Consider the following 142,213-nt stretch of genomic DNA (forward strand, 5'->3'; position numbering starts at 1 on the left):
CTCTTTGTCACAGGGTCCCAAGCCTGAAAAATGGGGTATCTTCGCCACAGGTTCCGAAGCCTAAAAAATGGGGTTTCTTTGCTACAGTATCCCAAGCCTTAAGTAGTGCTGTAAGCTTACCTTGTTAAAGGCTAAAAGATACATTTTCTAACTTACACCATAAAATTAATATTGCGTTGGTCCATGGTGGCTGTGCCACTACCAGTTCTCAAAGAACCGGTAACCTCATCGCCCGGAGGCCACGCCCGATAGCCATGCAATAACAGCCACGGGTAAAAAAGGGGTTTCTTTGGCACAGGATCCCAAGCCTGACATATGGGGTTTCTTTGGCACAGGATCCCAAGCCTGAAAAATGGGGTTTCTTTGGCACAGGATCCCAAGCCTGAAAAATGGGGTCTCTTTGGCACAGGATCCCAAGCCTGAAAAATGGGTTGTCTACGCCACATGGTCCGTACCCTAAAAAATGGGGTCTCTTTGCTACAGGGTCCGAAGCCTGAAAAATGGGGTCTCTTTGCCACAGGGATCCAAGCCTGAAAAATGGGTTGTCTCTTTGCCACAGGGTCCCAAGCCTGAAAAATTGGTTGTCTCTTTGCCACAGGGTCCGAAGCCTGAAAAATGGGGTATCTTTTCCACAGGTTCCGAACCCTGAAAAATTAGGTCTCTTTGCCACAGGGTCCCAAGCCTGAAAAATGGGGTATCTTCGCCACAGGTTCCGAACCCTGAAAAATGTGGTCTCTACGCCACAGGGTCCGAACCCTGAAAAATGGGGTCTCTTCGCTACAGGGTCTGAAGCCTGAAAAATGGAGTCTCTTTGTCACAGGGTCCCAAGCCTGACATATGGGGTTTCTTTGTCACAGGATCCCAAGCCTGAAAAATGGGGATTCTTTGGCACAGGATCCCAAGCCTGACATATGGGGTTTCTTTGGCACAGGATCCCAAGCCTGAAAAATGGGGGTTTTTTGGCACAGGATCCCAAGCCTGAAAAATAGGGTCTCTTTGGCACAGGATCCCAAGCCTGAAAAATGGGTTGTCTACGCCACAGGGTCCGAACCCTAAAAAATGGGGTCTCTTCGCTACAGGGTCCGAAGCCTGAAAAACGGGGTCTCTTTGCCACAGGGTTCCAAGCCTGAAAAATCGGTTGTCTCTTTGCCACAGGGTCCCAAGCCTGAAAAATGGGTTGTCTCTTTGCCACAGGGTCCCAAGCCTGAAAAATGGGTTGTCTCTTTGCCACAGGGTCCGAAGCCTGAAAAATAGGGTATCTTTGCCACAGGTTCCGAACCCTGAAAAATTAGGTCTCTTTGCCACAGGGTCCCAAGCCTGAAAAATGGGGTATCTTCGCCACAGGTTCTGAACCCTGAAAAATGTGGTCTCTGCGCCACAGGGTCCGAACCCTGGAAAATGGGGTCTCTTCGCTACAGGGTCTGAAGCCTGAAAAATGGGGTCTCTTCGTTACAGGGTCTGAAGCCTGAAAAATGGGGTCTCTTTGTCACAGGGTCCCAAGCCTGAAAAATGGGTTATCTTCGCCACAGGTTCCGAAGCCTAAAAAATGGGGTTTCTTTGCTACAGGATCCCAAGCCTGAAGTAGTGCTGTAAGCTTACCTTGTTAAAGGCTAAAAGATACATTTTCTAACTTACAACATAAAATTAATATTGCGTTGGTCCATGGTGGCTGTGCCACTACCAGTTCTCAAAGAACCGGTAACCTCATCGCCCGGAGGCCACGCCCGATAGCCATGCAATAACAGCCACGGGTAAAAAAGGGGTTTCTTTGGCACAGGATCCCAAGCCTGACATATGGGGTTTCTTTGGCACAGGATCCCAAGCCTGAAAAATGGGGTTTCTTTGGCACAGGATCCCAAGCCTGAAAAATGGGGTCTCTTTGGCACAGGATCCCAAGCCTGAAAAATGGGTTGTCTACGCCACATGGTCCGTACCCTAAAAAATGGGGTCTCTTTGCTACAGGGTCCGAAGCCTGAAAAATGGGGTCTCTTTGCCACAGGGATCCAAGCCTGAAAAATGGGTTGTCTCTTTGCCACAGGGTCCCAAGCCTGAAAAATTGGTTGTCTCTTTGCCACAGGGTCCGAAGCCTGAAAAATGGGGTATCTTTTCCACAGGTTCCGAACCCTGAAAAATTAGGTCTCTTTGCCACAGGGTCCCAAGCCTGAAAAATGGGGTATCTTCGCCACAGGTTCCGAACCCTGAAAAATGTGGTCTCTACGCCACAGGGTCCGAACCCTGAAAAATGGGGTCTCTTCGCTACAGGGTCTGAAGCCTGAAAAATGGAGTCTCTTTGTCACAGGGTCCCAAGCCTGACATATGGGGTTTCTTTGTCACAGGATCCCAAGCCTGAAAAATGGGGTTTTTTTGGCACAGGATCCCAAGCCTGAAAAATAGGGTCTCTTTGGCACAGGATCCCAAGCCTGAAAAATGGGTTGTCTACGCCACAGGGTACGAACCCTAAAAAATAGTGTCTCTTCGCTACAGGGTCCGAAGCCTGAAAAATAGGGTCTCTTTGCAACAGGGTTATAAGCCTGAAAAATGGGTTGTCTCTTTGCCACAGGGTCTGAAGCCTGAAAAATGGGGTCTCTTTGTCACAGGGTCCCAAGCCTGAAAAATGGGGTATCTTCGCCACAGGTTCCGAAGCCTAAAAAATTGTGTTTCTTTGCTACAGGATCCCAAGCCTGAAGTAGTGCTGTAAGCTTACCTTGTTAAAGGCTAAAAGATAAATTTTCGAACTTACAACATAAAATTAATATTGCGTTGGTGCATGGTGGCTGTGCCACTACCAGTTCTCAAAGAACCGGTAACCTCATCGCCTGGAGGCCACGCCCGATAGCCATGCAATAACAGCCACGGGTAAAAAAGGGGTTTCTTTGGCACAGGATCCCAAGCCTGAAAAATGGGGTTTCATTGGCACAGGATCCCAAGCCTGAAAAATGGGGTCTCTTTGGAACAGGATCCCAAGCCTGAAAAATGGGTTGTCTATGCCACAGGGTCCGAACCCTAAAAAATGGGGTCTCTTCGCTAAAGGGTCCGAAGCCTGAAAAATGGGGTCTCTTTGGCACAGGATCCCAAGCCTGAAAAATGGGTTGTCTACGCCACAGAGTCCGAACCCTAAAAAATAGTGTCTCTTCGCTACAGGGTCCGAAGCCTGAAAAATGGGGTCTCTTTGCCACAGGGTTATAAGCCTGAAAAATGGGTTGTCTCTTTGCCACAGGGTCCCAAGCCTGAAAAATGGGTTGTCTCTTTGCCACAGGGTCCGAAGCCTGAAAAATGGGGTATCTTTGCCACAGGTTCCGAACCCTGAAAAATTAGGTATCTTTGCCACAGGGTCCCAAGCCTGAAAAATGGGGTATCTTTGCCACAGGTTCTGAAACCTGAAAAATGTGGTCTCTACGCCACAGGGTCCGAATCCTGAAAAATGGGGTCTCTTCGCTACAGGGTCTGAAGCCTGAAAAATGGAGTTTCTTTGTCACAGGGTCCCAAGCCTGAAAAATGGGGAATCTTCACCACAGGTTCCGAAGCCTAAAAAATGGGGTTTCTTTGCTACAGGATCCCAAGCCTGAAGTAGTGCTGTAAGCTTACCTTGTTAAAGGCTAAAACATACATTTTCTAACTTACAACATAAAATTAATATTGCGTTAGTCCATGGTGGCTGTGCCACTACCAGCTCTCAAAGAACCGGTAACCTCATCGCCTGGAGGCCATGCCCGATAGCCATGCAATAACAGCCAAGGTGAAAAAAGGGGTTTCTTTGGCACAGGATCACAAGCCTGACATATGGGGTTTCTTTGGTACAGGATCCCAAGCCTGAAAAATGGGGTTTCTTTGGCACAGGATCCCAAGCCTGAAAAATAGGGTCTCTTTGGCACAGGATCCCAAGCCTGAAAAATGGGTTGGCTACGCCACATGGTCCGAACCCTAAAAAATGGGGTCTCTTCGTTACAGGGTCCGAAGCCTGAAAAATGGGGTCTCTTTGCCACAGGGTTCCAAGCCTGAAAAATGGGTTGTCTCTTTGCCACAGGGTCCCAAGCCTGAAAAATGGGTTGTCTCTTTGCCACAGGGTCCGAAGCCTAAAAAATGGGGTATCTTTGCCACAGGTTCTGAACCCTGAAAAATTAGGTCTCTTTGCCACAGGGTCCCAAGCCTGAAAAATGGGGTATCTTCGCCACAGGTTCCGAACCCTGAAAAATGTGGTCTCTACGCCACAGGGTCCGAATCCTGAAAAATGGGGTCTCTTCGCTACAGGGTCTGAAGCCTGAAAAATGGGGTCTCTTTGTCACAAGGTCCCAAGCCTGAAAAATGGGGTATCTTCGCCACAGGTTCCGAAGCCTAAAAAATGGGGTTTCTTTGCTACAGGATCCCAAGCCTGAAGTAGTGCTGTAAGCTTACCTTGTTAAAGGCTAAAAGATACATTTTCTAACTTACAACATAAAATTAATATTGCGTTGGTCCATGGTGGCTGTGCCACTACCAGTTCTCAAAGAACCGGTAACCTCATCGCCTGGAGGCCACGCCCGATAGCCATGCAATAACAGCCACGGGTAAAAAAGGGGTTTCTTTGGCACAGGATCCCAAGCCTGACATATGGGGTTACTTTGGCACAGGATCCCAAGCCTGACATATGGGGTTTCTTTGGCACAGGATCCCAAGCCTGAAAAATGGGGTTTCTTTGGCACAGGATCCCAAGCCTGAAAAATAGGGTCTCTTTGGCACAGGATCCCAAGCCTGAAAAATGGGTTGTCTACGTCACAGAGTCCGAACCCTAAAAAATAGTGTCTCTTCGCTACAGGGTCCGAAGCCTGAAAAATGGGGTCTCTTTGCCACAGGGTTATAAGCCTGAAAAATGGGTTGTCTCTTTGCCACAGGGTCCCAAGCCTAAAAAATGGGTTGTCTCTTTGCCACAGGGTCCGAAGCCTGAAAAATGGGGTATCTTTGCCACAGGTTCCGAACCCTGAAAAATTAGGTATCTTTGCCACAGGGTCCCAAGCCTGAAAAATGGGGTATCTTTGCCACAGGTTCCGAAACCTGAAAAATGTGGTCTCTACGCCACAGGGTCCGAATCCTGAAAAATGGGGTCTCTTCGCTACAGGGTCTGAAGCCTGAAAAATGGAGTTTCTTTGTCACAGGGTCCCAAGCCTGAAAAATGGGGAATCTTCACCACAGGTTCCGAACCCTAAAAAATGGGGTTTCTTTGCTACAGGATCCCAAGCCTGAAGTAGTGCTGTAAGCTTACCTTGTTAAAGGCTAAAAGATAAATTTTCTAACTTACAACATAAAATTAATATTGCGTTGGTGCATGGTGGCTGTGCCACTACCAGTTCTCAAAGAACCGGTAACCTCATCGCCTGGAGGCCACGCCCGATAGCCATGCAATAACAGCCACGGGTAAAAAAGGGGTTTCTTTGGCACAGGATCCCAAGCCTGAAAAATGGGGTTTCATTGGCACAGGATCCCAAGCCTGAAAAATGGGGTCTCTTTGGCACAGGATCCCAAGCCTGAAAAATGGGTTGTCTATGCCACAGGGTCCGAACCCTAAAAAATGGGGTCTCTTCGCTAAAGGGTCCGAAGCCTGAAAAATGGGGTCTCTTTGGCACAGGATCCCAAGCCTGAAAAATGGGTTGTCTACGCCACAGAGTCCGAACCCTAAAAAATAGTGTCTCTTCGCTACAGGGTCCGAAGCCTGAAAAATGGGGTCTCTTTGCCACAGGGTTATAAGCCTGAAAAATGGGTTGTCTCTTTGCCACAGGGTCCCAAGCCTGAAAAATGGGTTGTCTCTTTGCCACAGGGTCCGAAGCCTGAAAAATGGGGTATCTTTGCCACAGGTTCCGAACCCTGAAAAATTAGGTATCTTTGCCACAGGGTCCCAAGCCTGAAAAATGGGGTATCTTTGCCACAGGTTCTGAAACCTGAAAAATGTGGTCTCTACGCCACAGGGTCCGAATCCTGAAAAATGGGGTCTCTTCGCTACAGGGTCTGAAGCCTGAAAAATGGAGTTTCTTTGTCACAGGGTCCCAAGCCTGAAAAATGGGGAATCTTCACCACAGGTTCCGAAGCCTAAAAAATGGGGTTTCTTTGCTACAGGATCCCAAGCCTGAAGTAGTGCTGTAAGCTTACCTTGTTAAAGGCTAAAACATACATTTTCTAACTTACAACATAAAATTAATATTGCGTTAGTCCATGGTGGCTGTGCCACTACCAGCTCTCAAAGAACCGGTAACCTCATCGCCTGGAGGCCATGCCCGATAGCCATGCAATAACAGCCAAGGTGAAAAAAGGGGTTTCTTTGGCACAGGATCACAAGCCTGACATATGGGGTTTCTTTGGTACAGGATCCCAAGCCTGAAAAATGGGGTTTCTTTGGCACAGGATCCCAAGCCTGAAAAATAGGGTCTCTTTGGCACAGGATCCCAAGCCTGAAAAATGGGTTGGCTACGCCACATGGTCCGAACCCTAAAAAATGGGGTCTCTTCGTTACAGGGTCCGAAGCCTGAAAAATGGGGTCTCTTTGCCACAGGGTTCCAAGCCTGAAAAATGGGTTGTCTCTTTGCCACAGGGTCCCAAGCCTGAAAAATGGGTTGTCTCTTTGCCACAGGGTCCGAAGCCTAAAAAATGGGGTATCTTTGCCACAGGTTCTGAACCCTGAAAAATTAGGTCTCTTTGCCACAGGGTCCCAAGCCTGAAAAATGGGGTATCTTCGCCACAGGTTCCGAACCCTGAAAAATGTGGTCTCTACGCCACAGGGTCCGAATCCTGAAAAATGGGGTCTCTTCGCTACAGGGTCTGAAGCCTGAAAAATGGGGTCTCTTTGTCACAAGGTCCCAAGCCTGAAAAATGGGGTATCTTCGCCACAGGTTCCGAAGCCTAAAAAATGGGGTTTCTTTGCTACAGGATCCCAAGCCTGAAGTAGTGCTGTAAGCTTACCTTGTTAAAGGCTAAAAGATACATTTTCTAACTTACAACATAAAATTAATATTGCGTTGGTCCATGGTGGCTGTGCCACTACCAGTTCTCAAAGAACCGGTAACCTCATCGCCTGGAGGCCACGCCCGATAGCCATGCAATAACAGCCACGGGTAAAAAAGGGGTTTCTTTGGCACAGGATCCCAAGCCTGACATATGGGGTTACTTTGGCACAGGATCCCAAGCCTGACATATGGGGTTTCTTTGGCACAGGATCCCAAGCCTGAAAAATGGGGTTTCTTTGGCACAGGATCCCAAGCCTGAAAAATAGGGTCTCTTTGGCACAGGATCCCAAGCCTGAAAAATGGGTTGTCTACGTCACAGAGTCCGAACGCTAAAAAATAGTGTCTCTTCGCTACAGGGTCCGAAGCCTGAAAAATGGGGTCTCTTTGCCACAGGGTTATAAGCCTGAAAAATGGGTTGTCTCTTTGCCACAGGGTCCCAAGCCTGAAAAATGGGTTGTCTCTTTGCCACAGGGTCCGAAGCCTGAAAAATGGGGTATCTTTGCCACAGGTTCCGAACCCTGAAAAATTAGGTATCTTTGCCACAGGGTCCCAAGCCTGAAAAATGGGGTATCTTTGCCACAGGTTCCGAAACCTGAAAAATGTGGTCTCTACGCCACAGGGTCCGAATCCTGAAAAATGGGGTCTCTTCGCTACAGGGTCTGAAGCCTGAAAAATTGAGTTTCTTTGTCACAGGGTCCCAAGCCTGAAAAATGGGGAATCTTCACCACAGGTTCCGAACCCTAAAAAATGGGGTTTCTTTGCTACAGGATCCCAAGCCTGAAGTAGTGCTGTAAGCTTACCTTGTTAAAGGCTAAAAGATACATTTTCTAACTTACAACATAAAATTAATATTGCGTTGGTCCATGGTGGCTGTGCCACTACCAGTTCTCAAAGAACCGGTAACCTCATCGCCTTGAGGCCACGCCCGATAGCCATGCAATAACAGCCACGGGTAAAAAAGGGGTTTCTTTGGCACAGGATCCCAAGCCTGACATATGGGGTTTCTTTGGCACAGGATCCCAAGCCTGAAAAATGGGGTCTCATTGGCACAGGATCCCAAGCCTGAAAAATGGGTTGTCTACGCCACAGGGTCCGAACCCTAAAAAATGGGGTCTCTTCGCTACAGGGTCCGAAGCCTGAAAAACGGGGTCTCTTTGGCACAGGGTTCCAAGCCTGAAAAATGGGTTGTCTCTTTGCCACAGGGTCCCAAGCCTGAAAAATGGGTTGTCTCTTTGCCACAGGGTCCCAAGCCTGAAAAATGGGTTGTCTCTTTGCCACAGGGTCCGAAGCCTGAAAAATAGGGTATCTTTGCCACAGGTTCCGAACCCTGAAAAATTAGGTCTCTTTGCCACAGGGTCCCAATCCTGAAAAATGGGGTATCTTCGCCACAGGTTCTGAACCCTGAAAAAATGTGGTCTCTGCACCACAGGGTCCAAACCCTGGAAAATGGGGTCTCTTCGCTACAGGGTCTGAAGCCTGAAAAATGGGGTCTCTTCGCTACAGGGTCTGAAGCCTGAAAAATGGGGTCTCTTTGTCACAGGGTCCCATGCCTGAAAAATGGGGTATCTTCGCCACTGGTTCCGAAGCCTAAAAAATGGGGTTTCTTTGCTACAGGATCCCAAGCCTGAAGTAGTGCTGTAAGCTTACCTTGTTAAAGGCTAAAAGATACATTTTCTAACTTACAACATAAAATTAATATTGCGTTGGTCCATGGTGGCTGTGCCACTACCAGTTCTCAAAGAACCGGTAACCTCATCGCCTGGAGGCCACGCCCGATAGCCATGCAATAACAGCCACGGGTAAAAAAGGGGTTTCTTTGGCACAGGATCCCAAGCCTGACATATGGGGTTTCTTTGGCACAGGATCCCAAGCCTGGCATATGGGGTTTCTTTGGCACAGGATCCCAAGCCTGAAAAATGGGGTTTCTTTGGCACAGGATCTCAAGCCTGAAAAATGGGTTGTCTACGCCACAGGGTCCGAACCCTAAAAAATGGGGTCTCTTCGCTACAGGGTCCGAAGCCTGAAAAATTGGGTCTCTTTGCCACAGGGTTCCAAGCCTGAAAAATGGGTTGTCTCTTTGCCACAGGGTCCCAAGCCTGAAAAATAGGTTGTCTCTTTGCCACAGGGTCCGAAGCCTGAAAAATGGGGTATCTTTGCCACAGGTTCCGAACCCTGAAAAATTAGGTCTCTTTGCCACAGGGTCCCAAGCCTGAAAAATGGGGTATCTTTGCCACAGGTGCCAACCATGAAAAATGTGGTCTCTACGCCACAGGGTCCGAACCATGAAAAATGGGGTCTCTTCGCTACAGGGTCTGAAGCCTGAAAAATGGAGTCTCTTTGTCACAGGGTCCCAAGCCTGAAAAATGGGGTATCTTCGCCACAGGTTCCGAAGCCTAAAAAATGGGGTTTCTTTGCTACAGGATCCCAAGCCTGAAGTAGTGCTGTAAGCTTACCTTGTTAAAGGCTAAAAGATACATTTTCTAACTTACAACATTAAATTAATATTGCGTTGGTCCATGGTGGCTGTGCCACTACCAGTTCTCAAAGAACCGGTAACCTCATCGCCTGGAGGCCACGCCCGATAGCCATGCAATAACAGCCACGGGTAAAAAAGGGGTTTCTTTGGCACAGGATCCCAAGCCTGACATATGGGGTTTCTTTGGCACAGGATCCCAAGCCTGAAAAATGGGGTTTCTTTGGCACAGGATCCCAAGCCTGAAAAATGGGGTCTCTTTGGCACAGGATCCCAAGCCTGAAAAATGGGTTGTCTACGCCACAGGGTCCGAACCCTAAAAAATGGGGTCTCTTCGCTACAGGGTCCGAAGCCTGAAAAATGGGGTCTCTTTGCCACAGGGTTCCAAGCCTGAAAAATGGGTTGTCTCTTTGCCACAGGGTCCCAAGCCTGAAAAATGGGTTGTCTCTTTGCCACAGGGTCCGAAGCCTGAAAAATGGGGTATCTTTGCCACAGGTTCCGAACCCTGAAAAATTAGGTCTCTTTGCCACAGGGTCCCAAGCCTGAAAAATGGGGTATCTTCGCCACAGGTTCCGAACCCTGAAAAATGGGGTCTCTTCGCTACAGGGTCTGAAGCCTGAAAAATGGAGTCTCTTTGTCACAGGGTCCCAAGCCTGAAAAATGGGGTATCTTCGCCACAGGTTCCGAAGCCTAAAAAATGGGGTTTCTTTGCTACAGGATCCCAAGCCTGAAGTAGTGCTGTAAGCTTACCTTGTTAAAGGCTAAAAGATACATTTTCTAACTTACAACATAAAATTAATATTGCATTGGTCCATGGTGGCTGTGCCACTACCAGTTCTCAAAGAACCGGTAACCTCATCGCCTGGAGGCCACGCCCGATAGCCATGCAATAACAGCCACGGGTAAAAAAGGGGTTTCTTTGGCACAGGATCCCAAGCCTGACATATGGGGTTTCTTTGGCACAGGATCCCAAGCCTGAAAAATTGGGTTTTTTTGGCACAGGATCCCAAGCCTGAAAAATGGGGTCTCTTTGGCAAAGTATCCCAAGCCTGAAAAATGGGTTGTCTACGCCACAGGGTCCGAACCCTAAAAAATGGGGTCTCTTCTCTACAGGGTCCGAAGCCTGAAAAATGGGGTCTCTTTGCCACAGTGTTTCAAGCCTGAAAAATGGGTTGTCTCTTTGCCACAGGGTCCCAAGCCTGAAAAATGGGTTGTCTCTTTGCCACAGGGTCCGAAGCCTGAAAAATAGGGTATCTTTGCCACAGGTTCCGAACCCTGAAAAATTAGGTCTCTTTGCCACAGGGTCCCAATCCTGAAAAATGGGGTATCTTCGCCACAGGTTCCGAACCCTGAAAAATGTGGTCTCTACGCCACAGGGTCCGAATCCTGAAAAATGGGGTCTCTTCGCTACAGGGTCTGAAGCCTGAAAAATGGGGTCTCTTTGTCACAGGGTCCCAAGCCTGAAAAATGGGGTATCTTCGCCACAGGTTCCGAAGCCTAAAAAATGGGGTTTCTTTGCTACAGGATCCCAAGCCTGAAGTAGTGCTGTAAGCTTACCTTGTTAAAGGCTAAAATATACATTTTCTAACTTACAACATAAAATTAATATTGCGTTGGTCCATGGTGGCTGTGCCACTACCAGTTCTCAAAGAACCGGTAACCTCATCGCCTGGAGGCCACGCCCGATAGCCATGCAATAACAGCCACGGGTAAAAAAGGGGTTTCTTTGGCACAGGATCCCAAGCCTGACATATGGGGTTTCTTTGGCACAGGATCCCAAGCCTGAAAAATGGGGTTTCTTTGGCACAGGATCCCAAGCCTGAAAAATAGGGTCTCTTTGGCACAGGATCCCAAGCCTGAAAAATGGGTTGTCTACGCCACAGGGTCCGAACCCTAAAAAATGGGGTCTCTTCGCTACAGGGTCCGAAGCCTGAAAAACGGGGTCTCTTTGCTACAGGGTTCCAAGCCTGAAAAATGGGTTGTCTCTTTGCCACAGGGTCCCAAGCCTGAAAAATGGTTTGTCTCTTTGCCACAGGGTCCCAAGCCTGAAAAATGGGTTGTCTCTTTGCCACAGGGTCCGAAGCCTGAAAAATAGGGTATCTTTGCCACAGGGTCCGAACCCTGAAAAATTAGGTCTCTTTGCCACAGGGTCCCAAGCCTGAAAAATGGGGTATCTTCGCCACAGGTTCTGAACCCTTAAAAATGTGGTCTCTGCGCCACAGGGTCCGAACCCTGGAAAATGGGGTCTCTTCGCTACAGGGTCTGAAGCCTGAAAAATGGGGTCTCTTCGCTACAGGGTCTGAAGCCTGAAAAATGGGGTCTCTTTGTCACAGGGTCCCAAGCCTGAAAAATGGGGTATCTTCGCCACAGGTTCCGAAGCCTAAAAAATGGGGTTTCTTTGCTACAGGATCCCAAGCATGAAGTAGTGCTGTAAGCTTACCTTGTTAAAGGCTAAAAGATACATTTTCTAACTTACAACATAAAATTAATATTGCGTTGGTCCATGGTGGCTGTGCCACTACCAGTTCTCAAAGAACCGGTAACCTCATCGCCTGGAGGCCACGCCCGATAGCCATGCAATAACAGCCACGGGTAAAAAAGGGGTTTCTTTGGCACAGGATCCCAAGCCTGACATATGGGGTTTCTTTGACACAGGATCCCAAGCCTGAAAAATGGGGTCTCTTTGGCACAGGATCCCAAGCCTGAAAAATGGGTTGTCTACGCCACAGGGTCCGAACCCTAAAAAATGGGGTCTCTTCGCTACAGGGTCTGAAGCCTGAAAAATGGGTTGTCTCTTTGCCACAGGGTTCCAAGCCTGAAAAATGGGTTGTCTCTTTGCCACAGGGTCCGAAGCCTGAAAAATGGGGTATCTTTGCCACAGGTTCCGAACCCTGAAAAATTAGGTCTCTTTGCCACAGGGTCCCAATCCTGAAAAATGGGGTATCTTCGCCACAGGTTCCGAACCCTGAAAAATGTGGTCTCTACGCCACAGGGTCCGAATCCTGAAAAATGGGGTCTCTTCGCTACAGGGTCTGAAGCCTGAAAAATGGAATCTCTTTGTCACAGGGTCCCAAGCCTGAAAAATGGGGTATCTTCGCCACCGGTTCCGAAGCCTAAAAAATGGGGTTTCTTTGCTACAGGATCCCAAGCCTGAAGTAGTGCTGTAAGCTTACCTTGTTAAAGGCTAAAAGATACATTTTCTAACTTACAACATAAAATTAATATTGCGTTGGTCCATGGTGGCTGTGCCACTACCAGTTCTCAAAGAACCGGTAACCTCATCGCCTGGAGGCCACGCCCGATAGCCATGCAATAACAGCCACGGGTAAAAAAGGGGTTTCTTTGGCACAGGATCCCAAGCATGACATATGGGGTTTCTTTGGCACAGGATCCCAAGCCTGAAAAATGGGGTTTCTTTGGCACAGGATCCCAAGCCTGAAAAATGGGGTCTCTTTGGCACAGGATCCCAAGCCTGAAAAATGGGTTGTCTATGCCACAGGGTCCGAACCCTAAAAAATGGGGTCTCTTCGCTACAGGGTCCGAAGCCTGAAAAATGGGGTATCTTTGCCACATGGTTCCAAGCCTGAAAAATGGGTTGTCTCTTTGCCACAGGGTCCCAAGCATGAAAAATGGGTTGTCTCTTTGCCACAGGGTCCAAAGCCTGAAAAATGGAGTATCTTTGCCACAGGTTCCGAACCCTGAAAAATTAGGTCTCTTTGCCACAGGGTCCCAAGCCTGAAAAATGGGGTTTCTTTGGCACAGGATCCCAAGCCTGAAAAATTGGGTCTCTTTGGCACAGGATCCCAAGCCTGAAAAATGGGTTGTCTACGCCACAGGGTCCGAACCCTAAAAAATGGGGTCTCTTCGCTACAGGGTCCGAAGCCTGAAAAACGGGGTCTCTTTGCTACAGGGTTCCAAGCCTGAAAAATGGGTTGTCTCTTTGCCACAGGGTCCCAAGCCTGAAAAATGGGTTGTCTCTTTGCCACAGGGTCCCAAGCCTGAAAAATGGGTTGTCTCTTTGCCACAGGGTCCGAAGCCTGAAAAATAGGGTATCTTTGCCACAGGTTCCGAACCCTGAAAAATTAGGTCTCTTTGCCACAGGGTCCCAAGCCTGAAAAATGGGGTATCTTCGCCACAGGTTCTGAACCCTTAAAAATGTGGTCTCTGCGCCACAGGGTCCGAACCCTGGAAAATGGGGTCTCTTCGCTACAGGGTCTGAAGCCTGAAAAATGGGGTCTCTTCGCTACAGGGTCTGAAGCCTGAAAAATGGGGTCTCTTTGTCACAGGGTCCCAAGCCTGAAAAATGGGGTATCTTCGCCACAGGTTCCGAAGCCTAAAAAATGGGGTTTCTTTGCTACAGGATCCCAAGCCTGAAGTAGTGCTGTAAGCTTACCTTGTTAAAGGCTAAGATACATTTTCTAACTTACAACATAAAATTAATATTGCGTTGGTCCATGGTGGCTGTGCCACTACCAGTTCTCAAAGAACCGGTAACCTCATCGCCTGGAGGCCACGCCCGATAGCCATGCAATAACAGCCACGGGTAAAAAAGGGGTTTCTTTGGCACAGGATCCCAAGCCTGACATATGGGGTCTCTTTGACACAGGATCCCAAGCCTGAAAAATGGGTTGTCTACGCCACAGGGTCCGAACCCTAAAAAATGGGGTCTCTTCGCTACAGGGTCCGAAGCCTGAAAAATGGGTTGTCTACGCCACAGGGTCCGAACCCTAAAAAATGGGGTCTCTTCGCTACAGGGTCCGAAGCCTGAAAAATGGGTTGTCTCTTTGCCACAGGGTTCCAAGCCTGAAAAATGGGTTGTCTCTTTGCCACAGGGTCCGAAGCCTGAAAAATGGGGTATCTTTGCCACAGGTTCCGAACCCTGAAAAATTAGGTCTCTTTGCCACAGGGTCCCATGCCTGAAAAATGGGGTATCTTCGCCACAGGTTCCGAACCCTGAAAAATGTGGTCTATACGCCACAGGGTCCGAACCAGGAAAAATGGGGTCTCTTCGCTACAGGGTCTGAAGCCTGAAAAATGGAGTCTCTTTGTCACAGGGTCCCAAGCCTGAAAAATGGGGTATCTTCGCCACCGGTTCCGAAGCCTAAAAAATGGGGTTTCTTTGCTACAGGATCCCAAGCCTGAAGTAGTGCTGTAAGCTTACCTTGTTAAAGGCTAAAAGATACATTTTCTAACTTACAACATAAAATTAATATTGCGTTGGTCCATGGTGGCTGTGCCACTACCAGTTCTCAAAGAACCGGTAACCTCATCGCCTGGAGGCCACGCTCGATAGCCATGCAATAACAGCCACGGGTAAAAAAGGGGTTTCTTTGGCACAGGATCCCAAGCCTGACATATGGGGTTTCTTTGGCACAGGATCCCAAGCCTGAAAAATGGGGTTTCTTTGGCACAGGATCCCAAGCCTGAAAAATGGGGTCTCTTTGGCACAGGATCCCAAGCCTGAAAAATGGGTTGTCTATGCCACAGGGTCCGAACCCTAAAAAATGGGGTCTCTTCGCTACAGGGTCCGAAGCCTGAAAAATGGGGTATCTTTGCCACAGGGTTCCAAGCCTGAAAAATGGGTTGTCTCTTTGCCACAGGGTCCCAAGCATGAAAAATGGGTTGTCTCTTTGCCACAGGGTCCAAAGCCTGAAAAATGGAGTATCTTTGCCACAGGTTCCGAACCCTGAAAAATTAGGTCTCTTTGCCACAGGGTCCCAAGCCTGAAAAATGGGGTATCTTCGCCACAGGTTCCGAACCCTGAAAAATGTGGTCTCTACGCCACAGGGTCCAAATCCTGAAAAATTGGGTCTCTTCGCTACAGGGTCTGAAGCCTGAAAAATGGGGTCTCTTTGTCACAGGGTCCCAAGCCTGAAAAATGGGGTATCTTCGCCACTGGTTCCGAAGCCTAAAAAATGGGGTTTCTTTGCTACAGGATCCCAAGCCTGAAGTAGTGCTGTAAGCTTACCTTGTTAAAGGCTAAAAGATACATTTTCTAACTTACAACATAAAATTAATATTGCGTTGGTCCATGGTGGCTGTGCCACTACCAGTTCTCAAAGAACCGGTAACCTCATCGCCTGGAGGCCACGCCCGATAGCCATGCAATAACAGCCACGGGTAAAAAAGGGGTTTCTTTGGCACAGGATCCCAAGCCTGACATATGGGGTTTCTTTGGCACAGGATCCCAAGCTTGACATATGGGGTTTCTTTGGCACAGGATCCCAAGCCTGAAAAATGGGGTTTCTTTGGCACAGGATCTCAAGCCAGAAAAATGGGTTGTCTACGCCACAGGGTCCGAACCCTAAAAAATGTGGTCTCTTCGCTACAGGGTCCGAAGCCTGAAAAATTGGGTCTCTTTGCCACAGGGTTCCAAGCCTGAAAAATGGGTTGTCTCTTTGCCACAGGGTCCCAAGCCTGAAAAATAGGTTGTCTCTTTGCCACAGGGTCCGAAGCCTGAAAAATGGGGTATCTTTGCCACAGGTTCCGAACCCTGAAAAATTAGGTCTCTTTGCCACAGGTTCCAACCATGAAAAATGTGGTCTCTACGCCACAGGGTCCGAACCCTGAAAAATGGGGTCTCTTCGCTACAGGGTCTGAAGCCTGAAAAATGGAGTCTCTTTGTCACAGGGTCCCAATCCTGAAAAATGGGGTATCTTCGCCACAGGTTCCGAAGCCTAAAAAATGGGGTTTCTTTGCTACAGGATCCCAAGCCTGAAGTAGTGCTGTAAGCTTACCTTGTTAAAGGCTAAAAGATACATTTTCTAACTTACAACATAAAATTAATATTGCGTTGGTCCATGGTGGCTGTGCCACTACCAGTTCTCAAAGAACCGGTAACCTCATCGCCTGGAGGCCACGCCCGATAGCCATGCAATAACAGCCACGGGTAAAAAAGGTGTTTCTTTGGCACAGGATCCCAAGCCTGACATATGGGGTTTCTTTGGCACAGGATCCCAAGCCTGAAAAATGGGGTTTCTTTGGCACAGGATCCCAAGCCTGAAAAATGGGGTCTCTTTGGCACAGGATCCCAAGCCTGAAAAATGGGTTGTCTACGCCACAGGGTCCGAACCCTAAAAAATGGGGTCTCTTCGCTACAGGGTCCGAAGCCTGAAAAATGGGGTCTCTTTGCCACAGGGTTCCAAGCCTGAAAAATGGGTTGTCTCTTTGCCACAGGGTCCCAAGCCTGAAAAATGGGTTGTCTCTTTGCCACAGGGTCCGAAGCCTGAAAAATAGGGTATCTTTGCCACAGGTTCCGAACCCTGAAAAATTAGGTCTCTTTGCCACAGGGTCCCAATCCTGAAAAATGGGGTATCTTCGCCACAGGTTCCGAACCCTGAAAAATGTGGTCTCTACGCCACAGGGTCCGAATCCTGAAAAATGCGGTCTCTTCGCTACAGGGTCTGAAGCCTGAAAAATGGGGTCTCTTTGTCACAGGGTCCCAAGCCTGAAAAATGGGTTATCTTCGCCACAGGTTCCGAAGCCTAAAAAATGGGGTTTCTTTGCTACAGGATCCCAAGCCTGAAGTAGTGCTGTAAGCTTACCTTGTTAAAGGCTAAAAGATACATTTTCTAACTTACAACATAAAATTAATATTGCGTTGGTCCATGGTGGCTGTGCCACTACCAGTTCTCAAAGAACCGGTAACCTCATCGCCTGGAGGCCACGCCCGATAGCCATGCAATAACAGCCACGGGTAAAAAAGGGGTTTCTTTGGCACAGGATCCCAAGCATGACATATGGGGTTTCTTTGGCACAGGATCCCAAGCCTGAAAAATGGGGTTTCTTTGGCACAGGATCCCAAGCCTGAAAAATGGGGTCTCTTTGGCACAGGATCCCAAGCCTGAAAAATGGGTTGTCTACGCCACAGGGTCCAAACCCTAAAAAATGGGGTCTCTTCGCTACAGGGTCCGAAGCCTGAAAAACGGGGTCTCTTTGCCACAGGGTTCCAAGCCTGAAAAATGGGTTGTCTCTTTGCCACAGGGTCCCAAGCCTGAAAAATGGGTTGTCTCTTTGCCACAGGGTCCCAAGCCTGAAAAATGGGTTGTCTCATTGCCACAGGGTCCGAAGCCTGAAAAATAGGGTATCTTTGCCACAGGTTCCGAACCCTGAAAAATGTGGTCTCTGCGCCACAGGGTCCGAACCCTGGAAAATGGGGTCTCTTCGCTACAGGGTCTGAAGCCTGAAAAATGGGGTCTCTTCGCTACAGCGTCTGAAGCCTGAAAAATGGGGTCTCTTTGTCACAGGGTCCCAAGCCTGAAAAATGGGGTATCTTCGCCACAGCGTCTGAAGCCTAAAAAATGGGGTTTCTTTGCTACAGGATCCCAAGCCTGAAGTAGTGCTGTAAGCTTACCTTGTTAAAGGCTAAAAGATACATTTTCTAACTTACAACATAAAATTAATATTGCGTTGGTCCATGGTGGCTGTGCCACTACCAGTTCTCAAAGAACCGGTAACCTCATCGCCTGGAGGCCACGCCCGATAGCCATGCAATAACAGCCACGGGTAAAAAAGGGGTTTCTTTGGCATAGGATCCCAAGCCTGACATATGGGGTTTCTTTGACACAGGATCCCAAGCCTGAAAAATGGGGTTTCTTTGGCACAGGATCCCAAGACTGAAAAATGGGGTCTCTTTGGCACAGGATCCCAAGCCTGAAAAATGGGTTGTCTACGCCACAGGGTCCGAACCCTAAAAAATGGGGTCTCTTCGCTACAGGGTCCGAAGCCTGAAAAATGGGGTCTCTTTGCCACAGGGTTCCAAGCCTGAAAAATGGATTGTCTCTTTGCCACAGGGTTCCAAGCCTGAAAAATGGGTTGTCTCTTTGCCACAGGGTCCGAAGCCTGAAAAATGGGGTATCTTTGCCACAGGTTCCGAACCCTGAAAAATTAGGTCTCTTTGCCACAGGGTCCCATGCCTGAAAAATGGGGTATCTTTGCCACAGGTTCCGAACCCTGAAAAATGTGGTCTCTACGCCACAGGGTCCGAACCCTGAAAAATGGGGTCTCTTCGCTACAGGGTCTGAAGCCTGAAAAATGGAGTCTCTTTGTCACAGGGTCCCAAGCCTGAAAAATGGGGTATCTTCGCCACCGGTTCCGAAGCCTAAAAAAATGGGGTTTCTTTGCTACAGGATCCCAAGCCTGAAGTAGTGCTGTAAGCTTACCTTGTTAAAGGCTAAAAGATACATTTTCTAACTTACAACATAAAATTAATATTGCGTTGGTCCATGGTGGCTGTGCCACTACCAGTTCTCAAAGAACCGGTAACCTCATCGCCTGGAGGCCACGCCCGATAGCCATGCAATAACAGCCACGGGTAAAAAAGGGGTTTCTTTGGCACAGGATCCCAAGCCTGACATATGGGGTTTCTTTGGCACAGGATCCCAAGCCTGAAAAATGGGGTTTCTTTGGCACAGGATCCCAAGCCTGAAAAATGGGGTCTCTTTGGCACAGGATCCCAAGCCTGAAAAATGGGTTGTCTATGCCACAGGGTCCGAACCCTAAAAAATGGGGTCTCTTCGCTACAGGGTCCGAAGCCTGAAAAATGGGGTATCTTTGCCACATGGTTCCAAGCCTGAAAAATGGGTTGTCTCTTTGCCACAGGGTCCCAAGCATGAAAAATGGGTTGTCTCTTTGCCACAGGGTCCAAAGCCTGAAAAATGGAGTATCTTTGCCACAGGTTCCGAACCCTGAAAAATTAGGTCTCTTTGCCACAGGGTCCCAAGCCTGAAAAATGGGGTTTCTTTGGCACAGGATCCCAAGCCTGAAAAATTGGGTCTCTTTGGCACAGGATCCCAAGCCTGAAAAATGGGTTGTCTACGCCACAGGGTCCGAACCCTAAAAAATGGGGTCTCTTCGCTACAGGGTCCGAAGCCTGAAAAACGGGGTCTCTTTGCTACAGGGTTCCAAGCCTGAAAAATGGGTTGTCTCTTTGCCACAGGGTCCCAAGCCTGAAAAATGGGTTGTCTCTTTGCCACAGGGTCCCAAGCCTGAAAAATGGGTTGTCTCTTTGCCACAGGGTCCGAAGCCTGAAAAATAGGGTATCTTTGCCACAGGTTCCGAACCCTGAAAAATTAGGTCTCTTTGCCACAGGGTCCCAAGCCTGAAAAATGGGGTATCTTCGCCACAGGTTCTGAACCCTTAAAAATGTGGTCTCTGCGCCACAGGGTCCGAACCCTGGAAAATGGGGTCTCTTCGCTACAGGGTCTGAAGCCTGAAAAATGGGGTCTCTTCGCTACAGGGTCTGAAGCCTGAAAAATGGGGTCTCTTTGTCACAGGGTCCCAAGCCTGAAAAATGGGGTATCTTCGCCACAGGTTCCGAAGCCTAAAAAATGGGGTTTCTTTGCTACAGGATCCCAAGCCTGAAGTAGTGCTGTAAGCTTACCTTGTTAAAGGCTAAGATACATTTTCTAACTTACAACATAAAATTAATATTGCGTTGGTCCATGGTGGCTGTGCCACTACCAGTTCTCAAAGAACCGGTAACCTCATCGCCTGGAGGCCACGCCCGATAGCCATGCAATAACAGCCACGGGTAAAAAAGGGGTTTCTTTGGCACAGGATCCCAAGCCTGACATATGGGGTCTCTTTGACACAGGATCCCAAGCCTGAAAAATGGGTTGTCTACGCCACAGGGTCCGAACCCTAAAAAATGGGGTCTCTTCGCTACAGGGTCCGAAGCCTGAAAAATGGGTTGTCTACGCCACAGGGTCCGAACCCTAAAAAATGGGGTCTCTTCGCTACAGGGTCCGAAGCCTGAAAAATGGGTTGTCTCTTTGCCACAGGGTTCCAAGCCTGAAAAATGGGTTGTCTCTTTGCCACAGGGTCCGAAGCCTGAAAAATGGGGTATCTTTGCCACAGGTTCCGAACCCTGAAAAATTAGGTCTCTTTGCCACAGGGTCCCATGCCTGAAAAATGGGGTATCTTCGCCACAGGTTCCGAACCCTGAAAAATGTGGTCTATACGCCACAGGGTCCGAACCAGGAAAAATGGGGTCTCTTCGCTACAGGGTCTGAAGCCTGAAAAATGGAGTCTCTTTGTCACAGGGTCCCAAGCCTGAAAAATGGGGTATCTTCGCCACCGGTTCCGAAGCCTAAAAAATGGGGTTTCTTTGCTACAGGATCCCAAGCCTGAAGTAGTGCTGTAAGCTTACCTTGTTAAAGGCTAAAAGATACATTTTCTAACTTACAACATAAAATTAATATTGCGTTGGTCCATGGTGGCTGTGCCACTACCAGTTCTCAAAGAACCGGTAACCTCATCGCCTGGAGGCCACGCTCGATAGCCATGCAATAACAGCCACGGGTAAAAAAGGGGTTTCTTTGGCACAGGATCCCAAGCCTGACATATGGGGTTTCTTTGGCACAGGATCCCAAGCCTGAAAAATGGGGTTTCTTTGGCACAGGATCCCAAGCCTGAAAAATGGGGTCTCTTTGGCACAGGATCCCAAGCCTGAAAAATGGGTTGTCTATGCCACAGGGTCCGAACCCTAAAAAATGGGGTCTCTTCGCTACAGGGTCCGAAGCCTGAAAAATGGGGTATCTTTGCCACAGGGTTCCAAGCCTGAAAAATGGGTTGTCTCTTTGCCACAGGGTCCCAAGCATGAAAAATGGGTTGTCTCTTTGCCACAGGGTCCAAAGCCTGAAAAATGGAGTATCTTTGCCACAGGTTCCGAACCCTGAAAAATTAGGTCTCTTTGCCACAGGGTCCCAAGCCTGAAAAATGGGGTATCTTCGCCACAGGTTCCGAACCCTGAAAAATGTGGTCTCTACGCCACAGGGTCCAAATCCTGAAAAATTGGGTCTCTTCGCTACAGGGTCTGAAGCCTGAAAAATGGGGTCTCTTTGTCACAGGGTCCCAAGCCTGAAAAATGGGGTATCTTCGCCACTGGTTCCGAAGCCTAAAAAATGGGGTTTCTTTGCTACAGGATCCCAAGCCTGAAGTAGTGCTGTAAGCTTACCTTGTTAAAGGCTAAAAGATACATTTTCTAACTTACAACATAAAATTAATATTGCGTTGGTCCATGGTGGCTGTGCCACTACCAGTTCTCAAAGAACCGGTAACCTCATCGCCTGGAGGCCACGCCCGATAGCCATGCAATAACAGCCACGGGTAAAAAAGGGGTTTCTTTGGCACAGGATCCCAAGCCTGACATATGGGGTTTCTTTGGCACAGGATCCCAAGCTTGACATATGGGGTTTCTTTGGCACAGGATCCCAAGCCTGAAAAATGGGGTTTCTTTGGCACAGGATCTCAAGCCAGAAAAATGGGTTGTCTACGCCACAGGGTCCGAACCCTAAAAAATGGGGTCTCTTCGCTACAGGGTCCGAAGCCTGAAAAATTGGGTCTCTTTGCCACAGGGTTCCAAGCCTGAAAAATGGGTTGTCTCTTTGCCACAGGGTCCCAAGCCTGAAAAATAGGTTGTCTCTTTGCCACAGGGTCCGAAGCCTGAAAAATGGGGTATCTTTGCCACAGGTTCCGAACCCTGAAAAATTAGGTCTCTTTGCCACAGGTTCCAACCATGAAAAATGTGGTCTCTACGCCACAGGGTCCGAACCCTGAAAAATGGGGTCTCTTCGCTACAGGGTCTGAAGCCTGAAAAATGGAGTCTCTTTGTCACAGGGTCCCAATCCTGAAAAATGGGGTATCTTCGCCACAGGTTCCGAAGCCTAAAAAATGGGGTTTCTTTGCTACAGGATCCCAAGCCTGAAGTAGTGCTGTAAGCTTACCTTGTTAAAGGCTAAAAGATACATTTTCTAACTTACAACATAAAATTAATATTGCGTTGGTCCATGGTGGCTGTGCCACTACCAGTTCTCAAAGAACCGGTAACCTCATCGCCTGGAGGCCACGCCCGATAGCCATGCAATAACAGCCACGGGTAAAAAAGGTGTTTCTTTGGCACAGGATCCCAAGCCTGACATATGGGGTTTCTTTGGCACAGGATCCCAAGCCTGAAAAATGGGGTTTCTTTGGCACAGGATCCCAAGCCTGAAAAATGGGGTCTCTTTGGCACAGGATCCCAAGCCTGAAAAATGGGTTGTCTACGCCACAGGGTCCGAACCCTAAAAAATGGGGTCTCTTCGCTACAGGGTCCGAAGCCTGAAAAATGGGGTCTCTTTGCCACAGGGTTCCAAGCCTGAAAAATGGGTTGTCTCTTTGCCACAGGGTCCCAAGCCTGAAAAATGGGTTGTCTCTTTGCCACAGGGTCCGAAGCCTGAAAAATAGGGTATCTTTGCCACAGGTTCCGAACCCTGAAAAATTAGGTCTCTTTGCCACAGGGTCCCAATCCTGAAAAATGGGGTATCTTCGCCACAGGTTCCGAACCCTGAAAAATGTGGTCTCTACGCCACAGGGTCCGAATCCTGAAAAATGCGGTCTCTTCGCTACAGGGTCTGAAGCCTGAAAAATGGGGTCTCTTTGTCACAGGGTCCCAAGCCTGAAAAATGGGTTATCTTCGCCACAGGTTCCGAAGCCTAAAAAATGGGGTTTCTTTGCTACAGGATCCCAAGCCTGAAGTAGTGCTGTAAGCTTACCTTGTTAAAGGCTAAAAGATACATTTTCTAACTTACAACATAAAATTAATATTGCGTTGGTCCATGGTGGCTGTGCCACTACCAGTTCTCAAAGAACCGGTAACCTCATCGCCTGGAGGCCACGCCCGATAGCCATGCAATAACAGCCACGGGTAAAAAAGGGGTTTCTTTGGCACAGGATCCCAAGCCTGACATATGGGGTTTCTTTGGCACAGGATCCCAAGCCTGAAAAATGGGGTTTCTTTGGCACAGGATCCCAAGCCTGAAAAATGGGGTCTCTTTGGCACAGGATCCCAAGCCTGAAAAATGGGTTGTCTACGCCACAGGGTCCGAACCCTAAAAAATGGGGTCTCTTCGCTACAGGGTCCGAAGCCTGAAAAACGGGGTCTCTTTGCCACAGGGTTCCAAGCCTGAAAAATGGGTTGTCTCTTTGCCACAGGGTCCCAAGCCTGAAAAATGGGTTGTCTCTTTGCCACAGGGTCCCAAGCCTGAAAAATGGGTTGTCTCATTGCCACAGGGTCCGAAGCCTGAAAAATAGGGTATCTTTGCCACAGGTTCCGAACCCTGAAAAATGTGGTCTCTGCGCCACAGGGTCCGAACCCTGGAAAATGGGGTCTCTTCGCTACAGGGTCTGAAGCCTGAAAAATGGGGTCTCTTCGCTACAGCGTCTGAAGCCTGAAAAATGGGGTCTCTTTGTCACAGGGTCCCAAGCCTGAAAAATGGGGTATCTTCGCCACAGCGTCTGAAGCCTAAAAAATGGGGTTTCTTTGCTACAGGATCCCAAGCCTGAAGTAGTGCTGTAAGCTTACCTTGTTAAAGGCTAAAAGATACATTTTCTAACTTACAACATAAAATTAATATTGCGTTGGTCCATGGTGGCTGTGCCACTACCAGTTCTCAAAGAACCGGTAACCTCATCGCCTGGAGGCCACGCCCGATAGCCATGCAATAACAGCCACGGGTAAAAAAGGGGTTTCTTTGGCACAGGATCCCAAGCCTGACATATGGGGTTTCTTTGACACAGGATCCCAAGCCTGAAAAATGGGGTTTCTTTGGCACAGGATCCCAAGACTGAAAAATGGGGTCTCTTTGGCACAGGATCCCAAGCCTGAAAAATGGGTTGTCTACGCCACAGGGTCCGAACCCTAAAAAATGGGGTCTCTTCGCTACAGGGTCCGAAGCCTGAAAAATGGGGTCTCTTTGCCACAGGGTTCCAAGCCTGAAAAATGGATTGTCTCTTTGCCACAGGGTTCCAAGCCTGAAAAATGGGTTGTCTCTTTGCCACAGGGTCCGAAGCCTGAAAAATGGGGTATCTTTGCCACAGGTTCCGAACCCTGAAAAATTAGGTCTCTTTGCCACAGGGTCCCATGCCTGAAAAATGGGGTATCTTCGCCACAGGTTCCGAACCCTGAAAAATGTGGTCTCTACGCCACAGGGTCCGAACCCTGAAAAATGGGGTCTCTTCGCTACAGGGTCTGAAGCCTGAAAAATGGAGTCTCTTTGTCACAGGGTCCCAAGCCTGAAAAATGGGGTATCTTCGCCACCGGTTCCGAAGCCTAAAAAAATGGGGTTTCTTTGCTACAGGATCCCAAGCCTGAAGTAGTGCTGTAAGCTTACCTTGTTAAAGGCTAAAAGATACATTTTCTAACTTACAACATAAAATTAATATTGCGTTGGTCCATGGTGGCTGTGCCACTACCAGTTCTCAAAGAACCGGTAACCTCATCGCCTGGAGGCCACGCCCGATAGCCATGCAATAACAGCCACGGGTAAAAAAGGGGTTTCTTTGGCACAGGATCCCAAGCCTGACATATGGGGTTTCTTTGGCACAGGATCCCAAGCCTGAAAAATGGGGTTTCTTTGGCACAGGATCCCAAGCCTGAAAAATGGGGTCTCTTTGGCACAGGATCCCAAGCCTGAAAAATGGGTTGTCTATGCCACAGGGTCCGAACCCTAAAAAATGTGGTCTCTTCGCTACAGGGTCCGAATTCTGAAAAATGGGGTATCTTTGCCACAGGGTCCCAAGCCTGAAAAATGGGTTGTCTCTTTGCCACAGGGTCCCAAGCATGAAAAATGGGTTGTCTCTTTGCCACAGGGTCCAAAGCCTGAAAAATGGGGTATCTTTGCCACAGGTTCCGAACCCTGAAAAATTAGCTCTTTGCCACAGGGTCCCAAGCCTGAAAAATGGGGTATCTTCGCCACAGGTTCCGAACCCTGGAAAATGTGGTCTCTACGCCACAGGGTCCGAATCCTGAAAAATTGGGTCTCTTCGCTACAGGGTCTGAAGCCTGAAAAATGGGGTCTCTTTGTCACAGGGTCCCAAGCCTGAAAAATGGGGTATCTTCGCCACTGGTTCCGAAGCCTAAAAAATGGGGTTTCTTTGCTACAGGATCCCAAGCCTGAAGTAGTGCTGTAAGCTTACCTTGTTAAAGGCTAAAAGATACATTTTCTAACTTACAACATAAAATTAATATTGCATTGGTCCATGGTGGCTGTGCCACTACCAGTTCTCAAAGAACCGGTAACCTCATCGCCTGGAGGCCACGCCCGATAGCCATGCAATATCAGCCACGGGTAAAAAAGGGGTTTCTTTGGCACAGGATCCCAAGCCTGACATATGGGGTTTCTTTGGCACAGGATCCCAAGCCTGAAAAATGGGGTCTCTTTGGCAAAGGATCCCAAGCCTGAAAAATGGGTTGTCTACGCCACAGGGTCCGAACCCTAAAAAATGGGGTCTCTTCTCTACAGGGTCCGAAGCCTGAAAAATGGGGTCTCTTTGCCACAGGGTTCCAAGCCTGAAAAATGGGTTGTCTCTTTGCCACAGGGTCCCAAGCCTGAAAAATGGGTTGTCTCTTTGCCACAGGGTCCGAAGCCTGAAAAATAGGGTATCTTTGCCACAGGTTCCGAACCCTGAAAAATTAGGTCTCTTTGCCACAGGGTCCCAATCCTGAAAAATGGGGTATCTTCGCCACAGGTTCCGAACCCTGAAAAATGTGGTCTCTACGCCACAGGGTCCGAATCCTGAAAAATGGGGTCTCTTCGCTACAGGGTCTGAAGCCTGAAAAATGGGGTCTCTTTGTCACAGGGTCCCAATCCTGAAAAATGGGGTATCTTCGCCACAGGTTCCGAACCCTGAAAAATGTGGTCTCTACGCCACAGGGTCCGAACCCTAAAAAATGGGGTCTCTTCGCTACAGGGTCCGAAGCCTGACAAACGGGGTCTCTTTGCCACAGGGTTCCAAGCCTGAAAAATGGGTTGTCTCTTTGCCACAGGGTCCCAAGCCTGAAAAATGGGTTGTCTCTTTGCCACAGGGTCCCAAGCCTGAAAAATGGGTTGTCTCTTTGCCACAGGGTCCGAAGCCTGAAAAATGGGGTATCTTTGCCACAGGTTCCGAACCCTGAAAAATTAGGTCTCTTTGCCACAGGGTCCCAAGCCTGAAAAATGGGGTATCTTCGCCACAGGTTCCGAACCCTGAAAAATGTGGTCTCTACGCCACAGGGTCCGAACCCTGAAAAATGGGGTCTCTTCGCTACAGGGTCTGAAGCCTGAAAAACGGAGTCTCTTTGTCACAGGGTCCCAAGCCTGAAAAATGGGGTATCTTTGCCACAGGTTCCGAAGCCTAAAAAAAAGGGGTTTCTTTGCTACAGGATCCCAAGCCTGAAGTAGTGCTGTAAGCTTACCTTGTTAAAGGCTAAAAGATACATTTTCTAACTTACAACATAAAATTAATATTGCATTGGTCCGTGGTGGCTGTGCCACTACCAGTTCTCAAAGAACCGGTAACCTCATCGCCTGGAGGCCACGCCCGATAGCCATGCAATAACAGCCACGGGTAAAAAAGGGGTTTCTTTGGCACAGGATCCCAAGCCTGACATATGGGGTTTCTTTGGCACAGGATCCCAAGCCTGAAAAATGGGGTCTCTTTGGCAAAGGATCCCAAGCCTGAAAAATGGGTTGTCTACGCCACAGGGTCCGAACCCTAAAAAATGGGGTCTCTTCTCTACAGGGTCCGAAGCCTGAAAAATGGGGTCTCTTTGCCACAGGGTTCCAAGCCTGAAAAATGGGTTGTCTCTTTGCCACAGGGTCCGAAGCCTGAAAAATAGGGTATCTTTGCCACAGGTTCCGAACCCTGAAAAATTAGGTCTCTTTGCCACAGGGTCCCAATCCTGAAAAATGGGGTATCTTCGCCACAGGTTCCGAACCCTGAAAAATGTGGTCTCTACGCCACAGGGTCCGAATCCTGAAAAATGGGGTCTCTTCGCTACAGGGTCTGAAGCCTGAAAAATGGGGTCTCTTTGTCACAGGGTCCCAAGCCTGAAAAATTGGGTATCTTCGCCACAGGTTCCGAAGCCTAAAAAATGGGGTTTCTTTGCTACAGGATCCCAAGCCTGAAGTAGTGCTGTAAGCTTACCTTGTTAAAGGCTAAAAGATACATTTTCTAACTTACAACATAAAATTAATATTGCGTTGGTCCATGGTGGCTGTGCCACTACCAGTTCTCAAAGAACCGGTAACCTCATCGCCTGGAGGCCACGCCCGATAGCCATGCAATAACAGCCACGGGTAAAAAAGGGGTTTCTTTGGCACAGGATCCCAAGCCTGACATATGGGGTTTCTTTGGCACAGGATCCCAAGCCTGAAAAATGGGGTTTCTTTGGCACAGGATCCCAAGCCTGAAAAATGGGGTCTCTTTGGCACAGGATCCCAAGCCTGAAAAATGGGTTGTCTACGCCACAGGGTCCGAACCCTAAAAAATGGGGTCTCTTCGCTACAAGGTCCGAAGCCTGAAAAACGGGGTCTCTTTGCTACAGGGTTCCAAGCCTGAAAAATGGGTTGTCTCTTTGCCACAGGGTCCCAAGCCTGAAAAATGGTTTGTCTCTTTGCCACAGGGTCCCAAGCCTGAAAAATGTGTTGTCTCTTTGCCACAGGGTCCGAAGCCTGAAAAATAGGGTATCTTTGCCACAGGGTCCGAACCCTGAAAAATTAAGTCTCTTTGCCACAGGGTCCCAAGCCTGAAAAATGGGGTATCTTCGCCACAGGTTCTGAACCCTTAAAAATGTGGTCTCTGCACCACAGGGTCCGAACCCTGGAAAATGGGGTCTCTTTGCTACAGGGTCTGAAGCCTGAAAAATTGGGTCTCTTCGCTACAGGGTCTGAAGCCTGAAAAATGGGGTCTCTTTGTCACAGGGTCCCAATCCTGAAAAATGGGGTATCTTCGCCACAGGTTCCGAAGCCTAAAAAATGGGGTTTCTTTGCTACAGGATCCCAAGCCTGAAGTAGTGCTGTAAGCTTACCTTGTTAAAGGCTAAAAGATACATTTTCTAACTTACAACATAAAATTAATATTGCGTTGGTCCATGGTGGCTGTGCCACTACCAGTTCTCAAAGAACCGGTAACCTCATCGCCTGGAGGCCACGCCCGATAGCCATGCAATAACAGCCACGGGTAAAAAAGGGGTTTCTTTGGCACAGGATCCCAAGCCTGACATATGGGGTTTCTTTGACACAGGATCCCAAGCCTGAAAAATGGGGTCTCTTTGACACAGGATCCCAAGCCTGAAAAATGGGTTGTCTACGCCACAGGGTCCGAACCCTAAAAAATGGGGTCTCTTCGCTACAGGGTCCGAAGCCTGAAAAATGGGTTGTCTCTTTGCCACAGGGTTCCAAGCCTGAAAAATGGGTTGTCTCTTTGCCACAGGGTCCGAAGCCTGAAAAATGGGGTATCTTTGCCACAGGTTCCGAACCCTGAAAAATTAGGTCTCTTTGCCACAGGGTCCCATGCCTGAAAAATGGGGTATCTTCGCCACAGGTTCCGAACCCTGAAAAATGTGGTCTATACGCCACAGGGTCCGAACCAGGAAAAATGGGGTCTCTTCGCTACAGGGTCTGAAGCCTGAAAAATGGAGTCTCTTTGTCACAGGGTCCCAAGCCTGAAAAATGGGGTATCTTCGCCACCGGTTCCGAAGCCTAAAAAATGGGGTTTCTTTGCTACAGGATCCCAAGCCTGAAGTAGTGCTGTAAGCTTACCTTGTTAAAGGCTAAAAGATACATTTTCTAACTTACAACATAAAATTAATATTGCGTTGGTCCATGGTGGCTGTGCCACTACCAGTTCTCAAAGAACCGGTAACCTCATCGCCTGGAGGCCACGCTCGATAGCCATGCAATAACAGCCACGGGTAAAAAAGGGGTTTCTTTGGCACAGGATCCCAAGCCTGACATATGGGGTTTCTTTGGCACAGGATCCCAAGCCTGAAAAATGGGGTTTCTTTGGCACAGGATCCCAAGCCTGAAAAATGGGGTCTCTTTGGCACAGGATCCCAAGCCTGAAAAATGGGTTGTCTATGCCACAGGGTCCGAACCCTAAAAAATGGGGTCTCTTCGCTACAGGGTCCGAAGCCTGAAAAATGGGGTATCTTTGCCACAGGGTTCCAAGCCTGAAAAATGGGTTGTCTCTTTGCCACAGGGTCCCAAGCATGAAAAATGGGTTGTCTCTTTGCCACAGGGTCCAAAGCCTGAAAAATGGAGTATCTTTGCCACAGGTTCCGAACCCTGAAAAATTAGGTCTCTTTGCCACAGGGTCCCAAGCCTGAAAAATGGGGTATCTTCGCCACAGGTTCCGAACCCTGAAAAATGTGGTCTCTACGCCACAGGGTCCGAATCCTGAAAAATTGGGTCTCTTCGCTACAGGGTCTGAAGCCTGAAAAATGGGGTCTCTTTGTCACAGGGTCCCAAGCCTGAAAAATGGGGTATCTTCGCCACTGGTTCCGAAGCCTAAAAAATGGGGTTTCTTTGCTACAGGATCCCAAGCCTGAAGTAGTGCTGTAAGCTTACCTTGTTAAAGGCTAAAATATACATTTTCTAACTTACAACATAAAATTAATATTGCGTTGGTCCATGGTGGCTGTGCCACTACCAGTTCTCAAAGAACCGGTAACCTCATCGCCTGGAGGCCACGCCCGATAGCCATGCAATAACAGCCACGGGTAAAAAAGGGGTTTCTTTGGCACAGGATCCCAAGCCTGACATATGGGGTTTCTTTGGCACAGGATCCCAAGCTTGACATATGGGGTTTCTTTGGCACAGGATCCCAAGCCTGAAAAATGGGGTTTCTTTGGCACAGGATCTCAAGCCAGAAAAATGGGTTGTCTACGCCACAGGGTCCGAACCCTAAAAAATGGGGTCTCTTCGCTACAGGGTCCGAAGCCTGAAAAATTGGGTCTCTTTGCCACAGGGTTCCAAGCCTGAAAAATGGGTTGTCTCTTTGCCACAGGGTCCCAAGCCTGAAAAATAGGTTGTCTCTTTGCCACAGGGTCCGAAGCCTGAAAAATGGGGTATCTTTGCCACAGGTTCCGAACCCTGAAAAATTAGGTCTCTTTGCCACAGGTTCCAACCATGAAAAATGTGGTCTCTACGCCACAGGGTCCGAACCCTGAAAAATGGGGTCTCTTCGCTACAGGGTCTGAAGCCTGAAAAATGGAGTCTCTTTGTCACAGGGTCCCAATCCTGAAAAATGGGGTATCTTCGCCACAGGTTCCGAAGCCTAAAAAATGGGGTTTCTTTGCTACAGGATCCCAAGCCTGAAGTAGTGCTGTAAGCTTACCTTGTTAAAGGCTAAAAGATACATTTTCTAACTTACAACATAAAATTAATATTGCGTTGGTCCATGGTGGCTGTGCCACTACCAGTTCTCAAAGAACCGGTAACCTCATCGCCTGGAGGCCACGCCCGATAGCCATGCAATAACAGCCACGGGTAAAAAAGGGGTTTCTTTGGCACAGGATCCCAAGCCTGACATATGGGGTTTCTTTGACACAGGATCCCAAGCCTGAAAAATGGGGTCTCTTTGACACAGGATCCCAAGCCTGAAAAATGGGTTGTCTACGCCACAGGGTCCGAACCCTAAAAAATGGGGTCTCTTCGCTACAGGGTCCGAAGCCTGAAAAATGGGTTGTCTCTTTGCCACAGGGTTCCAAGCCTGAAAAATGGGTTGTCTCTTTGCCACAGGGTCCGAAGCCTGAAAAATGGGGTATCTTTGCCACAGGTTCCGAACCCTGAAAAATTAGGTCTCTTTGCCACAGGGTCCCATGCCTGAAAAATGGGGTATCTTCGCCACAGGTTCCGAACCCTGAAAAATGTGGTCTATACGCCACAGGGTCCGAACCAGGAAAAATGGGGTCTCTTCGCTACAGGGTCTGAAGCCTGAAAAATGGAGTCTCTTTGTCACAGGGTCCCAAGCCTGAAAAATGGGGTATCTTCGCCACCGGTTCCGAAGCCTAAAAAATGGGGTTTCTTTGCTACAGGATCCCAAGCCTGAAGTAGTGCTGTAAGCTTACCTTGTTAAAGGCTAAAAGATACATTTTCTAACTTACAACATAAAATTAATATTGCGTTGGTCCATGGTGGCTGTGCCACTACCAGTTCTCAAAGAACCGGTAACCTCATCGCCTGGAGGCCACGCTCGATAGCCATGCAATAACAGCCACGGGTAAAAAAGGGGTTTCTTTGGCACAGGATCCCAAGCCTGACATATGGGGTTTCTTTGGCACAGGATCCCAAGCCTGAAAAATGGGGTTTCTTTGGCACAGGATCCCAAGCCTGAAAAATGGGGTCTCTTTGGCACAGGATCCCAAGCCTGAAAAATGGGTTGTCTATGCCACAGGGTCCGAACCCTAAAAAATGGGGTCTCTTCGCTACAGGGTCCGAAGCCTGAAAAATGGGGTATCTTTGCCACAGGGTTCCAAGCCTGAAAAATGGGTTGTCTCTTTGCCACAGGGTCCCAAGCATGAAAAATGGGTTGTCTCTTTGCCACAGGGTCCAAAGCCTGAAAAATGGAGTATCTTTGCCACAGGTTCCGAACCCTGAAAAATTAGGTCTCTTTGCCACAGGGTCCCAAGCCTGAAAAATGGGGTATCTTCGCCACAGGTTCCGAACCCTGAAAAATGTGGTCTCTACGCCACAGGGTCCGAATCCTGAAAAATTGGGTCTCTTCGCTACAGGGTCTGAAGCCTGAAAAATGGGGTCTCTTTGTCACAGGGTCCCAAGCCTGAAAAATGGGGTATCTTCGCCACTGGTTCCGAAGCCTAAAAAATGGGGTTTCTTTGCTACAGGATCCCAAGCCTGAAGTAGTGCTGTAAGCTTACCTTGTTAAAGGCTAAAATATACATTTTCTAACTTACAACATAAAATTAATATTGCGTTGGTCCATGGTGGCTGTGCCACTACCAGTTCTCAAAGAACCGGTAACCTCATCGCCTGGAGGCCACGCCCGATAGCCATGCAATAACAGCCACGGGTAAAAAAGGGGTTTCTTTGGCACAGGATCCCAAGCCTGACATATGGGGTTTCTTTGGCACAGGATCCCAAGCTTGACATATGGGGTTTCTTTGGCACAGGATCCCAAGCCTGAAAAATGGGGTTTCTTTGGCACAGGATCTCAAGCCAGAAAAATGGGTTGTCTACGCCACAGGGTCCGAACCCTAAAAAATGGGGTCTCTTCGCTACAGGGTCCGAAGCCTGAAAAATTGGGTCTCTTTGCCACAGGGTTCCAAGCCTGAAAAATGGGTTGTCTCTTTGCCACAGGGTCCCAAGCCTGAAAAATAGGTTGTCTCTTTGCCACAGGGTCCGAAGCCTGAAAAATGGGGTATCTTTGCCACAGGTTCCGAACCCTGAAAAATTAGGTCTCTTTGCCACAGGTTCCAACCATGAAAAATGTGGTCTCTACGCCACAGGGTCCGAACCCTGAAAAATGGGGTCTCTTCGCTACAGGGTCTGAAGCCTGAAAAATGGAGTCTCTTTGTCACAGGGTCCCAATCCTGAAAAATGGGGTATCTTCGCCACAGGTTCCGAAGCCTAAAAAATGGGGTTTCTTTGCTACAGGATCCCAAGCCTGAAGTAGTGCTGTAAGCTTACCTTGTTAAAGGCTAAAAGATACATTTTCTTACTTACAACATAAAATTAATATTGCGTTGGTCCATGGTGGCTGTGCCACTACCAGTTCTCAAAGAACCGGTAACCTCATCGCCTGGAGGCCACGCCCGATAGCCATGCAATAACAGCCACGGGTAAAAAAGGTGTTTCTTTGGCACAGGATCCCAAGCCTGACATATGGGGTTTCTTTGGCACAGGATCCCAAGCCTGAAAAATGGGGTTTCTTTGGCACAGGATCCCAAGCCTGAAAAATGGGGTCTCTTTGGCACAGGATCCCAAGCCTGAAAAATGGGTTGTCTACGCCACAGGGTCCGAACCCTAAAAAATGGGGTCTCTTCGCTACAGGGTCCGAAGCCTGAAAAATGGGGTCTCTTTGCCACAGGGTTCCAAGCCTGAAAAATGGGTTGTCTCTTTGCCACAGGGTCCCAAGCCTGAAAAATGGGTTGTCTCTTTGCCACAGGGTCCGAAGCCTGAAAAATAGGGTATCTTTGCCACAGGTTCCGAACCCTGAAAAATTAGGTCTCTTTGCCACAGGGTCCCAATCCTGAAAAATGGGGTATCTTCGCCACAGGTTCCGAACCCTGAAAAATGTGGTCTCTACGCCACAGGGTCCGAATCCTGAAAAATGCGGTCTCTTCGCTACAGGGTCTGAAGCCTGAAAAATGGGGTCTCTTTGTCACAGGGTCCCAAGCCTGAAAAATGGGTTATCTTCGCCACAGGTTCCGAAGCCTAAAAAATGGGGTTTCTTTGCTACAGGATCCCAAGCCTGAAGTAGTGCTGTAAGCTTACCTTGTTAAAGGCTAAAAGATACATTTTCTAACTTACAACATAAAATTAATATTGCGTTGGTCCATGGTGGCTGTGCCACTACCAGTTCTCAAAGAACCGGTAACCTCATCGCCTGGAGGCCACGCCCGATAGCCATGCAATAACAGCCACGGGTAAAAAAGGGGTTTCTTTGGCACAGGATCCCAAGCCTGACATATGGGGTTTCTTTGGCACAGGATCCCAAGCCTGAAAAATGGGGTTTCTTTGGCACAGGATCCCAAGCCTGAAAAATGGGGTCTCTTTGGCACAGGATCCCAAGCCTGAAAAATGGGTTGTCTACGCCACAGGGTCCGAACCCTAAAAAATGGGGTCTCTTCGCTACAGGGTCCGAAGCCTGAAAAACGGGGTCTCTTTGCCACAGGGTTCCAAGCCTGAAAAATGGGTTGTCTCTTTGCCACAGGGTCCCAAGCCTGAAAAATGGGTTGTCTCTTTGCCACAGGGTCCCAAGCCTGAAAAATGGGTTGTCTCATTGCCACAGGGTCCGAAGCCTGAAAAATAGGGTATCTTTGCCACAGGTTCCGAACCCTGAAAAATTAGGTCTCTTTGCCACAGGGTCCCAAGCCTGAAAAATGGGGTATCTTCGCCACAGGTTCCGAACCCTGAAAAATGTGGTCTCTGCGCCACAGGGTCCGAACCCTGGAAAATGGGGTCTCTTCGCTACAGGGTCTGAAGCCTGAAAAATGGGGTCTCTTCGCTACAGCGTCTGAAGCCTGAAAAATGGGGTCTCTTTGTCACAGGGTCCCAAGCCTGAAAAATGGGGTATCTTCGCCACAGCGTCTGAAGCCTAAAAAATGGGGTTTCTTTGCTACAGGATCCCAAGCCTGAAGTAGTGCTGTAAGCTTACCTTGTTAAAGGCTAAAAGATACATTTTCTAACTTACAACATAAAATTAATATTGCGTTGGTCCATGGTGGCTGTGCCACTACCAGTTCTCAAAGAACCGGTAACCTCATCGCCTGGAGGCCACGCCCGATAGCCATGCAATAACAGCCACGGGTAAAAAAGGGGTTTCTTTGGCACAGGATCCCAAGCCTGACATATGGGGTTTCTTTGACACAGGATCCCAAGCCTGAAAAATGGGGTCTCTTTGACACAGGATCCCAAGCCTGAAAAATGGGTTGTCTACGCCACAGGGTCCGAACCCTAAAAAATGGGGTCTCTTCGCTACAGGGTCCGAAGCCTGAAAAATGGGTTGTCTCTTTGCCACAGGGTTCCAAGCCTGAAAAATGGGTTGTCTCTTTGCCACAGGGTCCGAAGCCTGAAAAATGGGGTATCTTTGCCACAGGTTCCGAACCCTGAAAAATTAGGTCTCTTTGCCACAGGGTCCCATGCCTGAAAAATGGGGTATCTTCGCCACAGGTTCCGAACCCTGAAAAATGTGGTCTATACGCCACAGGGTCCGAACCAGGAAAAATGGGGTCTCTTCGCTACAGGGTCTGAAGCCTGAAAAATGGAGTCTCTTTGTCACAGGGTCCCAAGCCTGAAAAATGGGGTATCTTCGCCACCGGTTCCGAAGCCTAAAAAATGGGGTTTCTTTGCTACAGGATCCCAAGCCTGAAGTAGTGCTGTAAGCTTACCTTGTTAAAGGCTAAAAGATACATTTTCTAACTTACAACATAAAATTAATATTGCGTTGGTCCATGGTGGCTGTGCCACTACCAGTTCTCAAAGAACCGGTAACCTCATCGCCTGGAGGCCACGCTCGATAGCCATGCAATAACAGCCACGGGTAAAAAAGGGGTTTCTTTGGCACAGGATCCCAAGCCTGACATATGGGGTTTCTTTGGCACAGGATCCCAAGCCTGAAAAATGGGGTTTCTTTGGCACAGGATCCCAAGCCTGAAAAATGGGGTCTCTTTGGCACAGGATCCCAAGCCTGAAAAATGGGTTGTCTATGCCACAGGGTCCGAACCCTAAAAAATGGGGTCTCTTCGCTACAGGGTCCGAAGCCTGAAAAATGGGGTATCTTTGCCACAGGGTTCCAAGCCTGAAAAATGGGTTGTCTCTTTGCCACAGGGTCCCAAGCATGAAAAATGGGTTGTCTCTTTGCCACAGGGTCCAAAGCCTGAAAAATGGAGTATCTTTGCCACAGGTTCCGAACCCTGAAAAATTAGGTCTCTTTGCCACAGGGTCCCAAGCCTGAAAAATGGGGTATCTTCGCCACAGGTTCCGAACCCTGAAAAATGTGGTCTCTACGCCACAGGGTCCGAATCCTGAAAAATTGGGTCTCTTCGCTACAGGGTCTGAAGCCTGAAAAATGGGGTCTCTTTGTCACAGGGTCCCAAGCCTGAAAAATGGGGTATCTTCGCCACTGGTTCCGAAGCCTAAAAAATGGGGTTTCTTTGCTACAGGATCCCAAGCCTGAAGTAGTGCTGTAAGCTTACCTTGTTAAAGGCTAAAATATACATTTTCTAACTTACAACATAAAATTAATATTGCGTTGGTCCATGGTGGCTGTGCCACTACCAGTTCTCAAAGAACCGGTAACCTCATCGCCTGGAGGCCACGCCCGATAGCCATGCAATAACAGCCACGGGTAAAAAAGGGGTTTCTTTGGCACAGGATCCCAAGCCTGACATATGGGGTTTCTTTGGCACAGGATCCCAAGCTTGACATATGGGGTTTCTTTGGCACAGGATCCCAAGCCTGAAAAATGGGGTTTCTTTGGCACAGGATCTCAAGCCAGAAAAATGGGTTGTCTACGCCACAGGGTCCGAACCCTAAAAAATGGGGTCTCTTCGCTACAGGGTCCGAAGCCTGAAAAATTGGGTCTCTTTGCCACAGGGTTCCAAGCCTGAAAAATGGGTTGTCTCTTTGCCACAGGGTCCCAAGCCTGAAAAATAGGTTGTCTCTTTGCCACAGGGTCCGAAGCCTGAAAAATGGGGTATCTTTGCCACAGGTTCCGAACCCTGAAAAATTAGGTCTCTTTGCCACAGGTTCCAACCATGAAAAATGTGGTCTCTACGCCACAGGGTCCGAACCCTGAAAAATGGGGTCTCTTCGCTACAGGGTCTGAAGCCTGAAAAATGGAGTCTCTTTGTCACAGGGTCCCAATCCTGAAAAATGGGGTATCTTCGCCACAGGTTCCGAAGCCTAAAAAATGGGGTTTCTTTGCTACAGGATCCCAAGCCTGAAGTAGTGCTGTAAGCTTACCTTGTTAAAGGCTAAAAGATACATTTTCTTACTTACAACATAAAATTAATATTGCGTTGGTCCATGGTGGCTGTGCCACTACCAGTTCTCAAAGAACCGGTAACCTCATCGCCTGGAGGCCACGCCCGATAGCCATGCAATAACAGCCACGGGTAAAAAAGGTGTTTCTTTGGCACAGGATCCCAAGCCTGACATATGGGGTTTCTTTGGCACAGGATCCCAAGCCTGAAAAATGGGGTTTCTTTGGCACAGGATCCCAAGCCTGAAAAATGGGGTCTCTTTGGCACAGGATCCCAAGCCTGAAAAATGGGTTGTCTACGCCACAGGGTCCGAACCCTAAAAAATGGGGTCTCTTCGCTACAGGGTCCGAAGCCTGAAAAATGGGGTCTCTTTGCCACAGGGTTCCAAGCCTGAAAAATGGGTTGTCTCTTTGCCACAGGGTCCCAAGCCTGAAAAATGGGTTGTCTCTTTGCCACAGGGTCCGAAGCCTGAAAAATAGGGTATCTTTGCCACAGGTTCCGAACCCTGAAAAATTAGGTCTCTTTGCCACAGGGTCCCAATCCTGAAAAATGGGGTATCTTCGCCACAGGTTCCGAACCCTGAAAAATGTGGTCTCTACGCCACAGGGTCCGAATCCTGAAAAATGCGGTCTCTTCGCTACAGGGTCTGAAGCCTGAAAAATGGGGTCTCTTTGTCACAGGGTCCCAAGCCTGAAAAATGGGTTATCTTCGCCACAGGTTCCGAAGCCTAAAAAATGGGGTTTCTTTGCTACAGGATCCCAAGCCTGAAGTAGTGCTGTAAGCTTACCTTGTTAAAGGCTAAAAGATACATTTTCTAACTTACAACATAAAATTAATATTGCGTTGGTCCATGGTGGCTGTGCCACTACCAGTTCTCAAAGAACCGGTAACCTCATCGCCTGGAGGCCACGCCCGATAGCCATGCAATAACAGCCACGGGTAAAAAAGGGGTTTCTTTGGCACAGGATCCCAAGCCTGACATATGGGGTTTCTTTGGCACAGGATCCCAAGCCTGAAAAATGGGGTTTCTTTGGCACAGGATCCCAAGCCTGAAAAATGGGGTCTCTTTGGCACAGGATCCCAAGCCTGAAAAATGGGTTGTCTACGCCACAGGGTCCGAACCCTAAAAAATGGGGTCTCTTCGCTACAGGGTCCGAAGCCTGAAAAACGGGGTCTCTTTGCCACAGGGTTCCAAGCCTGAAAAATGGGTTGTCTCTTTGCCACAGGGTCCCAAGCCTGAAAAATGGGTTGTCTCTTTGCCACAGGGTCCCAAGCCTGAAAAATGGGTTGTCTCATTGCCACAGGGTCCGAAGCCTGAAAAATAGGGTATCTTTGCCACAGGTTCCGAACCCTGAAAAATTAGGTCTCTTTGCCACAGGGTCCCAAGCCTGAAAAATGGGGTATCTTCGCCACAGGTTCCGAACCCTGAAAAATGTGGTCTCTGCGCCACAGGGTCCGAACCCTGGAAAATGGGGTCTCTTCGCTACAGGGTCTGAAGCCTGAAAAATGGGGTCTCTTCGCTACAGCGTCTGAAGCCTGAAAAATGGGGTCTCTTTGTCACAGGGTCCCAAGCCTGAAAAATGGGGTATCTTCGCCACAGCGTCTGAAGCCTAAAAAATGGGGTTTCTTTGCTACAGGATCCCAAGCCTGAAGTAGTGCTGTAAGCTTACCTTGTTAAAGGCTAAAAGATACATTTTCTAACTTACAACATAAAATTAATATTGCGTTGGTCCATGGTGGCTGTGCCACTACCAGTTCTCAAAGAACCGGTAACCTCATCGCCTGGAGGCCACGCCCGATAGCCATGCAATAACAGAAACGGGTAAAAAAGGGGTTTCTTTGGCACAGGATCCCAAGCCTGACATATGGGGTTTCTTTGACACAGGATCCCAAGCCTGAAAAATGGGGTTTCTTTGGCACAGGATCCCAAGACTGAAAAATGGGGTCTCTTTGGCACAGGATCCCAAGCCTGAAAAATGGGTTGTCTACGCCACAGGGTCCGAACCCTAAAAAATGGGGTCTCTTCGCTACAGGGTCCGAAGCCTGAAAAATGGGGTCTCTTTGCCACAGGGTTCCAAGCCTGAAAAATGGGTTGTCTCTTTGCCACAGGGTTCCAAGCCTGAAAAATGGGTTGTCTCTTTGCCACAGGGTCCGAAGCCTGAAAAATGGGGTATCTTTGCCACAGGTTCCGAACCCTGAAAAATTAGGTCTCTTTGCCACAGGGTCCCATGCCTGAAAAATGGGGTATCTTCGCCACAGGTTCCGAACCCTGAAAAATGTGGTCTCTACGCCACAGGGTCCGAACCCTGAAAAATGGGGTCTCTTCGCTACAGGGTCTGAAGCCTGAAAAATGGAGTCTCTTTGTCACAGGGTCCCAAGCCTGAAAAATGGGGTATCTTCGCCACCGGTTCCGAAGCCTAAAAAAATGGGGTTTCTTTGCTACAGGATCCCAAGCCTGAAGTAGTGCTGTAAGCTTACCTTGTTAAAGGCTAAAAGATACATTTTCTAACTTACAACATAAAATTAATATTGCGTTGGTCCATGGTGGCTGTGCCACTACCAGTTCTCAAAGAACCGGTAACCTCATCGCCTGGAGGCCACGCCCGATAGCCATGCAATATCAGCCACGGGTAAAAAAGGGGTTTCTTTGGCACAGGATCCCAAGCCTGACATATGGGGTTTCTTTGGCACAGGATCCCAAGCCTGAAAAATGGGGTCTCTTTGGCAAAGGATCCCAAGCCTGAAAAATGGGTTGTCTACGCCACAGGGTCCGAACCCTAAAAAATGGGGTCTCTTCTCTACAGGGTCCGAAGCCTGAAAAATGGGGTCTCTTTGCCACAGGGTTCCAAGCCTGAAAAATGGGTTGTCTCTTTGCCACAGGGTCCCAAGCCTGAAAAATGGGTTGTCTCTTTGCCACAGGGTCCGAAGCCTGAAAAATAGGGTATCTTTGCCACAGGTTCCGAACCCTGAAAAATTAGGTCTCTTTGCCACAGGGTCCCAATCCTGAAAAATGGGGTATCTTCGCCACAGGTTCCGAACCCTGAAAAATGTGGTCTCTACGCCACAGGGTCCGAATCCTGAAAAATGGGGTCTCTTCGCTACAGGGTCTGAAGCCTGAAAAATGGGGTCTCTTTGTCACAGGGTCCCAATCCTGAAAAATGGGGTATCTTCGCCACAGGTTCCGAACCCTGAAAAATGTGGTCTCTACGCCACAGGGTCCGAACCCTAAAAAATGGGGTCTCTTCGCTACAGGGTCCGAAGCCTGAAAAACGGGGTCTCTTTGCCACAGGGTTCCAAGCCTGAAAAATGGGTTGTCTCTTTGCCACAGGGTCCCAAGCCTGAAAAATGGGTTGTCTCTTTGCCACAGGGTCCCAAGCCTGAAAAATGGGTTGTCTCTTTGCCACAGGGTCCGAAGCCTGAAAAATGGGGTATCTTTGCCACAGGTTCCGAACCCTGAAAAATTAGGTCTCTTTGCCACAGGGTCCCAAGCCTGAAAAATGGGGTATCTTCGCCACAGGTTCCGAACCCTGAAAAATGTGGTCTCTACGCCACAGGGTCCGAACCCTGAAAAATGGGGTCTCTTCGCTACAGGGTCTGAAGCCTGAAAAATGGAGTCTCTTTGTCACAGGGTCCCAAGCCTGAAAAATGGGGTATCTTTGCCACAGGTTCCGAAGCCTAAAAAAAAGGGGTTTCTTTGCTACAGGATCCCAAGCCTGAAGTAGTGCTGTAAGCTTACCTTGTTAAAGGCTAAAAGATACATTTTCTAACTTACAACATAAAATTAATATTGCATTGGTCCGTGGTGGCTGTGCCACTACCAGTTCTCAAAGAACCGGTAACCTCATCGCCTGGAGGCCACGCCCGATAGCCATGCAATAACAGCCACGGGTAAAAAAGGGGTTTCTTTGGCACAGGATCCCAAGCCTGACATATGGGGTTTCTTTGGCACAGGATCCCAAGCCTGAAAAATGGGGTCTCTTTGGCAAAGGATCCCAAGCCTGAAAAATGGGTTGTCTACGCCACAGGGTCCGAACCCTAAAAAATGGGGTCTCTTCTCTACAGGGTCCGAAGCCTGAAAAATGGGGTCTCTTTGCCACAGGGTTCCAAGCCTGAAAAATGGGTTGTCTCTTTGCCACAGGGTCCGAAGCCTGAAAAATAGGGTATCTTTGCCACAGGTTCCGAACCCTGAAAAATTAGGTCTCTTTGCCACAGGGTCCCAATCCTGAAAAATGGGGTATCTTCGCCACAGGTTCCGAACCCTGAAAAATGTGGTCTCTACGCCACAGGGTCCGAATCCTGAAAAATGGGGTCTCTTCGCTACAGGGTCTGAAGCCTGAAAAATGGGGTCTCTTTGTCACAGGGTCCCAAGCCTGAAAAATTGGGTATCTTCGCCACAGGTTCCGAAGCCTAAAAAATGGGGTTTCTTTGCTACAGGATCCCAAGCCTGAAGTAGTGCTGTAAGCTTACCTTGTTAAAGGCTAAAAGATACATTTTCTAACTTACAACATAAAATTAATATTGCGTTGGTCCATGGTGGCTGTGCCACTACCAGTTCTCAAAGAACCGGTAACCTCATCGCCTGGAGGCCACGCCCGATAGCCATGCAATAACAGCCACGGGTAAAAAAGGGGTTTCTTTGGCACAGGATCCCAAGCCTGACATATGGGGTTTCTTTGGCACAGGATCCCAAGCCTGAAAAATGGGGTTTCTTTGGCACAGGATCCCAAGCCTGAAAAATGGGGTCTCTTTGGCACAGGATCCCAAGCCTGAAAAATGGGTTGTCTACGCCACAGGGTCCGAACCCTAAAAAATGGGGTCTCTTCGCTACAAGGTCCGAAGCCTGAAAAACGGGGTCTCTTTGCTACAGGGTTCCAAGCCTGAAAAATGGGTTGTCTCTTTGCCACAGGGTCCCAAGCCTGAAAAATGGTTTGTCTCTTTGCCACAGGGTCCCAAGCCTGAAAAATGGGTTGTCTCTTTGCCACAGGGTCCGAAGCCTGAAAAATAGGGTATCTTTGCCACAGGGTCCGAACCCTGAAAAATTAGGTCTCTTTGCCACAGGGTCCCAAGCCTGAAAAATGGGGTATCTTCGCCACAGGTTCTGAACCCTTAAAAATGTGGTCTCTGCACCACAGGGTCCGAACCCTGGAAAATGGGGTCTCTTTGCTACAGGGTCTGAAGCCTGAAAAATTGGGTCTCTTCGCTACAGGGTCTGAAGCCTGAAAAATGGGGTCTCTTTGTCACAGGGTCCCAATCCTGAAAAATGGGGTATCTTCGCCACAGGTTCCGAAGCCTAAAAAATGGGGTTTCTTTGCTACAGGATCCCAAGCCTGAAGTAGTGCTGTAAGCTTACCTTGTTAAAGGCTAAAAGATACATTTTCTAACTTACAACATAAAATTAATATTGCGTTGGTCCATGGTGGCTGTGCCACTACCAGTTCTCAAAGAACTGGTAACCTCATCGCCTGGAGGCCACGCCCGATAGCCATGCAATAACAGCCACGGGTAAAAAAGGGGATTCTTTGGCACAGGATCCCAAGCCTGACATATGGGGTTTCTTTGACACAGGATCCCAAGCCTGAAAAATGGGGTCTCTTTGGCACAGGATCCCAAGCCTGAAAAATGGGTTGTCTACGCCACAGGGTCCGAACCCTAAAAAATGGGGTCTCTTCGCTACAGGGTCCGAAGCCTGAAAAATGGGTTGTCTCTTTGCCACAGGGTTCCAAGCCTGAAAAATGGGTTGTCTCTTTGCCACAGGGTCCGAAGCCTGAAAAATGGGGTATCTTTGCCACAGGTTCCGAACCCTGAAAAATTAGGTCTCTTTGCCACAGGGTCCCATGCCTGAAAAATGGGGTATCTTCGCCACAGGTTCCGAACCCTGAAAAATGTGGTCTATATGCCACAGGGTCCGAACCCTGAAAAATGGGGTCTCTTCGCTACAGGGTCTGAAGCCTGAAAAATGGAGTCTCTTTGTCACAGGGTCCCAAGCCTGAAAAATGGGGTATCTTCGCCACCGGTTCCGAAGCCTAAAAAATGGGGTTTCTTTGCTACAGGATCCCAAGCCTGAAGTAGTGCTGTAAGCTTACCTTGTTAAAGGCTAAAAGATACATTTTCTAACTTACAACATAAAATTAATATTGCGTTGGTCCATGGTGGCTGTGCCACTACCAGTTCTCAAAGAACCGGTAACCTCATCGCCTGGAGGCCACGCCCGATAGCCATGCAATAACAGCCATGGGTAAAAAAGGGGTTTCTTTGGCACAGGATCCCAAGCCTGACATATGGGGTTTCTTTGGCACAGGATCCCAAGCCTGAAAAATGGGTTGTCTCTTTGCCACAGGGTCCGAAGCCTGAAAAATGGGGTATCTTTGCCACAGGTTCCGAACCCTGAAAAATTAGGTCTCTTTGCCACAGGGTCCCAAGCCTGAAAAATGGGGTATCTTCGCCACAGGTTCCGAACCCTGAAAAATGTGGTCTCTACGCCACAGGGTCCGAACCCTGAAAAATGGGGTCTCTTCGCTACAGGGTCTGAAGCCTGAAAAATGGAGTCTCTTTGTCACAGGGTCCCAAGCCTGAAAAATGGGGTATCTTCGCCACAGGTTCCGAAGCCTAAAAAATGGGGTTTCTTTGCTACAGGATCCCAAGCCTGAAGTAGTGCTGTAAGCTTACCTTGTTAAAGGCTAAAAGATACATTTTCTAACTTACAACATAAAATTAATATTGCATTGGTCCGTGGTGGCTGTGCCACTACCAGTTCTCAAAGAACCGGTAACCTCATCGCCTGGAGGCCACGCCCGATAGCCATGCAATAACAGCCATGGGTAAAAAAGGGGTTTCTTTGGCACAGGATCCCAAGCCTGACATATGGGGTTTCTTTGGCACAGGATCCCAAGCCTGAAAAATTGGGTTTTTTTGCCACAGGATCCCAAGCCTGAAAAATGGGGTCTCTTTGGCAAAGGATCCCAAGCCTGAAAAATGGGTTGTCTACGCCACAGGGTCCGAACCCTAAAAAATGGGGTCTCTTCTCTACAGGGTCTGAAGCCTGAAAAATGGGGTCTCTTTGCCACAGGGTTCCAAGCCTGAAAAATGGGTTGTCTCTTTGCCACAGGGTCCCAAGCCTGAAAAATGGGTTGTCTCTTTGCCACAGGGTCCGAAGCCTGAAAAATAGGGTATCTTTGCCACAGGTTCCGAACCCTGAAAAATTAGGTCTCTTTGCCACAGGGTCCCAATCCTGAAAAATGGGGTATCTTCGCCACAGGTTCCGAACCCTGAAAAATGTGGTCTCTACGCCACAGGGTCCGAATCCTGAAAAATGGGGTCTCTTCGCTACAGGGTCTGAAGCCTGAAAAATGGGGTCTCTTTGTCACAGGATCCCAAGCCTGAAAAATGGGGTATCTTCGCCACAGGTTCCGAAGCCTAAAAAATGGGGTTTCTTTGCTACAGGATCCCAAGCCTGAAGTAGTGCTGTAAGCTTACCTTGTTAAAGGCTAAAAGATACATTTTCTAACTTACAACATAAAATTAATATTGCGTTGGTCCATGGTGGCTGTGCCACTACCAGTTCTCAAAGAACCGGTAACCTCATCGCCTGGAGGCCACGCCCGATAGCCATGCAATAACAGCCACGGGTAAAAAAGGGGTTTCTTTGGCACAGGATCCCAAGCCTGACATATGGGGTTTCTTTGGCACAGGATCCCAAGCCTGAAAAATGGGGTTTCTTTGGCACAGGATCCCAAGCCTGAAAAATGGGGTCTCTTTGGCACAGGATCCCAAGCCTGAAAAATGGGTTGTCTACGCCACAGGGTCCGAACCCTAAAAAATGGGGTCTCTTCGCTACAGGGTCCGAAGCCTGAAAAACGGGGTCTCTTTGCTACAGGGTTCCAAGCCTGAAAAATGGGTTGTCTCTTTGCCACAGGGTCCCAAGCCTGAAAAATGGTTTGTCTCTTTGCCACAGGGTCCCAAGCCTGAAAAATGGGTTGTCTCTTTGCCACAGGGTCCGAAGCCTGAAAAATAGGGTATCTTTGCCACAGGGTCCGAACCCTGAAAAATTAGGTCTCTTTGCCACAGGGTCCCAAGCCTGAAAAATGGGGTATCTTCGCCACAGGTTCTGAACCCTTAAAAATGTGGTCTCTGCGCCACAGGGTCCGAACCCTGGAAAATGGGGTCTCTTCGCTACAGGGTCTGAAGCCTGAAAAATGGGGTCTCTTCGCTACAGGGTCTGAAGCCTGAAAAATGGGGTCTCTTTGTCACAGGGTCCCAAGCCTGAAAAATGGGGTATCTTCGCCACAGGTTCCGAAGCCTAAAAAATGGGGTTTCTTTGCTACAGGATCCCAAGCCTGAAGTAGTGCTGTAAGCTTACCTTGTTAAAGGCTAAAAGATACATTTTCTAACTTACAACATAAAATTAATATTGCGTTGGTCCATGGTGGCTGTGCCACTACCAGTTCTCAAAGAACCGGTAACCTCATCGCCTGGAGGCCACGCCCGATAGCCATGCAATAACAGCCACGGGTAAAAAAGGGGTTTCTTTGACACAGGATCCCAAGCCTGAAAAATGGGGTCTCTTTGGCACAGGATCCCAAGCCTGAAAAATGGGTTGTCTACGCCACAGGGTCCGAACCCTAAAAAATGGGGTCTCTTCGCTACAGGGTCCGAAGCCTGAAAAATGGGTTGTCTCTTTGCCACAGGGTTCCAAGCCTGAAAAATGGGTTGTCTCTTTGCCACAGGGTCCGAAGCCTGAAAAATGGGGTATCTTTGCCACAGGTTCCGAACCCTGAAAAATTAGGTCTCTTTGCCACAGGGTCCCATGCCTGAAAAATGGAGTATCTTCGCCACAGGTTCCGAACCCTGAAAAATGTGGTCTATATGCCACAGGGTCCGAACCCTGAAAAATGGGGTCTCTTCGCTACAGGGTCTGAAGCCTGAAAAATGGAGTCTCTTTGTCACAGGGTCCCAAGCCTGAAAAATGGGGTATCTTCGCCACCGGTTCCGAAGCCTAAAAAATGGGGTTTCTTTGCTACAGGATCCCAAGCCTGAAGTAGTGCTGTAAGCTTACCTTGTTAAAGGCTAAAAGATACATTTTCTAACTTACAACATAAAATTAATATTGCGTTGGTCCATGGTGGCTGTGCCACTACCAGTTCTCAAAGAACCGGTAACCTCATCGCCTGGAGGCCACGCCCGATAGCCATGCAATAACAGCCACGGGTAAAAAAGGGGTTTCTTTGGCACAGGATCCCAAGCCTGACATATGGGGTTTCTTTGGCACAGGATCCCAAGCCTGAAAAATGGGGTTTCTTTGGCACAGGATCCCAAGCATGAAAAATGGGGTCTCTTTGGCACAGGATCCCAAGCCTGAAAAATGGGTTGTCTATGCCACAGGGTCCGAACCCTAAAAAATGGGGTCTCTTCGCTACTTGGTCCGAAGCCTGAAAAATGGGGTATCTTTGCCACATGGTTCCAAGCCTGAAAAATGGGTTGTCTCTTTGCCACAGGGTCCCAAGCATGAAAAATGGGTTGTCTCTTTGCCACAGGGTCCAAAGCCTGAAAAATGGAGTATCTTTGCCACAGGTTCCGAACCCTGAAAAATTAGGTCTCTTTGCCACAGGGTCCCAAGCCTGAAAAATGGGGTTTCTTTGGCACAGGACCCCAAGCCTGAAAAATTGGGTCTCTTTGGCACAGGATCCCAAGCCTGAAAAATGGGTTGTCTACGCCACAGGGTCCGAACCCTAAAAAATGGGGTCTCTTCGCTACAGGGTCCGAAGCCTGAAAAACGGGGTCTCTTTGATACAGGGTTCCAAGCCTGAAAAATGGGTTGTCTCTTTGCCACAGGGTCCCAAGCCTGAAAAATGGGTTGTCTCTTTGCCACAGGGTCCCAAGCCTGAAAAATGGGTTGTCTCTTTGCCACAGGGTCCGAAGCCTGAAAAATAGGGTATCTTTGCCACAGGTTCCGAACCCTGAAAAATTAGGTCTCTTTGCCACAGGGTCCCAAGCCTGAAAAATGGGGTATCTTCGCCACAGGTTCTGAACCCTTAAAAATGTGGTCTCTGCGCCACAGGGTCCGAACCCTGGAAAATGGGGTCTCTTCGCTACAGGGTCTGAAGCCTGAAAAATGGGGTCTCTTCGCTACAGGGTCTGAAGCCTGAAAAATGGGGTCTCTTTGTCACAGGGTCCCAAGCCTGAAAAATGGGGTATCTTCGCCACAGGTTCCGAAGCCTAAAAAATGGGGTTTCTTTGCTACAGGATCCCAAGCCTGAAGTAGTGCTGTAAGCTTACCTTGTTAAAGGCTAAAAGATACATTTTCTAACTTACAACATAAAATTAATATTGCGTTGGTCCATGGTGGCTGTGCCACTACCAGTTCTCAAAGAACCGGTAACCTCATCGCCTGGAGGCCACGCCCGATAGCCATGCAATAACAGCCACGGGTAAAAAAGGGGTTTCTTTGGCACAGGATCCCAAGCCTGACATATGGGGTTTCTTTGACACAAAATCCCAAGCCTGAAAAATGGGGTCTCTTTGACACAGGATCCCAAGCCTGAAAAATGGGTTGTCTACGCCACAGGGTCCTAATCCTAAAAAATGGGGTCTCTTCGCTACAGGGTCCGAAGCCTGAAAAATGGGTTGTCTCTTTGCCACAGGGTTCCAAGCCTGAAAAATGGGTTGTCTCTTTGCCACAGGGTCCGAAGCCTGAAAAATGGGGTATCTTTGCCACAGGTTCCGAACCCTGAAAAATTAGGTCTCTTTGCCACAGGGTCCCATGCCTGAAAAATGGGGTATCTTCGCCACAGGTTCCGAACCCTGAAAAATGTGGTCTATACGCCACAGGGTCCGAACCCTGAAAAATGGGGTCTCTTAGCTACAGGGTCTGAAGCCTGAAAAATGGAGTCTCTTTGTCACAGGGTCCCAAGCCTGAAAAATGGGGTATCTTCGCCACCGGTTCCGAAGCCTAAAAAATGGGGTTTCTTTGCTACAGGATCCCAAGCCTGAAGTAGTGCTGTAAGCTTACCTTGTTAAAGGCTAAAAGATACATTTTCTAACTTACAACATAAAATTAATATTGCGTTGGTCCATGGTGGCTGTGCCACTACCAGTTCTCAAAGAACCGGTAACCTCATCGCCTTGAGGCCACGCCCGATAGCCATGCAATAACAGCCACGGGTAAAAAAGGGGTTTCTTTGGCACAGGATCCCAAGCCTGACATATGGGGTTTCTTTGGCACAGGATCCCAAGCCTGAAAAATGGGGTTTCTTTGGCACAGGATCCCAAGCATGAAAAATGGGGTCTCTTTGGCACAGGATCCCAAGCCTGAAAAATGGGTTGTCTATGCCACAGGGTCCGAACCCTAAAAAATGGGGTCTCTTCGCTACTTGGTCCGAAGCCTGAAAAATGGGGTATCTTTGCCACATGGTTCCAAGCCTGAAAAATGGGTTGTCTCTTTGCCACAGGGTCCCAAGCATGAAAAATGGGTTGTCTCTTTGCCACAGGGTCCAAAGCCTGAAAAATGGAGTATCTTTGCCACAGGTTCCGAACCCTGAAAAATTAGGTCTCTTTGCCACAGGGTCCCAAGCCTGAAAAATGGGGTTTCTTTGGCACAGGACCCCAAGCCTGAAAAATTGGGTCTCTTTGGCACAGGATCCCAAGCCTGAAAAATGGGTTGTCTACGCCACAGGGTCCGAACCCTAAAAAATGGGGTCTCTTCGCTACAGGGTCCGAAGCCTGAAAAACGGGGTCTCTTTGATACAGGGTTCCAAGCCTGAAAAATGGGTTGTCTCTTTGCCACAGGGTCCCAAGCCTGAAAAATGGGTTGTCTCTTTGCCACAGGGTCCCAAGCCTGAAAAATGGGTTGTCTCTTTGCCACAGGGTCCGAAGCCTGAAAAATAGGGTATCTTTGCCACAGGTTCCGAACCCTGAAAAATTAGGTCTCTTTGCCACAGGGTCCCAAGCCTGAAAAATGGGGTATCTTCGCCACAGGTTCTGAACCCTTAAAAATGTGGTCTCTGCGCCACAGGGTCCGAACCCTGGAAAATGGGGTCTCTTCGCTACAGGGTCTGAAGCCTGAAAAATGGGGTCTCTTCGCTACAGGGTCTGAAGCCTGAAAAATGGGGTCTCTTTGTCACAGGGTCCCAAGCCTGAAAAATGGGGTATCTTCGCCACAGGTTCCGAAGCCTAAAAAATGGGGTTTCTTTGCTACAGGATCCCAAGCCTGAAGTAGTGCTGTAAGCTTACCTTGTTAAAGGCTAAAAGATACATTTTCTAACTTACAACATAAAATTAATATTGCGTTGGTCCATGGTGGCTGTGCCACTACCAGTTCTCAAAGAACCGGTAACCTCATCGCCTGGAGGCCACGCCCGATAGCCATGCAATAACAGCCACGGGTAAAAAAGGGGTTTCTTTGGCACAGGATCCCAAGCCTGACATATGGGGTTTCTTTGACACAAAATCCCAAGCCTGAAAAATGGGGTTTCTTTGACACAGGATCCCAAGCCTGAAAAATGGGTTGTCTACGCCACAGGGTCCTAATCCTAAAAAATGGGGTCTCTTCGCTACAGGGTCCGAAGCCTGAAAAATGGGTTGTCTCTTTGCCACAGGGTTCCAAGCCTGAAAAATGGGTTGTCTCTTTGCCACAGGGTCCGAAGCCTGAAAAATGGGGTATCTTTGCCACAGGTTCCGAACCCTGAAAAATTAGGTCTCTTTGCCACAGGGTCCCATGCCTGAAAAATGGGGTATCTTCGCCACAGGTTCCGAACCCTGAAAAATGTGGTCTATACGCCACAGGGTCCGAACCCTGAAAAATGGGGTCTCTTAGCTACAGGGTCTGAAGCCTGAAAAATGGAGTCTCTTTGTCACAGGGTCCCAAGCCTGAAAAATGGGGTATCTTCGCCACCGGTTCCGAAGCCTAAAAAATGGGGTTTCTTTGCTACAGGATCCCAAGCCTGAAGTAGTGCTGTAAGCTTACCTTGTTAAAGGCTAAAAGATACATTTTCTAACTTACAACATAAAATTAATATTGCGTTGGTCCATGGTGGCTGTGCCACTACCAGTTCTCAAAGAACCGGTAACCTCATCGCCTTGAGGCCACGCCCGATAGTCATGCAATAACAGCCACGGGTAAAAAAGGGGTTTCTTTGGCACAGGATCCCAAGCCTGAAAAATGGGGTCTCTTTGGCACAGGATCCCAAGCCTGAAAAATGGGTTGTCTACGCCACAGGGTCCGAACCCTAAAAAATGGGGTCTCTTCGCTACAGGGTCCGAAGCCTGAAAAATGGGTTGTCTCTTTGCCACAGGGTTCCAAGCCTGAAAAATGGGTTGTCTCTTTGCCACAGGGTCCGAAGCCTGAAAAATGGGGTATCTTTGCCACAGGTTCCGAACCCTGAAAAATTAGGTCTCTTTGCCACAGGGTCCCATGCCTGAAAAATGGAGTATCTTCGCCACAGGTTCCGAACCCTGAAAAATGTGGTCTATATGCCACAGGGTCCGAACCCTGAAAAATGGGGTCTCTTCGCTACAGGGTCTGAAGCCTGAAAAATGGAGTCTCTTTGTCACAGGGTCCCAAGCCTGAAAAATGGGGTATCTTCGCCACCGGTTCCGAAGCCTAAAAAATGGGGTTTCTTTGCTACAGGATCCCAAGCCTGAAGTAGTGCTGTAAGCTTACCTTGTTAAAGGCTAAAAGATACATTTTCTAACTTACAACATAAAATTAATATTGCGTTGGTCCATGGTGGCTGTGCCACTACCAGTTCTCAAAGAACCGGTAACCTCATCGCCTGGAGGCCACGCCCGATAGCCATGCAATAACAGCCACGGGTAAAAAAGGGGTTTCTTTGGCACAGGATCCCAAGCCTGACATATGGGGTTTCTTTGGCACAGGATCCCAAGCCTGAAAAATGGGGTTTCTTTGGCACAGGATCCCAAGCATGAAAAATGGGGTCTCTTTGGCACAGGATCCCAAGCCTGAAAAATGGGTTGTCTATGCCACAGGGTCCGAACCCTAAAAAATGGGGTCTCTTCGCTACTTGGTCCGAAGCCTGAAAAATGGGGTATCTTTGCCACATGGTTCCAAGCCTGAAAAATGGGTTGTCTCTTTGCCACAGGGTCCCAAGCATGAAAAATGGGTTGTCTCTTTGCCACAGGGTCCAAAGCCTGAAAAATGGAGTATCTTTGCCACAGGTTCCGAACCCTGAAAAATTAGGTCTCTTTGCCACAGGGTCCCAAGCCTGAAAAATGGGGTTTCTTTGGCACAGGACCCCAAGCCTGAAAAATTGGGTCTCTTTGGCACAGGATCCCAAGCCTGAAAAATGGGTTGTCTACGCCACAGGGTCCGAACCCTAAAAAATGGGGTCTCTTCGCTACAGGGTCCGAAGCCTGAAAAACGGGGTCTCTTTGATACAGGGTTCCAAGCCTGAAAAATGGGTTGTCTCTTTGCCACAGGGTCCCAAGCCTGAAAAATGGGTTGTCTCTTTGCCACAGGGTCCCAAGCCTGAAAAATGGGTTGTCTCTTTGCCACAGGGTCCGAAGCCTGAAAAATAGGGTATCTTTGCCACAGGTTCCGAACCCTGAAAAATTAGGTCTCTTTGCCACAGGGTCCCAAGCCTGAAAAATGGGGTATCTTCGCCACAGGTTCTGAACCCTTAAAAATGTGGTCTCTGCGCCACAGGGTCCGAACCCTGGAAAATGGGGTCTCTTCGCTACAGGGTCTGAAGCCTGAAAAATGGGGTCTCTTCGCTACAGGGTCTGAAGCCTGAAAAATGGGGTCTCTTTGTCACAGGGTCCCAAGCCTGAAAAATGGGGTATCTTCGCCACAGGTTCCGAAGCCTAAAAAATGGGGTTTCTTTGCTACAGGATCCCAAGCCTGAAGTAGTGCTGTAAGCTTACCTTGTTAAAGGCTAAAAGATACATTTTCTAACTTACAACATAAAATTAATATTGCGTTGGTCCATGGTGGCTGTGCCACTACCAGTTCTCAAAGAACCGGTAACCTCATCGCCTGGAGGCCACGCCCGATAGCCATGCAATAACAGCCACGGGTAAAAAAGGGGTTTCTTTGGCACAGGATCCCAAGCCTGACATATGGGGTTTCTTTGACACAAAATCCCAAGCCTGAAAAATGGGGTCTCTTTGACACAGGATCCCAAGCCTGAAAAATGGGTTGTCTACGCCACAGGGTCCTAATCCTAAAAAATGGGGTCTCTTCGCTACAGGGTCCGAAGCCTGAAAAATGGGTTGTCTCTTTGCCACAGGGTTCCAAGCCTGAAAAATGGGTTGTCTCTTTGCCACAGGGTCCGAAGCCTGAAAAATGGGGTATCTTTGCCACAGGTTCCGAACCCTGAAAAATTAGGTCTCTTTGCCACAGGGTCCCATGCCTGAAAAATGGGGTATCTTCGCCACAGGTTCCGAACCCTGAAAAATGTGGTCTATACGCCACAGGGTCCGAACCCTGAAAAATGGGGTCTCTTAGCTACAGGGTCTGAAGCCTGAAAAATGGAGTCTCTTTGTCACAGGGTCCCAAGCCTGAAAAATGGGGTATCTTCGCCACCGGTTCCGAAGCCTAAAAAATGGGGTTTCTTTGCTACAGGATCCCAAGCCTGAAGTAGTGCTGTAAGCTTACCTTGTTAAAGGCTAAAAGATACATTTTCTAACTTACAACATAAAATTAATATTGCGTTGGTCCATGGTGGCTGTGCCACTACCAGTTCTCAAAGAACCGGTAACCTCATCGCCTTGAGGCCACGCCCGATAGCCATGCAATAACAGCCACGGGTAAAAAAGGGGTTTCTTTGGCACAGGATCCCAAGCCTGACATATGGGGTTTCTTTGGCACAGGATCCCAAGCCTGAAAAATGGGGTTTCTTTGGCACAGGATCCCAAGCATGAAAAATGGGGTCTCTTTGGCACAGGATCCCAAGCCTGAAAAATGGGTTGTCTATGCCACAGGGTCCGAACCCTAAAAAATGGGGTCTCTTCGCTACTTGGTCCGAAGCCTGAAAAATGGGGTATCTTTGCCACATGGTTCCAAGCCTGAAAAATGGGTTGTCTCTTTGCCACAGGGTCCCAAGCATGAAAAATGGGTTGTCTCTTTGCCACAGGGTCCAAAGCCTGAAAAATGGAGTATCTTTGCCACAGGTTCCGAACCCTGAAAAATTAGGTCTCTTTGCCACAGGGTCCCAAGCCTGAAAAATGGGGTTTCTTTGGCACAGGACCCCAAGCCTGAAAAATTGGGTCTCTTTGGCACAGGATCCCAAGCCTGAAAAATGGGTTGTCTACGCCACAGGGTCCGAACCCTAAAAAATGGGGTCTCTTCGCTACAGGGTCCGAAGCCTGAAAAACGGGGTCTCTTTGATACAGGGTTCCAAGCCTGAAAAATGGGTTGTCTCTTTGCCACAGGGTCCCAAGCCTGAAAAATGGGTTGTCTCTTTGCCACAGGGTCCCAAGCCTGAAAAATGGGTTGTCTCTTTGCCACAGGGTCCGAAGCCTGAAAAATAGGGTATCTTTGCCACAGGTTCCGAACCCTGAAAAATTAGGTCTCTTTGCCACAGGGTCCCAAGCCTGAAAAATGGGGTATCTTCGCCACAGGTTCTGAACCCTTAAAAATGTGGTCTCTGCGCCACAGGGTCCGAACCCTGGAAAATGGGGTCTCTTCGCTACAGGGTCTGAAGCCTGAAAAATGGGGTCTCTTCGCTACAGGGTCTGAAGCCTGAAAAATGGGGTCTCTTTGTCACAGGGTCCCAAGCCTGAAAAATGGGGTATCTTCGCCACAGGTTCCGAAGCCTAAAAAATGGGGTTTCTTTGCTACAGGATCCCAAGCCTGAAGTAGTGCTGTAAGCTTACCTTGTTAAAGGCTAAAAGATACATTTTCTAACTTACAACATAAAATTAATATTGCGTTGGTCCATGGTGGCTGTGCCACTACCAGTTCTCAAAGAACCGGTAACCTCATCGCCTGGAGGCCACGCCCGATAGCCATGCAATAACAGCCACGGGTAAAAAAGGGGTTTCTTTGGCACAGGATCCCAAGCCTGACATATGGGGTTTCTTTGACACAAAATCCCAAGCCTGAAAAATGGGGTCTCTTTGACACAGGATCCCAAGCCTGAAAAATGGGTTGTCTACGCCACAGGGTCCTAATCCTAAAAAATGGGGTCTCTTCGCTACAGGGTCCGAAGCCTGAAAAATGGGTTGTCTCTTTGCCACAGGGTTCCAAGCCTGAAAAATGGGTTGTCTCTTTGCCACAGGGTCCGAAGCCTGAAAAATGGGGTATCTTTGCCACAGGTTCCGAACCCTGAAAAATTAGGTCTCTTTGCCACAGGGTCCCATGCCTGAAAAATGGGGTATCTTCGCCACAGGTTCCGAACCCTGAAAAATGTGGTCTATACGCCACAGGGTCCGAACCCTGAAAAATGGGGTCTCTTAGCTACAGGGTCTGAAGCCTGAAAAATGGAGTCTCTTTGTCACAGGGTCCCAAGCCTGAAAAATGGGGTATCTTCGCCACCGGTTCCGAAGCCTAAAAAATGGGGTTTCTTTGCTACAGGATCCCAAGCCTGAAGTAGTGCTGTAAGCTTACCTTGTTAAAGGCTAAAAGATACATTTTCTAACTTACAACATAAAATTAATATTGCGTTGGTCCATGGTGGCTGTGCCACTACCAGTTCTCAAAGAACCGGTAACCTCATCGCCTTGAGGCCACGCCCGATAGTCATGCAATAACAGCCACGGGTAAAAAAGGGGTTTCTTTGGCACAGGATCCCAAGCCTGACATATGGGGTTTCTTTGGCACAGGATCCCAAGCCTGAAAAATGGGGTTTCTTTGGCACAGGATCCCAAGCCTGAAAAATGGGGTCTCTTTGGCACAGGATCCCAAGCCTGAAAAATGGGTTGTCTATGCCACAGGGTCCGAACCCTAAAAAATGGGGTCTCTTCGCTACAGGGTCCGAAGCCTGAAAAATGGGGTATCTTTGCCACAGGGTTCCAAGCCTGAAAAATGGGTTGTCTCTTTGCCACAGGGTCCCAAGCATGAAAAATGGGTTGTCTCTTTGCCACAGGGTCCAAAGCCTGAAAAATGGAGTATCTTTGCCACAGGTTCCGAACCCTGAAAAATTAGGTCTCTTTGCCACAGGGTCCCAAGCCTGAAAAATGGGGTATCTTCGCCACAGGGTCCGAATCCTGAAAAATTGGGTTTCTTCGCTACAGGGTCTGAAGCCTGAAAAATGGGGTCTCTTTGTCACAGGGTCCCAAGCCTGAAAAATGGGGTATCTTCGCCACTGGTTCCGAAGCCTAAAAAATGGGGTTTCTTTGCTACAGGATCCCAAGCCTGAAGTAGTGCTGTAAGCTTACCTTGTTAAAGGCTAAAAGATACATTTTCTAACTTACAACATAAAATTAATATTGCGTTGGTCCATAGTGGCTGTGCCACTACCAGTTCTCAAAGAACCGGTAACCTCATCGCCTGGAGGCCACGCCCGATAGCCATGCAATAACAGCCACGGGTAAAAAAGGGGTTTCTTTGGCACAGGATCCCAAGCCTGACATATGGGGTTTCTTTGGCACAGGATCCCAAGCTTGACATATGGGGTTTCTTTGGCACAGGATCCCAAGCCTGAAAAATGGGGTTTCTTTGGCACAGGATCTCAAGCCTGAAAAATGGGTTGTCTACGCCACAGGGTCCGAACCCTAAAAAATGGGGTCTCTTCGCTACAGGGTCCGAAGCCTGAAAAATTGGGTCTCTTTGCCACAGGGTTCCAAGCCTGAAAAATGGGTTGTCTCTTTGCCACAGGGTCCCAAGCCTGAAAAATAGGTTGTCTCTTTGCCACAGGGTCCGAAGCCTGAAAAATGGGGTATCTTTGCCACAGGTTCCGAACCCTGAAAAATTAGGTCTCTTTGCCACAGGTTCCAACCATGAAAAATGTGGTCTCTACGCCACAGGGTCCGAACCCTGAAAAATGGGGTCTCTTCGCTACAGGGTCTGAAGCCTGAAAAATGGAGTCTCTTTGTCACAGGGTCCCAATCCTGAAAAATGGGGTATCTTCGCCACAGGTTCCGAAGCCTAAAAAATGGGGTTTCTTTGCTACAGGATCCCAAGCCTGAAGTAGTGCTGTAAGCTTACCTTGTTAAAGGCTAAAAGATACATTTTCTAACTTACAACATAAAATTAATATTGCGTTGGTCCATGGTGGCTGTGCCACTACCAGTTCTCAAAGAACCGGTAACCTCATCGCCTGGAGGCCACGCCCGATAGCCATGCAATAACAGCCATGGGTAAAAAAGGTGTTTCTTTGGCACAGGATCCCAAGCCTGACATATGGGGTTTTTTTGGCACAGGATCCCAAGCCTGAAAAATGGGGTTTCTTTGGCACAGGATCCCAAGCCTGAAAAATGGGGTCTCTTTGGCACAGGATCCCAAGCCTGAAAAATGGGTTGTCTACGCCACAGGGTCCGAACCCTAAAAAAATGGGGTCTCTTCGCTACAGGGTCCGAAGCCTGAAAAATGGGGTCTCTTTGCCACAGGGTTCCAAGCCTGAAAAATGGGTTGTCTCTTTGCCACAGGGTCCCAAGCCTGAAAAATGGGTTGTCTCTTTGCCACAGGGTCCGAAGCCCGAAAAATGGGGTATCGTTGCCACAGGTTCCGAACCCTGAAAAATTAGGTCTCTTTGCCACAGGGTCCCAAGCCTGAAAAATGGGGTATCTTCGCCACAGGTTCCGAACCCTGAAAAATGTGGTCTCTACGCCACAGGTTCCGAACCCTGAAAAATGTGGTCTCTACGCCACAGGGTCCGAACCCTGAAAAATGGGGTCTCTTCGCTACAGGGTCTGAAGCCTGAAAAATGGGGTCTCTTTGTCACAGGGTCCCAAGCCTGAAAAATGGGGTATCTTCGCCACAGGTTCCGAAGCCTAAAAAATGGGGTTTCTTTGCTACAGGATCCCAAGCCTGAAGTAGTGCTGTAAGCTTACCTTGTTAAAGGCTAAAAGATAAATTTTCTAACTTACAACATAAAATTAATATTGCGTTGGTCCATGGTGGCTGTGCCACTACCAGTTCTCAAAGAATCGGTAACCTCATCGCCTGGAGGCCACGCCCGATAGCCATGCAATAACAGCCACGGGTAAAAAAGGGGTTTCTTTGGCACAGGATCCCAAGCCTGACATATGGGGTTTCTTTGACACAGGATCCCAAGCCTGAAAAATGGGGTTTCTTTGGCACAGGATCCCAAGACTGAAAAATGGGGTCTCTTTGGCACAGGATCCCAAGCCTGAAAAATGGGTTGTCTACGCCACAGGGTCCGAACCCTAAAAAATGGGGTCTCTTCGCTACAGGGTCCGAAGCCTGAAAAATGGGGTCTCTTTGCCACAGGGTTCCAAGCCTGAAAAATGGGTTGTCTCTTTGCCACAGGGTTCCAAGCCTGAAAAATGGGTTGTCTCTTTGCCACAGGGTCCGAAGCCTGAAAAATGGGGTATCTTTGCCACAGGTTCCGAACCCTAAAAAATTAGGTCTCTTTGCCACAGGGTCCCATGCCTGAAAAATGGGGTATCTTCGCCACAGGTTCCGAACCCTGAAAAATGTGGTCTCTACGCCACAGGGTCCGAACCCTGAAAAATGGGGTCTCTTCGCTACAGGGTCTGAAGCCTGAAAAATGGAGTCTCTTTGTCACAGGGTCCCAAGCCTGAAAAATGGGGTATCTTCGCCACCGGTTCCGAAGCCTAAAAAAATGGGGTTTCTTTGCTACAGGATCCCAAGCCTGAAGTAGTGCTGTAAGCTTACCTTGTTAAAGGCTAAAAGATACATTTTCTAACTTACAACATAAAATTAATATTGCGTTGGTCCATGGTGGCTGTGCCACTACCAGTTCTCAAAGAACCGGTAACCTCATCGCCTGGAGGTCACGCCCGATAGCCATGCAATAACAGCCACGGGTAAAAAAGGGGTTTCTTTGGCACAGGATCCCAAGCCTGACATATGGGGTTTCTTTGGCACAGGATCCCAAGCCTGAAAAATGGGGTTTCTTTGGCACAGGATCCCAAGCCTGAAAAATGGGGTCTCTTTGGCACAGGATCCCAAGCCTGAAAAATGGGTTGTCTCTTTGCCACAGGGTCCCAAGCATGAAAAATGGGTTGTCTCTTTGCCACAGGGTCCAAAGCCTGAAAAATGGGGTATCTTTGCCACAGGTTCCGAACCCTGAAAAATTAGCTCTTTGCCACAGGTCCCAAGCCTGAAAAATGGGGTATCTTCGCCACAGGTTCCGAACCCTGGAAAATGTGGTCTCTACGCCACAGGGTCCGAATCCTGAAAAATTGGGTCTCTTCGCTACAGGGTCTGAAGCCTGAAAAATGGGGTCTCTTTGTCACAGGGTCCCAAGCCTGAAAAATGGGGTATCTTCGCCACTGGTTCCGAAGCCTAAAAAATGGGGTTTCTTTGCTACAGGATCCCAAGCCTGAAGTAGTGCTGTAAGCTTACCTTGTTAAAGGCTAAAAGATACATTTTCTAACTTACAACATAAAATTAATATTGCATTGGTCCATGGTGGCTGTGCCACTACCAGTTCTCAAAGAACCGGTAACCTCATCGCCTGGAGGCCACGCCCGATAGCCATGCAATATCAGCCACGGGAAAAAAAGGGGTTTCTTTGGCACAGGATCCCAAGCCTGACATATGGGGTTTCTTTGGCACAGGATCCCAAGCCTGAAAAATGGGGTCTCTTTGGCAAAGGATCCCAAGCCTGAAAAATGGGTTGTCTACGCCACAGGGTCCGAACCCTAAAAAATGGGGTCTCTTCTCTACAGGGTCCGAAGCCTGAAAAATGGGGTCTCTTTGCCACAGGGTTCCAAGCCTGAAAAATGGGTTGTCTCTTTGCCACAGGGTCCCAAGCCTGAAAAATGGGTTGTCTCTTTGCCACAGGGTCCGAAGCCTGAAAAATAGGGTATCTTTGCCACAGGTTCCGAACCCTGAAAAATTAGGTCTCTTTGCCACAGGGTCCCAATCCTGAAAAATGGGGTATCTTCGCCACAGGTTCCGAACCCTCAAAAATGTGGTCTCTACGCCACAGGGTCCGAATCCTGAAAAATGGGGTCTCTTCGCTACAGGGTCTGAAGCCTGAAAAATGGGGTCTCTTTGTCACAGGGTCCCAAGCCTGAAAAATGGGGTATCTTCGCCACAGGTTCCGAAGCCTAAAAAATTGGGTTTCTTTGCTACAGGATCCCAAGCCTGAAGTAGTGCTGTAAGCTTACCTTGTTAAAGGCTAAAAGATACATTTTCTAACTTACAACATAAAATTAATATTGCGTTGGTCCATGGTGGCTGTGCCACTACCAGTTCTCAAAGAACCGGTAACCTCATCGCCTGGAGGCTACGCCCGATAGCCATGCAATAACAGCCACGGGTAAAAAAGGGGTTTCTTTGGCACAGGATTCCAAGCCTGACATATGGGGTTTCTTTGGCACAGGATCCCAAGCCTGAAAAATGGGGTTTCTTTGGCACAGGATTCCAAGCCTGAAAAATGGGGTCTCTTTGGCACAGGATCCCAAGCCTGAAAAATGGGTTGTCTACGCCACAGGGTCCGAACCCTAAAAAATGGGGTCTCTTCGCTACAGGGTCCGAAGCCTGAAAAACGGGGTCTCTTTGCCACAGGGTTCCAAGCCTGAAAAATGGGTTGTCTCTTTGCCACAGGGTCCCAAGCCTGAAAAATGGGTTGTCTCTTTGCCACAGGGTCCCAAGCCTGAAAAATGGGTTGTCTCTTTGCCACAGGGTCCGAAGCCTGAAAAATAGGGTATCTTTGCCACAGGTTCCGAACCCTGAAAAATTAGGTCTCTTTGCCACAGGGTCCCAAGCCTGAAAAATGGGGTATCTTCGCCACAGGTTCTGAACCCTGAAAAATGTGGTCTCTGCGCCACAGGGTCCGAACCCTGGAAAATGGGGTCTCTTCGCTACAGGGTCTGAAGCCTGAAAAATGGGGTCTCTTCGCTACAGGGTCTGAAGCCTGAAAAATGGGGTCTCTTTGTCACAGGGTCCCAAGCCTGAAAAATGGGGTATCTTCGCCACAGGTTCCGAAGCCTAAAAAATGGGGTTTCTTTGCTACAGGATCCCAAGCCTGAAGTAGTGCTGTAAGCTTACCTTGTTAAAGGCTAAAAGATAAATTTTCTAACTTACAACATAAAATTAATATTGCGTTGGTCCATGGTGGCTGTGCCACTACCAGTTCTCAAAGAACCGGTACATTCATCGCCTGGAGGCCACGCCCGATAGCCATGCAATAACAGCCACGGGTAAAAAAGGGGTTTCTTTGGCACAGGATCCCAAGCCTGACATATGGGGTTTCTTTGACACAGGATCCCAAGCCTGAAAAATGGGGTTCCTTTGGCACAGGATCCCAAGCCTGAAAAATGGGGTCTCTTTGGCACAGGATCCCAAGCCTAAAAAATGGGTTGTCTATGCCACAGGGTCCGAAGCCTAAAAAATGGGGTCTCTTCGCTACAGGGTCCGAAGCCTGAAAAATGGGGTATCTTTGCCACAGGGTTCCAAGCCTGAAAAATGGGTTGTCTCTTTGCCACAGGGTTCCAAGCCTGAAAAATGGGTTGTCTCTTTGCCACAGGGTCCGAAGCCTGAAAAATGGGGTATCTTTGCCACAGGTTCCGAACCAAGAAAAATTAGGTCACTTTGCCACAGGGTCCCATGCCTGAAAAATGGGGTATCTTCGCCACAGGTTCCGAACCCTGAAAAATTGGGTCTATACGCCACAGGGTCCGAACCCTGAAAAATGGGGTCTCTTCGCTACAGGGTCTGAAGCCTGAAAAATGGAGTCTCTTTGTCACAGGGTCCCAAGCCTGAAAAATGGGGTATCGTCGCCACCGGTTCCGAAGCCTAAAAAATGGGGTTTCTTTGCTACAGGATCCCAAGCCTGAAGTAGTGCTGTAAGCTTACCTTGTTAAAGGCTAAAAGATACATTTTCGAACTTACAACATAAAATTAATATTGCGTTGGTCCATGGTGGCTGTGCCACTACCAGTTCTCAAAGAACCGGTAACCTCATCGCCTGGAGGCCACGCCCGATAGCCATGCAATAACAGCCACGGGTAAAAAAGGGGTTTCTTTGGCACAGGATCCCAAGCCTGACATATGGGGTTTCTTTGGCACAGGATCCCAAGCCTGAAAAATGGGGTTTCTTTGGCACAGGATCTCAAGCCTGAAAAATGGGTTGTCTACGCCACAGGGTCCGAACCCTAAAAAATGGGGTCTCTTCGCTACAGGGTCCGAAGCCTGAAAAATTGGGTCTCTTTGCCACAGGGTTCCAAGCCAGAAAAATGGGTTGTCTCTTTGCCACAGGGTCCCAAGCCTGAAAAATAGGTTGTCTCTTTGCCACAGGGTCCGAAGCCTGAAAAATGGGGTATCTTTGCCACAGGTTCCGAACCCTGAAAAATTAGGTCTCTTTGCCACAGGGTCCCAAGCCTGAAAAATGGGGTTTCTTTGGCACAGGATCCCAAGCCTGAAAAATGGGGTTTCTTTGGCACAGGATCCCAAGCCTGAAAAATGGGGTCTCTTTGGCACAGGATCCCAAGCCTGAAAAATGGGTTGTCTACGCCACAGGGTCCCAACCCTAAAAAATGGGGTCTCTTCGCTACAGGGTCCGAAGCCTGAAAAATGGGGTATCTTTGCCACAGGTTCCGAACCCTGAAAAATTAGGTCTCTTTGCCACAGGGTCCCAAGCCTGAAAAATGGGGTATCTTCGCCACAGGTTCCGAACCCTGAAAAATGTGGTATCTACGCCACAGGGTCCGAACCCTGAAAAATGGGGTCTCTTCGCTACAGGGTCTGAAGCCTGAAAAATGGAGTCTCTTTGTCACAGGGTCCCAAGCCTGAAAAATGGGGTATCTTCGCCACAGGTTCCGAAGCCTAAAAAATGGGGTTTCTTTGCTACAGGATCCCAAGCCTGAAGTAGTGCTGTAAGCTTACCTTGTTAAAGGCTAAAAGATAAATTTTCTAACTTACAACATAAAATTAATATTGCATTGGTCCATGGTGGCTGTGCCACTACCAGTTCTCAAAGAACCGGTAACCTCATCGCCTGGAGGCCACGCCCGATAGCCATGCAATAACAGCCACGGGTAAAAAAGGGGTTTCTTTGGCACAGGATTCCAAGCCTGACATATGGGGTTTCTTTGGCACAGGATCCCAAGCCTGAAAAATGGGGTTTCTTTGGCACAGGATTCCAAGCCTGAAAAATGGGGTCTCTTTGGCACAGGATCCCAAGCCTGAAAAATGGGTTGTCTACGCCACAGGGTCCGAACCCTAAAAAATGGGGTCTCTTCGCTACAGGGTCCGAAGCCTGAAAAACGGGGTCTCTTTGCCACAGGGTTCCAAGCCTGAAAAATGGGTTGTCTCTTTGCCACAGGGTCCCAAGCCTGAAAAATGGGTTGTCTCTTTGCCACAGGGTCCCAAGCCTGAAAAATGGGTTGTCTCTTTGCCACAGGGTCCGAAGCCTGAAAAATAGGGTATCTTTGCCACAGGTTCCGAACCCTGAAAAATTAGGTCTCTTTGCCACAGGGTCCCAAGCCTGAAAAATGGGGTATCTTCGCCACAGGTTCTGAACCCTGAAAAATGTGGTCTCTGCGCCACAGGGTCCGAACCCTGGAAAATGGGGTCTCTTCGCTACAGGGTCTGAAGCCTGAAAAATGGGGTCTCTTCGCTACAGGGTCTGAAGCCTGAAAAATGGGGTCTCTTTGTCACAGGGTCCCAAGCCTGAAAAATGGGGTATCTTCGCCACAGGTTCCGAAGCCTAAAAAATGGGGTTTCTTTGCTACAGGATCCCAAGCCTGAAGTAGTGCTGTAAGCTTACCTTGTTAAAGGCTAAAAGATACATTTTCTAACTTACAACATAAAATTAATATTGCGTTGGTCCATGGTGGCTGTGCCACTACCAGTTCTCAAAGAACCGGTACATTCATCGCCTGGAGGCCACGCCCGATAGCCATGCAATAACAGCCACGGGTAAAAAAGGGGTTTCTTTGGCACAGGATCCCAAGCCTGACATATGGGGTTTCTTTGACACAGGATCCCAAGCCTGAAAAATGGGGTTCCTTTGGCACAGGATCCCAAGCCTGAAAAATGGGGTCTCTTTGGCACAGGATCCCAAGCCTGAAAAATGGGTTGTCTACGCCACAGGGTCCGAAGCCTAAAAAATGGGGTCTCTTCGCTACAGGGTCCGAAGCCTGAAAAATGGGGTATCTTTGCCACAGGGTTCCAAGCCTGAAAAATGGGTTGTCTCTTTGCCACAGGGTTCCAAGCCTGAAAAATGGGTTGTCTCTTTGCCACAGGGTCCGAAGCCTGAAAAATGGGGTATCTTTGCCACAGGTTCCGAACCAAGAAAAATTAGGTCTCTTTGCCACAGGGTCCCATGCTTGAAAAATGAAGTATCTTCGCCACAGGTTCCGAACCCTGAAAAATTGGGTCTATACGCCACAGGGTCCGAACCCTGAAAAATGGGGTCTCTTCGCTACAGGGTCTGAAGCCTGAAAAATGGAGTCTCTTTGTCACAGGGTCCCAAGCCTGAAAAATGGGGTATCGTCGCCACCGGTTCCGAAGCCTAAAAAATGGGGTTTCTTTGCTACAGGATCCCAAGCCTGAAGTAGTGCTGTAAGCTTACCTTGTTAAAGGCTAAAAGATACATTTTCGAACTTACAACATAAAATTAATATTGCGTTGGTCCATGGTGGCTGTGCCACTACCAGTTCTCAAAGAACCGGTAACCTCATCGCCTGGAGGCCACGCCCGATAGCCATGCAATAACAGCCACGGGTAAAAAAGGGGTTTCTTTGGCACAGGATCCCAAGCCTGACATATGGGGTTTCTTTGGCACAGGATCCCAAGCCTGAAAAATGGGGTTTCTTTGGCACAGGATCTCAAGCCTGAAAAATGGGTTGTCTACGCCACAGGGTCCGAACCCTAAAAAATGGGGTCTCTTCGCTACAGGGTCCGAAGCCTGAAAAATTGGGTCTCTTTGCCACAGGGTTCCAAGCCAGAAAAATGGGTTGTCTCTTTGCCACAGGGTCCCAAGCCTGAAAAATAGGTTGTCTCTTTGCCACAGGGTCCGAAGCCTGAAAAATGGGGTATCTTTGCCACAGGTTCCGAACCCTGAAAAATTAGGTCTCTTTGCCACAGGGTCCCAAGCCTGAAAAATGGGGTTTCTTTGGCACAGGATCCCAAGCCTGAAAAATGGGGTTTCTTTGGCACAGGATCCCAAGCCTGAAAAATGGGGTCTCTTTGGCACAGGATCCCAAGCCTGAAAAATGGGTTGTCTACGCCACAGGGTCCCAACCCTAAAAAATGGGGTCTCTTCGCTACAGGGTCCGAAGCCTGAAAAATGGGGTATCTTTGCCACAGGTTCCGAACCCTGAAAAATTAGGTCTCTTTGCCACAGGGTCCCAAGCCTGAAAAATGGGGTATCTTCGCCACAGGTTCCGAACCCTGAAAAATGTGGTATCTACGCCACAGGGTCCGAACCCTGAAAAATGGGGTCTCTTCGCTACAGGGTCTGAAGCCTGAAAAATGGAGTCTCTTTGTCACAGGGTCCCAAGCCTGAAAAATGGGGTATCTTCGCCACAGGTTCCGAAGCCTAAAAAATGGGGTTTCTTTGCTACAGGATCCCAAGCCTGAAGTAGTGCTGTAAGCTTACCTTGTTAAAGGCTAAAAGATAAATTTTCTAACTTACAACATAAAATTAATATTGCATTGGTCCATGGTGGCTGTGCCACTACCAGTTCTCAAAGAACCGGTAACCTCATCGCCTGGAGGCCACGCCCGATAGCCATGCAATAACAGCCACGGGTAAAAAAGGGGTTTCTTTGGCACAGGATCCCAAGCCTGACATATGGGGTTTCTTTGGCACAGGATCCCAAGCCTGAAAAATGGGGTTTCTTTGGCACAGGATCCCAAGCCTGAAAAATGGGGACTCTTTGGCAAAGGATCCCAAGCCTGAAAAATGGGTTGTCTACGCCACAGGGTCCGAACCCTAAAAAATGGGGTCTCTTCTCTACAGGGTCCGAAGCCTGAAAAATGGGGTCTCTTTGCCACAGGGTTCCAAGCCTGAAAAATGGGTTGTCTCTTTGCCACAGGGTCCCAAGCCTGAAAAATGGGTTGTCTCATTGCCACAGGGTCCGAAGCCTGAAAAATAGGGTATCTTTGCCACAGGTTCCGAACCCTGAAAAATTAGGTCTCTTTGCCACAGGGTCCCAAGCCTGAAAAATGGGGTATCTTCGCCACAGGTTCCGAACCCAGAAAAATGTGGTCTCTGCGCCACAGGGTCCGAACCCTGGAAAATGGGGTCTCTTCGCTACAGGGTCTGAAGCCTGAAAAATGGGGTCTCTTCGCTACAGCGTCTGAAGCCTGAAAAATGGGGTCTCTTTGTCACAGGGTCCCAAGCCTGAAAAATGGGGTATCTTCGACACAGGTTCCGAAGCCTAAAAAATGGGGTTTCTTTGCTACAGGATCCCAAGCCTGAAGTAGTGCTGTAAGCTTACCTTGTTAAAGGCTAAAAGATACATTTTCTAACTTACAACATAAAATTAATATTGCGTTGGTCCATGGTGGCTGTGCCACTACCAGTTCTTAAAGAACCTGTAACCTCATCGCCTGGAGGCCACGCCCGATAGCCATGCAATAACAGCCACGGGTAAAAAAGGGATTTCTTTGGCACAGGATCCCAAGCCTGACATATGGGGTTTCTTTGGCACAGGATCCCAAGCCTGAAAAATGGGGTTTCTTTGGCACAGGATCCCAAGCCTGAAAAATGGGGTCTCTTTGGCACAGGATCCCAAGCCTGAAAAATGGGTTGTCTATGCCACAGGGTCCGAACCCTAAAAAATGGGGTCTCTTCGCTACAGGGTCCGAAGCCTGAAAAATGGGGTATCTTTGCCACAGGGTTCCAAGCCTGAAAAATGGGTTGTCTCTTTGCCACAGGGTCCCAAGCCTGAAAAATGGGTTGTCTCTTTGCCACAGGGTCCAAAGCCTGAAAAATGGGGTATCTTTGCCACAGGTTCCGAACCCTGAAAAATTAGGTCTCTTTGCCACAGGGTCCCATGCCTGAAAAATGGGGTATCTTCGCCACAGGTTCCGAACCCTGAAAAATGTGGTCTCTACGCCACAGGGTCCGAACCCTGAAAAATGGGGTCTCTTCGCTACAGGGTCTGAAGCCTGAAAAATGGAGTCTCTTTGTCACAGGGTCCCAAGCCTGAAAAATGGGGTATCTTCGCCACCGGTTCCGAAGCCTAAAAAATGGGGTTTCTTTGCTACAGGATCTCAAGCCTGAAGTAGTGCTGTAAGCTTACCTTGTTAAAGGCTAAAAGATACATTTTCTAACTTACAACATAAAATTAATATTGCGTTGGTCCATGGTGGCTGTGCCACTACCAGTTCTCAAAGAACCGGTAACCTCATCGCCTGGAGGCCACGCCCGATAGCCATGCAATAACAGCCACGGGTAAAAAAGGGGTTTCTTTGGCACAGGATCCCAAGCCTGACATATGGGGTTTCTTTGGCACAGGATCCCAAGCCTGAAAAATGGGGTTTCTTTGGCACAGGATCTCAAGCCTGAAAAATGGGTTGTCTACGCCACAGGGTCCGAACCCTAAAAAATGGGGTCTCTTCGCTACAGGGTCCGAAGCCTGAAAAATTGGGTCTCTTTGCCACAGGGTTCCAAGCCAGAAAAATGGGTTGTCTCTTTGCCACAGGGTCCCAAGCCTGAAAAATAGGTTGTCTCTTTGCCACAGGGTCCGAAGCCTGAAAAATGGGGTATCTTTGCCACAGGTTCCGAACCCTGAAAAATTAGGTCTCTTTGCCACAGGGTCCCAAGCCTGAAAAATGGGGTTTCTTTGGCACAGGATCCCAAGCCTGAAAAATGGGGTTTCTTTGGCACAGGATCCCAAGCCTGAAAAATGGGGTCTCTTTGGCACAGGATCCCAAGCCTGAAAAATGGGTTGTCTACGCCACAGGGTCCCAACCCTAAAAAATGGGGTCTCTTCGCTACAGGGTCCGAAGCCTGAAAAATGGGGTATCTTTGCCACAGGTTCCGAACCCTGAAAAATTAGGTCTCTTTGCCACAGGGTCCCAAGCCTGAAAAATGGGGTATCTTCGCCACAGGTTCCGAACCCTGAAAAATGTGGTATCTACGCCACAGGGTCCGAACCCTGAAAAATGGGGTCTCTTCGCTACAGGGTCTGAAGCCTGAAAAATGGAGTCTCTTTGTCACAGGGTCCCAAGCCTGAAAAATGGGGTATCTTCGCCACAGGTTCCGAAGCCTAAAAAATGGGGTTTCTTTGCTACAGGATCCCAAGCCTGAAGTAGTGCTGTAAGCTTACCTTGTTAAAGGCTAAAAGATAAATTTTCTAACTTACAACATAAAATTAATATTGCATTGGTCCATGGTGGCTGTGCCACTACCAGTTCTCAAAGAACCGGTAACCTCATCGCCTGGAGGCCACGCCCGATAGCCATGCAATAACAGCCACGGGTAAAAAAGGGGTTTCTTTGGCACAGGATTCCAAGCCTGACATATGGGGTTTCTTTGGCACAGGATCCCAAGCCTGAAAAATGGGGTTTCTTTGGCACAGGATTCCAAGCCTGAAAAATGGGGTCTCTTTGGCACAGGATCCCAAGCCTGAAAAATGGGTTGTCTACGCCACAGGGTCCGAACCCTAAAAAATGGGGTCTCTTCGCTACAGGGTCCGAAGCCTGAAAAACGGGGTCTCTTTGCCACAGGGTTCCAAGCCTGAAAAATGGGTTGTCTCTTTGCCACAGGGTCCCAAGCCTGAAAAATGGGTTGTCTCTTTGCCACAGGGTCCCAAGCCTGAAAAATGGGTTGTCTCTTTGCCACAGGGTCCGAAGCCTGAAAAATAGGGTATCTTTGCCACAGGTTCCGAACCCTGAAAAATTAGGTCTCTTTGCCACAGGGTCCCAAGCCTGAAAAATGGGGTATCTTCGCCACAGGTTCTGAACCCTGAAAAATGTGGTCTCTGCGCCACAGGGTCCGAACCCTGGAAAATGGGGTCTCTTCGCTACAGGGTCTGAAGCCTGAAAAATGGGGTCTCTTCGCTACAGGGTCTGAAGCCTGAAAAATGGGGTCTCTTTGTCACAGGGTCCCAAGCCTGAAAAATGGGGTATCTTCGCCACAGGTTCCGAAGCCTAAAAAATGGGGTTTCTTTGCGACAGGATCCCAAGCCTGAAGTAGTGCTGTAAGCTTACCTTTTTAAAGGCTAAAAGATACATTTTCTAACTTACAACATAAAATTAATATTGCGTTGGTCCATGGTGGCTGTGCCACTACCAGTTCTCAAAGAACCGGTACATTCATCGCCTGGAGGCCACGCCCGATAGCCATGCAATAACAGCCATGGGTAAAAAAGGGGTTTCTTTGGCACAGGATCCCAAGCCTGACATATGGGGTTTCTTTGACACAGGATCCCAAGCCTGAAAAATGGGGTTCCTTTGGCACAGGATCCCAAGCCTGAAAAATGGGGTCTCTTTGGCACAGGATCCCAAGCCTGAAAAATGGGTTGTCTACGCCACAGGGTCCGAAGCCTAAAAAATGGGGTCTCTTCGCTACAGGGTCCGAAGCCTGAAAAATGGGGTATCTTTGCCACAGGGTTCCAAGCCTGAAAAATGGGTTGTCTCTTTGCCACAGGGTTCCAAGCCTGAAAAATGGGTTGTCTCTTTGCCACAGGGTCCGAAGCCTGAAAAATGGGGTATCTTTGCCACAGGTTCCGAACCAAGAAAAATTAGGTCTCTTTGCCACAGGGTCCCATGCCTGAAAAATGAAGTATCTTCGCCACAGGTTCCGAACCCTGAAAAATTGGGTCTATACGCCACAGGGTCCGAACCCTGAAAAATGGGGTCTCTTCGCTACAGGGTCTGAAGCCTGAAAAATGGAGTCTCTTTGTCACAGGGTCCCAAGCCTGAAAAATGGGGTATCGTCGCCACCGGTTCCGAAGCCTAAAAAATGGGGTTTCTTTGCTACAGGATCCCAAGCCTGAAGTAGTGCTGTAAGCTTACCTTGTTAAAGGCTAAAAGATACATTTTCGAACTTACAACATAAAATTAATATTGCGTTGGTCCATGGTGGCTGTGCCACTACCAGTTCTCAAAGAACCGGTAACCTCATCGCCTGGAGGCCACGCCCGATAGCCATGCAATAACAGCCACGGGTAAAAAAGGGGTTTCTTTGGCACAGGATCCCAAGCCTGACATATGGGGTTTCTTTGGCACAGGATCCCAAGCCTGAAAAATGGGGTTTCTTTGGCACAGGATCTCAAGCCTGAAAAATGGGTTGTCTACGCCACAGGGTCCGAACCCTAAAAAATGGGGTCTCTTCGCTACAGGGTCCGAAGCCTGAAAAATTGGGTCTCTTTGCCACAGGGTTCCAAGCCAGAAAAATGGGTTGTCTCTTTGCCACAGGGTCCCAAGCCTGAAAAATAGGTTGTCTCTTTGCCACAGGGTCCGAAGCCTGAAAAATGGGGTATCTTTGCCACAGGTTCCGAACCCTGAAAAATTAGGTCTCTTTGCCACAGGGTCCCAAGCCTGAAAAATGGGGTTTCTTTGGCACAGGATCCCAAGCCTGAAAAATGGGGTTTCTTTGGCACAGGATCCCAAGCCTGAAAAATGGGGTCTCTTTGGCACAGGATCCCAAGCCTGAAAAATGGGTTGTCTACGCCACAGGGTCCCAACCCTAAAAAATGGGGTCTCTTCGCTACAGGGTCTGAAGCCTGAAAAATGGGGTATCTTTGCCACAGGTTCCGAACCCTGAAAAATTAGGTCTCTTTGCCACAGGGTCCCAAGCCTGAAAAATGGGGTATCTTCGCCACAGGTTCCGAACCCTGAAAAATGTGGTATCTACGCCACAGGGTCCGAACCCTGAAAAATGGGGTCTCTTCGCTACAGGGTCTGAAGCCTGAAAAATGGAGTCTCTTTGTCACAGGGTCCCAAGCCTGAAAAATGGGGTATCTTCGCCACAGGTTCCGAAGCCTAAAAAATGGGGTTTCTTTGCTACAGGATCCCAAGCCTGAAGTAGTGCTGTAAGCTTACCTTGTTAAAGGCTAAAAGATAAATTTTCTAACTTACAACATAAAATTAATATTGCATTGGTCCATGGTGGCTGTGCCACTACCAGTTCTCAAAGAACCGGTAACCTCATCGCCTGGAGGCCACGCCCGATAGCCATGCAATAACAGCCACGGGTAAAAAAGGGGTTTCTTTGGCACAGGATTCCAAGCCTGACATATGGGGTTTCTTTGGCACAGGATCCCAAGCCTGAAAAATGGGGTTTCTTTGGCACAGGATTCCAAGCCTGAAAAATGGGGTCTCTTTGGCACAGGATCCCAAGCCTGAAAAATGGGTTGTCTACGCCACAGGGTCCGAACCCTAAAAAATGGGGTCTCTTCGCTACAGGGTCCGAAGCCTGAAAAACGGGGTCTCTTTGCCACAGGGTTCCAAGCCTGAAAAATGGGTTGTCTCTTTGCCACAGGGTCCCAAGCCTGAAAAATGGGTTGTCTCTTTGCCACAGGGTCCCAAGCCTGAAAAATGGGTTGTCTCTTTGCCACAGGGTCCGAAGCCTGAAAAATAGGGTATCTTTGCCACAGGTTCCGAACCCTGAAAAATTAGGTCTCTTTGCCACAGGGTCCCAAGCCTGAAAAATGGGGTATCTTCGCCACAGGTTCTGAACCCTGAAAAATGTGGTCTCTGCGCCACAGGGTCCGAACCCTGGAAAATGGGGTCTCTTCGCTACAGGGTCTGAAGCCTGAAAAATGGGGTCTCTTCGCTACAGGGTCTGAAGCCTGAAAAATGGGGTCTCTTTGTCACAGGGTCCCAAGCCTGAAAAATGGGGTATCTTCGCCACAGGTTCCGAAGCCTAAAAAATGGGGTTTCTTTGCTACAGGATCCCAAGCCTGAAGTAGTGCTGTAAGCTTACCTTGTTAAAGGCTAAAAGATACATTTTCTAACTTACAACATAAAATTAATATTGCGTTGGTCCATGGTGGCTGTGCCACTACCAGTTCTCAAAGAACCGGTACATTCATCGCCTGGAGGCCACGCCCGATAGCCATGCAATAACAGCCACGGGTAAAAAAGGGGTTTCTTTGGCACAGGATCCCAAGCCTGACATATGGGGTTTCTTTGACACAGGATCCCAAGCCTGAAAAATGGGGTTCCTTTGGCACAGGATCCCAAGCCTGAAAAATGGGGTCTCTTTGGCACAGGATCCCAAGCCTGAAAAATGGGTTGTCTACGCCACAGGGTCCGAAGCCTAAAAAATGGGGTCTCTTCGCTACAGGGTCCGAAGCCTGAAAAATGGGGTATCTTTGCCACAGGGTTCCAAGCCTGAAAAATGGGTTGTCTCTTTGCCACAGGGTTCCAAGCCTGAAAAATGGGTTGTCTCTTTGCCACAGGGTCCGAAGCCTGAAAAATGGGGTATCTTTGCCACAGGTTCCGAACCAAGAAAAATTAGGTCTCTTTGCCACAGGGTCCCATGCCTGAAAAATGAAGTATCTTCGCCACAGGTTCCGAACCCTGAAAAATTGGGTCTATACGCCACAGGGTCCGAACCCTGAAAAATGGGGTCTCTTCGCTACAGGGTCTGAAGCCTGAAAAATGGAGTCTCTTTGTCACAGGGTCCCAAGCCTGAAAAATGGGGTATCGTCGCCACCGGTTCCGAAGCCTAAAAAATGGGGTTTCTTTGCTACAGGATCCCAAGCCTGAAGTAGTGCTGTAAGCTTACCTTGTTAAAGGCTAAAAGATACATTTTCGAACTTACAACATAAAATTAATATTGCGTTGGTCCATGGTGGCTGTGCCACTACCAGTTCTCAAAGAACCGGTAACCTCATCGCCTGGAGGCCACGCCCGATAGCCATGCAATAACAGCCACGGGTAAAAAAGGGGTTTCTTTGGCACAGGATCCCAAGCCTGACATATGGGGTTTCTTTGGCACAGGATCCCAAGCCTGAAAAATGGGGTTTCTTTGGCACAGGATCTCAAGCCTGAAAAATGGGTTGTCTACGCCACAGGGTCCGAACCCTAAAAAATGGGGTCTCTTCGCTACAGGGTCCGAAGCCTGAAAAATTGGGTCTCTTTGCCACAGGGTTCCAAGCCAGAAAAATGGGTTGTCTCTTTGCCACAGGGTCCCAAGCCTGAAAAATAGGTTGTCTCTTTGCCACAGGGTCCGAAGCCTGAAAAATGGGGTATCTTTGCCACAGGTTCCGAACCCTGAAAAATTAGGTCTCTTTGCCACAGGGTCCCAAGCCTGAAAAATGGGGTTTCTTTGGCACAGGATCCCAAGCCTGAAAAATGGGGTTTCTTTGGCACAGGATCCCAAGCCTGAAAAATGGGGTCTCTTTGGCACAGGATCCCAAGCCTGAAAAATGGGTTGTCTACGCCACAGGGTCCCAACCCTAAAAAATGGGGTCTCTTCGCTACAGGGTCCGAAGCCTGAAAAATGGGGTATCTTTGCCACAGGTTCCGAACCCTGAAAAATTAGGTCTCTTTGCCACAGGGTCCCAAGCCTGAAAAATGGGGTATCTTCGCCACAGGTTCCGAACCCTGAAAAATGTGGTATCTACGCCACAGGGTCCGAACCCTGAAAAATGGGGTCTCTTCGCTACAGGGTCTGAAGCCTGAAAAATGGAGTCTCTTTGTCACAGGGTCCCAAGCCTGAAAAATGGGGTATCTTCGCCACAGGTTCCGAAGCCTAAAAAATGGGGTTTCTTTGCTACAGGATCCCAAGCCTGAAGTAGTGCTGTAAGCTTACCTTGTTAAAGGCTAAAAGATAAATTTTCTAACTTACAACATAAAATTAATATTGCATTGGTCCATGGTGGCTGTGCCACTACCAGTTCTCAAAGAACCGGTAACCTCATCGCCTGGAGGCCACGCCCGATAGCCATGCAATAACAGCCACGGGTAAAAAAGGGGTTTCTTTGGCACAGGATCCCAAGCCTGACATATGGGGTTTCTTTGGCACAGGATCCCAAGCCTGAAAAATGGGGTTTCTTTGGCACAGGATCCCAAGCCTGAAAAATGGGGACTCTTTGGCAAAGGATCCCAAGCCTGAAAAATGGGTTGTCTACGCCACAGGGTCCGAACCCTAAAAAATGGGGTCTCTTCTCTACAGGGTCCGAAGCCTGAAAAATGGGGTCTCTTTGCCACAGGGTTCCAAGCCTGAAAAATGGGTTGTCTCTTTGCCACAGGGTCCCAAGCCTGAAAAATGGGTTGTCTCATTGCCACAGGGTCCGAAGCCTGAAAAATAGGGTATCTTTGCCACAGGTTCCGAACCCTGAAAAATTAGGTCTCTTTGCCACAGGGTCCCAAGCCTGAAAAATGGGGTATCTTCGCCACAGGTTCCGAACCCAGAAAAATGTGGTCTCTGCGCCACAGGGTCCGAACCCTGGAAAATGGGGTCTCTTCGCTACAGGGTCTGAAGCCTGAAAAATGGGGTCTCTTCGCTACAGCGTCTGAAGCCTGAAAAATGGGGTCTCTTTGTCACAGGGTCCCAAGCCTGAAAAATGGGGTATCTTCGACACAGGTTCCGAAGCCTAAAAAATGGGGTTTCTTTGCTACAGGATCCCAAGCCTGAAGTAGTGCTGTAAGCTTACCTTGTTAAAGGCTAAAAGATACATTTTCTAACTTACAACATAAAATTAATATTGCGTTGGTCCATGGTGGCTGTGCCACTACCAGTTCTTAAAGAACCTGTAACCTCATCGCCTGGAGGCCACGCCCGATAGCCATGCAATAACAGCCACGGGTAAAAAAGGGATTTCTTTGGCACAGGATCCCAAGCCTGACATATGGGGTTTCTTTGGCACAGGATCCCAAGCCTGAAAAATGGGGTTTCTTTGGCACAGGATCCCAAGCCTGAAAAATGGGGTCTCTTTGGCACAGGATCCCAAGCCTGAAAAATGGGTTGTCTATGCCACAGGGTCCGAACCCTAAAAAATGGGGTCTCTTCGCTACAGGGTCCGAAGCCTGAAAAATGGGGTATCTTTGCCACAGGGTTCCAAGCCTGAAAAATGGGTTGTCTCTTTGCCACAGGGTCCCAAGCCTGAAAAATGGGTTGTCTCTTTGCCACAGGGTCCAAAGCCTGAAAAATGGGGTATCTTTGCCACAGGTTCCGAACCCTGAAAAATTAGGTCTCTTTGCCACAGGGTCCCATGCCTGAAAAATGGGGTATCTTCGCCACAGGTTCCGAACCCTGAAAAATGTGGTCTCTACGCCACAGGGTCCGAACCCTGAAAAATGGGGTCTCTTCGCTACAGGGTCTGAAGCCTGAAAAATGGAGTCTCTTTGTCACAGGGTCCCAAGCCTGAAAAATGGGGTATCTTCGCCACCGGTTCCGAAGCCTAAAAAATGGGGTTTCTTTGCTACAGGATCTCAAGCCTGAAGTAGTGCTGTAAGCTTACCTTGTTAAAGGCTAAAAGATACATTTTCTAACTTACAACATAAAATTAATATTGCGTTGGTCCATGGTGGCTGTGCCACTACCAGTTCTCAAAGAACCGGTAACCTCATCGCCTGGAGGCCACGCCCGATAGCCATGCAATAACAGCCACGGGTAAAAAAGGGGTTTCTTTGGCACAGGATCCCAAGCCTGACATATGGGGTTTCTTTGGCACAGGATCCCAAGCCTGAAAAATGGGGTTTCTTTGGCACAGGATCTCAAGCCTGAAAAATGGGTTGTCTACGCCACAGGGTCCGAACCCTAAAAAATGGGGTCTCTTCGCTACAGGGTCCGAAGCCTGAAAAATTGGGTCTCTTTGCCACAGGGTTCCAAGCCAGAAAAATGGGTTGTCTCTTTGCCACAGGGTCCCAAGCCTGAAAAATAGGTTGTCTCTTTGCCACAGGGTCCGAAGCCTGAAAAATGGGGTATCTTTGCCACAGTTTACGAACCCTGAAAAATTAGGTCTCTTTGCCACAGGGTCCCAAGCCTGAAAAATGGGGTTTCTTTGGCACAGGATCCCAAGCCTGAAAAATGGGGTTTCTTTGGCACAGGATCCCAAGCCTGAAAAATGGGGTCTCTTTGGCACAGGATCCCAAGCCTGAAAAATGGGTTGTCTACGCCACAGGGTCCCAACCCTAAAAAATGGGGTCTCTTCGCTACAGGGTCCGAAGCCTGAAAAATGGGGTATCTTTGCCACAGGTTCCGAACCCTGAAAAATTAGGTCTCTTTGCCACAGGGTCCCAAGCCTGAAAAATGGGGTATCTTCGCCACAGGTTCCGAACCCTGAAAAATGTGGTATCTACGCCACAGGGTCCGAACCCTGAAAAATGGGGTCTCTTCGCTACAGGGTCTGAAGCCTGAAAAATGGAGTCTCTTTGTCACAGGGTCCCAAGCCTGAAAAATGGGGTATCTTCGCCACAGGTTCCGAAGCCTAAAAAATGGGGTTTCTTTGCTACAGGATCCCAAGCCTGAAGTAGTGCTGTAAGCTTACCTTGTTAAAGGCTAAAAGATAAATTTTCTAACTTACAACATAAAATTAATATTGCATTGGTCCATGGTGGCTGTGCCACTACCAGTTCTCAAAGAACCGGTAACCTCATCGCCTGGAGGCCACGCCCGATAGCCATGCAATAACAGCCACGGGTAAAAAAGGGGTTTCTTTGGCACAGGATTCCAAGCCTGACATATGGGGTTTCTTTGGCACAGGATCCCAAGCCTGAAAAATGGGGTTTCTTTGGCACAGGATTCCAAGCCTGAAAAATGGGGTCTCTTTGGCACAGGATCCCAAGCCTGAAAAATGGGTTGTCTACGCCACAGGGTCCGAACCCTAAAAAATGGGGTCTCTTCGCTACAGGGTCCGAAGCCTGAAAAACGGGGTCTCTTTGCCACAGGGTTCCAAGCCTGAAAAATGGGTTGTCTCTTTGCCACAGGGTCCCAAGCCTGAAAAATGGGTTGTCTCTTTGCCACAGGGTCCCAAGCCTGAAAAATGGGTTGTCTCTTTGCCACAGGGTCCGAAGCCTGAAAAATAGGGTATCTTTGCCACAGGTTCCGAACCCTGAAAAATTAGGTCTCTTTGCCACAGGGTCCCAAGCCTGAAAAATGGGGTATCTTCGCCACAGGTTCTGAACCCTGAAAAATGTGGTCTCTGCGCCACAGGGTCCGAACCCTGGAAAATGGGGTCTCTTCGCTACAGGGTCTGAAGCCTGAAAAATGGGGTCTCTTCGCTACAGGGTCTGAAGCCTGAAAAATGGGGTCTCTTTGTCACAGGGTCCCAAGCCTGAAAAATGGGGTATCTTCGCCACAGGTTCCGAAGCCTAAAAAATGGGGTTTCTTTGCGACAGGATCCCAAGCCTGAAGTAGTGCTGTAAGCTTACCTTGTTAAAGGCTAAAAGATACATTTTCTAACTTACAACATAAAATTAATATTGCGTTGGTCCATGGTGGCTGTGCCACTACCAGTTCTCAAAGAACCGGTACATTCATCGCCTGGAGGCCACGCCCGATAGCCATGCAATAACAGCCACGGGTAAAAAAGGGGTTTCTTTGGCACAGGATCCCAAGCCTGACATATGGGGTTTCTTTGACACAGGATCCCAAGCCTGAAAAATGGGGTTCCTTTGGCACAGGATCCCAAGCCTGAAAAATGGGGTCTCTTTGGCACAGGATCCCAAGCCTGAAAAATGGGTTGTCTACGCCACAGGGTCCGAAGCCTAAAAAATGGGGTCTCTTCGCTACAGGGTCCGAAGCCTGAAAAATGGGGTATCTTTGCCACAGGGTTCCAAGCCTGAAAAATGGGTTGTCTCTTTGCCACAGGGTTCCAAGCCTGAAAAATGGGTTGTCTCTTTGCCACAGGGTCCGAAGCCTGAAAAATGGGGTATCTTTGCCACAGGTTCCGAACCAAGAAAAATTAGGTCTCTTTGCCACAGGGTCCCATGCCTGAAAAATGAAGTATCTTCGCCACAGGTTCCGAACCCTGAAAAATTGGGTCTATACGCCACAGGGTCCGAACCCTGAAAAATGGGGTCTCTTCGCTACAGGGTCTGAAGCCTGAAAAATGGAGTCTCTTTGTCACAGGGTCCCAAGCCTGAAAAATGGGGTATCGTCGCCACCGGTTCCGAAGCCTAAAAAATGGGGTTTCTTTGCTACAGGATCCCAAGCCTGAAGTAGTGCTGTAAGCTTACCTTGTTAAAGGCTAAAAGATACATTTTCGAACTTACAACATAAAATTAATATTGCGTTGGTCCATGGTGGCTGTGCCACTACCAGTTCTCAAAGAACCGGTAACCTCATCGCCTGGAGGCCACGCCCGATAGCCATGCAATAACAGCCACGGGTAAAAAAGGGGTTTCTTTGGCACAGGATCCCAAGCCTGACATATGGGGTTTCTTTGGCACAGGATCCCAAGCCTGAAAAATGGGGTTTCTTTGGCACAGGATCTCAAGCCTGAAAAATGGGTTGTCTACGCCACAGGGTCCGAACCCTAAAAAATGGGGTCTCTTCGCTACAGGGTCCGAAGCCTGAAAAATTGGGTCTCTTTGCCACAGGGTTCCAAGCCAGAAAAATGGGTTGTCTCTTTGCCACAGGGTCCCAAGCCTGAAAAATAGGTTGTCTCTTTGCCACAGGGTCCGAAGCCTGAAAAATGGGGTATCTTTGCCACAGGTTCCGAACCCTGAAAAATTAGGTCTCTTTGCCACAGGGTCCCAAGCCTGAAAAATGGGGTTTCTTTGGCACAGGATCCCAAGCCTGAAAAATGGGGTTTCTTTGGCACAGGATCCCAAGCCTGAAAAATGGGGTCTCTTTGGCACAGGATCCCAAGCCTGAAAAATGGGTTGTCTACGCCACAGGGTCCCAACCCTAAAAAATGGGGTCTCTTCGCTACAGTGTCCGAAGCCTGAAAAATGGGGTATCTTTGCCACAGGTTCCGAACCCTGAAAAATTAGGTCTCTTTGCCACAGGGTCCCAAGCCTGAAAAATGGGGTATCTTCGCCACAGGTTCCGAACCCTGAAAAATGTGGTATCTACGCCACAGGGTCCGAACCCTGAAAAATGGGGTCTCTTCGCTACAGGGTCTGAAGCCTGAAAAATGGAGTCTCTTTGTCACAGGGTCCCAAGCCTGAAAAATGGGGTATCTTCGCCACAGGTTCCGAAGCCTAAAAAATGGGGTTTCTTTGCTACAGGATCCCAAGCCTGAAGTAGTGCTGTAAGCTTACCTTGTTAATGGCTAAAAGATAAATTTTCTAACTTACAACATAAAATTAATATTGCATTGGTCCATGGTGGCTGTGCCACTACCAGTTCTCAAAGAACCGGTAACCTCATCGCCTGGAGGCCACGCCCGATAGCCATGCAATAACAGCCACGGGTAAAAAAGGGGTTTCTTTGGCACAGGATCCCAAGCCTGACATATGGGGTTTCTTTGGCACAGGATCCCAAGCCTGAAAAATGGGGTTTCTTTGGCACAGGATCCCAAGCCTGAAAAATGGGGACTCTTTGGCAAAGGATCCCAAGCCTGAAAAATGGGTTGTCTACGCCACAGGGTCCGAACCCTAAAAAATGGGGTCTCTTCTCTACAGGGTCCGAAGCCTGAAAAATGGGGTCTCTTTGCCACAGGGTTCCAAGCCTGAAAAATGGGTTGTCTCTTTGCCACAGGGTCCCAAGCCTGAAAAATGGGTTGTCTCATTGCCACAGGGTCCGAAGCCTGAAAAATAGGGTATCTTTGCCACAGGTTCCGAACCCTGAAAAATTAGGTCTCTTTGCCACAGGGTCCCAAGCCTGAAAAATGGGGTATCTTCGCCACAGGTTCCGAACCCAGAAAAATGTGGTCTCTGCGCCACAGGGTCCGAACCCTGGAAAATGGGGTCTCTTCGCTACAGGGTCTGAAGCCTGAAAAATGGGGTCTCTTCGCTACAGCGTCTGAAGCCTGAAAAATGGGGTCTCTTTGTCACAGGGTCCCAAGCCTGAAAAATGGGGTATCTTCGACACAGGTTCCGAAGCCTAAAAAATGGGGTTTCTTTGCTACAAGATCCCAAGCCTGAAGTAGTGCTGTAAGCTTACCTTGTTAAAGGCTAAAAGATACATTTTCTAACTTACAACATAAAATTAATATTGCGTTGGTCCATGGTGGCTGTGCCACTACCAGTTCTTAAAGAACCGGTAACCTCATCGCCTGGAGGCCACGCCCGATAGCCATGCAATAACAGCCACGGGTAAAAAAGGGATTTCTTTGGCACAGGATCCCAAGCCTGACATATGGGGTTTCTTTGGCACAGGATCCCAAGCCTGAAAAATGGGGTTTCTTTGGCACAGGATCCCAAGTCTGAAAAATGGGGTCTCTTTGGCACAGGATCCCAAGCCTGAAAAATGGGTTGTCTATGCCACAGGGTCCGAACCCTAAAAAATGGGGTCTCTTCGCTACAGGGTCCGAAGCCTGAAAAATGGGGTATCTTTGCCACAGGGTTCCAAGCCTGAAAAATGGGTTGTCTCTTTGCCACAGGGTCCCAAGCCTGAAAAATGGGTTGTCTCTTTGCCACAGGGTCCAAAGCCTGAAAAATGGGGTATCTTTGCCACAGGTTCCGAACCCTGAAAAATTAGGTCTCTTTGCCACAGGGTCCCATGCCTGAAAAATGGGGTATCTTCGCCACAGGTTCCGAACCCTGAAAAATGTGGTCTCTACGCCACAGGGTCCGAACCCTGAAAAATGGGGTCTCTTCGCTACAGGGTCTGAAGCCTGAAAAATGGAGTCTCTTTGTCACAGGGTCCCAAGCCTGAAAAATGGGGTATCTTCGCCACCGGTTCCGAAGCCTAAAAAATGGGGTTTCTTTGCTACAGGATCTCAAGCCTGAAGTAGTGCTGTAAGCTTACCTTGTTAAAGGCTAAAAGATACATTTTCTAACTTACAACATAAAATTAATATTGCGTTGGTCCATGGTGGCTGTGCCACTACCAGTTCTCAAAGAACCGGTAACCTCATCGCCTGGAGGCCACGCCCGATAGCCATGCAATAACAGCCATGGGTAAAAAAGGGGTTTCTTTGGCACAGGATCCCAAGCCTGACATATGGGGTTTCTTTGGCACAGGATCCCAAGCCTGAAAAATGGGGTTTCTTTGGCACAGGATCCCAAGCCTGAAAAATGGGGTCTCTTTGGCACAGGATCCCAAGCCTGAAAAATGGGTTGTCTATGCCACAGGGTCCGAACCCTAAAAAATGGGGTCTCTTCGCTACAGGGTCCGAAGCCTGAAAAATGGGGTATCTTTGCCACAGGGTTCCAAGCCTGAAAAATGGGTTGTCTCTTTGCCACAGGGTCCCAAGCCTGAAAAATGGGTTGTCTCTTTGCCACAGGGTCCAAAGCCTGAAAAATGGGGTATCTTTGCCACAGGTTCCGAACCCTGAAAAATTAGGTCTCTTTGCCACAGGGTCCCATGCCTGAAAAATGGGGTATCTTCGCCACAGGTTCCGAACCCTGAAAAATGTGGTCTCTACGCCACAGGGTCCGAACCCTGAAAAATGGGGTCTCTTCGCTACAGGGTCTGAAGCCTGAAAAATGGAGTCTCTTTGTCACAGGGTCCCAAGCCTGAAAAATGGGGTATCTTCGCCACCGGTTCCGAAGCCTAAAAAATGGGGTTTCTTTGCTACAGGATCTCAAGCCTGAAGTAGTGCTGTAAGCTTACCTTGTTAAAGGCTAAAAGATACATTTTCTAACTTACAACATAAAATTAATATTGCGTTGGTCCATGGTGGCTGTGCCACTACCAGTTCTCAAAGAACCGGTAACCTCATCGCCTGGAGGCCACGCCCGATAGCCATGCAATAACAGCCATGGGTAAAAAAGGGGTTTCTTTGGCACAGGATCCCAAGCCTGACATATGGGGTTTCTTTGGCACAGGATCCCAAGCCTGAAAAATGGGGTTTCTTTGGCACAGGATCCCAAGCCTGAAAAATGGGGTCTCTTTGGCACAGGATCCCAAGCCTGAAAAATGGGTTGTCTATGCCACAGGGTCCGAACCCTAAAAAATGGCGTCTCTTCGCTACAGGGTCCGAAGCCTGAAAAATGGGGTATCTTTGCCACAGGGTTCCAAGCCTGAAAAATGGGTTGTCTCTTTGCCACAGGGTCCCAAGCATGAAAAATGGGTTGTCTCTTTGCCACAGGGTCCAAAGCCTGAAAAATGGGGTATCTTTGCCACAGGTTCCGAACCCTGAAAAATTAGGTCTCTTTGCCACAGGGTCCCAAGCCTGAAAAATGGGGTATCTTCGCCACAGGTTCCGAACCCTGAAAAATGTGGTCTCTACGCCACAGGGTCCGAATCCTGAAAAATTGGGTCTCTTCGCTACAGGGTCTGAAGCCTGAAAAATGGGGTCTCTTTGTCACAGGGTCCCAAGCCTGAAAAATGGGGTATCTTCGCCACTGGTTCCGAAGCCTAAAAAATGGGGTTTGTTTGCTACAGGATCCCAAGCCTGAAGTAGTGCTGTAAGCTTACCTTGTTAAAGGCTAAAAGATACATTTTCTAACTTACAACATAAAATTAATATTGCGTTGGTCCATGGTGGCTGTGCCACTACCAGTTCTCAAAGAACCGGTAACCTCATCGCCTGGAGGCCACGCCCGATAGCCCTGCAATAACAGCCACGGGTAAAAAAGGGGTTTCTTTGGCACAGGATCCCAAGCCTGACATATGGGGTTTCTTTGGCACAGGATCCCAAGCCTGACATATGGGGTTTCTTTGGCACAGGATTCCAAGCCTGAAAAATGGGGTTTCTTTGGCACAGGATCTCAAGCCTGAAAAATGGGTTGTCTACGCCACAGGGTCCGAACCCTAAAAAATGGGGTCTCTTCGCTACAGGGTCCGAAGCCTGAAAAATTGGTTCTCTTTGCCACAGGGTTCCAAGCCTGAAAAATGGGTTGTCTCTTTGCCCCAGGGTCCCAAGCCTGAAAAATAGGTTGTCTCTTTGCCACAGGGTACGATGCCTGAAAAATTGGGTATCTTTGCAACAGGTTCCGAACCCTCAAAAATTAGGTCTCTTTGCCACAGGGTCCCAAGCCTGAAAAATGGGGTATCTTTGCCACAGGTTCCAACCCTGAAAAATGTGGTCTCTACGCCACAGGGTCCGAACCCTGAAAAATGGGGTCTCTTCGCTACAGGGTCTGAAGCCTGAAAAATGGAGTCTCTTTGTCACAGGGTCCCAAGCCTGAAAAATGGGGCATCTTTGCCACAGGTTCCGAAGCCTAAAAAATGGGGTTTCTTTGCTACAGGATCCCAAGCCTGAAGTAGTGCTGTAAGCTTACCTTGTTAAAGGCTAAAAGATACATTTTCTAACTTACAACATAAAATTAATATTGCGTTGGTCCATGGTGGCTGTGCCACTACCAGTTCTCAAAGAACCGGTAACCTCATCGCCCGGAGGCCACGCCTGATAGCCATGCAATAACAGCCACGGGTAAAAAAGGGGTTTCTTTGGCACAGGATCCCAAGCCTGACATATGGGGTTTCTTTGGCACAGGATCCCAAGCCTGAAAAATGGGGATTCTTTGGCAAAGGATCCCAAGCCTGAAAAATGGGTTGTCTACGCCACATGGTCCGAACCCTAAAAAATGGGGTCTCTTCGCTACAGGGTCCGAAGCCTGAAAAATGGGGTCTCTTTGCCACAGGGATCCAAGCCTGAAAAATGGGTTGTCTCTTTGCCACAGGGTCCCAAGCCTGAAAAATGGGTTGTCTCTTTGCCACAGGGTCCGAAGCCTGAATAATGGGGTATCTTTGCCACAGGTTCCGAACCCTGAAAAATTAGGTCTCTTTGCCACAGGGTCCCAAGCCTGAAAAATGGGGTATCTTCGCCACAGGTTCCGAACCCTGAAAAATGTGGTCTCTACGCTACAGGGTCTGAAGCCTGAAAAATGGGGTCTCTTTGTCACAGGGTCCCAAGTCTGAAAAATGGGGTATCTTCGCCACAGGTTCCGAAGCCTAAAAAATGGTGTTTCTTTGCTACAGGATCCCAAGACTGAAGTAGTGCTGTAAGCTTACCTTGTTAAAGGCTAAAAGATACATTTTCTAACTTACAACATAAAATTAATATTGCGTTGGTCCATGGTGGCTGTGCCACTACCAGTTCTCAAAGAACCGGTAACCTCATCGCCTGGAGGCGACGCCCGATAGCCATGCAATAGCAGCCACGGGTAAAAAAGGGGTTTCTTTGGCACAGGATCCCAAGCCTGACATATGGGGTTACTTTGGCACAGGATCCCAAGCCTGACATATGAGGTTTCTTTGGCACAGGATCCCAAGCCTGAAAAATGGGGTTTCTTTGGCACAGGATCCCAAGCCTGAAAAATAGGGTCTCTTTGGCACAGGATCCCAAGCCTGAAAAATGGGTTGTCTACGCCACAGGGTACGAACCCTAAAAAATAGTGTCTCTTCGCTACAGGGTCCGAAGCCTGAAAAATGGGGTCTCTTTGCCACAGGGTTATAAGCCTGAAAAATGGGTTGTCTCTTTGCCACAGGGTCTGAAGCCTGAAAAATGGGGTCTCTTTGTCACAGGGTCCCAAGCCTGATTAATGGGGTATCTTCGCCACAGGTTCCGAAGCCTAAAAAATGGTGTTTCTTTGCTACAGGATCCCAAGCCTGAAGTAGTGCTGTAAGCTTACCTTGTTAAAGGCTAAAAGATACATTTTCTAACTTACAACATAAAATTAACATTGCGTTGGTCCATGGTGGCTGTGCCACTACCAGTTCTCAAAGAACCGGTAACCTCATCGCCTGGAGGCCACGCCCGATAGCCATGCAATAACAGCCACGGGTAAAAAAGGGGTTTCTTTGGCACAGGATCCCAAGCCTGAAAAATGGGGTTTCATTGGCATAGGATCCCAAGCCTGAAAAATGGGGTCTCTTTGGCACAGGATCCCAAGCCTGAAAAATGGGTTGTCTACGCCACAGGGTCCGAACCCTAAAAAATGGGGTCTCTTCGCTACAGGGTCCGAAGCCTGAAAAATGGGGTCTCTTTGCCACAGGGTTCCAAGCCTGAAAAATGGGTTGTCTCTTTGCCACAGGGTCCCAAGCCTGAAAAATGGGTTGTCTCTTTGCCACTGGGTCCGAAGCCTGAAAAATGGGGTATCTTTGCCACAGGTTCCGAACCCTGAAAAATTAGGTCTCTTTGCCACAGGGTCCCAAGCCTGAAAAATGTGGTATCTTCGCCACAGGTTCCGAACCCTGAAAAATGTGGTCTCTACGCCACAGGGTCCGAACCCTGAAAAATGGGGTCTCTTCGCTACAGGGTCTGAAGCCTGAAAAATGGAGTCTCTTTGTTACAGGGTCACAAGCCTGAAAAATGGGGTATATTTGCCACAGGTTCCGAACCCTGAAAAATGTGGTCTCTTCGCCACAGGGTCCGAACCCTGAAAAATGGGGTCTCTCCGCTACAGGGTCTGAAGCCTGAAAAATGGAGTCTCTTTGTCACAGGGTCCCAAGCCTGAAAAATGGGGTATCTTCGTCACAGGTTCCGAATCCTAAAAAATGGGGTTTCTTTGCTACAGGATCCCAAGCCTGAAGTAGTGCTGTAAGCTTACCTTGTTAAAGGCTAAAACATACATTTTCTAACTTACAACATAAAATTAATATTGCGTTGGTCCATGGTGGCTGTGCCACTACCAGCTCTCAAAGAACCGGTAACCTCATCGCCTGGAGGCCACACCCGATAGCCATGCAATAACAGCCACGGGTAAAAAAGGGGTTTCTTTGGCACAGAATCACAAGCCTGAAATATGGGGTTTCTTTGGCCAAGGATCCCAAGCCTGAAAAATGGGGTTTCTTTGGCACAGGATCCCAAGCCTGAAAAATGGGGTCTCTTTGGCACAGGATCCCAAGCCTGAAAAATGGGTTGTCTACGCCACATGGTCCGAACCCTAAAAAATGGGGTCTCTTCGCTACAGGGTCCGAAGCCTGAAAAATGGGGTCTCTTTGCCACAGGGTTCCAAGCCTGAAAAATGGGTTGTCTCTTTGCCACAGGGTCCCAAGCCTGAAAAATGGGTTGTCTCTTTGCCACAGGGTCCGAAGCCTGAAAAATGGGGTATCATTGCCACAGGTTCCGAACCCTGAAAAATTAGGTCTCTTTGCCACAGGGTCCCAAGCCTGAAAAATGGGGTATCTTCGCCACAGGTTCCGAACCCTGAAAAATGTGGTCTCTACGCCACAGGGTCCGAATCCTGAAAAATGGGGTCTCTTCGCTACAGGGTCTGAAGCCTGAAAAATGGGGAATCTTTGACACAGGGTCCCAAGCCTGAAAAATGGGGTATCTTCGCCACAGGTTCCGAAGCCTAAAAAATGGGGTTTCTTTGCTACAGGATCCCAAACCTGAAGTAGTGCTGTAAGCTTACCTTGTTAAAGGCTAAAAGATACATTTTCTAACTTACAACATAAAATTAATATTGCGTTGGTCCATGGTGGCTGTGCCACTACCAGTTCTCAAAGAACCGGTAACCTCATCGCCTGGAGGCCACGCCCGATAGCCATGCAATAACAGCCACGGGTAAAAAAGGGGTTTCTTTGGCACAGGATCCCAAGCCTGACATATGGGGTTACTTTGGCACAGGATCCCAAGCCTGACATATGGGGTTTCTTTGGCACAGGATCCCAAGCCTGAAAAATAGGGTCTCTTTGGCACAGGATCCCAAGCCTGAAAAATGGGTTGTCTATGCCACAGGGTCCGAACCCTAAAAAATAGTGTCTCTTTGCTTAAGGGTCCGAAGCCTGAAAAATGGGGTCTCTTTGCCACAGGGTTATAAGCCTGAAAAATGGGTTGTCTCTTTGCCACAGGGTCCCAAGCCTGAAAAATGGGTTGTCTCTTTGCCACAGGGTCCGAAGCCTGAATAATGGGGTATCTTTGCCACAGGTTCCGAACCCTGAAAAATTAGGTCTCTTTGCCACAGGGTCCCAAGCCTGAAAAATGGGGTATCTTCGCCACAGGTTCCGAACCCTGAAAAATGTGGTCTCTTCGCTACAGGGTCTGAAGCCTGAAAAATGGGGTCTCTTTGTCACAGGGTCCCAAGTCTGAAAAATGGGGTATCTTCGCCACAGGTTCCGAAGCCTAAAAAATGGGGTTTCTTTGCTACAGGATCCCAAGACTGAAGTAGTGCTGTAAGCTTACCTTGTTAAAGGCTAAAAGATACATTTTCTAACTTACAACATAAAATTAATATTGCGTTGGTCCATGGTGGCTGTGCCACTACCAGTTCTCAAAGAACCGGTAACCTCATCGCCTGGAGGCGACGCCCGATAGCCATGCAATAACAGCCACGGGTAAAAAAGGGGTTTCTTTGGCACAGGATCCCAAGCCTTACATATGGGGTTACTTTGGCACAGGATCCCAAGCCTGACATATGAGGTTTCTTTGGCACAGGATCCCAAGCCTGAATAATGGGGTTTCATTGGCACAGGATCCCAAGCCTGAAAAATGGGGTCTCTTTGGCACAGGATCCCAAGCCTGAAAAATGGGTTGTCTACGCCACAGGGTCCGAACCCTAAAAAATGGGGTCTCTTCGCTACAGGGTCCGAAGCCTGAAAAATGGGGTCTCTTTGCCACAGGGTTCCAAGCCTGAAAAATGGGTTGTCTCTTTGCCACAGGGTCCCAAGCCTGAAAAATGGGTTGTCTCTTTGCCACTGGGTCCGAAGCCTGAAAAATGGGGTATCTTTGCCACAGGTTCCGAACCCTGAAAAATTAGGTCTCTTTGCCACAGGGTCCCAAGCCTGAAAAATGTGGTATCTTCGCCACAGGTTCCGAACCCTGAAAAATGTGGTCTCTACGCCACAGGGTCCGAACCCTGAAAAATGGGGTCTCTTCGCTACAGGGTCTGAAGCCTGAAAAATGGAGTCTCTTTGTCACAGGGTCACAAGCCTGAAAAATGGGATATATTTGCCACAGGTTCCGAACCCTGAAAAATGTGGTCTCTTCGCCACAGGGTCCGAACCCTGAAAAATGGGGTCTCTCCGCTACAGGGTCTGAAGCCTGAAAAATGGAGTCTCTTTGTCACAGGGTCCCAAGCCTGAAAAATGGGGTATCTTCGTCACAGGTTCCGAATCCTAAAAAATGGGGTTTCTTTGCTACAGGATCCCAAGCCTGAAGTAGTGCTGTAAGCTTACCTTGTTAAAGGCTAAAACATACATTTTCTAACTTACAACATAAAATTAATATTGCGTTGGTCCATGGTGGCTGTGCCACTACCAGCTGTCAAAGAACCGGTAACCTCATCGCCTGGAGGCCACGCCCGATAGCCATGCAATAACAGCCACGGGTAAAAAAGGGGTTTCTTTGGCACAGAATCACAAGCCTGAAATATGGGGTTTCTTTGGCCCAGGATCCCAAGCCTGAAAAATGGGGTTTCTTTGGCACAGGATCCCAAGCCTGAAAAATGGGGTCTCTTTGGCACAGGATCCCAAGCCTGAAAAATGGGTTGTCTACGCCACATGGTCCGAACCCTAAAAAATGGGGTCTCTTCGCTACAGGTTCCGAACCCTGAAAAATGTGGTCTCTACGCCACAGGGTCCGAATCCTGAAAAATGGGATCTCTTCGCTACAGGGTCTGAAGCCTGAAAAATGGGGATTCTTTGTCACAGGGTCCCAAGCCTGAAAAATGGGGTATCTTCGCCACAGGTTCCGAAGCCTAAAAAATGGGGATTCTTTGCTACAGGATCCCAAACCTGAAGTAGTGCTGTAAGCTTACCTTGTTAAAGGCTAAAAGATACATTTTCTAACTTACAACATAAAATTAATATTGCGTTGGTCCATGGTGGCTGTGCCACTACCAGTTCTCAAAGAACCGGTAACCTCATCGCCTGGAGGCCACGCCCGATAGCCATGCAATAACAGCCACGGGTAAAAAAGGGGTTTCTTTGGCACAGGATCCCAAGCCTGACATATGGGGTTACTTTGGCACAGGATCCCAAGCCTGACATATGGGGTTTCTTTGGCACAGGATCCCAAGCCTGAAAAATGGGGTTTCTTTGGCACAGGATCCCAAGCCTGAAAAATAGGGTCTCTTTGGCACAGGATCCCAAGCCTGAAAAATGGGTTGTCTACGCCACAGGGTCCGAACCCTAAAAAATAGTGTCTCTTCGCTACAGGGTCCGAAGCCTGAAAAATGGGGTCTCTTTGCCACAGGGTTTATAAGCCTGAAAAATGGGTTGTCTCTTTGCCACAGGGTCCCAAGCCTGAAAAATGGGTTGTCTCTTTGCCACAGGGTCCGAAGCCTGAAAAATGGGGTATCTTTGCCACAGGTTCCGAACACTGAATAATTAGGTCTCTTTGCCACAGGGTCCCAAGCCTGAAAAATGGGGTATCTTTGCCACAGGTTCCGAAACCTGAAAAATGTGGTGTCTACGCCACAGGGTCCGAATCCTGAAAAATGGGGTCTCTTCGCTACAGGGTCTGAAGCCTGAAAAATGGAGTCTCTTTGTCACAGGGTCCCAAGCCTGAAAAATGGGGTATCTTCACCACAGGTTCCGAACCCTAAAAAATGGGGTTTCTTTGTGTTAGGGTCTCCTGCCCTGTGCTGCCACGTCGTCATGGCAACCGGGAGACAAGTGCTAGCGGAGTAACCTGAGCGCAGCTGATACTCCGGTTCGGGTCTTTTGCTGTGCAGTGGTTACAGGCATGGGATCCGGTGCTGGTTTTAGTGCTCACAGTCTGTGAGGTCTGAGGGGGGCGTGGACAGCACCTGCTTTATAAGGCCTCTTCTCAGGTTAAGCAGATGCTGCTGAATCTTTGTTGGTTAGTCAGTTCCTGAAAGTTAGCCAGTACTGTGTAGCTTTGTATTTTGTTGTTGCTTACTGCAAATAGGCCTGGGCATTTAGTACTACACTCTGCCAATCCAGACCTAGCAGTAAGACTGGAGTCAGTCGTTTAGCCTGCTGAGGTTCTTTTGCTATTCTTTGAACCCAGCAGGTTTGTGGCTGTACTTTCAGACCTGCCTGCATAATCCTCTCTCACTGTGCAGGGCGTCCATGTGTCAGTTTAGTGGCAGTAAGCTGAACCTGGGCCCTGCAAGTGAGAATTAGGATTGTGGAGACTCTCCTTGTGTCTATTAATCCATCTCTGACCAAGGAGTTTACTGCCACACCCGTTGGTAACCCTTTAGGGTTTTGCTGTTGCCCTTAGCAACAGCATTTCGGGTTCTCTACGTATTAAAACACAACATCTTGCTTTTTCCATCTGAGCATTTCTAATACTAGGGAGACACCCAGTTTCTTAGCCTCTGGGCTTCTCTGTTCACTCTGTGTTGGTTTTGTTACCCTATCACCTTCTGTGTACGTTATGTCATATTTCCCAGTCTGTCTGTGAGTTCATTTGTTTTGCATCCCTCTCTGTTCAGACACCAGTACATTCCTGCAGGCACTGGTGTGTATAACAGTTCAAACACCAGTACATTCCTGCAGGCACTGGTGTGCATAACATATTCACAGCCCAATACTCCTGTTGAAATTTTGTGGGAATATGGAGCATACCCCTCAAAATACGTTGCAACAGGTGGTCGATCAGGTGCAGGTCCTGACTCGTCAATTTAATGATTTGTCCATTAAAATGCACACCTCCCAGGCTGCTGGCGGAGCTCACGCAGCAGCAGCACCTTCAGGGGTTAAGGAGCCGAAAGTAAATCTTCCGGATCGTTTTTCTGGAGATCGCTCGCAGTTCTTTTGTTTCAAGGAGAGCTGCAAGTTATATTTCCAGCTTAGGCCTCAGTCTTCTGGGTCAGAGATTCAGCGGGTGGGCATAGTGATTTCCTTGCTACAAGGAGACCCACAGGTCTGGGCATATGGGTTGCAGCCTGACTGTCCGTCGCTTAAAAGTGTTGATGCTTTTTTTACGCCACTGGGCATATTGTATGATGACCCTGACAAGACGGCCTCAGCCGAGGCTCAGATTTCGATCCTTAAGCAAGGGCGAAGGCCAGTTGAGGTTTACTGTACGGAGTTTCGGAGGTTGGCCCATGATACCCAGTGGAATGACCCAGCCCTGAGACACCAGTACCGAAGAGGTCTTTCTAACCAGATAAAAGACCAACTGGTACAATATTCCTTGCCTGATAGCTTGGATCAGCTCATGCAGTTATCCATCCGGGTGGATAGACGGCTGAGAGAGCGTAGGCTTGAAAGGGAGAAGGTTTCCTTCTTTCCCAAGGGAACCTCAGACTCTGAGGAATTTTCCGAGGAGCCTATGCAGATTGGGGCTACCCGCCTCTCCTCGCGTGAGAAGACGCGGAGGAGACAGCAGGGGTTGTGTTTGTACTGTGGTAATAAGGGTCATGTGGTAGTATCATGCCCAGAAAAGCCGGAAAACTTCAGGGCCTGAGGGTGATGGGAAATATCCTGTCAGGCCAGAAGTCAGAATTTCCCAAGAAGACTTTTATCATTCCGGTGACCTTGAAGATCCTCGGTCAAACTGTCAAGACTGAGGCCTTTGTGGACAGTGGGGCCGACGGGGTTTTTATGGACCGCCAATTCGCCCTGAAACACTCTGTTTCCTTAGTACCCTTGGCGTCGGAAATTGAGATTTGTGGGTTAAACGGGGAACCATTATCCCAGGGTAAAATTACCTCTTGCACTAGCCAGATTTCTTTGTTTATTGGAGCCACACACTCTGAAAAATTGTCCTTTTATGTGACTGTCTGTACTTTTGCCCCATTGGTGTTGGGGTTAAGGGTCCACAATCCTCAATTTGACTGGGTCTCTGGGGAGATTCTTAGTTGGGGTACTGATTGTTTCAGGAGTTGCTTGAGCCTTCCAGTCAGGCTCTCGCAGCTAAGTTTGCCAGGATTGCCAGGGTGTTATGCAGATTTTGCGGACGTGTTCTCCAAAAAAGTTGCAGAGGTACTACCTCCCCATCGCCCCTATGACTGTGCCATTGATTTGTTGCCGAATGCTAAGCTTCCCAAGAGCAGGTTGTACTCCCTGTCACGTCCTGAGACTCAGGCTATGGCAGAGTACATTCAGGAGAACTTGGCTAAAGGATTTATCAGACCTTCACAGTCTCCAGTTGGGTCGGGGTTCTTCTTCGTGGGTAAAAAGGACGGTTCATTGCGACCCTGCATCGACTTCAGGGAATTGAACCGTATCACGATTAAAAACTCATACCCACTGCCTCTCATTTCGGTCTTGTTTGACCAGCTTCGTACTGCCACCATTTTTTTTAAGATTGATCTACGCGGTGCGTACAATCTAATCCGAATAAGAGAGGGGGATGAATGGAAGACTGCCTTTAATACCCACTCAGGGCATTATGAATATTTGGTGATGCCTTTTGGGCTCTGTAATGCCCCGGCAGTCTTCCAGGATTTCATGAATGATGTGCTCAGGGAATATTTGGATAGATTCTTAGTTGTATACTTAGATGACATCCTAATCTTCTCCCATTCCCTGGAGGAACATCGGAAGCATGTACACTTAGTCCTCCAGAAACTCAGAGACCACCGGCTTGGGGCGAAGCTGGAGAAGTGCGAATTTGAAGTTCAGCAAATCGCATTTCTAGGATATATTATCTCCCCAGAAGGTTTCCAAATGGAGGGTTCCAAGGTACAGGCAGTCCTGGATTGGGTGCAGCCCACTAGTTTGAAGGCGCTTCAGCGTTTCCTGGGCTTTGCAAATTTTTATAGACGATTTATCGCTGGATTTTCGTCTATAGTGGCGCCCTTGGTGGCACTCACTAAGAAAGGGGCGGATGTTGCTCACTGGTCTCGTGAGGCCAAAGCGGCTTTTGCCCGTCTCAAAAGGGCATTTGTCTCGGCCAAGGTGCTGCGACACCCAGATCCAGAGCGTCCTTTTGTGGTGGAGGTGGATGCCTCTGAGATGGGTATTGGGGCAGTGCTCTCTCAGATAGGAGTGTCTGATAATCGCCTTCATCCCTGTGCTTACTTTTCCCGTAAATTTTCGCCTGCCGAGATGAATTATGACGTGGGTAACCGGGAATTGTTGGCTATTAAGGATGCACTCGAGGAGTGGAGACACTGGCTTGAGGGGGCTAAGTTTGTGGTCTCAATTCTCACCGACCATAAGAATTTGGCATATTTAGAGTCAGCGAAGCGTCTCAATGCCAGGCAGGCACGATGGGCTTTGTTTTTTGCTCGCTTTAATTTTTTGATAACATATCGCCCTGGGTCAAAAAACATCAAGGCTGATGCGCTCTCGCAGAGTTTTGCTCCAATCCAGGAGACCACCGAGGAGCCATTGCCCATTGTGTCCCCATCATGTATTAAAGTGGGCATTACCCAGGACCTCTTGTCATTAGTCCTTAGAGCACAGGAGCAGGCTCCTCCAGACCTTCCGGTAGGTCTTTTGTTTGTGCCTCCTAGGTTAAGACAGCGAGTGTTCCTGGAATTCCATGCCAAGAAGTCGGCAGGTCACCCGGGTATTGCCAGAACTCGGGAGTTGCTATCTAGGGCGGTGTGGTGGCCCTCGGTGGCTAAGGATGTGGATCAGTGGGTTCGGGCATGTGACATCTGTGCCCAAAATAAGACTCCTAGAGGGGTTCCTGTTGGCCCATTACATCCACTCTCTATTCCATCTAAGCCATGGACCCACATTTCAATGGATTTTGTTGTGGACTTGCCCAAATCCTCTGGGATGACAGCCATCTGGGTTGTCGTTGACAGGTTTTCGAAGATGGCGCACTTCGTTCCACTGGTTGGGCTGCCATCGGCCAGACGCCTGTCTGAATTATTTATGCTGCATGTTGTGCGCCTCCACGGGTTGCCACTTGATGTGGTCTCTGACCGCGGATCCCAGTTTGTGGCCAAATTCTGGAGGGCATTTTGTTCCGATCTCCAGATTTCTGTCAGCTTGTCGTCAGGCTACCATCCGCAGTCTAATGGGCAGACTGAAAGGGTGAACCAGACCTTGGAGCAGTTCCTCAGGTGTTATGTCTCCAAGTGTCAGACTGACTGGGTTGCTCATCTGTCAATGGCGGAGTTTGCCTATAACAACGCGGCTCACTCTGCTACAGGGATCTCTCCCTTCCTTTGTGTGTATGGGCATCATCCTAAGGCCAATTCTTTTGACCCCCTGGACTCCACGCCTGGTGGTTCCTCTGTCGTTTCGGTCCTTAGAGGTATTTGGAGGAAAGTGAAGAAAGCCCTTGTGTCTGTGTCATTAGTGACCAAAATGGTTTTTGATAAGCGGAAAAGACCCTGCAGCTTCAAATTAGGAGACTTCGTCTGGTTGTCTACCAAGAATTTGAAGTTGAAACAGCCATCTCATAAGTTAGGCCCCCGGTTCATCGGCCCTTATAAGATCACCAGGGTTATCAATCCGGTGGCATTTCAGTTAGATCTGCCCCGTTCTTTGGGTATCAATAAAACATTTCATTGTTCCCTTTTAAAACGGGCGATTAGTAATCCTTCTTCCAGAGGAAGACCTTCCCCTCTTCTGATACGTGGCCAGAGGGAGTTTGTTGTTGAAAGGATTCTTGACACCAAGATGGTTCGGGGTCGGCTGTCATTTTTGGTGCACTGGAAGGGGTATGGCCCGGAGGAGCGGTCGTGGGTGCGCAGTTGTGATCTTCATGCCCCCAGACTGATACGCTCTTTCTTCTCGCAGTTCCCCGATAAACCCGGTGGTAGGGGTTCTTTGACCCCTCGTCAGAGGGGGGGTACTGTTAGGGTCTCCTGCCCTGTGCTGCCACGTCGTCATGGCAACCGGGAGACAAGTGCTAGTGGAGTAACCTGAGCGCAGCTGATACTCCGGTTCGGGTCTTTTGCTGTGCAGTGGTTACAGGCATGGGATCCGGTGCTGGTTTTTGTGCTCACAGTCTGTGAGGTCTGAGGGGGGCGTGGACAGCACCTGCTTTATTAGGCCTCTTCTCAGGTTAAGCAGATGCTGCTGAATCTTTGTTGGTTAGTCAGTTCCTGAAAGTTAGCCAGTACTGTGTAGCTTTGTATTTTGTTGTTGCTTACTGCAAATAGGCCTGGGCATTTGGTACTACACTCTGCCAATCCAGACCTAGCAGTAAGACTGGAGTCAGTCGTTTAGCCTGCTGAGGTTCTTTTGCTATTCTGTGAACCCAGCAGGTTTGTGGCTGTACTTTCAGACCTGCCTGCATAATCCTCTCTCACTGTGCAGGGCGTCCATGTGTCAGTTTAGTGGCAGTAAGCTGAACCTGGGCCCTGCAAGTGAGAATTAGGATTGTGGAGACTCTCCTTGTGTCTATTATTCCATCTCTGACCAAGGAGTTTACTGCCACACCCGTTGGTAACCCTTTAGGGTTTTGCTGTTGCCTTTAGCAACAGCATTTCGGGTTCTCTACGTATTAAAATACAACATCTTGCTTTTTCCATCTGAGCATTTCTAATACTAGGGAGACACCCAGTTTCTTAGCCTCTGGGCTTCTCCGTTCACTCTGTGTTGGTTTTGTTACCCTATCACCTTCTGTGTACGTTATGTCATATTTCCCAGTCTGTCTGTGAGTTCATTTGTTTTGCATCCCTCTCTGTTCAGACACCAGTACATTCCTGTAGGCACTGGTGTGTATAACAGTTCAAACACCAGTACATTCCTGCAGGCACTGGTGTGCATAACACTTTGCTACAGGATCCCAAGCCTGAAGTAGTGCTGTAAGCTTACCTTGTTAAAGGCTAAAAGATACATTTTCTAACTTACAACATAAAATTAATATTGCATTGGTCCATGGTGGCTGTGCCACTACCAGTTCTCAAAGAACCGGTAACCTCATCGCCTGGAGGCCACGCCCGATAGCCATGCAATAACAGCCACGGGTAAAAAAGGGGTTTCTTTGGCACAGGATCCCAAGCCTGACATATGGGGTTTCTTTGGCACAGGATCCCAAGCCTGAAAAATGGGGTTTCTTTGGCACAGGATCCCAAGCCTGAAAAATGGGGTCTCTTTGGCACAGGATCCCAAGCCTGAAAAATGGGTTGTCTACGCCACAGGGTCCGAACCCTAAAAAATGGGGTCTCTTCGCTACAGGGTCCGAAGCCTTAAAAACGGGGTCTCTTTGCCACAGGGTTCCAAGCCTGAAAAATGGGTTGTCTCTTTGCCACAGGGTCCCAAGCCTGAAAAATGGGTTGTCTCTTTGCCACAGGGTCCCAAGCCTGAAAAATGGGTTGTCTCTTTGCCACAGGGTCCGAAGCCTGAAAAATAGGGTATCTTTGCCACAGGTTCCGAACCCTGAAAAATTAGGTCTCTTTGCCACAGGGTCCCAAGCCTGAGAAATGGGGTATCTTCGCAACAGGTTCCGAACCCTGAAAAATGTGGTCTCTGCGCCACAGGGTCCGAACCCTGGAAAATGGGGTCTCTTCGCTACAGGGTCTGAAGCCTGAAAAATGGGGTCTCTTCGCTACAGGGTCTGAAGCCTGAAAAATGGGGTCTCTTTGTCACAGGGTCCCAAGCCTGAAAAATGGGGTTTCTTTGCTACAGGATCCCAAGCCTGAAGTAGTGCTGTAAGCTTACCTTGTTAAAGGCTAAAAGATACATTTTCTAACTTACAACATAAAATTAATTTTGCGTTGGTCCATGGTGGCTGTGCCACTACCAGTTCTCAAAGAACCGGTAACCTCATCGCCTGGAGGCCACGCCCGATAGCCATGCAATAACAGCCACGGGTAAAAAAGGGGTTTCTTTGGCACAGGATCCCAAGCCTGACATATGGGGTTTCTTTGACACAGGATCCCAAGCCTGAAAAATGGGGTTTCTTTGGCACAGGATCCCAAGCCTGAGAAATGGGGTCTCTTTGGCACAGGATCCCAAGCCTGAAAAATGGGTTGTCTATGCCACAGGGTCCGAACCCTAAAAAATGGGGTCTCTTCACTACAGGGTCCGAAGCCTGAAAAATGGGGTCTCTTTGCCACAGGGTTCCAAGCCTGAAAAATGGGTTGTCTCTTTGCCACAGGGTTCCAAGCCTGAAAAATGGGTTGTCTCTTTGCCACAGGGTCCGAAGCCTGAAAAATGGGGTATCTTTGCCACAGGTTCCGAACCCTGAAAAATTAGGTCTCTTTGCCATAGGGTCCCATGCCTGAAAAATGGGGTATCTTCGCCACAGGTTCCGAACCCTGAAAAATGTGGTCTCTACGCCACAGGGTCTGAACCCTGAAAAATGGGGTCTCTTCGCTACAGGGTCTGAAGCCTGAAAAATTGAGTCTCTTTGTCACAGGGTCCCAAGCCTGAAAAATGGGGTATCTTCGCCACCGGTTCCGAAGCCTAAAAAATGGGGTTTCTTTGCTATAGGATCCCAAGCCTGAAGTAGTGCTGTAAGCTTACCTTGTTAAAGGCTAAAAGATACATTTTCTAACTTACAACATAAAATTAATATTGCGTTGGTCCATGGTGGCTGTGCCACTACCAGTTCTCAAAGAACCGGTAACCTCATCGCCTGGAGGCCACGCCCATTAGCCATGCAATAACAGCCACGGGTAAAAAAGGGGTTTCTTTGGCACAGGATCCCAAGCCTGACATATGGGGTTTCTTTGACACAGGATCCCAAGCCTGACATATGGGGTTTCTTTGGCACAGGATCCCAAGCCTGACATATGGGGTTTCTTTGGCACAGGATCCCAAGCCTGATAAATGGGGTTTCTTTGGCACAGGATCCCAAGCCTGAAAAATGGGGTCTCTTTGGCACAGGATCCCAAGCCTGAAAAATGGGTTGTCTCTTTGCCACAGGGTCCCAAGCATGAAAAATGGGTTGTCTCTTTGCCACAGGGTCCAAAGCCTGAAAAATGGAGTATCTTTGCCACAGGTTCCGAACCCTGAAAAATTAGGTCTCTTAGCCAAAGGGTCCCAAGCCTGAAAAATGGGGTATCTTCGCCACAGGTTCCGAACCCTGAAAAATGTGGTCTCTACACCACAGGGTCCGAATCCTGAAAAATTGGGTCTCTTCGCTACAGGGTCTGAAGCCTGAAAAATGGGGTCTCTTTGTCACAGGGTCCCAAGCCTGAAAAATGGGGTATCTTCGTTACTGGTTCCGAAGCCTAAAAAATGGGGTTTCTTTGCTACAGGATCCCAAGCCTGAAGTAGTGCTGTAAGCTTACCTTGTTAAAGGCTAAAAGATACATTTTCTAACTTACAACATAAAATTAATATTGCGTTGGTCCATGGTGGCTGTGCCACTACCAGTTCTCAAAGAACCGGTAACCTCATCGCCTGGAGGCCACGCCCGATAGCCATGCAATAACAGCCAAGGGTAAAAAAGGGGTTTCTTTGGCACAGGATCCCAAGCCTGACATATGGGGTTTCTTTGGCACAGGATCCCAAGCCTGACATATGGGGTTTCTTTGGCACAGGATCCCAAGCCTGAAAAATGGGGTTTCTTTGGCACAGGATCTCAAGCCTGAAAAATGGGTTGTCTACGCCACAGGGTCCGAACCCTAAAAAATGGGGTCTCTTCGCTACAGGGTCCGAAGCCTGAAAAATTGGGTCTCTTTGCCACAGGGTTCCAAGCCTGAAAAATGGGTTGTCTCTTTGCCACAGGGTCCCAAGCCTGAAAAATAGGTTGTCTCTTTGCGACAGGGTCCGAAGCCTGAAAAATGGGGTATCTTTGCCACAGGTTCCGAACCCTGAAAAATTAGGTCTCTTTGCCACAGGGTCCCAAGCCTGAAAAATGGGGTATCTTTGCCACAGGTTCCAACCATGAAAAATGTGGTCTCTACGCCACAGGGTCCGAACCCTGAAAAATGGGGTCTCTTCGCTACAGGGTCTGAAGCCTGAAAAATGGAGTCTCTTTGTCACAGGGTCCCAATCCTGAAAAATGGGGTATCTTCGCCACAGGTTCCGAAGCCTAAAAAATGGGGTTTCTTTGCTACAGGATCCCAAGCCTGAAGTAGTGCTGTAAGCTTACCTTGTTAAAGGCTAAAAGATACATTTTCTAACTTACAACATAAAATTAATATTGCGTTGGTCCATGGTGGCTGTGCCACTACCAGTTCTCAAAGAACCGGTAACCTCATCGCCTGGAGGCAACGCCCGATAGCCATGCAATAACAGCCACGGGTAAAAAAGGGGTTTCTTTGGCACAGGATCCCAAGCCTGACATATGGGGTTTCTTTGGCACAGGATCCCAAGCCTGAAAAATGGGGTTTCTTTGGCACAGGATCCCAAGCCTGAAAAATGGGGTCTCTTTGGCACAGGATCCCAAGCCTGAAAAATGGGTTGTCTACGCCACAGGGTCCGAACCCTAAAAAATGGGGTCTCTTCGCTACAGGGTCCGAAGCCTGAAAAATGGGGTCTCTTTGCCACAGTGTTCCAAGCCTGAAAAATGGGTTGTCTCTTTGCCACAGGGTCCCAAGCCTGAAAAATGGGTTGTCTCTTTGCCACAGGGTCCGAAGCCTGAAAAATGGGGTATCTTTGCCACAGGTTCCGAACCCTGAAAAATTAGGTCTCTTTGCCACAGGGTCCCAAGCCTGAAAAATGAGGTATCTTCGCCACAGGTTCCGAACCCTGAAAAATGTGGTCTCTACGCCACAGGGTCCGAACCCTGAAAAATGGGGTCTCTTCGCTACAGGGTCTGAAGCCTGAAAAATGGAGTCTCTTTGTCACTGGGTCCCAAGCCTGAAAAATGGGGTATCTTCGCCACAGGTTCCGAAGCCTAAAAAATGGGGTTTCTTTGCTACAGGATCCCAAGCCTGAAGTAGTGCTGTAAGCTTACCTTGTTAAAGGCTAAAAGATACATTTTCTAACTTACAACATAAAATTAATATTGCATTGGTTCATGGTGGCTGTGCCACTACCAGTTCTCAAAGAACCGGTAACCTCATCGCCTGGAGGCCACGCCCGATAGCCATGCAGTAACAGCCACGGGTAAAAAAGGGATTTCTTTGGCACAGGATCCCAAGCCTGACATATGGGGTTTCTTTGGCACAGGATCCCAAGCCTGAAAAATGGGGTTTCTTTAGCACAGGATCCCAAGCCTGAAAAATGGGGTCTCTTTGGCAAAGGATCCCAAGCCTGAAAAATGGGTTGTCTACGCCACAGGGTCCGAACCCTAAAAAATGGGGTCTCTTCTCTACAGGGTCCGAAGCCTGAAAAATGGGGTCTCTTTGCCACAGGGTTCCAAGCCTGAAAAATGGGTTGTCTCTTTGCCACAGGGTCCCAAGCCTGAAAAATGGGTTGTCTCTTTACCACAGGGTCCGAAGCCTGAAAAATAGGGTATCTTTGCCTCAGGTTCCGAACCCTGAAAAATAAGGTCTCTTTGCCACAGGGTCCCAATCCTGAAAAATGGGGTATCTTCACTACAGGTTCCGAACCCTGAAAAATGTGGTCTCTACGCCACAGGGTCCGAACCCTAAAAAATGGGGTCTCTTCGCTACAGGGTCCGAAGCCTGAAAAACGGGGTCTCTTTGCCACAGGGTTCCAAGCCTGAAAAATGGGTTGTCTCTTTGCCACAGGGTCCCAAGCCTGAAAAATGGGGTATCTTCGCCACAGGTTCCGAACCCTGAAAAATGTGGTCTCTGCGCCACAGGGTCCGAACCCTGGAAAATGGGGTCTCTTGGCTACAGGGTCTGAAGCCTGAAAAATGGGGTCTCTTCGCTACAGCGTCTGAAGCCTGAAAAATGGGGTCTCTTTGTCACAGGGTCCCAAGCCAGAAAAATGGGGTATCTTCGCCACAGCGTCTGAAGCCTAAAAAATGGGGTTTCTTTGCTACAGGATCCCAAGCCTGAAGTAGTGCTGTAAGCTTACCTTGTTAAAGGCTAAAAGATACATTTTCTAACTTACAACATAAAATTAATATTGCGTTGGTCCATGGTGGCTGTGCCACTACCAGTTCTCAAAGAACCGGTAACCTCATCGCCTGGAGGCCACGCCCGATAGCCATGCAATAACAGCCACGGGCAAAAAAGGGGTTTCTTTGGCACAGGATCCCAAGCCTGACATATGGGGTTTCTTTGGCACAGGATCCCAAGCCTGAAAAATGGGGTTTCTTTGGCACAGGATCCCAAGCCTGAAAAATGGGGTCTCTTTGGCAAAGGATCCCAAGCCTGAAAAATGGGTTGTCTACGCCACAGGGTCCGAACCCTAAAAAATGGGGTCTCTTCGCTACAGGGTCCGAAGCCTGAAAAATGGGGTATCTTCGCCACAGGGTTCCAAGCCTGAAAAATGGGTTGTCTCTTTGCCACAGGGTCCCAAGCCTGAAAAATGGGTTGTCTCTTTGCCACAGGGTCCGAAGCCTGTAAAATAGGGTATCTTTGCCACAGGTTCCGAACCCTGAAAAATTAGGTCTCTTTGCCACAGGGTCCCAATCCTGAAAAATGGGGTATCTTCGCCACAGGTTCCGAACCCTGAAAAATGTGGTCTCTACGCCACAGGGTCCGAATCCTGAAAAATGGGGTCTCTTCGCTACAGGGTCTGAAGCCTGAAAAATGGGGTCTCTTTGTCACAGGGTCCCAAGCCTGAAAAATGGGGTATCTTCGCCACAGGTTCCGAAGCCTAAAAAATTGGGTTTCTTTGCTACAGGATCCCAAGCCTGAAGTAGTGCTGTAAGCTTACCTTGTTAAAGGCTAAAAGATACATTTTCTAACTTACAACATAAAATTAATATTGCGTTGGTCCATGGTGGCTGTGCCACTACCAGTTCTCAAAGAACCGGTAACCTCATCGCCTGGAGGCCACGCCCGATAGCCATGCAATAACAGCCACGGGTAAAAAAGGGGTTTCTTTGGCACAGGATCCCAAGCCTGACATATGGGGTTTCTTTGGCACAGGATCCCAAGCCTGAAAAATGGGGTTTCTTTGGCACAGGATCCCAAGCCTGAAAAATGGGGTCTCTTTGGCAAAGGATCCCAAGCCTGAAAAATGGGTTGTCTACGCCACAGGGTCCGAACCCTAAAAAATGGGGTCTCTTCGCTACAGGGTCCGAAGCCTGAAAAATGGGGTATCTTCGCCACAGGGTTCCAAGCCTGAAAAATGGGTTGTCTCTTTGCCACAGGGTCCCAAGCCTGAAAAATGGGTTGTCTCTTTGCCACAGGGTCCGAAGCCTGTAAAATAGGGTATCTTTGCCACAGGTTCCGAACCCTGAAAAATTAGGTCTCTTTGCCACAGGGTCCCAATCCTGAAAAATGGGGTATCTTCGCCACAGGTTCCGAACCCTGAAAAATGTGGTCTCTACGCCACAGGGTCCGAATCCTGAAAAATGGGGTCTCTTCGCTACAGGGTCTGAAGCCTGAAAAATGGGGTCTCTTTGTCACAGGGTCCCAAGCCTGAAAAATGGGGTATCTTCGCCACAGGTTCCGAAGCCTACAAAATTGGGTTTCTTTGCTACAGGATCCCAAGCCTGAAGTAGTGCTGTAAGCTTACCTTGTTAAAGGCTAAAAGATACATTTTCTAACTTACAACATAAAATTAATATTGCGTTGGTCCATGGTGGCTGTGCCACTACCAGTTCTCAAAGAACCGGTAACCTCATCGCCTGGAGGCCACGCCCGATAGCCATGCAAATACAGCCACGGGTAAAAAAGGGGTTTCTTTGGCACAGGATCCCAAGCCTGACATATGGGGTTTCTTTGGCACAGGATCCCAAGCCTGAAAAATGGGGTTTCTTTGGCACAGGATCCCAAGCCTGAAAAATGGGGTCTCTTTGGCACAGGATCCCAAGCCTGAAAAATGGGTTGTCTACGCCACAGGGTCCGAACCCTAAAAAATGGGGTCTCTTCGCTACAGGGTCCGAAGCCTGAAAAACGGGGTCTCTTTGCCACAGGGTTCCAAGCCTGAAAAATGGGTTGTCTCTTTGCCACAGGGTCCCAAGCCTGAAAAATGGGTTGTCTCTTTGCCACAGGGTCCCAAGCCTGAAAAATGGGTTGTCTCTTTGCCACAGGGTCCGAAGCCTGAAAAATAGGGTATTTTTGCCACAGGTTACGAACCCTGAAAAATTAGGTCTCTTTGCCACAGGGTCCCAAGCCTGAAAAATGGGGTATCTTCGCCACAGGTTCTGAACCCTGAAAAATGTGGTCTCTGCGCCACAGGGTCCGAACCCTGGAAAATGGGGTCTCTTCGCTACAGGGTCTGAAGCCTGAAAAATGGGGTCTCTTCGCTACAGGGTCTGAAGCCTGAAAAATGGGGTCTCTTTGTCACAGGGTCCCAAGCCTGAAAAATGGGGTATCTTCGCCACAGGTTCCGAAGCCTAAAAAATGGTGTTTCTTTGCTACAGGATCCCAAGCCTGAAGTAGTGCTGTAAGCTTACCTTGTTAAAGGCTAAAAGATACATTTTCTAACTTACAACATAAAATTAATATTGCGTTGGTCCATGGTGGCTGTGCCACTACCAGTTCTCAAAGAACCGGTAACCTCATCGCCTGGAGGCCACGCCCGATAGCCATGCAATAACAGCCACGGGTAAAAAAGGGGTTTCTTTGGCACAGGATCCCAAGCCTGACATATGGGGTTTCTTTGACACAGGATCCCAAGCCTGAAAAATGGGGTTCCTTTGGCACAGGATCCCAAGCCTGAAAAATGGGGTCTCTTTGGCACAGGATCCCAAGCCTGAAAAATGGGTTGTCTACGCCACAGTGTCCGAACCCTAAAAAATGGGGTCTCTTCGCTACAGGGTCCGAAGCCTTAAAAACGGGGTCTCTTTGCCACAGGGTTCCAAGCCTGAAAAATGGGTTGTCTCTTTGCCACAGGGTCCCAAGCCTGAAAAATGGGTTGTCTCTTTGCCACAGGGTCCCAAGCCTGAAAAATGGGTTGTCTCTTTGCCACAGGGTCCGAAGCCTGAAAAATAGGGTATCTTTGCCACAGGTTCCGAACCCTGAAAAATTAGGTCTCTTTGCCACAGGGTCCCAAGCCTGAGAAATGGGGTATCTTCGCAACAGGTTCCGAACCCTGAAAAATGTGGTCTCTGCGCCACAGGGTCCGAACCCTGGAAAATGGGGTCTCTTCGCTACAGGGTCTGAAGCCTGAAAAATGGGGTCTCTTCGCTACAGGGTCTGAAGCCTGAAAAATGGGGTCTCTTTGTCACAGGGTCCCAAGCCTGAAAAATGGGGTTTCTTTGCTACAGGATCCCAAGCCTGAAGTAGTGCTGTAAGCTTACCTTGTTAAAGGCTAAAAGATACATTTTCTAACTTACAACATAAAATTAATTTTGCGTTGGTCCATGGTGGCTGTGCCACTACCAGTTCTCAAAGAACCGGTAACCTCATCGCCTGGAGGCCACGCCCGATAGCCATGCAATAACAGCCACGGGTAAAAAAGGGGTTTCTTTGGCACAGGATCCCAAGCCTGACATATGGGGTTTCTTTGACACAGGATCCCAAGCCTGAAAAATGGGGTTTCTTTGGCACAGGATCCCAAGCCTGAGAAATGGGGTCTCTTTGGCACAGGATCCCAAGCCTGAAAAATGGGTTGTCTATGCCACAGGGTCCGAACCCTAAAAAATGGGGTCTCTTCACTACAGGGTCCGAAGCCTGAAAAATGGGGTCTCTTTGCCACAGGGTTCCAAGCCTGAAAAATGGGTTGTCTCTTTGCCACAGGGTTCCAAGCCTGAAAAATGGGTTGTCTCTTTGCCACAGGGTCCGAAGCCTGAAAAATGGGGTATCTTTGCCACAGGTTCCGAACCCTGAAAAATTAGGTCTCTTTGCCATAGGGTCCCATGCCTGAAAAATGGGGTATCTTCGCCACAGGTTCCAAACCCTGAAAAATGTGGTCTCTACGCCACAGGGTCTGAACCCTGAAAAATGGGGTCTCTTCGCTACAGGGTCTGAAGCCTGAAAAATTGAGTCTCTTTGTCACAGGGTCCCAAACCTGAAAAATGGGGTATCTTCGCCACCGGTTCCGAAGCCTAAAAAATGGGGTTTCTTTGCTATAGGATCCCAAGCCTGAAGTAGTGCTGTAAGCTTACCTTGTTAAAGGCTAAAAGATACATTTTCTAACTTACAACATAAAATTAATATTGCGTTGGTCCATGGTGGCTGTGCCACTACCAGTTCTCAAAGAACCGGTAACCTCATCGCCTGGAGGCCACGCCCATTAGCCATGCAATAACAGCCACGGGTAAAAAAGGGGTTTCTTTGGCACAGGATCCCAAGCCTGACATATGGGGTTTCTTTGACACAGGATCCCAAGCCTGACATATGGGGTTTCTTTGGCACAGGATCCCAAGCCTGACATATGGGGTTTCTTTGGCACAGGATCCCAAGCCTGAAAAATGGGGTTTCTTTGGCACAGGATCCCAAGCCTGAAAAATGGGGTCTCTTTGGCACAGGATCCCAAGCCTGAAAAATGGGTTGTCTCTTTGCCACAGGGTCCCAAGCATGAAAAATGGGTTGTCTCTTTGCCACAGGGTCCAAAGCCTGAAAAATGGAGTATCTTTGCCACAGGTTCCGAACCCTGAAAAATTAGGTCTCTTAGCCAAAGGGTCCCAAGCCTGAAAAATGGGGTATCTTCGCCACAGGTTCCGAACCCTGAAAAATGTGGTCTCTACACCACAGGGTCCGAATCCTGAAAAATTGGGTCTCTTCGCTACAGGGTCTGAAGCCTGAAAAATGGGGTCTCTTTGTCACAGGGTCCCAAGCCTGAAAAATGGGGTATCTTCGTTACTGGTTCCGAAGCCTAAAAAATGGGGTTTCTTTGCTACAGGATCCCAAGCCTGAAGTAGTGCTGTAAGCTTACCTTGTTAAAGGCTAAAAGATACATTTTCTAACTTACAACATAAAATTAATATTGCGTTGGTCCATGGTGGCTGTGCCACTACCAGTTCTCAAAGAACCGGTAACCTCATCGCCTGGAGGCCACGCCCGATAGCCATGCAATAACAGCCAAGGGTAAAAAAGGGGTTTCTTTGGCACAGGATCCCAAGCCTGACATATGGGGTTTCTTTGGCACAGGATCCCAAGCCTGACATATGGGGTTTCTTTGGCACAGGATCCCAAGCCTGAAAAATGGGGTTTCTTTGGCACAGGATCTCAAGCCTGAAAAATGGGTTGTCTACGCCACAGGGTCCGAACCCTAAAAAATGGGGTCTCTTCGCTACAGGGTCCGAAGCCTGAAAAATTGGGTCTCTTTGCCACAGGGTTCCAAGCCTGAAAAATGGGTTGTCTCTTTGCCACAGGGTCCCAAGCCTGAAAAATAGGTTGTCTCTTTGCGACAGGGTCCGAAGCCTGAAAAATGGGGTATCTTTGCCACAGGTTCCGAACCCTGAAAAATTAGGTCTCTTTGCCACAGGGTCCCAAGCCTGAAAAATGGGGTATCTTTGCCACAGGTTCCAACCATGAAAAATGTGGTCTCTACGCCACAGGGTCCGAACCCTGAAAAATGGGGTCTCTTCGCTACAGGGTCTGAAGCCTGAAAAATGGAGTCTCTTTGTCACAGGGTCCCAATCCTGAAAAATGGGGTATCTTCGCCACAGGTTCCGAAGCCTAAAAAATGGGGTTTCTTTGCTACAGGATCCCAAGCCTGAAGTAGTGCTGTAAGCTTACCTTGTTAAAGGCTAAAAGATACATTTTCTAACTTACAACATAAAATTAATATTGCGTTGGTCCATGGTGGCTGTGCCACTACCAGTTCTCAAAGAACCGGTAACCTCATCGCCTGGAGGCAACGCCCGATAGCCATGCAATAACAGCCACGGGTAAAAAAGGGGTTTCTTTGGCACAGGATCCCAAGCCTGACATATGGGGTTTCTTTGGCACAGGATCCCAAGCCTGAAAAATGGGGTTTCTTTGGCACAGGATCCCAAGCCTGAAAAATGGGGTCTCTTTGGCACAGGATCCCAAGCCTGAAAAATGGGTTGTCTACGCCACAGGGTCCGAACCCTAAAAAATGGGGTCTCTTCGCTACAGGGTCCGAAGCCTGAAAAATGGGGTCTCTTTGCCACAGTGTTCCAAGCCTGAAAAATGGGTTGTCTCTTTGCCACAGGGTCCCAAGCCTGAAAAATGGGTTGTCTCTTTGCCACAGGGTCCGAAGCCTCAAAAATGGGGTATCTTTGCCACAGGTTCCGAACCCTGAAAAATTAGGTCTCTTTGCCACAGGGTCCCAAGCCTGAAAAATGAGGTATCTTCGCCACAGGTTCCGAACCCTGAAAAATGTGGTCTCTACGCCACAGGGTCCGAACCCTGAAAAATGGGGTCTCTTCGCTACAGGGTCTGAAGCCTGAAAAATGGAGTCTCTTTGTCACTGGGTCCCAAGCCTGAAAAATGGGGTATCTTCGCCACAGGTTCCGAAGCCTAAAAAATGGGGTTTCTTTGCTACAGGATCCCAAGCCTGAAGTAGTGCTGTAAGCTTACCTTGTTAAAGGCTAAAAGATACATTTTCTAACTTACAACATAAAATTAATATTGCATTGGTTCATGGTGGCTGTGCCACTACCAGTTCTCAAAGAACCGGTAACCTCATCGCCTGGAGGCCACGCCCGATAGCCATGCAGTAACAGCCACGGGTAAAAAAGGGATTTCTTTGGCACAGGATCCCAAGCCTGACATATGGGGTTTCTTTGGCACAGGATCCCAAGCCTGAAAAATGGGGTTTCTTTAGCACAGGATCCCAAGCCTGAAAAATGGGGTCTCTTTGGCAAAGGATCCCAAGCCTGAAAAATGGGTTGTATACGCCACAGGGTCCGAACCCTAAAAAATGGGGTCTCTTCTCTACAGGGTCCGAAGCCTGAAAAATGGGGTCTCTTTGCCACAGGGTTCCAAGCCTGAAAAATGGGTTGTCTCTTTGCCACAGGGTCCCAAGCCTGAAAAATGGGTTGTCTCTTTGCCACAGGGTCCGAAGCCTGAAAAATAGGGTATCTTTGCCTCAGGTTCCGAACCCTGAAAAATAAGGTCTCTTTGCCACAGGGTCCCAATCCTGAAAAATGGGGAATCTTCACTACAGGTTCCGAACCCTGAAAAATGTGGTCTCTACGCCACAGGGTCCGAACCCTAAAAAATGGGGTCTCTTCGCTACAGGGTCCGAAGCCTGAAAAACGGGGTCTCTTTGCCACAGGGTTCCAAGCCTGAAAAATGGGTTGTCTCTTTGCCACAGGGTCCCAAGCCTGAAAAATGGGGTATCTTCGCCACAGGTTCCGAACCCTGAAAAATGTGGTCTCTGCGCCACAGGGTCCGAACCCTGGAAAATGGGGTCTCTTGGCTACAGGGTCTGAAGCCTGAAAAATGGGGTCTCTTCGCTACAGCGTCTGAAGCCTGAAAAATGGGGTCTCTTTGTCACAGGGTCCCAAGCCTGAAAAATGGGGTATCTTCGCCACAGCGTCTGAAGCCTAAAAAATGGGGTTTCTTTGCTACAGGATCCCAAGCCTGAAGTAGTGCTGTAAGCTTACCTTGTTAAAGGCTAAAAGATACATTTTCTAACTTACAACATAAAATTAATATTGCGTTGGTCCATGGTGGCTGTGCCACTACCAGTTCTCAAAGAACCGGTAACCTCATCGCCTGGAGGCCACGCCCGATAGCCATGCAATAACAGCCACGGGCAAAAAAGGGGTTTCTTTGGCACAGGATCCCAAGCCTGACATATGGGGTTTCTTTGGCACAGGATCCCAAGCCTGAAAAATGGGGTTTCTTTGGCACAGGATCCCAAGCCTGAAAAATGGGGTCTCTTTGGCAAAGGATCCCAAGCCTGAAAAATGGGTTGTCTACGCCACAGGGTCCGAACCCTAAAAAATGGGGTCTCTTCGCTACAGGGTCCGAAGCCTGAAAAATGGGGTATCTTCGCCACAGGGTTCCAAGCCTGAAAAATGGGTTGTCTCTTTGCCACAGGGTCCCAAGCCTGAAAAATGGGTTGTCTCTTTGCCACAGGGTCCGAAGCCTGTAAAATAGGGTATCTTTGCCACAGGTTCCGAACCCTGAAAAATTAGGTCTCTTTGCCACAGGGTCCCAATCCTGAAAAATGGGGTATCTTCGCCACAGGTTCTGAACCCTGAAAAATGTGGTCTCTACGCCACAGGGTCCGAATCCTGAAAAATGGGGTCTCTTCGCTACAGGGTCTGAAGCCTGAAAAATGGGGTCTCTTTGTCACAGGGTCCCAAGCCTGAAAAATGGGGTATCTTCGCCACAGGTTCCGAAGCCTAAAAAATTGGGTTTCTTTGCTACAGGATCCCAAGCCTGAAGTAGTGCTGTAAGCTTACCTTGTTAAAGGCTAAAAGATACATTTTCTAACTTACAACATAAAATTAATATTGCGTTGGTCCATGGTGGCTGTGCCACTACCAGTTCTCAAAGAACCGGTAACCTCATCGCCTGGAGGCCACGCCCGATAGCAAAGCAATAACAGCCACGGGTAAAAAAGGGGTTTCTTTGGCACAGGATCCCAAGCCTGACATATGGGGTTTCTTTGGCACAGGATCCCAAGCCTGAAAAATGGGGTTTCTTTGGCACAGGATCCCAAGCCTGAAAAATGGGGTCTCTTTGGCAAAGGATCCCAAGCCTGAAAAATGGGTTGTCTACGCCACAGGGTCCGAACCCTAAAAAATGGGGTCTCTTCGCTACAGGGTCCGAAGCCTGAAAAATGGGGTATCTTCGCCACAGGGTTCCAAGCCTGAAAAATGGGTTGTCTCTTTGCCACAGGGTCCCAAGCCTGAAAAATGGGTTGTCTCTTTGCCACAGGGTCCGAAGCCTGTAAAATAGGGTATCTTTGCCACAGGTTCCGAACCCTGAAAAATTAGGTCTCTTTGCCACAGGGTCCCAATCCTGAAAAATGGGGTATCTTCGCCACAGGTTCCGAACCCTGAAAAATGTGGTCTCTACGCCACAGGGTCCGAATCCTGAAAAATGGGGTCTCTTCGCTACAGGGTCTGAAGCCTGAAAAATGGGGTCTCTTTGTCACAGGGTCCCAAGCCTGAAAAATGGGGTATCTTCGCCACAGGTTCCGAAGCCTACAAAATTGGGTTTCTTTGCTACAGGATCCCAAGCCTGAAGTAGTGCTGTAAGCTTACCTTGTTAAAGGCTAAAAGATACATTTTCTAACTTACAACATAAAATTAATATTGCGTTGGTCCATGGTGGCTGTGCCACTACCAGTTCTCAAAGAACCGGTAACCTCATCGCCTGGAGGCCACGCCCGATAGCCATGCAAATACAGCCACGGGTAAAAAAGGGGTTTCTTTGGCACAGGATCCCAAGCCTGACATATGGGGTTTCTTTGGCACAGGATCCCAAGCCTGAAAAATGGGGTTTCTTTGGCACAGGATCCCAAGCCTGAAAAATGGGGTCTCTTTGGCACAGGATCCCAAGCCTGAAAAATGGGTTGTCTACGCCACAGGGTCCGAACCCTAAAAAATGGGGTCTCTTCGCTACAGGGTCCGAAGCCTGAAAAACGGGGTCTCTTTGCCACAGGGTTCCAAGCCTGAAAAATGGGTTGTCTCTTTGCCACAGGGTCCCAAGCCTGAAAAATGGGTTGTCTCTTTGCCACAGGGTCCCAAGCCTGAAAAATGGGTTGTCTCTTTGCCACAGGGTCCGAAGCCTGAAAAATAGGGTATTTTTGCCACAGGTTACGAACCCTGAAAAATTAGGTCTCTTTGCCACAGGGTCCCAAGCCTGAAAAATGGGGTATCTTCGCCACAGGTTCTGAACCCTGAAAAATGTGGTCTCTGCGCCACAGGGTCCGAAACCTGGAAAATGGGGTCTCTTCGCTACAGGGTCTGAAGCCTGAAAAATGGGGTCTCTTCGCTACAGGGTCTGAAGCCTGAAAAATGGGGTCTCTTTGTCACAGGGTCCCAAGCCTGAAAAATGGGGTATCTTCGCCACAGGTTCCGAAGCCTAAAAAATGGTGTTTCTTTGCTACAGGATCCCAAGCCTGAAGTAGTGCTGTAAGCTTACCTTGTTAAAGGCTAAAAGATACATTTTCTAACTTACAACATAAAATTAATATTGCGTTGGTCCATGGTGGCTGTGCCACTACCAGTTCTCAAAGAACCGGTAACCTCATCGCCTGGAGGCCACGCCCGATAGCCATGCAATAACAGCCACGGGTAAAAAAGGGGTTTCTTTGGCACAGGATCCCAAGCCTGACATATGGGGTTTCTTTGACACAGGATCCCAAGCCTGAAAAATGGGGTTCCTTTGGCACAGGATCCCAAGCCTGAAAAATGGGGTCTCTTTGGCACAGGATCCCAAGCCTGAAAAATGGGTTGTCTACGCCACAGGGTCCGAACCCTAAAAAATGGGGTCTCTTCGCTACAGGGTCCGAAGCCTGAAAAATTGGGTCTCTTTGCCACAGGGTTCCAAGCCTGAAAAATGGGTTGTCTCTTTGCCACAGGGTTCCAAGCCTGAAAAATGGGTTGTCTCTTTGCCACAGGGTCCGAAGCCTGAAAAATGGGGTATCTTTGCCACAGGTTCCGAACCCTGAAAAATGTGGTCTATACGCCACAGGGTCCGAACCCTGAAAAATGGGGTCTCTTCGCTACAGGGTCTGAAGCCTGAAAAATGGAGTCTCTTTGTCACAGGGTCCCAAGCCTGAAAAATGGGGTATCTTCGCCACCGGTTCCGAAGCCTAAAAAATGGGGTTTCTTTGCTACAGGATCCCAAGCCTGAAGTAGTGCTGTAAGCTTACCTTGTTAAAGGCTAAAAGATACATTTTCTAACTTACAACATAAAATTAATATTGCGTTGGTCCATGGTGGCTGTGCCACTACCAGTTCTCAAAGAACCGGTAACCTCATCGCCTGGAGGCCACGCCCGATAGCCATGCAATAACAGCCACGGGTAAAAAAGGGGTTTCTTTGGCACAGGATCCCAAGCCTGACATATGGGGTTTCTTTGGCACAGGATCCCAAGCCTGAAAAATGGGATTTCTTTGGCACAGGATCCCAAGCCTGAGAAATGGGGTCTCTTTGGCACAGGATCCCAAGCATGAAAAATGGGTTGTCTCTTTGCCACAGGGTCCAAAGCCTGAAAAATGGAGTATCTTTGCCACAGGTTCCGAACCCTGAAAAATTAGGTCTCTTTGCCACAGGGTCCCAAGCCTGAAAAATGGGTTGTCTACGCCACAGGGTCCGAACCCTAAAAAATGGGGTCTCTTCGCTACAGGGTCCGAAGCCTGAAAAATTGGGTCTCTTTGCCACAGGGTTCCAAGCCTGAAAAATGGGTTGTCTCTTTGCCACAGGGTCCCAAGCCTGAAAAATAGGTTGTCTCTTTGCCACAGGGTCCGAAGCCTGAAAAATGGGGTATCTTTGCCACAGGTTCCGAACCCTGAAAAATTAGGTCTCTTTGCCACAGGGTCCCAAGCCTGAAAAATGGGGTATCTTTGCCACAGGTTCCAACCATGAAAAATGTGGTCTCTACGCCACAGGGTCCGAACCCTGAAAAATGGGGTCTCTTCGCTACAGGGTCTGAAGCCTGAAAAATGGAGTCTCTTTGTCACAGGGTCCCAAGCCTGAAAAATGGGGTATCTTCGCCACAGGTTCCGAAGCCTAAAAAATGGGGTTTCTTTGCTACAGGATCCCAAGCCTGAAGTAGTGCTGTAAGCTTACCTTGTTAAAGGCTAAAAGATACATTTTCTAACTTACAACATAAAATTAATATTGCGTTGGTCCATGGTGGCTGTGCCACTACCAGTTCTCAAAGAACCGGTAACCTCATCGCCTGGAGGCCACGCCCGATAGCCATGCAATAACAGCCATGGGTAAAAAAGGGGTTTCTTTGGCACAGGATCCCAAGCCTGACATATGGGGTTTCTTTGGCACAGGATCCCAAGCCTGAAAAATGGTGTTTCTTTGGCACAGGATCCCAAGCCTGAAAAATGGTGTCTCTTTGGCACAGGATCCCAAGCCTGAAAAATGGGTTGTCTACGCCACAGTGTCCGAACCCTAAAAAATGGGGTCTCTTCGCTACAGGGTCCGAAGCCTGAAAAATGGGGTATCTTTGCCACAGGGTTCCAAGCCTGAAAAATGGGTTGTCTCTTTGCCACAGGGTCCCAAGCCTGAAAAATAGGTTGTCTCTTTGCCACAGGGTCCGAAGCCTGAAAAATGGGGTATCTTTGCCACAGGTTCCGAACCCTGAAAAATTAGGTCTCTTTGCCACAGGGTCCCAAGCCTGAAAAATGGGGTATCTTTGCCACAGGTTCCAACCATGAAAAATGTGGTCTCTACGCCACAGGGTCCGAACCCTGAAAAATGGGGTCTCTTCGCTACAGGGTCTGAAGCCTGAAAAATGGAGTCTCTTTGTCACAGGGTCCCAAGCCTGAAAAATGGGTTGTCTACGCCACAGGGTCCGAACCCTAAAAAATGGGGTCTCTTCGCTACAGGGTCCGAAGCCTGAAAAATTGGGTATCTTTGCCACAGGTTCCGAACCCTGAAAAATTAGGTCTCTTTGCCACAGGGTCCCAAGCCTGAAAAATGGGGTATCTTCGCCACAGGTTCCGAACCCTGAAAAATGGGGTCTCTTTGTCACAGGGTCCCAAGCCTGAAAAATGGAGTATCTTCGCCACAGGTTCCGAAGCCTAAAAAATGGGGTGTCTTTGCTACAGGATCCCAAGCCTGAAGTAGTGCTGTAAGCTTACCTTGTTAAAGGCTAAAAGATACATGATACATTTTCTAACTTACAACATAAAATTAATATTGCATTGGTCCATGGTGGCTGTGCCACTACCAGTTCTCAAAGAACCGGTAACCTCATCGCCTGGAGGCCACGCCCGATAGCCATGCAATAACAGCCACGGGTAAAAAAGGGGTTTCTTTGGCACAGGATCCCAAGCCTGACATATGGGGTTTCTTTGGCACAGGATCCCAAGCCTGAAAAATGGGGTTTCTTTGGCACAGGATCCCAAGCCTGAAAAATGGGGTCTCTTTGGCAAAGGATCCCAAGCCTGAAAAATGGGTTGTCTACGCCACAGGGTCCGAACCCTAAAAAATGGGGTCTCTTCTCTACAGGGTCTGAAGCCTGAAAAATGGGGTCTCTTTGCCACAGGGTTCCAAGCCTGAAAAATGGGTTGTCTCTTTGCCACAGGGTCCCAAGCCTGAAAAATGGGTTGTCTCTTTGCCACAGGGTCCGAAGCCTGAAAAATAGGGTATCTTTGCCACAGGTTCCGAACCCTGAAAAATTAGGTCTCTTTGCCACAGGGTCCCAATCCTGAAAAATGGGGTATCTTCGCCACAGGTTCCGAACCCAGAAAAATGTGGTCTCTATGCCACAGGGTCCGAATCCTGAAAAATGCGGTCTCTTCGCTACAGGGTCTGAAGCCTGAAAAATGGGGTCTCTTTGTCACAGGGTCCCAAGCCTGAAAAATGGGTTGTCTACGCCACAGGGTCCGAACCCTAAAAAATGGGGTCTCTTCGCTACAGGGTCCGAAGCCTGAAAAATGGGGTCTCTTTGCCACAGGGTTCCAAGCCTGAAAAATGTGTTGTCTCTTTGCCACAGGGTCCCAAGCCTGAAAAATGGGTTGGCTCTTTGCCACAGGGTCCCAAGCCTGAAAAATGGGTTGTCTCTTTGCCACAGGGTCCGAAGCCTGAAAAATAGGGTATCTTTGCCACAGGTTCCGAACCCTGAAAAATTAGGTCTCTTTGCCACAGGGTCCCAAGCCTGAAAAATGGGGTCTCTTCGCTACAGGGTCTGAAGCCTGAAAAATGGGGTCTCTTTGTCACAGGGTCCGAAGCCTTAAAAATGGGTTGTCTACGCCACAGGGTCCGAACCCTAAAAAATGGTGTCTCTTCGCTACAGGGTCCGAAGCTTGAAAAATGGGGATTCTTTGCCACAGGGTTCCAAGCCTGAAAAATGGGTTGTCTCTTTGCCACAGGGTCCCAAGCCTGAAAAATGGGTTGTCTCTTTGCCACAGGGTCCGAAGCCTTAAAAATGGGGTATCTTTGCCACAGGTTCCAAACCCTGAAAAATTAGGTCTCTTTGCCACAGGGTCCCAAGCCTGAAAAATGGGGTATCTTCGCCACAGGTTCCGAACCCTGAAAAATGTGGTCTCTACGCCACAGGGTCCGAATCCTGAAAAATGGGGTCTCTTCGCTACAGGGTCTGAAGCCTGAAAAATGGGGTCTCTTTGTCACAGGGTCCCAAGCCTGAAAAATGGGGTATCTTCGCCACAGGTTCCGAAGCCTAAAAATGGGGTTTCTTTGCTACAGGATCCCAAGCCTGAAGTAGTGCTGTAAGCTTACCTTGTTAAAGGCTAAAAGATACATTTTCTAACTTACAACATAAAATTAATATTGCGTTGGTCCATGGTGGCTGTGCCACTACCAGTTCTCAAAGAACCGGTAACCTCATCGCCTGGAGGCCACGCCCGATAGCCATGCAATAACAGCCACGGGTAAAAAAGGGGTTTCTTTGGCACAGGATCCCAAGCCTGACATATGGGGTTTCTTTGGCACAGGATCCCAAGCCTGACATATGGGGTTTCTTTGGCACAGGATCCCAAGCCTGAAAAATGGGGTTTCTTTGGCACAGGATCCCAAGCCTGAAAAATAGGGTCTCTTTGGCACAGGATCCCAAGCCTGAAAAATGGGTTGTCTACGCCACTGGGTCCGAACCCTAAAAAATGGGGTCTCTTCGCTACAGGGTCCGAAGCCTGAAAAATGGGGTCTCTTTGCCACAGGGTTCCAAGCCTGAAAAATGGGTTGTCTCTTTGCCACAGGGTCCCAAGCCTGAAAAATGGGTTGTCTCTTTGCCACAGGGTCCGAAGCCTGAAAAATGGGGTATCTTTGCCACAGGTTCCGAACCCTGAAAAATTAGGTCTCTTTGCCACAGGGTCCCAAGCCTGAAAAATGGGGTATCTTCGCCACAGGTTCCGAACCCTGAAAAATGTGGTCTCTACCCCACAGGGTCCGAACCCTGAAAAATGGGGTCTCTTCGCTACAGGGTCTGAAGCCTGAAAAATGGAGTCTCTTTGTCACAGGGTCCCAAGCCTGAAAAATGGGGTATCTTCGCCACAGGTTCCGAAGCCTAAAAAATTGGGTTTCTTTGCTACAGGATCCCAAGCCTGAAGTAATGCTGTAAGCTTACCTTGTTAAAGGCTAAAAGATACATTTTCTAACTTACAACATAAAATAAATATTGCGTTGGTCCATGGTGGCTGTGCCACTACCAGTTCTCAAAGAACCGGTAACCTCATCGCCTGGAGGCCACGCCCGATAGCCATGAAATAACAGCCACGGGTAAAAAAGGGGTTTCTTTGGCACAGGATCCCAAGCCTGACATATGGGGTTTCTTTTGCACAGGATCCCAAGCCTGACATATGGGGTTTCTTTGGCACAGGATCCCAAGCCTGAAAAATGGGGTTTCTTTGGCACAGGATCCCAAGCCTGAAAAATAGGGTCTCTTTGGCACAGGATCCCAAGCCCGAAAAATGGGTTGTCTACACCACAGGGTCCGAACCCTAAAAAATGGGATCTCTTCGCTACAGGGTCCGAAGCCTGAAAAATGGGGTCTCTTTGCCACAGGGTTCCAAGCCTGAAAAATGGGTTGTCTCTTTGCCACAGGGTCCCAAGCCTGAAAAATGGGTTGTCTCTTTGCCACAGGGTCCGAAGCCTGAAAAATGGGGTATCTTTGCCACAGGTTCCGAACCCTGAAAAATTAGGTCTCTTTGCCACAGGGTCCCAAGCATGAAAAATGGGGTATCTTCGCCACAGGTTCCGAACCCTGAAAAATGTGGTCTCTACGCCACAGGGTCCGAACCCTGAAAAATGGGGTCTCTTCGCTACAGGGTCTGAAGCCTGAAAAATGGAGTCTCTTTGTCACAGGGTCCCAAGCCTGAAAAATGGGGTATCTTCGCCACAGGTGCCGAAGCCTAAAAAATGGGGTTTCTTTGCTACAGGATCCCAAGCCTGAAGTAGTGCTGTAAGCTTACCTTGTTAAAGGCTAAAAGATACATTTTCTAACTTACAACATAAAATTAATATTGCGTTGGTCCATGGTGGCTGTGCCACTACCAGTTCTCAAAGAACCGGTAACCTCATCGCCTGGAGGCCACGTCCGATAGCCATGCAATAACAGCCACGGGTTAAAAAGGGGTTTCTTTGGCACAGGATCCCAAGCCTGACATATGGGGTTTCTTTGGCACAGGATCCCAAGCCTGAAAAATGGGGTTTCTTTGGCACAGGATCCCAAGCCTGAAAAATGGGGTCTCTTTGGCAAAGGATCCCAAGCCTGAAAAATGGGTTGTCTACGCCACAGGGTCCGAACCCTAAAAAATGGGGTCTCTTCGCTACAGGGTCCAAAGCCTGAAAAATGGGGTCTCTTTGCCACAGGGTTCCAAGCCTGAAAAATGGGTTGTCTCTTTGCCACAGGGTCCCAAGCCTGAAAAATGGGTTGTCTCCTTGCCACAGGGTCCGAAGCCTGAAAAATGGGGTATCTTTGCCACAGGTTCCGAACCCTGAAAAATTAGGTCTCTTTGCCACAGGGTCCCAAGCCTGAAAAATGAGGTATCTTCGCCACAGGTTCCGAACCCTGAAAAATGTGGTCTCTACGCCTCAGGGTCCGAATCCTGAAAAATGGGGTCTCTTCGCTACAGGGTCTGAAGCCTGAAAAATGGGGTCTCTTTGTCACAGGGTCCCAAGCCTGAAAAATGGGGTATCTTCGCCACAGGTTCCGAAGCCTAAAAAATGGTGTTTCTTTGCTACAGGATCCCAAGCCTGAATAGTGCTGTAAGCTTACCTTGTTAAAGGCTAAAAGATAAATTTCTAACTTACAACATAAAATTAATATTGTGTTGGTCCATGGTGGCTGTGCCACTACCAGTTCTCAAAGAACTGGTAACCTCATCACCAGGAGGCCACGCCCGATAGCCATGCAATAACAGCCACGGGTAAAAAAGGGGTTTCTTTGGCACAGGATCCCAAGCCTGACATATGGGGTTTCTTTGGCACAGGATCCCAAGCCTGACATATGGGGTTTCTTTGGCACAGGATCCCAAGCCTGAAAAATGGGGTTTCTTTGGCACAGGATCCCAAGCCTGAAAAATAGGGTCTCTTTGGCACAGGATTCCAAGCCTGAAAAATGGGTTGTCTACGCCACAGGGTCCGAACCCTAAAAAATAGTGTGTCTTCGCTACAGGGTCCGAAGCCTGAAAAATGGGGTCTCTTTGCCACAGGGTTCCAAGCCTGAAAAATGGGTTGTCTCTTTGCCACAGGGTCCCAAGCCTGAAAAATGGGTTGTCTCATTGCAACTGGGTCCGAAGCCTGATTAATGGGGTATCTTTGCCACAGGTTCCGAACCCTGAAAAATTAGGTCTCTTTGCCACAGGGTCCCAAGCCTGAAAAATGGGGTATCTTCGCCACAGGTTCCGAACCCTGAAAAATGATGTCTCTACGCCACAGGGTCCGAACCCTGAAAAATGGGGTCTCTTCGCTACAGGGTCTGAAGCCTGAAAAATGGAGTCTCTTTGTCACAGGGTCCCAAGCCTGAAAAATGGGGTATCTTCGCCACAGGTTCCGAACCCTAAAAAATGGGGTTTCTTTGCTACAGGATCCCAAGCCTGAAGTAGTGCTGTAAGCTTACCTTGTTAAAGGCTAAAAGATACATTTTCTAACTTACAACATAAAATTAATATTGCGTTGGTCCATGGTGGCTGTGCCACTACCAGTTCTCAAAGAACCGGTAACCTCATCGCCCGGAGGCCATGCCCGATAGCCATGCAATAACAGCCACGGGTAAAAAAGGTGTTTCTTTGGCACAGGATCCCAAGCCTGACATATGGGGTTTCTTTGGCACAGGATCCCAAGCCTGAAAAATGGGGTTTCTTTGGCACAGGATCCCAAGCCTGAAAAATGAGGTCTCTTTGGCACAGGATCCTAAGCCTGAAAAATGGGTTGTCTACGCCACAGGGTCCGAACCCTAAAAAATGGGGTCTCTTCGCTACAGGGTTCGAAGCCTGAAAAATGGGGTCTCTTTGCCACAGGGTTCCAAGCCTGAAAAATGGGTTGTCTCTTTGCCACAGGGTCCCAAGCCTGAAAAATGGGTTGTTTCTTTGCCACAGGGTCCCAAGCCTGAAAAATGGGGTATCTTCACCACAGGTTCCGAACCCTGAAAAATGTGGTCTCTACGCCACAGGGTCCGAATCCTGAAAAATGGTGTCTCTTTGCCACAGGGTCCCAAGCCTGAAAAATGGGTTGTCTCTTTGCCACAGGGTCCGAAGCCTGAAAAATGGGGTATCTTCGCCACAGGGTCCGAACCCTGAAAAATGGGGTCTCTTCGCTACATGGTCTGACGCCTGAAAAATGGAGTCTCTTTGTCACAGGGTCCCAAGCCTGAAAAATGGGGTATATTCGCCACAGGTTCCGAAGCCTAAAAAGTGGGGTTTCTTTGCTACAGGATCCCAAGCCTGAAGTAGTGCTGTAAGCTTACCTTGTTAAAGGCTAAAAGATACATTTTCTAACTTACAACATAAAATTAATATTGCGTTGGTCCATGGTGGCTGTGCCACTACCAGTTCTCAAAGAACCGGTAACCTCATCGCCTGGAGGCCACGCCCGATAGCCATGCAATAACAGCCACGGGTAAAAAAGGGGTTTCTTTGGCACAGGATCCCAAACCTGACATATGGGGTTTCTTTGGCACAGGATCCCAAGCCTGAAAAATGGGGTCTCTTTGGCAAAGGATCCCAAGCCTATAAAATGGGTTGTCTACGCCACAGGGTCCGAACCCTAAAAAATGGGGTCTCTTCGCTACAGGGTCCGAAGCCTGAAAAATGGGGTCTCTTTGCCACAGGGTTCCAAGCCTGAAAAATCGGTTGTCTCTTTGCCACAGGGTCCCAAGCCTGAAAAATGGGTTGTCTCTTTGCCACAGGGTCCGAAGCCTGAAAAATGGGATAACTTTGCCACAGGTTCCGAACCCTGAAAAATTAGGTCTCTTTGCCACAGGGTCCCAAGCCTGAAAAATGGGGTATCTTCGCCACAGGTTCCGAAGCCTAAAAAATTGGGTTTCTTTGCTACAGGATCCCAAGCCTGAAGTAGTGCTGTAAGCTTACCTTGTTAAAGGCTAAAAGATACATTTTCTAACTTACAACATAAAATAAATATTGCGTTGGTCCATGGTGGCTGTGCCACTACCAGTTCTCAAAGAACCGGTAACCTCATCGCCTGGAGGCCACGCCCGATAGCCATGAAATAACAGCCACGGGTAAAAAAGGGGTTTCTTTGGCACAGGATCCCAAGCCTGACATATGGGGTTTCTTTTGCACAGGATCCCAAGCCTGACATATGGGGTTTCTTTGGCACAGGATCCCAAGCCTGAAAAATAGGGTCTCTTTGGCACAGGATCCCAAGCCCGAAAAATGGGTTTTCTACGCCACAGGGTCCGAACCCTAAAAAATTGGGTCTCTTCGCTACAGGGTCCGAAGCCTGAAAAATGGGGTCTCTTTGCCACAGGGTTCCAAGCCTGAAAAATGGGTTGTCTCTTTGCCACAGGGTCCCAAGCCTGAAAAATGGGTTGTCTCTTTGCCACAGGGTCCGAAGCCTGAAAAATGGGGTATCTTTGCTACAGGTTCCGAACCCTGAAAAATTAGGTCTCTTTGCCACAGGGTCCCAAGCCTGAAAAATGGGGTATCTTCGCCACAGGTTCCGAACCCTGAAAAATGTGGTCTCTACGCCACAGGGTCCGAACCCTGAAAAATGGGGTCTCTTCGCTACAGGGTCTGAAGCCTGAAAAATGGAGTCTCTTTGTCACAGGGTCCCAAGCCTGAAAAATGGGGTATCTTCGCCACAGGTGCCGAAGCCTAAAAAATGGGGTTTCTTTGCTACAGGATCCCAAGCCTGAAGTAGTGCTGTAAGCTTACCTTGTTAAAGGCTAAAAGATACATTTTCTAACTTACAACATAAAATTAATATTGCGTTGGTCCATGGTGGCTGTGCCACTACCAGTTCTCAAAGAACCGGTAACCTCATCGCCTGGAGGCCACGTCCGATAGCCATGCAATAACAGCCACGGGTAAAAAAGGGGTTTCTTTGGCACAGGATCCCAAGCCTGACATATGGGGTTTCTTTGGCACAGGATCCCAAGCCTGACATATGGGGTTTCTTTGGCACAGGATCCCAAGCCTGAAAAATGGGGTTTCTTTGGCACAGGATCCCAAGCCTGAAAAATAGGGTCTCTTTGGCACAGGATCCCAAGCCTGAAAAATGGGTTGTCTACGCCACAGGGTCCGAACACTAAAAAATAGTGTCTCTTCGCTACAGGGTCCGAAGCCTGAAAAATGGGGTCTCTTTGCCACAGGGTTCCAAGCCTGAAAAATGGGTTGTCTCTTTGCCACAGGGTCCCAAGCCTGAAAAATGGGTTGTCTTATTGCAACTGGGTCCGAAGCCTGATAAATGGGGTATCTTTGCCACAGGTTCCGAACCCTGAAAAATTAGGTCTCTTTGCCACAGGGTCCCAAGCCTGAAAAATGGGGTATCTTCGCCACAGGTTCCGAACCCTGAAAAATGATGTCTCTACGCCACAGGGTCCGAACCCTGAAAAATGGGGTCTCTTCGCTACAGGGTCTGAAGCCTGAAAAATGGAGTCTCTTTGTCACAGGGTCCCAAGCCTGAAAAATGGGGTATCTTCGCCACAGGTTCCGAACCCTAAAAAATGGGGTTTCTTTGCTACAGGATCCCAAGCCTGAAGTAGTGCTGTAAGCTTACCTTGTTAAAGGCTAAAAGATACATTTTCTAACTTACAACATAAAATTAATATTGCGTTGGTCCATGGTGGCTGTGCCACTACCACTTCTCAAAGAACCGGTAACCTCATCGCCCGGAGGCCACGCCCGATAGCCATGCAATAACAGCCACGGGTAAAAAAGGGGTTTCTTTGGCACAGGATCCCAAGCCTGACATATGGGGTTTCTTTGGCACAGGATCCCAAGCCTGAAAAATGGGGTTTCTTTGGCACAGGATCCCAAGCCTGAAAAATGAGGTCTCTTTGGCACAGGATCCTAAGCCTGAAAAATGGGTTGTCTACGCCACAGGGTCCGAACCCTAAAAAATGGGGTCTCTTCGCTACAGGGTTCGAAGCCTGAAAAATGGGGTTTCTTTGCCACAGGGTTCCAAGCCTGAAAAATGGGTTGTCTCTTTGCCACAGGGTCCCAAGCCTGAAAAATGGGTTGTCTCTTTGCCACAGGGTCCGAAGCCTGAAAAATGGGGTATCTTTGCCACAGGTTCCGAACCCTGAAAAATTAGGTCTCTTTGCCACAGGGTCCCAAGCCTGAAAAATGGGGTATCTTCACCACAGGTTCCGAAGCCTAAAAAATGGGGTTTCTTTGCTACAGGATCCCAAGCCTGAAGTAGTGCTGTAAGCTTACCTTGTTAAAGGCTAAAAGATAAATTTTCTAACTTACAACATAAAATAAAATATATTGCATTGGTCCATGGTGGCTGTGCCACTACCAGTTCCCAAAGAACCGGTAACCTCATCGCCTGGAGGCCACGCCCGATAGCCATGCAATAACAGCCACGGGTAAAAAAGGGGTTTCTTTGGCACAGGATCCCAAGCCTGACATATGGGGTTTCTTTGGCACAGGATCCCAAGCCTGAAAAATGGGGTTTCTTTGGCACAGGATCCCAAGCCTGAAAAATAGGTCTCTTTGGCACAGGATCCCAAGCCTGAAAAATGGGTTGTCTACGCCACAGGGTCCGAACCCTAAAAAATGGTGTCTCTTTGCCACAGGGTCCCAAGCCTGAAAAATGGGTTGTCTCTTTGCCACAGGGTCCGAAGCCTGAAAAATGGGGTATCTTCGCCACAGGGTCCGAACCCTGAAAAATGGTGTCTCTTCGCTACATGGTCTGAAGCCTGAAAAATGGAGTCTCTTTGTCACAGGGTCCCAAGCCTGAAAAATGGGGTATATTCGCCACAGGTTCCGAAGCCTAAAAAGTGGGGTTTCTTTGCTACAGGATCCCAAGCCTGAAGTAGTGCTGTAAGCTTACCTTGTTAAAGGCTAAAAGATACATTTTCTAACTTACAACATAAAATTAATATTGCGTTGGTCCATGGTGGCTGTGCCACTACCAGTTCTCAAAGAACCGGTAACCTCATCGCCTGGAGGCCACGCCCGATAGCCATGCAATAACAGCCACGGGTAAAAAAGGGGTTTCTTTGGCACAGGATCCCAAGCCTGACATATGGGGTTTCTTTGGCACAGGATCCCAAGCCTGAAAAATGGGGTCTCTTTGGCAAAGGATCCCAAGCCTGAAAAATGGGTTGTCTACGCCACAGGGTCCGAACCCTAAAAAATGGGGTCTCTTCGCTACAGGGTCCGAAGCCTGAAAAATGGGGTCTCTTTGCCACAGGGTTCCAAGCCTGAAAAATGGGTTGTCTCTTTGCCACAGGGTCCCAAGCCTGAAAAATGGGTTGTCTCTTTGCCACAGGGTCCGAAGCCTGAAAAATTAAGTATCTTTGCCACAGGTTCTGAACCCTGAAAAATGAGGTCTCTTTGCCACAGGGTCCCAAGCCTGAAAAATGAGGTATCGTCGCCACAGGTTCCGAACCCTGAAAAATGTGGTCTCTACGCCACAGGGTCCGAATCCTGAAAAATGGGGTCTCTTCGCTACAGGGTCTGAAGCCTGAAAAATGGGGTCTCTTTGTCACAGGGTCCCAAGCCTGAAAAATGGGGTATCTTCGCCACAGGTTCCGAAGCCTAAAAAATGGGGTTTCTTTGCTACAGGATCCCAAGCCTGAAGTAGTGCTGTAAGCTTACCTTGTTAAAGGCTAAAAGATACATTTTCTAACTTACAACATAAAATTAATATTGCGTTGGTCCATGGTGGCTGTGCCACTACAAGTTCTCAAAGAACCGGTAACCTCATCGCCTGGAGGCCACGCCCGATAGCCATGCAATAACAGCCACGGGTAAAAAAGGGGTTTCTTTGGCACAGGATCCCAAGCCTGACATATGGGGTTTCTTTGGCACAGGATCCCAAGCCTGACATATGGGGTTTCTTTGGCACAGGATCCCAAGCCTGAAAAATGGGGTTTCTTTGGCACAGGATCCCAAGCCTGAAAAATAGGGTCTCTTTGGCACAGGATCCCAAGCCTGAAAAATAGGGTCTCTTTGGCACAGGATCCCAAGCCTGAAAAATTGGTTGTCTACGCCACAGGGTCCGAACCCTAAAAAATAGTGTCTCTTCGCCACTGGGTTCCAAGCCTGAAAAATGGGTTGTCTCTTTGCCACAGGGTCCCAAGCCTGAAAAATGGGTTGTCTCTTTGCCACAGGGTCCGAAGCCTGAAAAATGGGTTATCTTTGCCACAGGTTCCGAACCCTGAAAAATTAGTTCTCTTTGCCACAGGGTCCCAAGCCTGAAAAATGGGGTATCTTCACCACAGGTTCCGAACCCTGAAAAATGTGGTCTCTACGCCACAGGGTCCGAACCCTGAAAAATAGGGTCTATTCGCTACAGGGTCTGAAGCCTGAAAAATGGAGTCTCTTTGTCACAGGGTCCCAAGCCTGAAAAATGGGGTATCTTCGCCACAGGTTCCAAAGCCTAAAAAATGGGGTTTCTTTGCTACAGGATCCCAAGCCTGAAGTAGTGCTGTAAGCTTACATTGTTAAAGGCTAAAAGATACATTTTCTAACTTACAACATAAAATTAATATTGCGTTGGTCCATGGTGGCTGTGCCACTACCAGTTCTCAAAGAACCGGTAACCTCATCACCTGGAGGCCACGCCCGATAGCCATGCAATAACAGCCACGGGTAAAAAAGGGGTTTCTTTGGCACAGGATCCCAAGCCTGACATATGGGGTTTCTTTGGCACAGGATCCCAAGCCTGAAAAATGGGGTTTCTTTGGCACAGGATCCCAAGCCTGAAAAATGGGGTCTCTTTGGCACAGGATCCCAAGCCTGAAAAATGGGTTGTCTACGCCACAGGGTCCGAACCCTAAAAAATGGGGTCTCTTCGCTATAGGGTCCGAAGCCTGAAAAATGGGGTCTCTTTGCCACAGGATTCCAAGCCTGAAAAATGGGTTGTCTCTTTGCCACAGGGTCCCAAGCTTGAAAAATGGGTTGTCTCTTTGCCACAGGGTCCCAAGCCTGAAAAATGGGTTGTCTCTTTGCCACAGGGTTCCAAGCCTGAAAAATGGGTTGTCTCTTTGCCACAGGGTCCGAAGCCTGAAAAATAGGGTATCTTTGCCACTGGTTCCGAACCCTGAAAAATTAGGTCTCTTTGCCACAGGGTCCCAAGCCTGAAAAATGGGGTATCTTCGCCACAGGTTCCGAACCCTGAAAAATGTGGTCTCTACGCCACAGGGTCCGAACCCTGAAAAACGGGGTCTCTTCGCTACAGGGTCTGAAGCCTGAAAAATGGGGTCTCTTTGTCACAGGGTCCCAAGCCTGAAAAATGGGGTATCTTCGCCACAGGTTCCGAAGCCTAAAAAATGGGGTTTCTTTGCTACAGGATCCCAAGCCTGAAGTAGTGCTGTAAGCTTACCTTGTTAAAGGCTAAAAGATACATTTTCTAACTTACAACATAAAATTAATATTGCGTTGGTCCATGGTGGCTGTGCCACTACCAGTTCTCAAAGAACCGGTAACCTCATCGCCTGGAGGCCACGCCCGATAGCCATGCAATAACAGCCACGGGTAAAAAAGGGGTTTCTTTGGCACAGGATCCCAAGCCTGACATATGGGGTTTCTTTGGCACAGGATCCCAAGCCTGACATATGGGGTTTCTTTGGCACAGGATCCCAAGCCTGAAAAATGGGGTTTCTTTGGCACAGGATCCCAAGCCTGAAAAATAGGGTCTCTTTGGCACAGGATCCCAAGCCTGAAAAATGGGTTGTCTACGCCACAGGGTCCGAACCCTAAAAAATGGTGTCTCTTCGCTACAGGGTCCGAAGCTTGAAAAATGGGGTCTCTTTGCCACAGGGTTCCAAGCGTGAAAAATGGGTTGTCTCTTTGCCACATGGTCCCAAGCCTGAAAAATGGGTTGTCTCTTTGCCACAGGGTCCGAAGCCTTAAAAATGGGGTATCTTAGCCACAGGTTCCAAACCCTGAAAAATTAGGTCTCTTTGCCACAGGGTCCCAAGCCTGAAAAATGGGGTATCTTCGCCACAGGTTCCGAACCCTGAAAAATGTGGTCTCTACGCCACAGGGTCCGAACCCTGAAAAATGGGGTCTCTTCGCTACAGGGTCTGAAGCCTGAAAAATGGAGTCTCTTTGTCACAGGGTCCCAAGCCTGAAAAATGGGGTATCTTCGCCACAGGTTCTGAACCCTAAAAATGGGGTTTCTTTGCTACAGGATCCCAAGCCTGAAGTAGTGCTGTAAGCTTACCTTGTTAAAGGCTAAAAGATACATTTTCTAACTTACAACATAAAATTAATATTGCGTTGGTCCATGGTGGCTGTGCCACTACCAGTTCTCAAAGAACCGGTAACCTCATCGCCTGGAGGCCACGCCCGATAGCCATGCAATAACAGCCACGGGTAAAAAAGGGGTTTCTTTGGCACAGGATCCCAAGCCTGACATATGGGGTTTCTTTGGCACAGGATCCCAAGCCTGAAAAATGGGGTTTCTTTGGCACAGGATCCCAAGTCTGAAAAATGGGGTCTCTTTGGCACAGGATCCCAAGCCTGAAAAATGGGTTGTCTACGCCACAGGGTTCCGAACCCTAAAAAATGGGGTCTCTTCGCTACAGGGTCCGAAGCCTGAAAAATGGGGTCTCTTTGCCACAGGGTTCCAAGCCTGAAAAATGGGTTGTCTCTTTGCCACAGGGTCCCAAGCTTGAAAAATGGGTTGTCTCTTTGCTACAGTGTCCCAAGCCTGAAAAATGGGTTGTCTCTTTGCCACAGGGTCCCAAGCCTGAAAAATGGGTTGTCTCATTGCAACTGGGTCCGAAGCCTGATAAATGGGGTATCTTTGCCACAGGTTCCGAACCCTGAAAAATTAGGTCTCTTTGCCACAGGGTCCCAAGCCTGAAAAATGGGGTATCTTCGCCACAGGTTCCGAACCCTGAAAAATGATGTCTCTACGCCACAGGGTCCGAACCCTGAAAAATGGGGTCTCTTCGCTACAGGGTCTGAAGCCTGAAAAATGGAGTCTCTTTGTCACAGGGTCCCAAGCCTGAAAAATGGGGTATCTTCGCCACAGGTTCCGAACCCTAAAAAATGGGGTTTCTTTGCTACAGGATCCCAAGCCTGAAGTAGTGCTGTAAGCTTACCTTGTTAAAGGCTAAAAGATACATTTTCTAACTTACAACATAAAATTAATATTGCGTTGGTCCATGGTGGCTGTGCCACTACCAGTTCTCAAAGAACCGGTAACCTCATCGCCCGGAGGCCACGCCCGATAGCCATGCAATAACAGCCACGGGTAAAAAAGGGGTTTCTTTGGCACAGGATCCCAAGCCTGACATATGGGGTTTCTTTGGCACAGGATCCCAAGCCTGAAAAATGGGGTTTCTTTGGCACAGGATCCCAAGCCTGAAAAATGAGGTCTCTTTGGCACAGGATCCTAAGCCTGAAAAATGGGTTGTCTACGCCACAGGGTCCGAACCCTAAAAAATGGGGTCTCTTCGTTACAGGGTCCGAAGCCTGAAAAATGGGGTCTCTTTGCCACAGGGTTCCAAGCCTGAAAAATGGGTTGTCTCTTTGCCACAGGGTCCCAAGCCTGAAAAATGGGTTGTCTCTTTGCCACAGGGTCCGAAGCCTGAAAAATGGGGTATCTTTGCCACAGGTTCCGAACCCTGAAAAATTAGGTCTCTTTGCCACAGGGTCCCAAGCCTGAAAAATGGGGTATCTTCACCACAGGTTCCGAACCCTGAAAAATGTGGTCTCTACGCCACAGGGTCCGAATCCTGAAAAATGGGGTCTCTTCGCTACAGGGTCTGAAGCCTGAAAAATGGGGTCTCTTTGTCACAGGGTCCCAAGCCTGAAAAATGGGGTATCTTCGCCACAGGTTCCGAAGCCTAAAAAATGGGGTTTCTTTGCTACAGGATCCCAAGCCTGAAGTAGTGCTGTAAGCTTACCTTGTTAAAGGCTAAAAGATACATTTTCTAACTTACAACATAAAATAAAATATATTGCATTGGTCCATGGTGGCTGTGCCACTACCAGTTCCCAAAGAACCGGTAACCTCATCGCCTGGAGGCCACGCCCGATAGCCATGCAATAACAGCCACGGGTAAAAAAGGGGTTTCTTTGGCACAGGATCCCAAGCCTGAAAAATGGGGTTTCTTTGGCACAGGATCCCAAGCCTGAAAAATGGGGTTTCTTTGGCACAGGATCCCAAGCCTGAAAAATAGGTCTCTTTGGCACAGGATCCCAAGCCTGAAAAATGGGTTGTCTACGCCACAGGGTCCGAACCCTAAAAAATGGTGTCTCTTTGCCACAGGGTCCCAAGCCTGAAAAATGGGTTGTCTCTTTGCCACAGGGTCCGAAGCCTGAAAAATGGGGTATCTTCGCCACAGGGTCCGAACCCTGAAAAATGGGGTCTCTTCGCTACATGGTCTGAAGCCTGAAAAATGGAGTCTCTTTGTCACAGGGTCCCAAGCCTGAAAAATGGGGTATATTCGCCACAGGTTCCGAAGCCTAAAAAGTGGGGTTTCTTTGCTACAGGATCCCAGGCCTGAAGTAGTGCTGTAAGCTTACCTTGTTAAAGGCTAAAAGATACATTTTCTAACTTACAACATAAAATTAATATTGCGTTGGTCCATGGTGGCTGTGCCACTACCAGTTCTCAAAGAACCGGTAACCTCATCGCCTGGAGGCCACGCCCGATAGCCATGCAATAACAGCCACGGGTAAAAAAGGGGTTTCTTTGGCACAGGATCCCAAGCCTGACATATGGGGTTTCTTTGGCACAGGATCCCAAGCCTGAAAAATGGGGTCTCTTTGGCAAAGGATCCCAAGCCTGAAAAATGGGTTGTCTACGCCACAGGGTCCGAACCCTAAAAAATGGGGTCTCTTCGCTACAGGGTCCGAAGCCTGAAAAATGGGGTCTCTTTGCCACAGGGTTCCAAGCCTGAAAAATGGGTTGTCTCTTTGCCACAGGGTCCCAAGCCTGAAAAATGGGTTGTCTCTTTGCCACAGGGTCCGAAGCCTGAAAAATTAAGTATCTTTGCCACAGGTTCCGAACCCTGAAAAATTAGGTCTCTTTGCCACAGGGTCCCAAGCCTGAAAAATGAGGTATCGTCGCCACAGGTTCCGAACCCTGAAAAATGTGGTCTCTACGCCACAGCGTCCGAATCCTGAAAAATGGGGTCTCTTCGCTACAGGGTCTGAAGCCTGAAAAATGGGGTCTCTTTGTCACAGGGTCCCAAGCCTGAAAAATGGGGTATCTTCGCCACAGGTTCCGAAGCCTAAAAAATGGGGTTTCTTTGCTACAGGATCCCAAGCCTGAAGTAGTGCTGTAAGCTTACCTTGTTAAAGGCTAAAAGATACATTTTCTAACTTACAACATAAAATTAATATTGCGTTGGTCCATGGTGGCTGTGCCACTACAAGTTCTCAAAGAACCGGTAACCTCATCGCCTGGAGGCCACGCCCGATAGCCATGCAATAACAGCCACGGGTAAAAAAGGGGTTTCTTTGGCACAGGATCCCAAGCCTGACATATGGGGTTTCTTTGGCACAGGATCCCAAGCCTGACATATGGGGTTTCTTTGGCACAGGATCCCAAGCCTGAAAAATGGGGTTTCTTTGGCACAGGATCCCAAGCCTGAAAAATAGGGTCTCTTTGGCACAGGATCCCAAGCCTGAAAAATAGGGTCTCTTTGGCACAGGATCCCAAGCCTGAAAAATGGGTTGTCTACGCCACAGGGTCCGAACCCTAAAAAATAGTGTCTCTTCGCCACTGGGTTCCAAGCCTGAAAAATGGGTTGTCTCTTTGCCACAGGGTCCCAAGCCTGAAAAATGGGTTGTCTCTTTGCCACAGGGTCCGAAGCCTGAAAAATGGGTTATCTTTGCCACAGGTTCCGAACCCTGAAAAATTAGTTCTCTTTGCCACAGGGTCCCAAGCCTGAAAAATGGGGTATCTTCGCCACAGGTTCCGAACCCTGAAAAATGTGGTCTCTACGCCACAGGGTCCGAACCCTGAAAAATAGGGTCTATTCGCTACAGGGTCTGAAGCCTGAAAAATTGAGTCTCTTTGTCACAGGGTCCCAAGCCTGAAAAATGGGGTATCTTCACCACAGGTTCCAAACCCTAAAAAATGGGGTTTCTTTGCTACAGGATCCCAAGCCTGAAGTAGTGCTGTAAGCTTACCTTGTTAAAGGCTAAAAGATACATTTTCTAACTTACAACATAAAATTAATATTGCGTTGGTCCATGGTGGCTGTGCCACTACCAGTTCTCAAAGAACCGGTAACCTCATCGCCTGGAGGCCACGCCCGATAGCCATGCAATAACAGCCACGGGTAAAAAAGGGGTTTCTTTGGCACAGGATCCCAAGCCTGACATATGGGGTTTCTTTGGCACAGGATCCCAAGCCTGAAAAATGGGGTTTCTTTGGCACAGGATCCCAAGCCTGAAAAATGAGGTCTCTTTGGCACAGGATCCCAAGCCTGAAAAATGGGTTGTCTACGCCACAGGGTCCGAACCCTAAAAAATGGGGTCTCTTCGCTATAGGGTCCGAAGCCTGAAAAATGGGGTCTCTTTGCCACAGGATTCCAAGCCTGAAAAATGGGTTGTCTCTTTGCCACAGGGTCCGAAGCTTGAAAAATGGGTTGTCTCTTTGCCACAGGGTCCCAAGCCTGAAAAATGGGTTGTCTCTTTGCCACAGGGTTCCAAGCCTGAAAAATGGGTTGTCTCTTTGCCACAGGGTCCGAAGCCTGAAAAATAGGGTATCTTTGCCAATGGTTCCAAACCCTGAAAAATTAGGTCTCTTTGCCACAGGGTCCCAAGCCTGAAAAATGGGGTATCTTCGCCACAGGTTCCGAACCCTGAAAAATGTGGTCTCTACGCCACAGGGTCCGAACCCTGAAAAACGGGGTCTCTTCGCTACAGGGTCTGAAGCCTGAAAAATGGGGTCTCTTTGTCACAGGGTCCCAAGCCTGAAAAATGGGGTATCTTCGCCACAGGTTCCGAAGCCTAAAAAATGGGGTTTCTTTGCTACAGGATCCCAAGCCTGAAGTAGTGCTGTAAGCTTACCTTGTTAAAGGCTAAAAGATACATTTTCTAACTTACAACATAAAATTAATATTGTGTTGGTCCATGGTGGCTGTGCCACTACCAGTTCTCAAAGAACCGGTAACCTCATCGCCTGGAGGCCACGCCCGATAGCCATGCAATAACAGCCACGGGTAAAAAAGGGGTTTCTTTGGCACAGGATCCCAAGCCTGACATATGGGGTTTCTTTGGCACAGGATCCTAAGCCTGACATATGGGATTTCTTTGGCACAGGATCCCAAGCCTGAAAAATGGGGTTTCTTTGGCACAGGATCCCAAGCCTGAAAAATAGGGTCTCTTTGGCAAAGGATCCCAAGCCTGAAAAATGGGTTGTCTACGCCACAGGGTCCGAACCCTAAAAAATGGTGTCTCTTCGCTACAGGGTCCGAAGCTTGAAAAATGGGGTCTCTTTGCCACAGGGTTCCAAGCGTGAAAAATGGGTTGTCTCTTTGCCACATGGTCCCAAGCCTGAAAAATGGGTTGTCTCTTTGCCACAGGGTCCGAAGCCTTAAAAATGGGGTATCTTAGCCACAGGTTCCAAACCCTGAAAAATTAGGTCTCTTTGCCACAGGGTCCCAAGCCTGAAAAATGGGGTATCTTCGCCACAGGTTCCGAACCCTGAAAAATGTGGTCTCTACGGCACAGGGTCCGAACCCTGAAAAATGGGGTCTCTTCGCTACAGGGTCTAAAGCCTGAAAAATGGAGTCTCTTTGTCACAGGGTCCCAAGCCTGAAAAATGGGGTATCTTCGCCACAGGTTCTGAACCCTAAAAAATGGGGTTTCTTTGCTACAGGATCCCAAGCCTGAAGTAGTGCTGTAAGCTTACCTTGTTAAAGGCTAAAAGATACATTTTCTAACTTACAACATAAAATTAATATTGCGTTGGTCCATGGTGGCTGTGCCACTACCAGTTCTCAAAGAACCGGTAACCTCATCGCCTGGAGGCCACGCCCGATAGCCATGCAATAACAGCCACGGGTAAAAAAGGGGTTTCTTTGGCACAGGATCCCAAGCCTGACATATGGGGTTTCTTTGGCACAGGATCCCAAGCCTGAAAAATGGGGTTTCTTTGGCACAGGATCCCAAGTCTGAAAAATGGGGTCTCTTTGGCACAGGATCCCAAGCCTGAAAAATGGGTAGTCTACGCCACAGGGTTCCGAACCCTAAAAAATGGGGTCTCTTCGCTACAGGGTCCGAAGCCTGAAAAATGGGGTCTCTTTGCCACAGGGTTCCAAGCCTGAAAAATGGGTTGTCTCTTTGCCACAGGGTCCCAAGCTTGAAAAATGGGTTGTCTCTTTGCTACAGGGTCCCAAGCCTGAAAAATGGGTTGTCTCTTTGCCACAGGGTCCCAAGCCTGAAAAATGGGTTGTCTCTTTGCCACAGGGTCCGAAGCCTGAAAAATAGGGTATCTTTGCCACAGGTTCCGAACCTTGAAAAATTAGGTCTCTTTGCCACAGGGTCCCAAGCCTGAAAAATGGGGTATCTTCGCCACAGGTTCCGAACCCTGAAAAATGTGGTCTCTACGCCACAGGGTCCGAACCCTGAAAAATGGGGTCTCTTCGCTACAGGGTCTGAAGCCTGAAAAATGGGGTCTCTTTGTCACAGGGTCCCAAGCCTGAAAAATGGGGTATCTTCGCCACAAGTTCCGAAGCCTAAAAAATGGGGTTTCTTTGCTACAGGATCCCAAGCCTGAAGTAGTGCTGTAAGCTTACCTTGTTAAAGGCTAAAAGATACATTTTCTAACTTACAACATAAAATTAATATTGCGTTGGTCCATGGTGGCTGTGCCACTACCAGTTCTCAAAGAACCGGTAACCTCATCGCCTGGAGGCCACGCCCGATAGCCATGCAATAACAGCCACGGGTAAAAAAGGGGTTTCTTTGGCACAGGATCCCAAGCCTGACATATGGGGTTTCTTTGGCACAGGATCCCAAGCCTGAAAAATGGGGTTTCTTTGGCACAGGATCCCAAGCCTGAAAAATAGGGTCTCTTTGGCACAGGATCCCAAGCCTGAAAAATGGGTTGTCTACGCCACAGGGTCCGAACCCTAAAAAATGGTGTCTCTTCGCTACAGGGTCCGAAGCTTGAAAAATGGGGACTCTCTGCCACAGGGTCCCAAGCCTGAAAAATGGGTTGTCTCTTTGCCACAGGGTCCGAATCCTTAAAAATGGGGTATCTTTGCCACAGGTTCCAAACCCTGAAAAATTAGGTCTCTTTGCCACAGGGTCCCAAGCCTGAAAAATGGGGTATCTTCGCCACAGGTTCCGAACCGTGAAAAATGTGGTCTCTACGCCACAGGGTCCGAATCCTGAAAAATGGGGTCTCTTCGCTACAGGGTCTAAAGCCTGAAAAATGGGGTCTCTTTGTCACAGGGTCCCAAGCCTGAAAAATGGGGTATCTTCGCCACAGGTTCCGAAGCCTAAAAAATGGGGTTTCTTTGCTACAGGATCCCAAGCCTGAAGTAGTGCTGTAAGCTTACCTTGTTAAAGGCTAAAAGATACATTTTCTAACTTACAACATAAAATTAATATTGCGCTGGTCCGTGGTGGCTGTGCCACTACCAGTTCTCAAAGAACCGGTAACCTCATCGCCTGGAGGCCACGCCCGATAGCCATGCAATAACAGCCACGGGTAAAAACAGGGTTTCTTTGGCACAGGATCCCAAGCCTGACATATGGGGTTTCTTTGGCACAGGATCCCAAGCCTGAAAAATGGGGTTTCTTTGGCACAGGATCCCAAGCCTGAAAAATGGGGTCTCTTTGGCACAGGATCCCAAGCCTGAAAAATGGGTTGTCTACGCCACAGGGTCCGAACCCTAAAACATGGGGTCTCTTCGCTACAGGGTCCGAAGCCTGAAAAATGGGGTCTCTTTGCCACAGGGTTCCAAGCCTGAAAAATGGGTTGTCTCTTTGCCACAGGGTCCCAAGCCTGAAAAATGGGTTGTCTCATTGCAACTGGGTCCGAAGCCTGATAAATGGGGTATCTTTGCCACAGGTTCCAAACCTGAAAAATTAGGTCTCTTTGCCACAGGGTCCCAAGCCTGAAAAATGGGGTATCTTCGCCACAGGTTCCGAACCCTGAAAAATGATGTCTCTACGCCACAGGGTCCGAACCCTGAAAAATGGGGTCTCTTCGCTACAGGGTCTGAAGCCTGAAAAATGGAGTCTCTTTGTCACAGGGTCCCAAGCCTGAAAAATGGGGTATCTTCGCCACAGGTTCCGAACCCTAAAAAATGGGGTTTCTTTGCTACAGGATCCAAAGCCTGAAGTAGTGCTGTAAGCTTACCTTGTTAAAGGCTAAAAGATACATTTTCTAACTTACAACATAAAATTAATATTGCGTTGGTCCATGGTGGCTGTGCCACTACCAGTTCTCAAAGAACCGGTAACCTCATCGCCTGGAGGCCACGCCCGATAGCCATGCAATAACAGCCACGGGTAAAAAAGGGGTTTCTTTGGCACAGGATTCCAAGCCTGACATATGGGGTTTCTTTGGCACAGGATCCCAAGCCTGAAAAATGGGGTTTCTTTGGCACAGGATCCCAAGCCTGAAAAATGGGGTCTCTTTGGCACAGGATCCCAAGCCTGAAAAATGGGTTGTCTACGCCACAGGGTTCCGAACCCTAAAAAATGGGGTCTCTTTGCTACAGGGTCCGAAGCCTGAAAAATGGGGTTTTTTTGCCGCAGGGTTTCAAGCCTGAAAAATCGGTTGTCTCTTTGCCACAGGGTCCCAAGCCTGAAAAATGGGTTGTCTCTTTGCCACAGGGTCCGAAGCCTGAAAAATGGGATAACTTTGCCACAGGTTCCGAACCCTGAAAAATTAGGTCTCTTTGCCACAGGGTCCCAAGCCTGAAAAATGGGGTATCTTCGCCACAGGTTCCGAACCCTGAAAAATGTGGTCTCTACCCCACAGGGTCCGAACCCTGAAAAATGGGGTCTCTTCGCTACAGGGTCTGAAGCCTGAAAAATGGAGTCTCTTTGTCACAGGGTCCCAAGCCTGAAAAATGGGGTATCTTCGCCACAGGTTCCGAAGCCTAAAAAATTGGGTTTCTTTGCTACAGGATCCCAAGCCTGAAGTAGTGCTGTAAGCTTACCTTGTTAAAGGCTAAAAGATACATTTTCTAACTTACAACATAAAATAAATATTGCGTTGGTCCATGGTGGCTGTGCCACTACCAGTTCTCAAAGAACCGGTAACCTCATCGCCTGGAGGCCACGCCCGATAGCCATGAAATAACAGCCACGGGTAAAAAGGGGTTTCTTTGGCACAGGATCCCAAGCCTGACATATGGGGTTTCTTTTGCACAGGATCCCAAGCCTGACATATGGGGTTTCTTTGGCACAGGATCCCAAGCCTGAAAAATAGGGTCTCTTTGGCACAGGATCCCAAGCCCGAAAAATGGGTTGTCTACGCCACAGGGTCCGAACCCTAAAAAATTGGGTCTCTTCGCTACAGGGTCCGAAGCCTGAAAAATGGGGTCTCTTTGCCACAGGGTTCCAAGCCTGAAAAATGGGTTGTCTCTTTGCCACAGGGTCCCAAGCCTGAAAAATGGGTTGTCTCTTTGCCACAGGGTCCGAAGCCTGAAAAATGGGGTATCTTTGCCACAGGTTCCGAACCCTGAAAAATTAGGTCTCTTTGCCACAGGGTCCCAAGCCTGAAAAATGGGGTATCTTCGCCACAGGTTCCGAACCCTGAAAAATGTGGTCTCTACGCCACAGGGTCCGAACCCTGAAAAATGGGGTCTCTTCGCTACAGGGTCTGAAGCCTGAAAAATGGAGTCTCTTTGTCACAGGGTCCCAAGCCTAAAAAATGGGGTTTCTTTGCTACAGGATCCCAAGCCTGAAGTAGTGCTGTAAGCTTACCTTGTTAAAGGCTAAAAGATACATTTTCTAACTTACAACATAAAATTAATATTGCGTTGGTCCATGGTGGCTGTGCCACTACCAGTTCTCAAAGAACCGGTAACCTCATCGCCTGGAGGCCACGTCCGATAGCCATGCAATAACAGCCACGGGTAAAAAAGGGGTTTCTTTGGCACAGGATCCCAAGCCTGACATATGGGGTTTCTTTGGCACAGGATCCCAAGCCTGAAAAATGGGGTTTCTTTGGCACAGGATCCCAAGCCTGAAAAATAGGGTCTCTTTGGCACAGGATCCCAAGCCTGAAAAATGGGTTGTCTACGCCACAGGGTCCGAACCCTAAAAAATGGGGTCTCTTCGCTACAGGGTCCGAAGCCTGAAAAATGGGGTCTCTTTGCCACAGGGTTCCAAGCCTGAAAAATGGGTTGTCTCTTTGGCACAGGGTCCCAAGCCTGAAAAATGGGTTGTCTCTTTGCCACAGGGTCCGAAGCCTGAAAAATGGGGTATCTTTGCCACAGGTTCCGAACCCTGAAAAATTAGGTCTCTTTGCCACAGGGTCCCAAGCCTGAAAAATGAGGTATCTTCGCCACAGGTTCCGAACCCTGAAAAATGTGGTCTCTACGCCTCAGGGTCCGAATCCTGAAAAATGGGGTCTCTTCGCTACAGGGTCTGAAGCCTGAAAAATGGGGTCTCTTTGTCACAGGGTCCCAAGCCTGAAAAATGGGGTATCTTCGCCACAGGTTCCGAAGCCTAAAAAATGGTGTTTCTTTGCTACAGGATCCCAAGCCTGAATAGTGCTGTAAGCTTACCTTGTTAAAGGCTAAAAGATAAATTTCTAACTTACAACATAAAATTAATATTGTGTTGGTCCATGGTGGCTGTGCCACTACCAGTTCTCAAAGAACTGGTAACCTCATCGCCAGGAGGCCACGCCCGATAGCCATGCAATAACAGCCACGGGTAAAAAAGGGGTTTCTTTGGCACAGGATCCCAAGCCTGACATATGGGGTTTCTTTGGCACAGGATCCCAAGCCTGACATATGGGGTTTCTTTGGCACAGGATCCCAAGCCTGAAAAATGGGGTTTCTTTGGCACAGGATCCCAAGCCTGAAAAATGGGTTGTCTACGCCACAGGGTCCGAACCCTAAAAAATGGTGTCTCTTTGCCACAGGGTCCCAAGCCTGAAAAATGGGTTGTCTCTTTGCCACAGGGTCCGAAGCCTGAAAAATGGGGTATCTTCGCCACAGGGTCCGAACCCTGAAAAATGGGGTCTCTTCGCTACATGGTCTGAAGCCTGAAAAATGGAGTCTCTTTGTCACAGGGTCCCAAGCCTGAAAAATGGGGTATATTCGCCACAGGTTCCGAAGCCTAAAAAGTGGGGTTTCTTTGCTACAGGATCCCAAGCCTGACATATGGGGTTTCTTTGGCACAGGATCCCAAGCCTGAAAAATGGGGTCTCTTTGGCACAGGATCCCAAGCCTGAAAAATGGGGTCTCTTTGGCAAAGGATAGCCATGCAATAACAGCCACGGGTAAAAAAGGGGTTTCTTTGGCACAGGATCCCAAGCCTGACATATGGGGTTTCTTTGGCACAGGATCCCAAGCCTGAAAAATGGGGTCTCTTTGGCAAAGGATCCCAAGCCTGAAAAATGGGTTGTCTACGCCACAGGGTCCGAACCCTAAAAAATGGGGTCTCTTCGCTACAGGGTCCGAAGCCTGAAAAATGGGGTCTCTTTGCCACAGGGTTCCAAGCCTGAAAAATGGGTTGTCTCTTTGCCACAGGGTCCCAAGCCTGAAAAATGGGTTGTCTCTTTGCCACAGGGTCCGAAGACTGAAAAATTGGGTATCTTTGCCACAGGTTCCGAACCCTGAAAAATTAGGTCTCTTTGCCACAGGGTCCCAAGCCTGAAAAATGAGGTATCGTCGCCACAGGTTCCGAACCCTGAAAAATGTGGTCTCTACGCCACAGGGTCCGAATCCTGAAAAATGGGGTCTCTTCGCTACAGGGTCTGAAGCCTGAAAAATGGGGTCTCTTTGTCACAGGGTCCCAAGCCTGAAAAATGGGGTATCTTCGCCACAGGTTCCGAAGCCTAAAAAATGGGGTTTCTTTGCTACAGGATCCCAAGCCTGAAGTAGTGCTGTAAGCTTACCTTGTTAAAGGCTAAAAGATACATTTTCTAACTTACAACATAAAATTAATATTGCGTTGGTCCATGGTGGCTGTGCCACTACCAGTTCTCAAAGAACCGGTAACCTCATCGCCCGGAGGCCACGCCCGATAGCCATGCAATAACAGCCACGGGTAAAAAAGGGGTTTCTTTGGCACAGGATCCCAAGCCTGACATATGGGGTTTCTTTGGCACAGGATCCCAAGCCTGAAAAATGGGGTTTCTTTGGCACAGGATCCCAAGCCTGAAAAATGAGGTCTCTTTGGCACAGGATCCTAAGCCTGAAAAATGGGTTGTCTACGCCACAGGGTCCGAACCCTAAAAAATGGGGTCTCTTCGCTACAGGGTTCGAAGCCTGACATATGGGGTTTCTTTTGCACAGGATCCCAAGCCTGACATATGGGGTTTCTTTGGCACAGGATCCCAAGCCTGAAAAATAGGGTCTCTTTGGCACAGGATCCCAAGCCCGAAAAATGGGTTGTCTACGCCACAGGGTCCGAACCCTAAAAAATTGGGTCTCTTCGCTACAGGGTCCGAAGCCTGAAAAATGGGGTCTCTTTGCCACAGGGTTCCAAGCCTGAAAAATGGGTTGTCTCTTTGCCACAGGGTCCCAAGCCTGAAAAATGGGTTGTCTCTTTGCCACAGGGTCCGAAGCCAGAAAAATGGGGTATCTTTGCCACAGGTTCCGAACCCTGAAAAATTAGGTCTCTTTGCCACAGGGTCCCAAGCCTGAAAAATGGGGTATCTTCGCCACAGGTTCCGAACCCTGAAAAATGTGGTCTCTACGCCACAGGGTCCGAACCCTGAAAAATGGGGTCTCTTCGCTACAGGGTCTGAAGCCTGAAAAATGGAGTCTCTTTGTCACAGGGTCCCAAGCCTAAAAAATGGGGTTTCTTTGCTACAGGATCCCAAGCCTGAAGTAGTGCTGTAAGCTTACCTTGTTAAAGGCTAAAAGATACATTTTCTAACTTACAACATAAAATTAATATTGCGTTGGTCCATGGTGGCTGTGCCACTACCAGTTCTCAAAGAACCGGTAACCTCATCGCCTGGAGGCCACGTCCGATAGCCATGCAATAACAGCCACGGGTAAAAAAGGGGTTTCTTTGGCACAGGATCCCAAGCCTGACATATGGGGTTTCTTTGGCACAGGATCCCAAGCCTGAAAAATGGGGTTTCTTTGGCACAGGATCCCAAGCCTGAAAAATAGGGTCTCTTTGGCACAGGATCCCAAGCCTGAAAAATGGGTTGTCTACGCCACAGGGTACGAACCCTAAAAAATGGGGTCTCTTCGCTACACTGTCCGAAGCCTGAAAAATGGGGTCTCTTTGCCACAGGGTTCCAAGCCTGAAAAATGGGTTGTCTCTTTGGCACAGGGTCCCAAGCCTGAAAAATGGGTTGTCTCTTTGCCACAGGGTCCGAAGCCTGAAAAATGGGGTATCTTTGCCACAGGTTCCGAACCCTGAAAAATTAGGTCTCTTTGCCACAGGGTCCCAAGCCTGAAAAATGAGGTATCTTCGCCACAGGTTCCGAACCCTGAAAAATGTGGTCTCTTGGCCTCAGGGTCCGAATCCTGAAAAATGGGGTCTCTTCGCTACAGGGTCTGAAGCCTGAAAAATGGGGTCTCTTTGTCACAGGGTCCCAAGCCTGAAAAATGGGGTATCTTCGCCACAGGTTCCGGAGCCTAAAAAATGGTGTTTCTTTGCTACAGGATCCCAAGCCTGAATAGTGCTGTAAGCTTACCTTGTTAAAGGCTAAAAGATAAATTTCTAACTTACAACATAAAATTAATATTGTGTTGGTCCATGGTGGCTGTGCCACTACCAGTTCTCAAAGAACTGGTAACCTCATCGCCAGGAGGCCACGCCCGATAGCCATGCAATAACAGCCACGGGTAAAAAAAAGGGTTTCTTTGGCACAGGATCCCAAGCCTGACATATGGGGTTTCTTTGGCACAGGATCCCAAGCCTGACATATGGGGTTTCTTTGGCACAGGATCCCAAGCCTGAAAAATGGGGTTTCTTTGGCACAGGATCCCAAGCCTGAAAAATAGGGTCTCCTTGGCACAGGATCCCAAGCCTGAAAAATGGGTTGTCTACGCCACAGGGTCCGAACCCTAAAAAAAAGTGTCTCTTCGCTACAGGGTCCGAAGCCTGAAAAATGGGGTCTCTTTGCCACAGGGTTCCAAGCCTGAAAAATGGGTTGTCTCTTTGCCACAGGGTCCCAAGCCTGAAAAATGGGTTGTCTCATTGCAACTGGGTCCGAAGCCTGATTAATGGGGTATCTTTGCCACAGGTTCCGAACCTTGAAAAATTAGGTCTCTTTGCCACAGGGTCCCAAGCCTGAAAAATGGGGTATCTTCGCCACAGGTTCCGAACCCTGAAAAATTATGTCTCTACGCCACAGGGTCCGAACCCTGAAAAATGGGGTCTCTTCGCTACAGGGTCTGAAGCCTGAAAAATGGAGTCTCTTTGTCACAGGGTCCCAAGCCTGAAAAATGGGGTATCTTCGCCACAGGTTCCGAACCCTAAAAAATGGGGTTTCTTTGCTACAGGATCCCAAGCCTGAAGTAGTGCTGTAAGCTTACCTTGTTAAAGGCTAAAAGATACATTTTCTAACGTACAACATAAAATTAATATTGCGTTGGTCCATGGTGGCTGTGCCACTACCAGTTCTCAAAGAACCGGTAACCTCATCGCCCGGAGGCCACGCCCGATAGCCATGCAATAACAGCCACGGGTAAAAAAGGGGTTTCTTTGGCACAGGATCCCAAGCCTGACATATGGGGTTTCTTTGGCACAGGATCCCAAGCCTGAAAAATGGGGTTTCTTTGGCACAGGATCCCAAGCCTGAAAAATGAGGTCTCTTTGGCACAGGATCCTAAGCCTGAAAAATGGGTTGTCTACGCCACAGGGTCCGAACCCTAAAAAATGGGGTCTCTTCGCTACAGGGTTCGAAGCCTGAAAAATGGGGTCTCTTTGCCACAGGGTTCCAAGCCTGAAAAATGGGTTGTCTCTTTGCCACAGGGTCCCAAGCCTGAATAATGGGTTGTCGCTTTGCCACAGGGTCCGAAGCCTGAAAAATGGGGTATCTTTGCGACAGGTTCCGAACCCTGAAAAATTAGGTCTCTTTGCCACAGGGTCCCAAGCCTGAAAAATGGGGTATCTTCACCACAGGTTCCGAACCCTGAAAAATGTGGTCTCTACGCCACAGGGTCCGAATCCTGAAAAATGGGGTCTCTTCGCTACAGGGTCTGAAGCCTGAAAAATGGGGTCTCTTCGCCACAGGTTCCGAAGCCTAAAGAATGGGGTTTCTTTGCTACAGGATCCCAAGCCTGAAGTAGTGCTGTAAGCTTACCTTGTTAAAGGCTAAAAGATACATTTTCTAACTTACAACATAAAATAAAATATATTGCATTGGTCCATGGTGGCTGTGCCACTACCAGTTCCCAAAGAACCGGTAACCTCATCGCCTGGAGGCCACGCCCGATAGCCATGCAATAACAGCCACGGGTAAAAAAGGGGTTTCTTTGGCACAGGATCCCAAGCCTGACATATGGGGTTTCTTTGGCACAGGATCCCAAGCCTGAAAAATGGGGTTTCTTTGGCACAGGATCCCAAGCCTGAAAAATAGGTCTCTTTGGCACAGGATCCCAAGCCTGAAAAATGGGTTGTCTACGCCACAGGGTCCGAACCCTAAAAAATGGTGTCTCTTTGCCACAGGGTCCCAAGCCTGAAAAATGGGTTGTCTCTTTGCCACAGGGTCCGAAGCCTGAAAAATGGGGTATTTTCGCCACAGGGTCCGAACCCTGAAAAATGGGGTCTCTTCGCTACATGGTCTGAAGCCTGAAAAATGGAGTCTCTTTGTCACAGGGTCCCAAGCCTGAAAAATGGGGTATATTCGCCACAGGTTCCGAAGCCTAAAAAGTGGGGTTTCTTTGCTACAGGATCCCAAGCCTGAAGTAGTGCTGTAAGCTTACCTTGTTAAAGGCTAAAAGATACATTTTGTAACTTACAACATAAAATTAATATTGCGTTGGTCCATGGTGGCTGTGCCACTACCAGTTCTCAAAGAACCGGTAACCTCATCGCCTGGAGGCCACGCCCGATAGCCATGCAATAACAGCCACGGGTAAAAAAGGGGTTTCTTTGGCACAGGATCCCAAGCCTGACATATGGGGTTTCTTTGGCACAGGATCCCAAGCCTGAAAAATGGGGTCTCTTTGGCAAAGGATCCCAAGCCTGAAAAATGGGTTGTCTACGCCACAGGGTCCGAACCCTAAAAAATGGGGTCTCTTCGCTACAGGGTCCGAAGCCTGAAAAATGGGGTCTCTTTGCCACAGGGTTCCAAGCCTGAAAAATGGGTTGTCTCTTTGCCACAGGGTCCCAAGCCTGAAAAATGGGTTGTCTCTTTGCCACAGGGTCCGAAGACTGAAAAATTGGGTATCTTTGCCACAGGTTCCGAACCCTGAAAAATTAGGTCTCTTTGACACAGGGTCCCAAGCCTGAAAAATGAGGTATCGTCGCCACAGGTTCCGAACCCTGAAAAATGTGGTCTCTACGCCACAGGGTCCGAATCCTGAAAAATGGGGTCTCTTCGCTACAGGGTCTGAAGCCTGAAAAATGGGGTCTCTTTGTCACAGGGTCCCAAGCCTGAAAAATGGGGTATCTTCGCCACAGGTTCCGAAGCCTAAAAAATGGGGTTTCTTTGCTACAGGATCCCAAGCCTGAAGTAGTGCTGTAAGCTTACCTTGTTAAAGGCTAAAAGATACATTTTCTAACTTACAACATAAAATTAATATTGCGTTGGTCCATGGTGGCTGTGCCACTACAAGTTCTCAAAGAACCGGAAACCTCATCGCCTGGAGGCCACGCCCGATAGCCATGCAATAACAGCCACGGGTAAAAAAGGGGTTTCTTTGGCACAGGATCCCAAGCCTGACATATGGGGTTTCTTTGGCACAGGATCCCAAGCCTGAAAAATAGGGTCTCTTTGGCACAGGATCCCAAGCCTGAAAAATAGGGTCTCTTTGGCACAGGATCCCAAGCCTGAAAAATAGGGTCTCTTTGGCACAGGATCCCAAGCCTGAAAAATGGGTTGTCTACGCCACAGGGTCCGAACCCTAAAAAATAGTGTCTCTTCGCCACTGGGTTCCAAGCCTGAAAAATGGGTTGTCTCTTTGCCACAGGGTCCCAAGCCTGAAAAATGGGTTATCTCTTTGCCACAGGGTCCAAAGTCTGAAAAATGGGTTATCTTTGCCACAGGTTCCGAACCCTGAAAAATTAGTTCTCTTTGCCACAGGGTCCCAAGCCTGAAAAATGGGGTATCTTCGCCACAGGTTCCGAACCCTGAAAAATGTGGTCTCTACGCCACAGGGTCCGAACCCTGAAAAATAGGGTCTATTCGCTACAGGGT

The sequence above is a fragment of the Pseudophryne corroboree genome, chromosome 5, assembly GCF_028390025.1.
Source record: "Pseudophryne corroboree isolate aPseCor3 chromosome 5, aPseCor3.hap2, whole genome shotgun sequence".
NCBI lineage: Eukaryota > Metazoa > Chordata > Amphibia > Anura > Myobatrachidae > Pseudophryne > Pseudophryne corroboree.